Source organism: Bubalus bubalis, chromosome 4 (assembly GCF_019923935.1).
Source record: "Bubalus bubalis isolate 160015118507 breed Murrah chromosome 4, NDDB_SH_1, whole genome shotgun sequence".
Classification (NCBI taxonomy): domain Eukaryota; kingdom Metazoa; phylum Chordata; class Mammalia; order Artiodactyla; family Bovidae; genus Bubalus; species Bubalus bubalis.
The window spans coordinates 30,181,389-30,303,284 of record NC_059160.1 but is presented as its reverse complement, the minus strand read 5'-3'; the positions used below and the strand labels follow the sequence as shown (position 1 = coordinate 30,303,284).

General features: G+C 38.6%; 1 long non-coding RNA gene across 1 annotated transcript; it reads right to left on the bottom strand.

Annotated features, from left to right (window-relative positions):
- Window positions 1–255: 255 nt before the first annotated feature.
- On the bottom strand, window positions 256–115,378 carry LOC123333066. Its single transcript, XR_006550239.2, has 3 exons — window positions 114,701–115,378; window positions 2,709–2,786; window positions 256–429 (listed from the first exon to the last, which is right to left on the bottom strand). It is a non-coding gene; the product is annotated as an uncharacterized LOC123333066 (long non-coding RNA).
- Window positions 115,379–121,896: the final 6,518 nt, after the last annotated feature.

The following is a 121,896-nucleotide window of genomic DNA, read 5'->3' as shown; positions in this document are numbered from 1 at the left end:
CAGCAGTAAAGAATCCGCCTGTGATGCAGGAGATGAGGGTTTGATCCCTGGGTTGGGAAGATCTCCTGCATGAGGGAGTGGCAATCCACTCCAGTATTCTTGCCTGGAAAATTCCATGGACAGAGGAGCCTGGTAGGCTGCAGTCCATGGGGTTGTGAAGAGTCGGACATGACTTAAAGTGACTGAACACAGCACACACACACAAGCATCAATTATTTTTAACATAGTTCATCAGTTATTTTCAGTATGCAGCAAATATGTAACAATGATTGCAAAAGATTGTAAGCTGGGCTCTTTAAAACTAGGATATTTACTTGGAAAAAAAAAAATGTGCCATACACCCTATGGTCCACTTCACGTGCCTTTCAGACTTCAAAGACGTGTGTGTGTGTGTGTCTTTTTTCGTCTCCAGTTGATACGTCACTCCACCTGGTGAGAGGAGGAATATCTGGGTCAGGATCAGTTAGGATCAGTGCTTCTTACCCCATCCCTGTTGCTTTGAACATGACTCTTTCCTACATTTGTTCACGACTTCCAAAGGGACTGTATTTCTTCCCTGTGCTTCATGTGATTTGAAATATATGTCTATTCAAAAGTGTAATATTTATCTTATTAATAAATGAGATAATAGCCTTTTAAAAAAAGATCATGTTCCTGTTTGCAAATCTGACTTAAAAGGACAAAGCTATCTAAAAAATGACAAATGTCATGGGAGATGAATAAGTTTTAAAAATATGATGTACAACATTGTATCTATAGTAAATACTGTATGGTAGACTTAAAAACTGTTAAGACAGTAGTTATCATGTTGCGTTTTTTCTTCAATAAAAACATTTTAAAATGATGGCAAATGCTGATAGTTTTCATCAAGATATAGATCTTTCACCACTTAAAATAGTGAATAGGACAAATATTATGATAACTACAAAAGTCTCACCCACTATTCTTGCTTATTAACATCACATATAGCATTATTACTCTCAGTTCAGTTTCTTTTTTCTTCTTCATCAGCTGGTAACAGGGAACTCCCTGGGAACCTCAGGCACAGAATGAATGAGACCTTGGCAGTGACAAACAGGTAGGCTCACTGAGGTTCCTAAACAACTTGCTTGGAGATACCATTCCAAATGGCATGTTGCCACATTTACTGGGTCATGAAATAAATTTAGTAGGTTGAAACCAGAATTTGGAAATTAAATAGAAGAGAACTAAAAAAATAATCACAGTATACTGCAAGGGTATATACATATATCTTTAGTTTTGCAGAGCATATTTTTTTTCCAAATACAGTTGGACTTTTTATCTGCAGGTGCAAAACCCATAGATACAGAGACGGACAACTATGCTCATTGTACTATGCCACTTTATATAAGGGATTTGAGTATCTGAGAATTTTGGTATCCACAGGAGTAGCATGGCTCCTGGAACCAATACCTCAAGGATATTGAGGACTGTATGAATGTTAATGGAGGAATGCCACAGATGATAATAATATTTCTTACTGTGGATCTTTGTCAAAACAGTTTGAAATGTACTCTTCTTAATAATTAAATGGCATTGAATATGTCTGAGTGAGTGACTGAATAAATATAAGATCAGATCAGATCAGTCGCTCAGTCGTGTCTGACTCTTTGTGACCCCATGAATCACAGCACACCAGGCCTCCCTGTCCATCACCAACTCCCGGAGTTCACTGAGACTCACGTCCATCGAGTCAGCGATGCCATCCAGCCATCTCATCCTCTGTTGTCCCCTTCTCCTCTTGCCCCCAATCCCTCCCAGCATCAGAGTCTTTTCCAATGAGTCAACTCTTCGCATGACGTGGCCAAAGTACTGGAGTTTCAGCTTTAGCATCATTCCTTCCAAAGAAATCCCAGGGCTGATCTCCTTCAGAATGGACTGGTTGGATCTCCTTGCAGTCCAAGGGACTCTCAAGAGTCTTCTCCAACACCACAGTTCAAAAGCATCAATTCTTCGGCACTCAGCCTTCTTCACAGTCCAACACTCACATCCATATATGACCACAGGAAAAACCATAGCCTTGACTAGACGAACCTTTGTTGGCAAAGTAATGTCTCTGCTTTTCAATACGCTATCTAGGTTGGTCATAACTTTCCTGCTAAGGAGTAAGCGTCTTTTAATTTCATGGCTGCAGTCAACATCTGTAGTGATTTTGGAGCCCAGAAAAATAAAGTCTGACACTGTTTCCACCGTTTCCCCATCTATTTCCCATGAAGTGGTGGGACCAGATGCTGTGATCTTCATTTTCTGAATGTTGAGCTTTAAGCCAACTTTTTCACTCTCCACTTTCACTTTCATCAGCTAGTGTTTAACTCATGATGCTCAATTTGAGTCCCACATCCCTAATACACTGAGTTCAATCATTCAGTTAAGATCCAAACCCAGTAGCCAGCCAGAAATTATTTCTCAAAAGCGGCACAGCTACTTGCCATAAAGAAGCTGGCTTTGCTTGAAAACAGTAAGAGGCATTAACCTCTACTGGGGCTTGGTATGATGTACACAGCATCTTGGTCAGGGAAGGCTCTGTACCTGCTGGATCTGAGGTACCTAACTGTTGAAGAGATATTTGTATCACAGGCTGGCTAGTGGAGAGTCTTCTCTTGTTCTGAGCACCACTCAAAGCTGGCAGCTTCTCTGGCAACCTGGTAAAAGGGTCAACTCAGGACACCAAACGTGGCAGAAATTACCTCCAGATTCGAAAGGGCCTCGCTGATAAAGTTTTCATTTTCCAGTCTTCCTCTGTCCTTGTGTTTTAAGCATGTCTCCTGTAAACAATATATAGATAGAATGCTAACTACCTAGTAATTTTAAGCATTTGATAATTGCTTTCCTTTAAAAGACTAATTTATGTATTTGTATGGCACCCCACTCCAGTACTCTTGCCTGGAAAATCCCATGGACAGAGGAGCCTGGTAGGCTGCAGTCTATGATGAGTCGGACACGACTGAGCCACTTCACTTTCACTTTTCACTTTCATGCATTGGAGACGGAAATGGCAACCCACTCCAGTGTTCTTGGCTGGAGAATCCCAGGGACGGGGGAGCCTGGTGGGCTGCCGTCTATGGGGTCGCACAGAGTTGGACACGACTGAAGTGACTTAGCAGCAGCAGCATCCATTGGCCTATTTCAATTATCTTTATCATCTTATGTTTTTATTCATTTCTTGGAGCTCATTTTTATCTGTTGGTCAACACTGGATGAAGTCTGTGTTAGTTTACCCAGCAAACTGTCAGAATCTGGGTTTTCTAGTGCATATATCATTATTGGTACACTGATCTAAAGTTATGTTTTTTTTACACTTTGGACACTCTAAAATTTCATTTCATACATATTCCTGAGCTTGTTTCTAATATGTATTAGAAGTACTCTGTAATTCCTTTGTGTGGGCATTTTCCCTCCAGGTTTGGATTTGACTCCTGAGGACATGTTGAGATATAAATGTATCAGATTTTGATAAAATAAGAGGTAGAACTGGCTTCCTTTTGGAAGGTAATTATCTCAAGTAAGGAAATGATAGTGTCCTGAAACTAAAAGAGGCACTGGCTAGTGAGGCAAAGCAGGGGGAGGCGGAGAGGGGTGGGTGGGGAAGTGGGAGGGAAGGAGGAGTGGCTGCTTTCTTGGGTAGAGAAGACTCAGAAGGTGGTGAACTTAAGTTTTCTAGTCTTTTGATTTTCTTCTACATCCTTATTTTAATTCTCAAGGCCTCATTTGTTCCAGATCAATCCCCTTTTACATAAGAAATCTCTCCAGGTAATCTCTGAGCTTGGTTTTGAGCTTTTTTGTTTATTGGCCTACCCAACAGCTCTTTAGCCATAAGTCCTAAGAAATTCTTTCACTCTAATAGTAGAAATTCTCCTAGAAATCTATCTTCCATTTCTAGTGACATATGGTTTAACAGACTAAAGTAACAGTCCAAGCACAGAATAGGAAAAAAGAGTGAATCAACTAAACACACACACACACACAATCACCTTTCTACAGGCATGCATAAGCTAGTTGGAAAGTAAGGTGAATTCCTAGATGCAAATTACACAGGTGTTTGGGGTATCTGAAAATTCTTGACAGGGTAGAGTTTGAATTTTAACATCCTATGTTATAGGCAAGAGACAAAAACCAGGGCACCCCCAGTGTCTGAGGTTAAAACAGAGATGCCATTGTATTAATCAGTGCCCCCAAAGTAATCCCATCAACAGGTTAACAAAAAATCTTCTTACTGAAGAATAGTATTTTTCCTCCCTGAGCCTTCACTCTGGATGGTGGTGGTGGAGGAAGATGGGGAGGAGTGGGTGGTTCCTAACAGTAAGGGAGCCTTTACACGATTTAGAACATAATATCTGATGGATTAAAAAAGTCTTAAAGTGAATATTTAAAGCCATCCTGCTGGTACCCTCAACTGCCTAAAAATTAAAAGAAACAAGTGCATTAATTTCAACCTCAGACCTCAAAAAATTCCAATAGATAAATGTTCAAGAAACATAAACCTACAATTTAAAAAAATCACAAAATAAACCAAAAAGGAAGCTGCTGAGAAAAAAAGTCAGCGAAAGGGGAAATTTCAGAATTAAACATGTAAGAAGTTTGTAAAATTATCATATGGAAATATAGGATAACTATGTTTAGTATGTTCCAAAAACATTATCTAACTCTGACAAAAGAACAAGTGATCATAAAAAATGACAAGGTACATTTTTTAAAAACTGCATAATATTTCTAGAAACAGAAAGTATTACAACATATTAGGAATTCAAAATGTGTTAAATGAATGAAATTATACAATGAATATATTAAATGGCAGATTAGACACAAGTAAAAACAGAATTGATAATCAATGAGATAGAACCAAAGATTACACAGAATATTCTACAGAGAACCAAAGAGATAGAAAATATGGAAGTGAGGTTAATTTTGGTGGGGATATATTAAGTTAATTTGTATATATCTTATTGGAATTTCAGGATGAGAAGCTGGAGAAAATGGTTGTTATGTCACTAAGCTGTGTCCAGCTCTTTGTGTTGTAGGAAGGGGGACCCCTTCCAGGGCCTGAAACAGCTCTTGTCTAACGCTCGGAAATGAATTGTCCGAGGAGACACATGTGCTGACAAAGCAAGAGATTTTATTGGGAAAGGGCACCCAGGTGGAGAGCAGTAGGGTAAGGGAACCCAAGAGAAATGCTCTGCCGCGTGGCTCGCAGTCTCCACTTTTATGGTGATGGGATTAGTTTCCGGGTGGTCTTTGGCCAATCGTTCTAATTCAGTCTTTCCTGGTGGCGCAGGCATTGCTCAGCCAAGATGGATGCTAGTGAGAGGGATTCTGGGAAGTGGACGGACACACGGTGTCTCCTTTAGACCTTTCCCGAACTCATCTCATTGGTGGTGGCTTATTAGTTCCATATTCCTTATCAGGATCTCCTGTCATATAACAACTCATGCAAATGGTTACTATGGTGCCTGGCCAGGGTGGGCGGTTTCAATCAGTGTGCTTCCCCTAACATTTGCAGCACACCAGGCTTTCATATTCTTCACTATCTCCTGGAGTTTGCTTAAACTCATGTCCTTTGAGTCAGTGATGTCATCCAATCATCACATACTCTGTTGCCTCCTTCTCCTCCTGCCCTCAATCTTTCTCAGCATCAGGGTCTTTTCTAGTGAGTCAGCTTTTCTGATCAGGTGCCCCAAGTATTGGAGCGTCACCTTTAGCATCAGTCCTTCCAATGAATATTCAGGGTTGATTTTCTTTAGGACTGACTGGTTTGATTTCCTTGCTGTCCAAGGGACTCTGAAGAATCTTCTCCATCATCACAGTTAAAAAACATCAATTCTTTGGTACTCAGCCTTCTTTATGGTCCAACTTTCACATCCGTACATTACTACCAGAAAAACCATAGCTTTGGCTATATGGACCTTTGTCAGCAAAGCAATATCTCTGCTGCTTAATATGCTGTCTAGGTTTGTCATAGCTATTCTTCCAAGGAGAAAATGGTAGAAGTGCCATATTCAAGAACACAGAGGCTGAGAATTTCCAATATTCATGAGAGACATCAGAACTGAATCTTAGGAAACCCAGTGAAACCCAAGAAGTATAAACAAAAATTTTGTTATTGTATTGTAAAATTGCAGAATACCAAGGGGAAAAAAAAGAACTTAAAGGAATCTGGAAAGAAACTACTGATAACCTAAAAAGTAATAAGAATTAGTCAATGACTGCTGCTGCTGCTGCTAAGTCGCTTCAGTTGTGTCCAACTCTGTGCGACCCCATAGACGGCAGCCCACCAGGCTCCCCCGTCTCTGGGATTCTCTAGGCAAGAACACTGGAGTGGGTTGCCATTTCCTTCTCTAATGCATGAAAAGGAAAAGTGAAAGTGAAGTTGCTCAGTCGTGTCTGACTTCTAGCGACCCCATGAACTGCAGCCTACCAGGCTCCTCTGTCCATGGGATTTTCCAGGCAAGAGTACTGGAGTGGGGTGCCATTGCCTTCTCCAGGCTCTCCAAATAAGCCAAAAGATAGTGAGATAATGTCCGTATGTTAAGAGAAAGTGACTATCACTTAGTATTATTTTCCCACTTTTTCAAGACTGAGAGTGATATGAAGACAAATTTTATATTATACAAACAAAAGCTGAGGATTTGTATACCAACATACATTGCTAAGGGAACTTCTAAACAATGTACATTAGAGCTATGGAAAATGATTTTAAAAGGAATATATAAGATGCAAGCCTGGTGATCAAAGAAAATAGAAACATGCAGTTAAACCAAATACTGACTAGAGAGAATAATAATATCTAATTTGGGAGCTAAACAAACACAATATAACTAAAATACTGGAGGACTGAAAATATGGGATAAATGGACCAAATAACAACTATAAATCAATCTACTTTAAACAAATGAAAACAGTAAAATTTCCAGAAAAAAGGAAAAGATGGGCAGGATGAATTTAAATATCCAGATATTTTATTTCACTGAACTAATAAACTGGATTAGAGAGGCATTATTATTTCATAGCCTACTAAGAAAGAAAAGTCAAACACTACCTTTTAAACCATGACACTGTGTTTTAATGTTAATCCTCTGTGTTGAAAGTTTTCTATAACTCATGAATTAGTCACAGCAGTCTCTTTGCTTTGAAATAGTTTTAATTTATTCTGAAGGATTTTGGATGGTTTCCACCACCAGTTATATTTATTAATGTGATGTACAATCCTTTTGCGTGTATTTAAGAAACAACCATAACATCAAAGTTAATGGTGCGAAATGAAAAACTATCCCACTAAAACCAGGTACAAAGTAAGAATATCCCTTTTAAGCACTCCTTTTCAACAACTTACTGTAAATCTTTGCTAATGCAATGAGGGCAAGAAAAGGAAATAATAGGTATACAGATCAGGAAGAAAACATAAAACTATCTTTGTTCACAGACAACATGATCATCTATGGAGAAAATCTGAAAGAATTGACAAAATCCTTGAACTAATAAGCAGTTATAGCAAGATTTCAGGATACAAAGTTAATATACAGATGTTAGTTGCTTTCTTAGATATCAACAATGAACAACATGAATTTGAAAATAAAAACAATGCCATTCACATTTTCACCCCCTCAAATGAAATATTTGGGTATAAATCTAACAGAATATGTATAAGATATGTATATAGAAAACTATAAAAATCTGATAAACAAAATTAAAGAAGAACTAAATAAAAGAAAGGCACCCCTTGTTCACGGATAGACTCAATATTATGCAGGTGCCAGTTCTCCCCAACATGATCTACCTATTCAGTGTGATCCCAATCAATATCCTGGCAAGTGATATATGGGTCCAACAAACTGATTCAAAGTTTATTGTAGAGAGGCAGAAGACCCAGAATAGCTAACACAATATTAAAGAAGAACAACTAGGTTGAGAGACTGCTACTGCCTGACTTTAAGACTTACTACAAAGCAATAGTAATCAGGATAAAGTGGTACTGTCAAAAGAAGAGACAAACAAATCAATAGAACGCAATAGAAACCTGAAAAATAGACAATCATAAATATAGTCAACTTATCTTTGACAAAGAAGCAAAAGCAATACCATGCAGCAAAGATAGTCTATTCAATAAATGCTGCTGGAGAAATCAGACATTCACACACAAAAAATTGAATCTAGACATAAACCTTACTCCTTTACTTTCCTTTAAATCAAAGTGGATCATAGATATAAATAGGAAACACACAATGATAAAACTCCTAAAAGAGAAGATAATATAGAAGAGATACTAGATGACTTTGTCAATGACTTTTTAGAGATAATGCCAAAGACAAAATCAATGTAAGAAGTAACAAGTAATTATAAAGTTAAAAAGTTTGTGCTCTGTGAAAGATGCTGTGAAGAGAATGAAAAGGCAAGCCATGGACTGTGAGAAAATATTTGCAAAATATACATCCAACAAAGGACTGTTATTCAAATTATATAAGAATTATTAAAACTCAACAATAATAAAACAGCCCAATTAAAAATGGACCAAAGATCTTAATAGGCCTCAGCAAAGAAGACATGCAGATGAAAAACAAGTGTATGAAAAGATGCACCATGTCATACATTGTCTTGGAAATGCAAATTAAAACAACAATGAGGTGGGACTTCCCTGGTGGTCCAGTGGCTAAGATTTTGCACTCCCAGAACAGAAGGTCTGGATTCAATCCCTGATTGGGGAACTAGATCCCACATGCTGCAACTGAGACTTTGCATGCTACAACTAAAAATCCTGCGTGTGCAACAAAAAAATAAAGATCCCACATGCTGAAACTAAAAGATTCCACATGCCTGCAAAGAAGATCGAAGATCCCATGTGTCGCAACTAAGACCCAGTGCACCCAAATGAAAAAAAATAAAGATTAAGAAAAAACCCAACAACAATGGAATAACACTATAAACCTACTGGAATGGACAAAATCTCAAACACTGGCAAAATCATATCCTGGCAGGGATGTGGAGTAACAGAAATCTCATTCATTGCTGGTGGTAATATAAAATTGTACACTTACTTTAGAAGACAGTTTGGTGGTTTCTTACAAAACTAAACATACTCTTACCACGTGATCCAGCACTTGTGCTCCTTAGTATTTACACAAAAACCTGAACACAAATGTTTATAGCAACTTTATTCATAATTGCCCAAACTCGAAAGCTATCTACATGCCCTTCAGTAGCTGAATGAATAAATAAACTGTAGTCCATCCAGACAACAGATATCATTTACTGCTATAAAGAAGTAAGCTATCTCAAATAAAAAACCTGACCTTACACCTAAAGCAACTAGACAAAGAAGAACAAACAAAACCCAAAGCTAGTTGAAGAAAAGAAACCATAAAGATCAGAGCAGAAATAAATAGAAGAGAGATAAAGAAAACAAACAGACAAATAAATAAATGAAACTAAAAGCTGGTTCTTCAAAAAGAAATTGATAAAGCTTTAGCCAGATTCATCAAGAAAAAAGGGAGAGGACACAAATCATAAAATTAGAAATTAAAAAGGAGAAGTTACAACTGACACTAAGAAATACATAGGATCATAAGAGACTATTACAAGCAACTATATGCCAATAAAATGAACAACCCAGAAGAAATAGACAAGTTCTTAGAAAGATACAATCTTCCAAGACTGAACTAGGATTAAGTATAAAACCACAAGACCAACTACAAGCAATGAAATTTGAAACTGTGATTGAAAAAACTTTCCACAACAAAACTTCAGGCCCAGGTGACTTCATAAGGGAATTCTATCAAACATTTAGAGAAGAGTTAACAACACTCCTTCTGAAACTATTCCAAAAAGTGCAGAGGAAGGAATATTCTCAAACTCATTCTATGAGACCATCATTACCCTGATACCGAAACTAGACAAATGATATACTGTTCAATGAAATATTATGCTGCTATTAAAAACAAAGGAAATAATGCCCTTTGCAGCAACATGAATGGAGCTAGAGATTATTATACTAAATAAAGTAATTTGGGAAAAGACAAATATATAATATCACTTATATGTTGGAGAAGAAAATGGCAACCCACTCCAGTACTCTTGCCTGGGGAATCCCATGGATGGAGGAGCCTGGTAGGCTACAGTCCACGGGGTCACAAAGAGTCGGACACAACTCAGTGACCACTCACTCACATACGTGGAAACTAAAAAATGATCTAAATGAACTTATTTAGAAAACAGAGACAGACTTAACTGACTTTGGAAAAAAACTTATGGTTACCAAAGGGGAAAGGTGCTGGGAGGGACAAATTAGGAGTTTGGGGTCAACATATATACACTACTAAATATAACATAGAAATCTGTAAGAACCTATTGTATAGCATAGTGAGCTCTACTCAATATTCTCTGATGACCTGTATAAGAAAAGAACCTGAAACGGGATGGATATATCTATATGAATAACTGAATCAGTTTTCTGTACAGCAGAAACTAACACAATATTGTAAATCAACTATGCTGCTAAGTCACTTCAGTCATGTCCGACTCTGTGTGACCCCATAGAAGGCAGCCCACCAGGCTCCCCCATCCCTGGGATTCTCCAGGCAAGAACACTGGAGCAGGTTGCCATTTCCTTCTCCAATGCAGGAAAGTGAAAAGTGAAAGTGAAGTCGCTCAGTCGTGTCCGACCCTCAGGGACCCCATGGACTGCAGCCTACCAGGCTCCTCCGTCTATGGGATTTTCCAGGCAAGAGTACTGGAGTGGGGTGCCATTTCCTTCTCCAAAATCAACTATATCCCAGTATAAAATAAAAATTTAATGAAAAATGAAAAAAACAAGCTATCAAGCTATGAAAAGATATGGGTATTACCAAGTGAAAGAAGCCGATGTGAAAATGCTACATAATGTGTGGTTCCAACTGTATGTTACTTTGCAAAAGTCGAAACTACATAGAGCATAAAAATGTCAGTGGTTGCCACGGCTTTGATGAGGGAATGAGTAAGTGGAGCATAGAGGGCTTTTCGGGCAGTGAAAATACTCTGTATAATACTAGTATGATAGATTCATATCATTTTATATTTATCCAAATCCACAGAATGTACAATACCAAGAGTGAATCTTACTGTAAACTGTGGCCTTTGGGTGAATGTGATATGTCAATGTAGGTTCATCAGTTGTAACAAATGTGCCATTTTAGGTGGAAGATACAGATGATAAGGAAGTTATGTATGTGTGGGGGCAAGAGGTAATATAGGAAGTGTTTGTATCTTCCCCTCAATTTTGCTGTGAACTTTACAACACTCTATAATTTTAAAGTTTTGAATAAAAAATATTATCATAGTTTGAGGTATAGATCTAATCTTCAAGGAGATCAAACCAGTCCATCCTAAAGGAAACTAGTCCTGAATATTCATTGGAAAGACTGATGCTGAAGCTGAAGTTCCAATACGTTGGCCACCTGATGAGAAGAACTGACTCATTGGAAAAGACCCTGATGCTGGGCAAGATTGAAGGCAGGAGAAGGGGATGACAGAGGATGAGATAGTTGGATGGCATCATCAACTCAATGGACATGAGTTTGAGCAAGCTCTGGGAGTTGGTGATGGACAGGGAAGCCTGGCGTGCTGCAGTCCATGGGGTCACAAAGAGTCAGACACAACTGAGTGACTGAACTGAACTTAATATTGCAAGAAAAATGTTTATAATTAAGTATATATATTAGAATATAGGAAATCTGACCAGAAATACTTCCCTAGAAACTACAATGATAATCTTTAACATAAAAACAAAAGTCAAAGTGACAGAAAACAGAGAATCAAAAGATAGTTCTTTGAAGAGATTATTGCATATAATAAATTTAGAAAGAGGATTTAACTGTGTCGTCTGGGTAGAGAAGAACAAACCATTTTTACCAAGTGGAGGGCAGGCCCAGTCATTATGTACATGGCTATCTGATGAATGGCAGAGATAAGATACCCAGTCAGCTGGGAAAGAATAACTAGCACAAACAGTGCTAGGGCAACTTTCTATATACATAAAATAAATTTTGAATTCTGCTTTTCATGAATACAAAATAAATCATTTCTATGGAGACAAATTACTTGTTGAAGACAGAACTTTCATGAAAGCATAGGAGAGCACATCCGAGAAGGGAAGGATCTGAGTTCAAGTCTAAAAGATAGGATTAAGATATTCAAATACATTAAATTAAAGAACTTCTTATTAAAAGACATTGTGAAAAGACAAACAACTAAGTCAGGGAAAAAATATTTGTCAAAATACATGACCAAGAAAAATTTATATCCAGAATATGTAAGAATTACCGCTCAAAACATGTAAAAGCAAATAATATAAAAGTGGGGAAATATAAAGAGGCATTTGATAAAAGAAATATAGGTAGCCAACCTTATTAATGTATGTGGGGTGCTTAGTTGCTCAGTCATGTCTGACTCTTTGTGAGCCCATGGACTGTAGCCCCCCAAGGCTCCTCTTTCCATGGGGATTCTCTAGGAAAGAATATCAGACTGGGTTGCCATGTCCTCCTCCAGGGGATCTTCCCAACCCAGGGATCGAACTCAGGTCTCCTGCATTGCAGGCAGATTGTTTACCGTCTGAGCCACCAGGGAAGCCCTACCTTATTAATAGGTAAAGAATTACAAAATAAAACAAATTAAGTTAATTCATATCCATGATATAGATAAAAGTTTAAAAGACTGACAATTCCAAATACTGGAAAGCATATAGTGGAATAGGAACTTTATAAAGTACTGATGAGGGTATAAATTTGTTCAACAAGGGAAAACAGTTAGGCATTACCTAGTGAAGTTGAGGTTATGTTTATACAAAACCCAGTAATTCTATTCCAAGGAACATACATAGAGAACCATTTCTATATGCTTATCAGGTGATATATACAAAAATGTCAATAGAGGGAGAGTTTGAAACAGGTAGGAAATAATGCAAATGTACATTAATGAGAGACTAGATGATAAGTAAATCATCTTAAATTCATATACAGTTGACTCCAAACAACACTAGTTTGAGCTGCCTGGTCCACTTATACCCATATTAAATAGATGGGGAAACAATGGAAACAGAGACTTTTTTGGGGGGGCTCCAAAATCACTGCAGATGGGGGCTGCAGCCATGAAATTAAAAGATGCTTGCTCCTTGGAAAAAAAGCTATGACTACCTAGACAGCATATTTAAAAGCAGAGACATTATTTTACCAACAAAGGTCCTTTTAGTCAAGGCTATGGTTTTTCCAGTAGTCATGTATGGATGTAAGAGTTGGACTATAAAGAAAGCTGAGTGTCAAAGAATTGATGCTTTTGAACTGTGGTGTTGCAGAAGACTCTTGAGAGTCCCTTGGACTGCAAGAAGATCCAACCAGTCCATCCTAAAGGAAATCAGTCCTGAATGTTCATTGGAAGGATTGATGCTGAAGCTAAAACTCTAATCCTTTGGCCACCTGATGCGAAGAACCGGCTTATTGGAAAAGATCCTGATGTTGGGAAAGATTGAAGGTGGGAGGAGAAGGGGACGACAGAGGATGAGATGGTTGGATGGCATCACTGACTCGACAGATATGAATTTGAGCAAGCTTTGGTAGTTGGTGATGGACAGGGACGCCTGGCATGCTGCAGTCCATGAGCAAAGAGTTGGACATGACTTAGCAATTGAACTGAACTGATATTAGAATATTTTTTGACATTTGTGACAATTTAAAAGAAACTCACAGATGAGTCACATAGTCTAGAAATATCAAAAAATAAGAAAAAGTTAGGTATATAAAGAATGAATAAGATATATGTAAATACTAGTCTATTCTATTATTTACTATCATAAAATATATACAAATATATTGTAAAAGGTTAATATTTATCATAACCTATGCACTTACAGACCTTACATGGTGCAATTCCAAACAGAGAGAAACAGAAACACATATAAAGATGCAATATTAAATCATGACTGAATAAAATTGACTGTAATGAACACTAATACTATAATAATTTTGTAGTATTTCCTGTTGCTTTTGCAGTGAGCTCAAGTGTTGGGAGTATCTGCTTCAAAGGCTGTGTGAGGCTAATCACGTCCACGTGAGCAGTTTGTCTCTCCAGTAGATTGTGAATTGCAGTAGAGAAGTGATCTCTTGAGGTTTCTGAGTATTTTTCATCACACTTAGTTCAAAAGCGTAAACCCTGAATAACACCACGGGACCCATACAAAGTACCACTAGTGATGCTGGAAGCACTCCCAAAAAGCAAAGAAAAGTCATGACATTACAAGAAAAAGTTAACCTGCTTGTTGTGTACCATAGATTGAGGTCTGCAGCTGTGGTTGTCCACCATTTCAAGATAAATGAATCCAGCATAAGGACCATTGTCAATAAAAATGGAAATTCATGAAGCCATAACTGCAAATATGCCAACAGGCATGAGAACTTTGTATTTTTTGTGAAATACCTTTTAATCTTATTTTGAAAGTGAAAACCTCATATTGAAAATGAAGCATTTATGTGGGTGCATGATTGCCATACAAAAGGCATACCTCTAGACTCTATATGATTTGAGAAAAAGCAAAGTTACTTATAACAACTTAAAGCAAAAGGAAGGTGAAGGATCTAAATCTGGAGATAATTTTCCAAATTATGTCAAGATATTAAGAGAAGCAGCGTCTTCTACCAACAGGCAGCAGAAGAGTTTCTATGCTATTAAGAAACCTCATTCTCGTTAAGGAGAAATTATATCTGCCTGACTAGATTTTTCATGCAGACAAAAATGCCCTATTCTAGCGGCGGGGGGAGTGGGGGGAAGCCACAGAAGGTATTTATTAGTAAGGCAGAGAAGTCAGCACCAGTATTTAATCAGGAAGGGATAGACTAACTCTACTGTTTCTTGCAAATGCAGTTGGGTTTATGATCAGCACTGCCCGTATCTGTAAAGTTGCTAAATTCCAAGCCTTTAAGGGAGAAGATAAACACTAGCTGCAAGTTTGTTTGTGGTACAAGAAGAAGTTCTCGTCAATGAGATCCTTTCACTGGGTCCATCTATACTTTGTCCCTAAAGTCAGGAAGTACCTTGATAGCAAAGGACTGCCTTCAAAGGTTCTTTTCATACGGGACAATGCCCTAATCCACACTGAACCCTGTGAGTTCAACACTGAAGTTTTCTACTTGCCTCCCAACACAACATATCTAATTCAACTTTTAGATCAGGGAGTCATGAGGACTTTTAAGGCTCATTACACACAGTATTCTGTGGGAGGGACTGTCAATACTATGGAAGAAAACCTTGATAGAGAGAACAACATGAAAGTCTGGAAGGATTATATCATTGAAGATGCCATCGTGGCATTACAGAAAAGTCTGAGCAAATCAGCAGCCAGAGACAATAAATTCCTGCTGGAGAAAACTACGTCCAGACGTTGTGCATGACTTCACAGGATTGCTACAGAGTCGATCAAGGAAATTATGAAGAGACTGTGGATGTGGCCAAAAAAAAGGTGGGGAGGAAGTGAAGAGTTTAAAGATATGGATCTTGAAGAAATTCAAGAGCCTATAGACACCATACTAGAAGAATGAACAGAAGATGGTTTCATAGAGATAAGTTCTTCCCAACCAGTGTCAGACAATGAGGAAGAAGATGTAGAAGAATCAGTACTAGAAAACATACTGACATTATATAATTTGGCAGAAGAATTTATTGAAGACCGCTTTTGACTTCTCTTAGGAAATGGATTTTTCTACGATATAGGCACTGAAACAAAAGCAAATGGTGGATGAAGGACTGGTACCATAAAGATTTTTAGAGAAATGAAAAATTACAATATATTTCTGTAAACTTACACTGAGTGTGCCTAGCTCTCCTGCCCCCACCCCCTCCTCCACCTCTGCCAACTCTGAGTCAGCAGGACCAGCCCCTCCTCTTCCTTCTGCTCAGACTACTCAGTGTGAAGATGACGAGGATGGAGACCTTCATGATGATTCACTTCCACTTAATTAACCGAAAAGAATCACTATGCTGTACAGTTAATATGCTTGTCTGTTGTGTGTATGTGTCTTTATGTGGAAATCTAACTACTGTGCAGCAAGAACTGTAAGAGAATTTTGTGTCATTATTGCCTAAGTATTCATTGTGTGCAAGACTTGTACTGAAGATACCCTGTCCTGATATAGATATAAGGTGAGTGATATTAAATATAAAATTAATAATGCTTTAGCTTTCTTACTGTTTTGTAACTTAAAAAAAAAACTACATGACTGTACAGTTTGTCTCTCTTGTAACTGGAGAAGCTATTATTAGCCTATCAGCACAGGTAAGTGTTTTTTTAATGTAACAATATTTCCAATAGTGTATTATGAATATGACTGTAATACCATACGCCATAAAAATTTTACACTGATTCATTCATTAGTGTATAGGCTATGGTACCATGAAGCAATCATCTTGATTACTCTAGGCTACCACAAAACAATCACATTGATTCTTTGTTATCAGTGAAGGAACTGTTATACCTGTAAATAAATACAGATTTCTTTTTTACATATTTTTTTTTCATTTTTGATATCTAGTGTTGATAATACATAAAACGTCTACAGTGTACTTACTGTATAAGTCAGTATTGATGTAGCTACTGACAGATGATTCATCTTGCAAACAGATGATGTCAGTATCATTAAATATAGTAGAATACTGTATTTATTTAAATGTATTTTCTCCTTCTTATGAGTTTCTTAATAACATTTTCTCTAGCCTACTTTATTGTAAGAATGTAATATAATATATATGTATATACAAAATATGTCTTAATTGACTTTATGTTATTAGTAAGGCTTCTGATCAATAGCAGGCTATTAGTAGTTAAGTTTGCTGCTGCTGCTGCTAAGTCGCTTCAGTCGTGTCCGACTCTGTGCAATCCCATAGACGGCAGCCCACCAGGCTCCCCCATCCCTGGGATTCTCCAGGCAAGAACACCAGAGTGGGTTGCCATCTCCTTCTCCAATGCATGAACGTAAAAAGTGAAAGTGAAGTCGCTCAGTCGTGCCGGACTCTTAGCGACCCCATGAACTGCAACCCACCAGGCTCCTCCATCCATGGGATTTTCCAGGCAAGAGTACTGGATTGGGGTGCCATTAAGTTTGGGGGGAGTCAAAAATTATACATGAATTTTCAACTGCAGGGGAGAGTCAGAGCCCCTAACACCTGAGTTGTTCAAGGGTCAATTATAGTTGTAAATCATACATTATTGAAAATAAATGAAGCAGGCTATCAACATGAATGAAATTCAAAATACAACATTTAAGGGAAAGTCACTAAAGGGCCTACGAAAGAGTAAGTTATTGTCAGCATATAAAAGTAAAGAGCAGACAAAGCTAACCAGTATTTTTAGGACAAACACATGTGGTAAAACCAAAAAGAATATCAAGGGAAATGTTAATGAAAATTTTAGAATGTTGACTCCCAGAAAAGATGAGCAGGAATGGAAATGAACTTGACCTGTGTCTAATTTTCCAGTTTTTAAGGCAGGTGGCTTGTACATACTGATTTGTCTTATTGTTCTTTGTAAAATTATACATATCTGTCAAATAGTTCGTTTTAATGTATATTTCACAATAAGATAATTTAAGTACTCTAATTTTATGTCTGAGTAAAGAATAAAAGAATTTGAGCTTGATTTTATCTATATTATGTTCTCAAAAATAGTTACCCTCCTCGGCTATTCTTCACTGATCAAACAAGTTTATCCTCAAAAATTCATCACTACTTTAGGAGTAGTAGCCATTCTGCATTTCTTTGAGGTAATCACTGCAACTATTTCACCACTGCATGCTAGGGGCTGAAGTTCTAGAACATTTATGAGACTGTCCCTGGATTCCGCTGCATCTTAAACTTAACCGACCCAAATCCCTCAAATTTTCTGAAGCTTTGTTTGAAACCTATTCCTAAATATCAACTCCCATATCACTCGGGGTTCTAACTAACCTGACACAATTTTTCATACTTAAACATGCTGATGTTTGCCAAGGTTAGAAAGATACAAAAGAAAAGTAACTATTATATATTTTGAAAAGACAATACATATACTATCTTCCAAGGACTTAAAAGAAATTTAAAAAAATGGTATGAACTTCAAATAGGCCCTGGTAGAAACAGGGAAATTAAAAAATCATAAACAATTTTAGATAACCATCTGCAAAAGTGAAAGACTATTAAACACAGTTGACAATTTTAATAGCCCTTATAAATTTCTATCCTAATGGATTTGTTCTGACACCCTGAATAAATTGTAATCCACAATTACTATAGCAGCTATGTCTCCTTGACATTGCATTTTGAAAACAGGCATACCCAACTATGGCTAGAAACTGACTTATTTTAAACAGTGAAGGGAAAGTCTAGGGATAATTCATTTAGGTTAGACAAGGAAAGAGACATCTCAGTGTTACATGAAAACACATATAGGTTCAGTTAATGGAATTTTCTTTTTTTTTCTTTCTTAATGTTGATCACAGGAAAGCTGACCTGACAAGGAGACAGGATTACTGATATACTGTTGTCTCTCTCCTAGCAGTAGATAGAAATATCAGAAAGATCTTTCTAATTCTAATAGCCTATCTTCTTATAACCACTGGACATGGTCCATCTCAGATAAGTCTTGATCGCTGCCCTACAACACTGGTTCCTAAGAACTGTTCCTTCCCTCTGAACAAGAGCAGATACGATTAAACTGAATCCATTGAAGATAAAAGGAACCACTTATGGAAATGGGTCAGAAGAGAGAGAAGCATGGCAAATAAGTAAAGCCTGGTTGTCTCAGACTGAAGTTTATAAATTTTGTATTTAAAGTGAAAGGACAGGGCTACCAGGAAACTTTAATTTTTAATACTGTAGATAAACAATTTCAAAACTAAGATGTTGCAGAAGTAGCTACTATAAGATGCCAGATCAATCAATCATGTGCTGGGCAGCTTTTCCTGTGTCCTCTCAGTGCACAAACACATGTATATCTGTCTGTGGGTGGTAGTTAGTTGCCCTTTGTGCTGATGGGCTTAACTCTTCTACTTTGCATTTAAAAAGAAAATCTGAGTAAATCTTATTTAGCTATGAACATTATGCTATTAAGTCCTCATGCTGCTTCTTTATCTAATAGCAAGGGATATAGAAAACTCCTTGATACTGGCTCCTAGATAGGCTCCACTGCTTCAAGTTTCCAAGGCTTTTTTTAAACTGTCTGTCGAGACTAAACCTTCTCTTCATCCTTCACCTAACTAAGATTCAACTGACTGCATGTAAGAAGTCTGTTCGATGCTTTATATACATTACCTCAGTTGGTCTCTCATCCACACTCAGAAGTAAGTTCACTCCCTACTTAATATTTGAGAAAACTAAAACTTACTGGGGTTAACTTGTCACATGGCTCATAAATGGTGAAATCAAAACTACTTCTGATTCACCTGGACTGCAGCTGTGACCATGGAAATGAAGAGCAAGAGGCTTAAACTTCAAAGAGATTTTTCTGCAAAACTGGACAGGATTCAGTTATCATTGGCTCTGGGATTGAGAGACAGGGAGCAACCAGGGGTAAGTGGAGGCTTCTGATGTGGTGTCATCAATAACGAACAGCAAGTAAGAGCTCTCAAAGGCAACTTGATGGGAAAGGGAGTGAGTTTGGTTTGGGCGGGCTGAATCTAAGTACCTATGGGACATTCAGGTGGTGTCCATGTAGTTAAACAAGTTCATATTGTAGTCCTGAAATAAAATCTAATGAAAATACAAAGCAGGAACTTAGGAGGAAAAGTGCAAAATAAAATTAGGGTTAAAAAATCCTTTTGACTCTAAAAACAGTATACACATATATAATACACACATTTATCATATATCCATTTAATAAATAATATGAAATGAAATATAACATTGAAATATGTATTTCAATGTGATACATTGAAAAATAAATAAATGAAAAATTTAGCCACGTTAAAAAATGCCTAGTTTTCTAATCAGAATAGATGCTAACATTATAACCAATAAAAATCTTTCAATTTAGTTAGCTTATTTGAGTATTTCCACATTTTATAAGAAATCCAATAGCTCAAATACACAAAATTTAATTGGGAAAGCAAACACTATATTGATCTTAAGCTGAAATGAAATAGAACGTTTGGTTATGAGCAGTTTCTCAGAATTTGTTGTATATTGTGAAGTCATTACCAAAGTTCATTTGATTCAGAAATTTTCAGTGGATGCTACAACCACTATTTAAGATGATGTGGCTATCAATTTTTTTTTCTGTTTCTTGATCTTATGTGTCTATCATATATAATTTATTTGCTGGTATTTACCTTTTATGATGATGTGTTTTTCTAGTTTTTAATGAGAGGGATTTCCATAAAAGCTTTTATGGGGCTTTATAAAAATAAATGTTCCTTTTTTTTTTTTTTTTAATCTCACACACACTAAGAAAGAGAGGAGGAAAGCATAAAAGAAAAGAATAAAATCTGACCTAATTTAAGCTCTGGCTAAACTTTCAAAACTATAAGGCATTAAATATGCTTATTAAATTAAATAAAAATGTTAAAACTTCTTGACTTATGCCGCTATGCCATATGTGCTAATTTCGTTTAATTGTTCCCAGCTAGACATCAATTTTTTAAAAAGGAGTTAAAGAAAAAGAAGAATGAAAAATTCTTAACCTGGATAGGTAATAACCTGCTTGCAAATTGTTCATTTCTGTCACCAAAGGGAAAGGGGAGCTCACATTAATACTGCATGCTAATATGCTTCTAGCTTACCCCACATACTTTAACCCAAATTGCTATTAGTCTACAGAAATGTCACAAAATATCTGTGCAAGCTACTTTTCAGAGTTTTGCATGAAAACCTTGGGAAACATAGCCAGAAAATGGTCTCCCCATCATGGTCACTCACTAGATGACCTTCAGATCTCCTTAGCTTGGAAAAGAAACCTTATGATTGCTTTTGAACATCCAATTGCCAACTACTCGATAGCTTTTTGTTGACTGGGATAAAAGGTATCAGATGATTTTGTTCCTAAAATATGTAAGTGTTCTAAAAATGCTTAGCTGCTTTCAGTTGTATATGAAGTGACTCAAATGTAAAATAAATCTCTCCTCTCTAATGGCTATTCCATTTATACAAGACACATTCAAAATAACTACAGAAACCCATAATCTGTCCATTAAATACATGGGTCACATTCTTAGCTTTAAACAAATTCTGGTTTGTTAGCACTTAGTGAATTTGTTTCACAAAGTGTAAGTGACATAAGAATATTTAAAGATCTGAACTGTGTGCATGCTCAGTAGTGTCTGACTGACTTTGCGACCCCATGCAGCCTTCCAGGCTCCTCTGTCCATAGATTTTTCAGGCAAGAAAACTGGAGTGGGTTGCCATTTCCTTCTCCAGGGGATCTTCCCCATCCAGGGATCCAACAGGCATCTCCAGCGTCTCCTGCATTAGCAGGCGGATTCTTTACCACTGAGCCACCTAGGAAGCCCCCATTTAAAGATCTTGTCCTACCACATTTCACAGATGAGGGAAACTCAGGTCGGCGAAGAACAGTAACTTCCCCTTGGCCCTGTAGTTTATGAGGTGACAAGAACCAGAACATTCTCCCATGTTCACAGCCTCCCAGTTCAATAATGTTCCTCCTGGTCTCATTTCTTTAGTATTGCTAACATATAGGAGGATAAAACTCTCACCCTGAGCACTGGCAATAATGATCAGTTGTGTAATCTTCCAATTGCTATTTCTCTAGGGAAATGAAGTGTTTCCTCCAGAATTGAATTGAAATTATTGTCCCTTTGGTAACATAAATGAACACACACACACCTATATATACACATGCATATATTTGCACATCCATATGGAACAATCCTGGAAAGGAAAGACACACTGAGACAGGCTGAGACCTGGGATCCTTTACTACAGTTCTTGCACCTGACCAAAGGTTTCTTCAAGCAGCAAAATACAAAGAAACTATAAGGGACTAAAAATAGCTGTGCATATGCTGCACAGTTGGGGCAAATGATGGACAAGAAGATACAAAAAGATAAAAACCCAGCTGACACTTCTGAAGAGCAGGAGCACAAGCCGGGTACTGTGCATGCCCCCTGCACTCAACACTGCCAAAAGGTTGGGCGAATCACCTAAGCCACCTCTCTGATCTGGTCCTCGACACACACTCCACCCTCACCCCATATAAGGAAACCAGTTTGCTTCACCTCTAGGAGCCAGTAAGGGAACCTGTTACTTGTTTTCACTTCCCACTGCTGCTGGAGGGCCACAATAAAACTTTGCCTGGATTTCTTGTCTGAAAGTGAAGTGAAAGTGTTAGTTGCTCAGTCATGTCCACAACCCTTTGGACTGTAGCCCACCAGGTTCCTTTGTCCATGGACTTCTCCAGGCAAGAATACTGGAATGGGTGGCCATTCCCTTCTCAAAGGGAACTTCCTGACCCAGGGATCGAACCTGGGTCTCCTGCATTGCAGGTGGATTCTTTCCCTCTGAACCACATTTCTTATCTAGTTCCTTATCAATTTCTATTGGTTAAGGAAGCCCAAGAACACTGCTCGGTAACAACACTACAGTCCTGGTCTTGGAAAAGAGCATCAACAAAGGCTAGAGAGATTATAAATGAAGTACACAACTTTCAGTGACTAAATGGACACACAGAAATGAGGAAAATGAATTTTATTTTCTGCATCCACTCTTCTGTGCATTGTGACTCATGCTTGCTAACACTGAGTCACTCTGTGATGAAAATACTAGGCTTGTTCCTCTCCAGCCTTACCAACACATATAAAACAAATGTCATCAAGTGTGTGTGAAAACATTTCTTTGCTGTTTCTCTTTCCTACTAGATTGTCAGCTCCGTGAGTTTGAAGTCCATGTTTGTTTCAATATCATAACTGCAGTGCCCTATGTATGATAGGTACTCTGTATGTATTTTTTTAATGTCTTATTATTATTTTGGCAGCACTGTGAAGCATACAAGATCTTATTTCACTGACCAGGGATGGAACCCATGCCTCCAGCAGTGGAAGCATAGAGTCTTAACCGCTAGACTGCCAGGGAAGTTGGGTGGTCTTTAAAACTGTGTTAAATGCACAAACAAAGAGGGATCTGTGTTCTAAAAGGAATAGGGGCTATAGACTGTTCCCGCAAGTCTGAATTCCTGAATCCATTTTTCTCAAGCTTAATCCTGAAATGAGACACAAATCTATACCATGGGAAGTTTACTGGATTAGCAGGCAAGCCTAGACTACCTGAGTGGCGAAATTAACTTCTCCAGGCAGGCCTTAGTTTTCTTGTCTATAAAACGGGGGAAATACTTGTTGTAGTTCCCTCTCAGGGTTTTTGTGAGGACAAAACATTAATAAAAACCAAGCCATGTAGAGATTATATTCAGCTACGTAGCCAAAAGGCCTATAACTTTCATGCCACCATGGCCACCTGGGGGTCATTCTGGGAAGTTACTCTTCTCTCTTCTCTGTGTCTACATTTGTCCCATGCCCAGAAGGTTCTTCTCCAGAGTCCTTACAATGCTAATGGCAGCACAAACTTGAGTCTTCTGTGTAAATAAATTATTAAGAAGAAAAGTAAATATATTCCTTTAAAATGACATTTTCTGAAGAAAAACATCATTTACCTTTATGAGTTTACAAATGGAAATTTTTGATAGTGTACTATCAATTCATTGCCTTTTAGTGAATTTTATTTCAAAAGATAGTAAACTTGTGGATAACAATGGAGTCTGTATCTTTGAGCCTCATGTTGTGGTAATTCTTTGAACATAAATGAACATTCCCAGAGAAAACACATTTTGTCTTATTTCTACAGAGGCTGTGGAGTTTTTTCAGGAGCTGAGTAGTTCTGAGGCCTTCTGAATGCAGAAATTGCTTTTTAAATTATGCTAAAAGATTTCAAACTATATTCCCTTTGTTATAAAGATGTATCCCCTTCAATTGTAAATCAATTACCTCCAATAAAAGCATATTGTCAACAGTGTTAATTACTGAGTTCCTCATAATTCTTTGTTACATGGAAACAAAAAAGCACTTTTTATATTAAATTGTCCAAGGGAGTATTTAAATTTGGTTTTGAAAGCTTCTCTTTGTTTCCATGCAGTAAATAGTTACTTTTCTCAGTGAGATTTTAAAAAAGGAGTATATTTTTTAAATAGTTTTTTTTTTTTTTTGCTTGAGAGTTATTGAGGTGAGTGGGTGTTTTTTGTTGCTGTTGTTTATCTTTTGTCTTATGAAGTTTGAAGATTGATTAAGCAAGCAAACAATTTGGGCTCTTAATATCAAGAAATTATGCAGGAGAATAAGCTCACCATATTTTAAAACACAACTGAAATGCATCTCAAAGCTAGCTAAGATTTTCTAAGCCTACTTTGGAAGAAGACTCTTGGAATTGGTCATCATCATTTACCAAAGACTTTTTTGAGTGACCAATTTGCATAGAAAATCCTTAAAAGGGTTGCTTACAAAAAATTATACCAAACATAATTTGCCCAAGAAGCTACTAACCCTGTTGATATTCAGTTAACCATCAATACCAGTAAGACAGTCATTTCAATAAAAGACCAAATTTTGCTTCAAAAGGGTCCCACCTCTTCTGATTTTAAGAACTTGGATAGCTTACTCAATGTCATAGTATCTACTTTCTCAACTGTAAAATGAGGTTATGGACTAAAAAAAAGTGTTTTGGGACTTGACAGCATTTTATAAATTGTGTAATTCACAGATGTGTGCAAACAGCAAGTTTTATTTAAAGACAGTATATGCTAGAACCACAAACACAGTTTACACAGTAAATAATACAGAAGTTCAGAGAGGAAGCAAACAGCTGGTAGTGGCAGGATATGTTTTCAATAAAGTATATTGAAAGGTTCGTTTAAACTTAAAATTAAGTTAGGCATATTATGGAAAAGCACTGCTTGATTATACTTTTAAATAAAGAGAGTCTCTTTCTGACCAAGTTAACAATGCAGCATTTTTTTCCCTCTTCTTTACATTTGTGCTAACTGAAACCATTTCTAGATTGGAAAACTTGGTATGAAATTCAGCCTCACCTAAAATATATTTTCTTCCACAGACATATCTTTGCTAATTTCAGCAGGAAGTGTGGTGCTGACACGTGATCAGCAGACAGAGAATGTGACCAGCCGCTGATTGGATCTGAGCCCAAGAACAGCCATCAGATATTAACCACTTTGAGTCACAATCTTGAGTGCATGGAATACATCTGATTGGTCATTTAGTTTCCTTTCATCCAATCAGCTCATTTCCCTTACACAGAAAGTTCTATTTAAGTTTTCTGTTTTGTAAAGTTCTTGATTGAAATATCTAAATTAGAACTGCTATGGTTATTTCATTTTCATTTTTTTCCTGCAATTCAGTTGCCAATCTCATTTAGACTTTTATATATCATTTTTATATTTTAATTTTTAAATCAATTTTTTCTGTGCAACTACCATACCTTCCCAAACAGCAGTGTTATTTTATTATTTCACTACCACTTTTCAGATTCTTTTCATGTTATGAAAATCCAGACTACACTTTTCCTTCCATTTTGTAGGCATACACTTAGATGGGGAAAAAAAAAAAAAAGATACAAAGTAGCTTTCATGAGTCCCTTAATTTTTTAAAAGAGGACTTTAAAGAGTATTTTAATATGATATTCAAAAGTAGATGTTGAGTCATGCCTTTGGTTACCACAAGATTCGGATTCATTTTGATATTTGGCAAAACTAATACAGTTATGTAAAGTTTAAAAATAAAATAAAATTAAAAAAAAATAAAATAAAATAAACATGATTTTGCCCCTCTTAAAAAAAAATAAATAAATAAAAGGTAACAATTAAAATGCAAAAAAAAAAAAGAACAAAGAAAGCAGAAATTTAATCAGCATTTATCAGATTTTTAGAATATCTTACATGCAGTAGCTGTGGCCAATACAAATGAAACCAGCCTAATTTTATTCTGTGGCTGAAGACACTTTTAACTTCCCTCAGGTTGTCAAAGAAAAGAGCAAAAGTTTTGGAGTCTGATATACCCGGATTTGAATCCAAGTACTACTGTATACTGTGCATTCTTGAATAATGATGAGTCTCTCTATACTTCATTTTTCTTGTATAGAAAATGGATGCAATGCTGAACATGTTGTGAAGATTAAAATGAGATAGTACATGTAAAGTTCATGACAGCGTACCTCGGACATATTATGTACTCAATAGTGATGAGTTTTCTAACTCATTTTTCAAAATAAGCCTTTGTTATCATATGTCACTACAATTGCAACATTAGTTACTAAAGCGTATCCCCTAACTTATCCCCAGTGCTACTGTACTTAGTACCTAGAAATGGGATGATAAATACCAAATAAGCTGTAATGTGTGGCACTGACTAGGAGGCTGATAGTGAAGAAAGTAACATTTCAGGGTGGAAGGACAATAGTCCATGATACACTCAACTGAAATAGCTTAGAAGGTTGACAAGGTATAGGATGAGCTTGGAAAGGGGAAGTTAGAGAACAGAATGTCAGTGCTATTCTTAATTGTCATTGTCTATCTATGGCAAACGGAGAAGGCAATGGCAACCCACTCCAGTGTTCTTGCCCCAACAATCCCAGGGACGGGGGAGCCTGGTGGGCTGCCGTCTGGTGTCACACAGAGTCGGACACGACTGAAGCGACTTAACAGCAGCAGCATCTATGGCAACATATAAGGAAGATGAAAAAACTCCGATGCTGCGAAAGATCAAAGGCTGTAGGAGAAGGGGACGGCAGAGAATGAGATGGTTGGATGGCATCACCAACTCAATGGATATGAGTTTGGGTAAACTCTGGGAGTTGGTGATGGACAGGGAGGCCTGGTATGCTGCCGTCCATGGGGTCACAAAGAATTGGACACAACTGAGCGACTGAACTGAACTGATCCAGGTTTGAAAAATATCCAATGGGTTTATAACTGATTCTAAACCATTATAACAAGTATAAGCAACATACATGTCCACATTTTGTCTACAAACCTCCCTCCACCACATTCAGAGTGCACTTGTAGAAACTTACAGATGCTAACTCTGATTCCTCTTTTTATCAATGGTACCACCACCTGCCATACACACAGAACAATAAAATGGTGTGTATGATGATTATAAAAGGTGGTCCATGTATGATGCTTGTTTTCCTCTTTCTGACTTACTTTACTCTGTATAAGAGACTCTAGGTTCATCCACCTCACTACAACTGACTCAGGTTTGTTCCTTTTTACAGCTGAGTAATATGCCATTATATAAATGAACCACAACTTCTTTATACATTCATCTGTCAATGGACAGGAATCTAGAAAAATGGTACTGATGAACCTAACAGAGAATGGACTTGTGGACACAGCAGGGGAAGGTGAGGTTGGGACAAGTTGAGAAAGTGGCATTGACATATATACACTATCGTGTGTAAAATAGTTAGTGGGAAGCTGATAAATAACACATACCAGCCTGGTGCTCTGTGATGACCTATAGAGGATGGGGGAGGCTCAGGTGGAAAGGGAAATTATGACCGATTTGTGTTGTTATATGCCAGAAATCAACACAAATTTGTAAGGCAATTTTCCACTAATTAAAAAAAAAAAAACTGGTCTAAAAAATGGTACTATCAAGCCTTATTTCAAGTCAGATAATACAGATTTAATAAATGAATGCTTGCCACTGATTACCTATTCTTCATTAATGAATAATGAAACTGCATCCAATTTAGACTTTCTATAACTTAAAATCCTCGTGTTGAAAATATCAATAACCGTGCCTCTTACCTTTTCTGCTGATTTTCTTAATATTGAACTTCAATCATGCGCCCTCCCTACTCATAATCTTTCCATGACTCCCCATTACCCTCCAAACCATGGACAAACTCCTTACTCTGGAATTCTAGGCTCTTCTCCATGGTACCTTCTTCTAATTTTTTCAACTTTATTTTTTGCTTCTAGCATAATTTCACAGAACTGTCACCAAAATGGGTGGTGCCTTCTGTCACAAAGTAGAGAGCAATTTCAACTACCAGGAAAATAAAAAGGAAGATTTTTAGGCTACAGATCCATTTTGGACCCTTAGAAATAACAGTACTCCCTGTCTTACACTGTCAAAGCAATTTGACCCTCATTAGGCCCCTTTTCTGATCAATAAAGTCTTTGTTTTAAATCTTGTTCCTGATGGTGCTCACCCTGCACTGTTCAACTGAGCTGAGCTACTGGACTCTTGCCTTTGGAAACTTGCCCTGCCCCTGTGTTGACATCATGGCATCTATCCATTTCTGACTCCTGGTCTTTGCTCTCAGATTTCTTTCAGCAATTGTGTAGTTCCTCAAGCTTCAGCCCATCCTGGCAATTCTTCATGCAACTTGGCCCTGTCGGTCATTCAGTCATCCTTCCCGTCTTTCTTGGCTTCAGGAGCTAGTAACCCAGGTTCCTCAGGTGGGGCTCAGTGGTAGAATCCACCTGCAATGTAGGAGATGCAGGAGACCGGGTTTGATCCCTGGGTGGGGAACATGCCCTGGAGAAGGGCATGGCAATCCACTCCAGTATTCTTGACTGGAGAACCCCATGGACAGAGGAGCTTGGCAGGCTACAGTTCACAGGGTTACAAAGAGTTGGACGTGATTGAAGCAACCTAGCATGAGCACTGCCCTTAAATAGGGCTTGGAAAGACCCTCCTCTGGGAGTTTGTAGCCAGTCCTTACCCTATGCTATATGCTATACCAAACTAGCCTAGCCATGTAGTCTGGTGTCTGCCTGTATTTCCATCCACCTATTAGGGTTTTGTAGGGTGGGAAGATACTGTCTATTCTTCTAGAGATATCCTAAATGTCATCTCTTCTGCGAAGCTTTCTTTTTCTCACTCCCCTGGATGAAATCAAGCAGTTATCTCTCTGTACTCTCATAGAACTTTTTGCTTCTTCTAATTGATATTAATTCCATCATTTCAAAATTCCAAACCAAGCAAATGCTTAATCTGTCCTTATGGCCCAGCTCAAATGCTACTCTTGTATCTCTCTGGCTTTCTCCCTATTCACACAAGAAGGAAACAATTCCTTCTCCTGTTTCCTTGACATTCATGACAGATCTAAGTTTCTTAATGGCAAGAATATACTATGTTATTCTTTGTATTCTTTATACCCAGCTCAGTAAATTATCAGTAAGTTTCTGTAAGACCTTACTGATGACATGGAGTTTTAACTATGGTATTTCATTTGATGCTTACAATGACAAATAAGGAAAGAAGAACAGCTATTATCTTCATGTGAGAAGGAAACTGAGGCTCAGAGCAGTTAATCAGTTTAGTCTAATCTTGCACAGGTGCAACTAGAACCAGGTCTTAAACAGACCTTACGTCTAATTAACTTACCCCTATTCATATTCATTTATTTGTTCATTATCTGGATATCAGAGTTTCAAAGACAAATGAAACATGGTGTTCCCCTAAAAGACTCACCTATTGAAGAAGATGAAAAATTTGATTCATGCACTGGTAGGAAAAAAGTTTAGAATTGTATCATACCACATATATGACTGTGTACCCAGCTTAGATAGGGGCAGAGAAGGGCCTGGAAACATTTTTAGGTGGGATAAATCCTCAACTAGGTCGTAGAGGATAAGTAGCTATTATTCAAATGAGTAAGTAGGGATAAGAAATTTCTAGACATGAAGAAAGTATGTGTAAAGCCATGGCGATGGCCTTCCCAGGAGTTGTAAGCATTGGAACAGCAGCTGTGAAGAATATGAAGAATGGGCAGACAGAGAGTTGCAACACTTCTTGGAAGAGATGGCATCTAAATAACAGAGTACCAGAGCGGGATAACTCAGCTTGTATTCCCTGCCCATGAAGGATAACAATATTATTTAAAAAAGCAAATCCATCTTGGTTGTCATCAAGATTTAAAACTGAATGTAAATAAGGAAATAGTGGTTTCCTCTCTCTGTTGTTTTTATTGTTTAGTTGTTAAGTTGTGTCTGACTCTTGCAACCCCATGGACTGTAGCCCGCCAGGCTCCTCTGTTCATGGGATTTCTCAGACAAGAATGCTGGAGTGGGTTGCCATTTCCTTCTCCAGGAGATCTTCCCCACCCAGAGACTGAACCCACATCTCCTGCATTAGTGGGCAGATTCTTTACCGCAGAGCCACCAGGGAAGTGCTCCCCTCTCTGGAAATATATGTGTTCACAGACACATACATATGCGTGCACGCACGCGCGCGCGCGCACACACACACACACACACACACACATATATATATATGCATGGGCTTCCCTGATGGCTCAGATGGTAAAGAATCTGCCTGCAATGCAAGAGACCTGGGTTCGATTCCTGGATTGGAAAGATCCCCTGGAGAAGAGAATGGTCACTCACTCCGGTATTATTGTTTGGAGAGTTTCATGGACAAAGGAGCCTCACAGGCTACAGTCCATGGGGTTGCAAAGAGTTGGACATGACTGAGCAACTAACACATACACTATATATGCACATAATCATATATGTCATATTGTATATGTATCATTCTATTTATTTAGATATATATCTGTGTCTTGAGTTATTCTTGGCCTTGCCAAAGCATGGTTCTATCACAAAATAACTCCACCATAGCTAAAAGTCATTATTAGAATGATATTTGATGTCAATATATTAAGTGAGGAAACAAAAATAATTTGGCCCAAGTGACATTCTTACATGAAATTACTGGAAAGAATTTACTCATGTTACTTTCTTATACTGTCAGATCTCTGCAGAATTATAGATAAGAAGTAGCAATTATTAGAGTACAGAAAAGAAAGTATTCTCCCAGTGTTCAAAAAGAACATAAAAATAATTTCCCTGAATACATGCCATTAAGCTTTAATTTTGATCCTCTTTAAAATATTAATATGGATTATAAATTGTTTTCTAGCTCTCATAAAGGTAATGCCTCGAATCCAGCATGGATTCACTTAGAGTAGGCCATGCCACAGAGAATTCATTTGCTTTTTAACAGCCTGATCACACAGGTAGAAAATAGAAGCTCTCTGCTAATACTATAGTGTCGAATATCTATATTCAATCAAAATAATTTGGGTAGACTCTTATAATGACTTTTTGGACATGAGTGATATAATTAAGTATAAAATAATTTGTCCTGATTGAATTCTAGCCAGAGTATTGATTAATAGAGCTGAATATTCACTTACATTGGGCTTCCCTCGTGGCTCAGACAGTAAAGCATCTGCCTGCAGTGCAGATCGAACCAGGGAGACCCAGGTTCAATTCCTGGTTGGGGAAGATCCCCTGGAGAAGAAAATGGCAACCTACTCCAGTACTCTTGCCTGGAAAATTCCATGGAGAGAGAAGCCTTGTAGGCCACAGTCCATGGGGTCGCAAAGAGTCGGACATGACTGAGTAACTTCACTTCATTCACTTACAATGTAGTATTTAGAGACATTACTCTGATCTATCCTGTTCAACAAGTTTGTTGGTTATTTTAACAGCTTAGAAGTTATGCTTATTACATTTTTTAGTCATATAAAGCTGAGAAATCTTAATTTGGCTTAAGAAAACCAGGATTCTAAAAGTCTTCTAAGTAATATAGACTGTAGGGCTTCCCTGATGGCTCATTGGTAAAGAATTTCCCTGCCAGTGCAGGAGACACAGGTTCGACCCCTGATCCAGGAAGATCCCACATGCCATGGAGCAAACTACGCCCACGTGTCACAACTATGGAGCCTGTCCTCTAGAGACCAGGAGTCACAACTACTGAAGCCTGCGTGCCCTAGAGCCTGTGCTCCACAACAAGAGAAGCCACCACAACGAGAAGCCTGCGCACCAGGACAAAGAGTAGCCCCCGCTTGCCACAGCCAGAGAAAAGCCTGCATAGCAATGAAGATCCAGTGCAGCTAAATAAATAGTATACAAAAACAAAACAAAAAAATAATATAGACTGTATTTTGGACTGTAATTTGGACTGTAAGGACCAAATAATTAATAAGAATCAGTTCAGTCTCTGTCTTGTCCGACTCTGCGACCCCATGGAGTGTAGTGTACCAGGCTTCCCTGTCCATCACCAACTCCCAGAGCTTGCTCAACCTTATGTCCATTGAGTCAGTAATGCCATCCAGTCATCTCATCCCCTGTCATTCCCTTCTCCTCCTGTCTTCAATATTTCCCAGCATCAGGGTCTTTTCATAGCTCTATACTTTGTAATGTAACAACTATCATATATTATAAGAATTTTCATATCTATAAATTAGTAAGAATAAATATAAGTAAAAATGTGAACCTGTATTTTAAAAAAGTAATTGAGTATGTATAAAATGGACATTTCATTTTTATTACAAAAGTCTCAAATACTTTGAAAACCCTTGGCAGAATTGTAATATAAGAAGGACAATGAGAGATATGTCATATTTGCTTATCTTCACCTGTTTTAATGTGGATATCAGATTTTAATTGAAATACTAGCAAAGTGTGATACATCTAGAGAAAGATGACTTACAGGGTGGTCAGGAATTGTTGAATATTTGGACTCAACTTACTTGGAATTATAAATCCTATTTTTCCATCTGGCAGTTCTTCTCCATGAAAATTGAGGAGAGAATATAGAAGAACTGTTATGAGGGAGGAAATAGACTTATTTGGATAGGAAAATGAGTGTATATAAAGCATAGTCTTAACTTGCTGGAAGGTGCCACTTTTCCCTAAGTATAGATGTTGAAAGCTAAATGGGCTATCTTGTTATGGAGAGCATGAATTTATCCATTTTTAATTCATTTATTCATTTGATAGCTACTGAATGCCTAGCCTGTGTCAAGCATTATGCTATGTATTGAGGAGACAAAGTATAATTAGAAACAGGACCTGCTCACGAGATCATAACTTAGAAGGAATGGAGTGGGAGAAATGTGATAAATAGAAAAATAAGTAATCAGAATATGAAAGGTGTTATAGTAATATGCAAGCTCTAGTACTCATCAGGAGAAGGAAATGGCAACCCACTCCAGTGTACTTGCCTGGAGAATCCCATGGACAGAGGGGCCTGGTGGGCTACAGTCTATGGGGTTGCAAAGGGTCGGACACGACTAAGCAACTAACACACACACAGAGTACTCATCAAGCCATAGGAATGGCTGGAATTACCAATTCTGTCCCAGGAATAAGGGAACATCTAGGAAAGCTTCATTATAATTAAAAATATATATATTAGCTAAGAATAGATTTTTCTACATGGTACAATCTATACTCAATGCTTTGTACCCATCATCTAATCTAATCCTCAAGACCTCCCTATAGTCCATTGTTTTTTTCGTTTTACAAAATAGGAAAGCAACACACAGTAAGTATTGTTTTTCCCATTTTACAGAAAAGGAAACCAACTTTTCCAGGATTACCTAACAACTAAATGGCAGAGCTAAATTATAAACCCAGGAAATTTCACTATAGGGACTGTATTCTTTACCAGTGTTTTCCAAAATCTTTGTTACAACCAATTGGTGAATCATGAAATCAATTAATGTCTCTAATATCATTTTTGCAAATTACTAGAATAGAAAATATCTGGGTAAGGATGAATATTGTTTTAATAAACTCTAGCTATAGAAGTTTATATACAGATGTCTGTATTAAGCCACAATATAAATGTATTTCTTATATGTGTATTAGTTATCAACTGCTGAATAACAAATAACCCTAAACCTTAGTAGGTTAAAAGAGCAACATATTATCCCCTAGTTTTTGTGACTCAGGAATCTGGGCATGACTTGGCTGGGTTTCCTGATTCAGGGTCTCTCATAGAGCTATGGTTTTCTCAACATTTGACTATGGGTATTCACTTCCCAGTTCAGTTGCTTGGTGGATGGCAGGATTCTATTTCCTCTAGGATGTTGGACCAAGACTCAATTCCTCAGATGCTATGGACTGGCAGCTTCCTTCAGGTTTTCCCCATATGACCTTTCTGTAATCATGTGATGACATGGCATCTGGTTTCACAGAGCAAGTGAGAGAGCAGGAGGCCCAAGGGGTGTCTGCACCAAAAGAAGGTTAACAAGATGGAAGGAATAGTCTTCTGCCACTTAATCACAGAAGTGACCTCCTCCTACTTCTACCATAGTACATGTGCTAAAACCCAGTTACTAGGTTCAGCCCACACTCTGAGGAGAGATTCCTCATAGGCATGAATTCCAGGGAGTGGGTATCAATGGAAGTCATGCCAAAAGCTGCCCAACATGAGCAAACTGTAGGTATTAAGAATTATTGTTCAGTAGCTTCAGTCATGTCTGACTCTTTGCTATCCCATGGACCATAGCCCACCAGGCTCCACCATCCATGAGATTTTCCTGGCAAGAATATTTGAGTGGGTTGCCATGCCCTCATCTAGTAAGAATTATTAGGTTGGTACAGAAGTAATGGCAGTTTTGGACCATGAATTTTAAATCATTATAAGTAGGCTCAAACACACCTTTATTAATCAAAATAGGAACCATTACAATCAATATATTTTTTGCCAATGAGAAACAAGTTTGTTTATTCCTATAGTGTAAAAATCTGTGCTTCAGTATTCAGTGAATTCTTGGAAACCATTTTTTTCCTCCTCCTGGTTTTGGAAACGTTTTCCCTGCAAAAGTGGTTGAGATGCTTGAAGAAGTTGGCGAGAGGTCAGATGAATGTGGTCGATGAGGCAGAACTTTGTAGCCCAATTTGTTCAACTTTTGAAGTGTTGGTTGTGTGATATGTGATCGAGAATTGTCTGGAGAAAAATTTGCCCCATTGTGTTGACTAATAGGGGCCGTAGGCATTGCAGATTTTGGTGCATCTCATTGACTTGCTGAGCACACTTCTCAGATATAATAGTTTTGCTGGGTTCATAAAGCTGTAGTGGATTAGATGGGCAATAGACCACCAGTGATTATGACCTTTTTTGGTGCAAGTTTGGCTTTGGGAAGTGCTTTGGAACATCTTCTCAGTCCAACCACTGAGCTAGTCATCACTGGTTGTCTTATGAAATCCACTTTTCACTGCAAGTCAAATCCGATTGAGAAATGGTTGATTGTTGTTGCATAGAATAAGAGGAGAACACTTCAAAATGACAATTTTTTTCTTTGCAGTCAGCTCATGAGACACCCATTTATCAAGCTTTTTCACCTTTCCAATTTGCTTCAAATACTGAAAAACTGTAGAATGTTTGACATTGAGCTCTTCAGCAAGTCTCTTGTAGTTGTAAGAGGATCAACTTTGATAATGCTCTCAATTGGTTGTTGTCACCTTGCAACGGCTGGCACCTGTACTCCTTATGTTCAAGGCTCTCATCTCCTTTGGAAAAGTTCTTGAAGGACCATTGCACTGTATGTTCATTAGCAGTTCCTGGGCCAAATGCATTGTTGATGTTGCAAGTTGTCTCTGCTGATTTACAACCCATTTTGAACTCAAATAAAAAAATCACTCTAATTTGCTTTTTGTCTAACATCATTTCTATAGTCTAAAATAAATATAAAATACACAGCAAGTAATGTAATTGCAAAAAAAAAGTGAGAAAATGTGCATTAAAATTATGTATAATATAGCCACAATTATTCAAGAATGTATTCCAATTGTTCATCAGTCACGCCATTGTGTCCCACTCTGCAACCCCATGGACTGCAGCATGCTAGGCATTCCTGTCATTCAATATCTCCTGGAGTTTTCTCAAACTCATGTCCATTGAGTCCATGATGCCGTCCAACCCTCTCATCCTCTGTCATCTCCTCCTCCTGCCCTCAATCTTTCCCAGCACCAGGGTCTTTTCCAATGACTCAGCTGTTCTTTGCATCTGGTGGCCAAAGTATTGGAGCTTCAGTTTCAGCATCAATCCTTCCAATTTCAGGGTTGATTTCCTTTAGGATTGACTTGTTTGATCTCCTTGCAGTCCAAGGGCCTCTCAAGAGTCTTCTCCAACACCACAGTTTGAAAGCATCAATTATTCTGTGTGCAATCTTCTTTATGGCCCAACTCTCACATCTGTACATGACTACTGGAAAAACCATAGCTTTGACTAGACAGAACTTTGTTGGCAAAGTGACATCTTTGCATTTTAATATGCTGTCTAGGTTTGTCATAGCTTTCCTTCCAAGGAGTAAGCATCTTAATCTCATGGCTGTAGTCACTAGTGATTGTGGAGCCCAAGAAAATAAAATCTGTCCTTGTTTCCTTTCTTTCCTATCTATTTGCCCTGAAGTGATGGGACTGGATGCCATGATCTTAGTTTTTTGAATGATGAGTTTTAAGCCAGCTCTTTCACTCTTCTCTTTCACCTTCATCAAGAGGCCTTTTAGTTCCTCTTCACCTGCTACATGAGGGTAGTGTCAATTGCATATTGGGGTTATTGATATTTCTCCCAGCAATCTTGATTCAGGCTTGATTCATCCAGCTCAGCATTTCACACAATGTACTCTGCATATAAGTTAAATAAGCAAGGTGACAACTTATAGCCTTGATGTATTTCTTTCCCAATTTTGAACTAGTCCATTGTTCCCTGTTTGGTTCTAACTGTTGCTTCTTGACCAGCATAAAGACTTCTCAAGAGGCAGGAATGGTGATTTGATATTCTCATCTCCTCAAGAATTTTCCACAGTTTGTTGTGATCCACACATTCAGTGAAACAGAAGTAGAGGTTTTTCTGGATTCTTGCTTTTTTGATGAACCAACAGATGTTGCCAATTTGATCTAAATCCAGCTTGTACACCTGGAAATTCTCAGTTCACATACTCTTGAAGCTTAGATTGAAGGATTTTGAGCATTAGCATGCTAGCTAATTCACTGGCTAGCATGTGAAGAGTGTAATTGTGTGGTAGTCTGAACACTCTTTGCCATTGCCTTTCTTTGGGGTTGGAATAAAAATGGACTAAGATTGGTTTTCCAATACCAAACAGCAAAATTCAACAACACAAAACCTCAACTACTTTTGCACGAAGCTAATACATGCCTTATTTCTTTTATTTATTCATTCATTCTAATATTCGTAACATCTCCACTCACAAAAGACAAATTGATGAACCTAAATGTTCATCAGCTGATGTATATTGCCTTACTTCTTTTAAACTTGCATAACTAAACTTAAGGAGTGGTATGGAAGTGTTTCTTTCTCTTGCAGAAGGTTGACATAGAGAAGCTTCACTAGTCTCTCCTTTTAAAACTCTTGAAAAATGAGTCCTTTCCTCAAAGCTTGGACAGCGATCATTTCTAACAAGTACTAGTATCTACAACATGGCAGGCAGTGTTAAAAAATTCTCAGGAGTATTTTAGCTTATTTAATCTTGTGTAGTATTATTATCAGAAAAGGAAATGGCAACACACTCCAGTCTTCTTGCCTGGGAAATCCCATGGACAGAGGATCCTGAAAGGTTACAGTCCACATCTTTCAGGTAAAGAAATTAATGGTGAGAGAGGGCACAGAGTTACTGAGTGGCAGAGCTGGGACTTGATTTCGGAGAAAATGGTCTTAGTCATTATATATAATAGACAGCCTCCCATTAGATGTCCTAAAGGCTAGACCCAATGCCTCTTCTTCACCTTATTTTCTTCGATCTTTCTGCAGTATTTGTTCTGTTGACAGCCCAAAATTTCTTGACATTTTCATTTCCCTTGTCTTTTAGAACACTATGATATCAAAACTATAGATGGATGATTTCTTCAACTGATATCAGATCATATCAGTGGTACTGATGTATTTTGTACATATGTACTTTGTCTCTTCTAGTATACTGTAACCCATTTATAGGTACAGATCAATCAAAATGATCTGACATCCTTTATATGCAATATCTAAAAAGAAATGATACAAATAAACTTATTTATAAAACAGAAACAGACTCACAGACTTAGAGAATGAATTTAAGGTTGCCAGGGAGGAAGGAATAGTTAGGGAGTTTGGGATCAACAAGTCAGTTCAGTTCAGTTCAGTTCAGTCACTCAGTGGTGTCCATCTCTTTGCGACCCCATTAATCGCAGCACAGCAGGCCTCCCTGTCCATCACCATCTCCTGGAGTTCACCCAGACTCATGTCCATCGAGTCAGTGATGCCATCCAGCCATCTCATCCTCTGTTGTCCCCTTCTCCTCCTACCTCCAATCCCTCCGAGCATTAGTCTTTTCCAATGAGTCAACTCTTCGCACGAGGTGGCCAAAGTTCTGGAGTTTCAGCTTTAGCATCATTCCTTCCAAGAATTCCCAGGGCTGATCTCCTTCAGAATGGACTGGTTGGATCTCCTTGCAGTCCAAGGGACTCTCAAGAGTCTTCTCCAACACCACAGTTCGAAAGCATCAATTCTTCGGTGCTCACCCTTCTTCACAGTCCAACTCTCACATCCATACATGACCACTGGTAAAACCATAGCCTTGACTAGATGGACCTTAGATGGCAAAGTAATGCCTGCTTTTGAATAAGCTATCTAGGTTGGTCATAACTTTTCTTCCAAGGAGTAAGCGTCTTTTCATTTCATGGCTGCAATCATCATCTGCAGTGATTTTGGAACCCAGAAAAATAAAGTCTGACACTGTTTCCACTGTTTCCCCATCTATTTCCCATCAAGTGATGGGACCAGATGTCATGATCTTCATTTTCTGAATGTTGAGCTTTAAGCCAACTTTTTCACTCTCTACTTTCATCTTCATCAAGAGGCTTTTTAGTTCCTCTTCACTTTCTGCCATAAGGGTGGTATCATCTGCATATCTGAGGTGATTTCTCAGATTTCGCCTGGCAATCTTGATTCCAGCTTGTGCTTCTTCCAGCCCAGTGTTTCTCATGATGTACTCTGCATATAAGTTAAATAAGCAGGATGACAGTATACAGCCTTGACATACTCCTTTTGCTATTTGGAACCAGTCCGTTGTTCCATGTCCAGTTCCAACTGTTGCTTCCTGACCTGCATACAAATTTCTCAAGAGGCAGGTCAGGTGGTCTGGTATTCCCATCTCTTTCAGAATTTTCCACAGTTTCTTGTGACCCACACAGTTAAAGGCTTTGGCATAGTCAATAAAGCAGAAATAGATGTTTTTCTGGAACTCTCTTGCTTTTTCGATGATCCAGTGGATGTTGGCAATTTGGTCTCTGGTTCCTCTGCCTTTTTTAAAACCAGCTTGAACATCTGGAAGTTCACGGTTCATGTATTGCTGAAGCCTGGCTTGGAGAATTTTGAGCATTACTTTATTAGCATGTGAGATGAGTGCAATTGTGCAGTAGTTTGAGCATTTTTTGGCATTGTCTTTCTTTGGGATTGGAATGAAAACTGACCTTTCCCAGTCCTGTGGCCACTGATGAGGTTTCCAAATGTGCTGGCATATTGAGTGCAGCACTTCCACAGCATCATCTTTCAGGATTTGAAACAGCTCAACTGGAATTCCATCACCTCCACTAGCTTTGTTCATAGTGATGCTTCCTAAGGCCCACTTGACTTCACATTCCAGGATGTCTGGCTCTAGGTGAGTGATCACACCATCATGATTATCTGGGTCGTGAAGATCTTTTTTGTACAGTTCTTCTGTGTATTCTTGCCACCTCTTCTTAATATCTTCTGCTTCTGTTAGGTCCATACCATTTCTGTCCTTTATCGAGCCCATCTTTGTATGAAATGTTCCCTTGGTATCTCTAATTTTCTTGAAGAGATCTCTAGTCTTTCCCATTTTATTGTTCGCACTGCTAAATTTACAGTGGATAAGCAACAAGGTCATACTGGAGAGCCCATGGAACTCTGTTCAATGTTATGTGGCAGCCTGGATGGGAGGGTAGTGTGGGGGAGAATGGATACATGTAGATGTATGACTGAATCCCTCTCCTGTCCACCTAAAATTGTCACAACATTGTTAATTGGTTATACTACAGTTAAAAAAATAAAAAATTATCTGCAGAATTGGGAAAGTGAGGGCATAATAATAAAGATATGTTGGCTAACTTTAGAAACTTTCCATTTATACTGAACATAAGTATTTTGCTCCTACTGTGTATTATCATTTTATTGTCATTTTATAAATGGGTATGTGGCAGTTACTCCACGTCAGGCACTGTTCTAAGTGCCAGGTAAACAGCAGAGAATAATCTAGACAAAACTTAACTTTCATAGAATTTGTACACTACTCATATACAAAAGGAATGAATACAAGAATCGGGTTCTGATTAGCCAATGTACAGCCAAACACTGGGAAGCCATAAATGCACAAATCACCAGAGATATGCTTGCCAGAATAAATGGAACAGGTTTAGTTGTCTTTCTTTACATTTAAAACCATGATATTCTTACTCAGTAAAGTTCTGTTCTTCTACTAAATGCTCAAAAATGTTCTAGGCCTTGCTATAACAGACACTTCATGGCGAACAGATGGGGAAACAGTGGAAACAGAGGCTGACTTTATTTTTTTGGGCTCCAAAATCACTGCAGATGGTTACTGCAGCCATGAAATTAAAATAAACTTACTCCTTGGAAGGAAAGTTATGACCAACCTAGACAGCATATTAAAAAGCAGAGACATTACTTTGCCAACAAAGGTCTGCCTAGTCAAGGATATGGTTTTTCCATTGGTCACATGTGGATGTGAGAGTTGGACTATAAAGAAAGCTGAGTGCCGAAGAATTGATGCTTTTGAACTGTGGTGTTGGAGAAGACTCTTGAGAGTCCCTTGGACTGCAAGGAGATACTAGTCCATCCTAAAGGAGATCGGTCCTGGTGTTCATTGGAAGGAGTGATGTTGAAGCTGAAACTCCAATACTTGGGCCACCTGATGCGAAGAGATGACTTATTTGAAAAGCCCCTAATGCTGGGAAAGATTGAGGGCAGGAGGAGAAGGGGATGGCAGAGGATGAGATGTTCGGATGGCATCACCAACTCAATGGAGATGGGTTTGGGTAAACTCCGGGAGTTGGTGATGGACAGGGAGGCCTGCTGTAGTCCATGAGGTCCCAGAGTCAGACACGACTGCATGACTGAACTAAACTGAACTGAATAACACACACCAAAAGGAAATGAAGAAGGTTCTCATTTTTATCCTTGGCTAAAAGTGCGTCTATTGCCTACCTTTTCAAGAAATAAAACATAGAGCTTAATGTAATAATTTTCTTTCCAGAAGAATTCAGAGCCTGTTTTCTTATGCAGCCTCTCACTTTCTCAGGTTTCCTAACTTCCCCCAGCACTATTTTCATATGCAATAACTTAGCTTCTGGGCAATCCATGTTTTCCCCAGCCAGTGACCCCCTGCCATTTTTTAGTTCACTAATTCTAATGGCCACCCTGTTGCCTCACTAAGCCGTTCTCAGTTTCAACCACCTCAGCACATTCTGAAATTATCTCATTATAATAGCCCAGAAATATGTCATAAATTAGGATTCTATTGTGGTTTAATAATTAACTGCAACCATAGAAAGAATTTCACACCAGTTGAGGAAAAGCATTTTGATCCTGCCAGGGGGCCTATTTTCTTATTCATTTGCAAATTTCCCAGGTCTTTTCTGGAAGGTGGTTTCTAAATCCTACAAGGTCCAGCCTATGCAGCTAACTGGGACCCTCATGAGGCTGTAATTACCCTTAAGTGATTTGCTTCTTTATTAATAATCCTTGCCAAGTAATATTTTTGGGACATCAGAAGTACCAAAGCTATCCAGTTCCTTTTTTATTAGAAAAGAATTTGCGCTGCCACCCACCCACTGGTTTGTTAATAAGGCTTTGATGAAGCTTACAAGTTTTTCAAAGATAGTGTCCTATTTTGGATGACAAATGCTGCCTTAGGCACTGGGGAGGTCAGTGTGGAGACAGCCATTGGTGTTTGTTTGTTTGTTTCCAACCATTCAAAGAATTGAATGCAATAATATGGAGAAGAGAACATTTAAAAAAAAAATTATATTGGACTATACAGAAGGCAAAAGGAGAAGAGGGCAACAGAGGATGAGATGGTCATATAGCATCACCAACTCAATGGACATAAACTTGAGCAAAGTCCGGGAGATAGTGGAGGACAGGGAAGCCTGGTGTGCTGCAGTCCATGGGGTCGCAAAGAGTCAGACATGACTTATAGACAGAATAGCAATAGAGTGGCCCAGTGGTAAAGAATCCATCTGCCATTACAGGAAATGCAGGCTCAATCCCTGGGTCAAGAAAATCCCCTGGAGAAGGAAATGGCAACCCACTCCAGTATTCTTGCCTGGGAAATCCCATGGACAGAGAAGCTGGTGGTCTACAGTCCATGGAATTGCAGAGTCAGACAGGACTGAATGACTAAACAATAGCAACAACAAATAGTTGATTTAGAATGTTGTGTTAGTTCCAGGTGTACAGCAAAGTGATTCAGTTATACATATACATGTATCTGTTTTTTTTTTTCAAATTCTTTTCCCACATAGGTTATTACAGAATATTGAGCAGAGTTCCCTGTGCTATACAATAGATCCCTGTTGGTTATCTCTTTTATGTGTAGCAGTGTGTATCAGATCAGATCAGTCGCTCAGTCGTGTCTGACTCTTTGCGACCCCATGAATCACAGCACACCAGGCCTCCCTGTCCATCACCAACTCCTGGAATTCACTCAGACACACGTCCATCGAGTCAGTGATGCCATCCAGCCATCTCATCCTCTGTCGTCCCCTTCTCCTCTTGCCCCCAATCCCTCCCAGCATCAGAGTCTTTTCCAATGAGTCAACTCTTCGCATGAGGTGGCCAAAGTACTGGAGTTTCAAATTTAACATCATTCCTTCCAAAGAAATCCCAGAGCTGATCTCCTTCAAAATGGACTGGTTAGAGCTCCTTGCAATCCAAAGGACTCTCAAGAGTCTTCTCCAACACCACAGTTCAAAAGCATCAATTCTTTGGTGCTCAGCCTTCTTCACAGTCCAACTCTCACATCCACACATGACCACAGGAAAAACCATAGCCTTGACTAGATGAACCTTTGTTGGCAGTAATGTCTCTGCTTTTGAATATGCTATCTAGGTTGGTCATAACTTTCCTTCCAAGGAGTACGCGTCTTTTAATTTCATGGCTGCAGTCACCATCTGCAGTGACTTTGGAGCCAAAAAAACATAAAGTCTGACACTGTTTCCACTGTTTCCCCATCTATTTCCCATGAAGTGATGGGACCGGATGCCATGATCTTAGTTTTCTGAATGTTGAGCTTTAAGCCAACTTTTTCACTCTCCTCTTTCACTTTCATCAAGAGGCTTTTGAGTTCCTCTTCACTTTCTTCCATAAGGGTGGTGTCATCTGCATATCTGAGGTTATTGATATTTCTCCTGGCAATCTTGATTTCAGCTTGTGTTTCTTCCAGTGTGTATATGTCAATCCAAACACTTTAAGGAGTACTCACTATAGAGCAATGATCAAAATGCTTGCAGTGAATACATGAGGAATAAAAACGGAGGATGAGATTAAGCTTTTAAAAGTCTATTTACAAAGGAAAGATCTGCAGCACTGGAAATATCAAAAGAGAAGTTGGCATTGGAATTATTTTTTTGAGACATAACTGTTCTCTCTTCATGCTTACATCCCGTGATTTTGCTGTATGTGGCTATTTTCCTATTAATGTGGATCTATATTCAAGATAATCACTTTCTAGATTGAGGACTTGTTTGAAATCATACTTCAATATTTTTTTGTCAAATGCATTTTAGGTATCGCAAGTCCATTTAAATTCAGTTTATATTATACATTATAAACATGCATCTGTCTGGATGGATATAAAACCAGTTGGTAATGTGTATATATTTTTATAAACTATTTTTTTCATGAGAATAAGAAAACTTGATATTTTATAAGCACAGATGAAGTTAATGAAAAATTATGGTCAACTTTGATATATTTACTTTTCCCAACCCCCATAACCTCTTCCTTTAGAATTTAGACAAGTTAACTGCACTGAAGAAAAAAATGGCCTTGGGAATTCTATACAGTTCAGTATGTGCATCAAACGAAGAGACAATAGGTTTCAATGGAGTGTTATAAAAATATTTTTTTCATTTATTTTGCTATAACTACTGTATTCTTTTGAAAGATGTATAATAAAATGAATTTATATAAACATGTATGGTTTGGCAATCTTTATCAGACCTTCAATATTTTAGAGAATATCCAAATAAATCTTTGATTATAGAAAGTACATCTGAACTCTCCTCTTTGGGGTTGCCTTGTTGTTTGTTTTTTCTGTATTCATTGCTATTCTTTCAAAAATTCTGTGAAAATCCCTCCCTCTCTCCCGCTTTTTTTTTTTTTTAACTAAACAAATAGTAGCAACATCTTCCAGGAGAGATTTATGATCAGGAAGTTTCCAGATTTCTCTAATTATGGGAATCTTCCCATCTTTCTCTCAGGGTTCCATGGTTGGTTGTGTCCACATAGCACAGTGTTAAGAGAAACCAGGAAAAAGAAAGAATATTTCTTGACTAGCTTCAGAAAATATTTCATTAAATTTATTTTTCCTTTAACTGACTGGGATCTGGAAAACAGGACTCTTGTTTCTCTGTAAGTTTCAGATTTCAACTGTTGCTCTCCCTGACATTAAAAATCTTTCTACATGTCAGGCTAAGGAAACAAGAAGCTGAAAACTGAAAAGAGAAAGGTGGGAAAACAAGAGGCTGAAAAGGGGCCCAGGAAGCTATCACAACTCAGAAACAAACCCAAAATGGACTAGCTCAGGAGATGCCTCAAAATTGTACAGTTCTCAATGACTATTACTACACAAGATCTGGGCCGAAGCTTTAATAGTTAGAGTTGATGAATATTTGGATGGATGGACTCATAATAACCAAACCCCAAAGAGGCTAATTAGAAACAAAAAGACCAATTAATTAACCAGTTAATTAAGAGTAGATCTATCAAGAAAAAGTGGTATCTCCCCACCCCACTTATCTTGTCAAAATGAAGTTCCTGTATCTCTCTTTATAAAAGTAATATATGAACATTGTTTTAGTGGGCTGAATTGTATCCCTTCCCCAAATTCATACGTTCAAGTCTCAACCCCACTACCTCAGGATGTGACTGTATTTAGAGATAGAGTCTGTAAGAGGTAATTAAGTTAAAATGAGGTCATTCCAGTGAACCCTAATCCAACATGACTGATGTCCTTATAAGAAGGGAAAATTTGGACACAGGCCCACACATGGGAAGACCATATGAAGACATAGGGAAAAAACACCCATCTATGAGTCAAGGTCCATATAGTCAAAGCTACAGTTTTCCCAGTAATCATGTACAGATGTAATAGTTGGACCATAAAGAAAGCTGAGCACTGAAAAATTGATACTTGAAAATTGTGGTGCTGGAAAAAACTATTGAGAGTCCCTTGGACAGCAAAGAAACCCACTAGCCAATCCTAAAGGAAATCAACCCTGAGTATTCATTGGAAGGACTGATGCTGAAGCTGAAGCTCCAATACTTTGGCCACCTGATGCGAAGAGTTGAGTCATTGGAAAAGACTCTGATGCTGGGCAAGATTGAAAGCAGGAAGAGAAGGGGATAACAGAAGATGAGATGGTTGGATGCCATCATGGATTCAATGGACATGAGTTTGAGCAAACTGTGGGAGATAGTGAAGGACAGGGAAGCCTGGCATGCTGCAGTTCATGGAGTTTTAAAGAGTCAGAGACAACTGAGCGACTAAACAATGGATAACAATGAGCCAAGGAGTGAGACCTCAGAAAAACCAGTCCTTCTGAGAACTTGATCAAGCAGCTGGCTTCCAGAACTGAGAGCAAATAAATTTCTGTTGTTTAAGCCACCCTATTCATGATATTTTGTTATAGCAGCACTAGCAAACAAATTCAATTGTAAGGAAAAAAATCAGAAACTTAAAAAAAGAAATTGATGAAGTTAATAAAGAATACATAATAATTCCCCAAAAGCTGTGGTAACAGTATTGAACATATCCTTTTATATACTCTCTGGTATATTTATGACTGTTTTTTTAAATATGTAATTTTACTCAATATAATTTATAACATGTATTCCCACTATTTCTATCTGTACAATACCTTCAATAGCTGGATAATATTTCATTGCATGCTTTTATTTTTTTATTATCTAGTCAAGCCTTTGGTATCAGACATTTAGGTTGTTTTTAATACATTTACTCTTATATAAACAGTTCTTGGTTGAAAACCCAGTGCTACAACTTTATGTCTATGTGCATTTAAATAATTTAATTAGCAATAAATTGGGGGGGGAAACTTCATTAAAAAGTGGAACCATCAGTTCTGAAATATATGAACCAAATTACATAACTGAGTTTAGCATTTTCTTCTTCAAAATATTTCCTTTTTGGCTGATTCAAATCTTTAGCACCATATCATGCATCTGGGTCATATAGATGATATTCTTTGCCAAAGCCTGATTGCTTGCACATTATTTCAGGATTAATATCCTACTTTGTATCTCAGAGTATTCATCACACAAAAATTTAAAACACACAATGGATAAATTATTAATTCCATTTTTCAGTGGAGGCTTAATTTAAATGTTTTCCTCAGATCTAGTGTTCTAATAATAAATGAATGGTCATACAACTTAACCTTGAAATTTAGACTTGGATGATAGGCATCTATAATACTCTAACATAAATTAAATATGATCAATTCATTTTCATATTAGTAAAAAGGAAACTGGTTAATAAAGGATGGAATGAGAAATGAAGAATAATTACAAATATTTGAATACTCAGTGATGTGCTTATATCAAACTTGTCTTCATTTTCTTAAGTAGCTTTAGCTACTATTATAAAATTGAATTTTTTTTTCCATTTTATCTTATTTCAGATTTGAAGATTACTTGAAATCAGTGACTCAGTGGTAAAGAATTTGCCTGCCAAAGCAGGAGATGTGGGTTCCATTTCTGGGTTGGGAAGTTCCCCTGGAGAAGAAAATGGCAACCTATTCCAGTATTCTTGCCTCCTGGGAAATCCCATGGACAGAGGAGTCTGGTGGGCTATAATCAATGGGATTGCCAAAGAATCAGACACAACTTAGCAACTAAACAACAACAAAACTCATTCTCTTAGAGCAAAATTATGCCTTTAGCTATGCTTGTAGTAATTAGGAAAAGGAAAAAAAATCAGTATTATATTTGGTTATGTATATAAAAGATATGAATTTTTTCTATTATTTTCTTTTTAGATGATAAAATAAGGGCTTTTAATTAAAATTAGCAATATAAAATTTAACCTATACTACTGTAAAATGGGGCAACTTGAATGTACAAAAGCTATTCACTCAGTACAAATAAAATTAATGCAAATACTACGATCCTACTACCAGCACACTACTTAGAAGAGTTGGTGTCTCTACAACAAGGAATTAAACTGGAATTTGCATATATAAATGCATTATATATATATATATTTTCATTAGTAGAACTCACCTTTACAGTCTTATTTGAACTCTTGCCAGGAAAATCCCACGGATGGAGGAGCCTGGTAGGCTGCAGTCCATGGGGTCACTAAGAGTCGGGCATGACTGAGTGACTTCACTTTCCCTTTTCACTTTCATGCAATGGAGAAGGAAACGGCAATCCACTCCAGTTTTCTTGCCTGGAGAATCCCAGGGACGAAGGAGCCTGGTGGGCTGCTGTCTATGGGGTCGCACAGAGTCGGACACGACTGAAGTGACTTAGCAGTAGCAGTTGAAAGAAATAAAAGCAACAATAAAAGGCTCATCTTTTCCACCTGTTTAGGAAGAGAGTGGTGTTTGAGTCACATTGAGAACAAGGAAATTCCTATGGAGGCTGAATGCTTCCTTTCAGAAATTGTTTGAATATTAGATATTGCAAGGTAAATGTGGTAGGTGCTCATGAAAAGTGAAAGTGTTAGTCTCTCATTCATGTCTAACTCTTGCAACCCATGGATTGCAGTCCTATCAGGCTCCTCTGTACATGGAATTCTCCAGGCCAGAATATTGGCGTGGGTAGCCATTACCTTCTCCAGGGAATCTTCCCAACACAGGGATCTAACCCATGTCTCCTGCAGCACAGGGAGATTCTTTACCATCTAGACACAAAGGAAGGTGCTCATGAATTTGCAACTAAAGTTTTGATCAGGTTTGAAAAAAATGAATGAAACAAGTGCACAGCACAGAATTGTCCCCAGTACATTTTGCCTAAAATATAACTATTACTTTAATAGAATCTATTTTGATTGATTTCTAATTTCTACAGAACTAAACATGCTATGTGAGAGTTGGACTGTGAAAAAAGCTGAGTGCTGAAGAATTGATGCCTTTGAACCGTGGTGTTGGAGAAGACTCTTGAGAGTCCCTTGGACTGCAAGGAGATTCAGTCAGTCCATTCTGAAAGAGATCAGGCCTGGGTGTTCATTGGAAGGACTGATGCTGAAGCGTAAACTCCAAGAGTTTGGCCACCTCATGCGAAGAGTTGACTCATTGGAAAAAACCCTGATGCTGGGAGGGATTAGAGGCAGGAGGAGAAGGGGACAACAGAGGATGAGATGGCTGGATGGCATCACTGACTCGATGGACATGAGTCTGAGTGAACTCCAGGAGTTGGTGATGGACAGGGAGGCCTGGCGTGCTGCGATTCATGGGGTCGCAAAGAGTTGGACACGACTGAGCAACTGAACTCAACTGAACTGAAACATGCTATGGAAGTCAGGGAAAGGTTCAAAGAGTGTAACACAAAGGTTCGAATTAATTAAGTTTGCTACTAGTTTATCCCCAGAAACGGTTCTATGAAGACCTACAAGACCTTTTAGAACTAACACCCCAAAAAATGTCCTTTTCATTATAGGGGACTGGAATGCAAAAGTAGGAGGTCAAGAAACACTTGGAGTAACAGACAAATTTGGCCTTGGAATACGGAATGAAGCAGGGCAAAGACTAATACAGTTTTGCCAAGAAAATGCACTGGTCATAACAAACACCCTCTTCCAACAACACAAGAGAAGACTCTATCACATGGACATCACCAGATGGTCAACACCAAAATCAGATTGATTATATTCTTTGCAGCCAAAGATGGAGAAGCTCTATACAGTCAACAAAAACAAGACCAGGAGCTGACTGTGGCTCAGACCATGAACTCTTTATTACCAAATTCAGACTTCAATTGAAGAAAGTAGGGAAAACCACTAGACCATTCAGGTATGACCTAAATCAAATCCCTTATGATTATACAGTGGAAATGAGAAATAGATTTAAGGGCCTAGATCTGATAGATAGAGTGCCTGATGAGCTATGTAATGAGGTTCCTGACATTGTACAGGAGACAGAGATAAAGACCATTCCCATGGAAAAGAAATGCAAAAAAGCAAAATGGCTGTCTGGGGAGGCCTTACAAATAGCTGTGAAAAGAAGTGAAGCGAAAACCAAAGGAGAAAAGGAAAGATATAAACATCTGAATGCAGAGTTCCAAAGAATAGCAAGAAGAGATAAGAAAGCCTTCTTCAGTGATCAATGCAAAGAAATAGAGGAAAACAACAGAATGGGAAAGACTAGGGATCTCTTCAAGAAAATCAGAGATACCAAAGGAACATTTCATGCAAAGATGGGTGCGATAAAGGACAGAAATGGTATGGACCTAAAAGAAGCAGAAGATATTAAGAAGAGATGGCAAGAATACACAGAAGAACTGTACAAAAAAGATCTTCACGACCCAGATAATTACGATGGTGTGATCACTGACCTAGAGCCAGACATCCTGGAATGTGAAGTCAAGTGGGCCTTAGAAAGCATCACTACCAACAAAGCTAGTGGAGGTGATAGAATTCCAGTTGAGCCATTCCAAATCCTGAAAGATGATGCTGTGAAAGTGCTGCACTCAATATGCCAGCACATTTGGAAAACTCAGCAGTGGCCACAGGACTGGAAAAGGTCAATATTCATTCCAATACCAAAGAAAGGCAATGCCAAAGAATGCTCGAACTACCGCACAATTGCACTCATCTCACAGGCTAGTAAAGTAATGCTCAAAATTCTCCAAGCCAGGCTTCAGCAATATGTGAACCGTGAACTTCCTGATGTTCAAGCTGGTTTTAGAAAAGGCAGAGGAACCAGAGATCAAATTGCCAACATCTGCTGGATCATGGAAAAAGCGAGAGAGCTCCAGAAAAACATCTATTTCTGCTTTATTGACTATACCAAAGCCTTTGACTGTGTGGATCACAATAAATTGTGGAAAATTCTTCAAGAGATGGGAATACCAGACCACCTGATCTGCCTCTTGAGAAATTTGTATGCAGGTCAGGAAGCAACAGTTAGAACTGGACATGGAACAACAGACTGGTTTCAAATAGGAAAAGGAGTTTGTCAAGGCTGTATATTGTCACCCTGTTTATTTAACATATATGCAGAGTACATCATGGGAAACGCTGGACTGGAAGAAACACAAACTGGAATCAAGATTGCTGGGAGAAATATCAATAACCTCAGATATGCAGATGACACCACCCTTATGGCAGAAAGTGAAGAGGAACTCAAAAGCCTCTTGATGAAAGTGAAAGTGGAGAGTGAAAAAGTTGGCTTAAAGCTCAACATTCAGAAAACGAAGATCACGGCATCCGGTCCCACCACTTCATGGGAAATAGATGGGGAAACAGTGGAAACAGTGTCAGACTTTATTTTTCTGGGCTCCAAAATCACTGCAGATGGTGACTGCAGCCATGAAACTAAAAGACGCTTATTCCTTGGAAGGAAAGTTATGACCAACCTAGATAGCATATTCAAAAGCAGAGACATTCCTTTGCCAACAAAGGTTCGTCTAGTCAAGGCTATGGTTTTTCCTGTGGTTATGTATGGATGTGAGAGTTGGACTGTGAAGAAGGATGAGCGCCGAAGAATTGATGCTTTTGAACTGTGGTGTTGGAGAAGACTCTTGAGAGTCCCTTGGACTGCAAGGAGATCCAACCAGTTCATTCTGAAGGAGATCAGCCCTGGGATTTCTTTGGAAGGAATGATGCTAAAGCTGAAACTCCAGTACTTTGGCCACCTCATGCGAAGAGTTGACTCATTGGAAAAGACTCTGATGCTGGGACGGAGGGATTGGAGGTAGGAGGAGAAGGTGACAACAGAGGATGAGATGGCTGGATGGCATCACTGACTCGATGGACATGAGTCTGGGTGAACTCCAGGAGATGGTGATGGACAGCGAGGCCTGGCGTGCTGTGGTTCATGGGGTCGCAAAGAGTTGGACACGACTGAGTGACTGATCTGGTCTGATCCCCAGAAAGAGCTTAACTGTTGTTGCCTGTAGATATACACTGGGAAATTTATTTTGCTATGTTTAGTTATCATAGATTTTCATTATTTTTTTTTAAAAAGCCAACAGTTCAAAAGTGGGAATAAATACTATTCTATGCATCAGTGTCTCTTTTGTTGTCTAAGTAAAGTTAAAAAATAAAATAAATTTTAAAAAAAAGTGGGAAGAAAAAAGTAAAAAAAAAGAAAATCCCACTATGTAGAGGTAACCTGTATTCAGATACTAGAAAAAGTCTCTCCATGCATATATGTGGTTAGCAGATATTTTGTTCTATTCAGAAGATCCATAAGCAAATTTGGTCCACCACAGATGGTTGTGGACTAGACCAATTATCAAAAACCTTTTGACATATGGACTAGATGTTTAAAAGTCATTTTGATATTTGGCAAAACTAATACAGTTATGTAAAGTCTAAAAATTAAAAAAAAAAAAAAAAGACACTTTGGATTGGACCAAATGTCCAGTAAGGATATAAGTAAACACTGAAATACACATGTAATTTTACATAAATGGGATTTAGCCTAGGGGTTAAAAATATGGGCTTTGCAGAATTCCCACTTCACAGGGTATTATAAGAAATAAATGAATTAAAAAGCAATGAATTGTATCTGGGACATAATAAATGCTCCAAAATATTTGCTATTACCATGTGCAGACATATATAATGGTCATAAGCTTGCAACCCCTGAACCAAATCTTCAAAATAAACATTAAAACATGTATAAGTGCAATTAAAAATGGTTTATTAACAAATATGGGTAGGATTCAATATTTACCTGAGTCAAAGGATTGATAGGAAGAATCATCTAGATATGTAACAGTCAAGGTGCTAGCTGTTTTTCAGGGGGAGATAGGCAAGGTATATTCTTGGATGCTCATTCCATTAAAAACTATACACATTAACTTAGAAAGAACATTAGGAGCATCCTGACCTCAGGGCCTGCATTTTTAACCTACCACTAACCTATTGATGGTAATCATAATGATAATAAAATAATTACTAGTAACAATCATTAATAGGTAATACTACTTGAGACCTTACTCTGCAATAGGCACTGTTCCAAGCACATTACATATATTAGCTAATTTAATTCTCACAATAATCCCATGAAATAGGAACCATTATCCCCATTTCAGAAATGAGGAAACTGACATGACGGAGTGAAGAGTTTCACAGAACCACTCCCCAGTGAAAATGATATAAAAATGTAGCCATTTGCAAAGCAGAAATAGAGATACAGATGTAGAGAACAAACTTATAATACCAAGGGGGTTAGGAAGAGTGGGATGAAATGGGAGACTGAGATTAACATATATAGCCTACTATGTATAAAATAGATAACTAATGAGAACCCACTGTATAGCACAGGAAACTCTACTCAGTTCTCTGTGGTGACCTAAATAGGAAGGACATTTAAAAGATAGAGGCTATATTTATTCATATGGCTGATTCATTTTGCTGTACAGCAGAAACTAACACAACATTGTAAAGCAACTATCCTCTAATGTGGAGAAGGAAATGGAAACCCACTCCAGTGTTCTTGCCTAGAAAATCCCATGGATAGAGAAGCTTGGTGAGTTACAGTCCATGGAACTGCAGAGTCAGACACGACTGAGCAACTACACCACCACCACCACCATACTCCAATACTAATCAAAATTTTAAAAAAAGAACAACTGTTTTCATGTGAGCTTTGGTATAATAATTAGGCATAGTGAATAGAGAATATAAAACTGGATTAGAAAGGAAGACATCAAAGGAAGTTTGTTCTATTCTATTCAACAGGAACATTTACCTGTCTGGAGTGAATACTGTACTAAATGCATGTATCTAAAATGTTAGAAACACTGAAATAGTCTAAGACAATTTTCCTAGACTAATATATTATTAAATCTCTAAAATATTTTTGTCATCCTTTGAAGATAAGTAAACTATGGGAAATGTGCATAAATTAAGAGATTTGCAAGTAATTAACCAGTGTCACAAATAAGATGACCATTGATTAAAGAATGGAAGTATTGAAGTATTAGTCCCTCAGTCATGTCTGACTCTTTGTGACCCCATGGACTGTAGCCCACCAGGCTCCTCTGTCCATGGGATTTCCCAGGCAAGGATACTGGAGCAGGTTGCCATTTCCTTCTCCAAGGGATTTTCCCAACCCAGGGATCGAACTCTGGTCTCCTGCACTGCAGGCAGATTGTTTACCTTCTGAGCCACCAGGCAAGCCCAATTATTGATAGCAACTGCTTTCAATCACTTCCTTTTTTCCTCACACATTTTTTGAAACAGATAAATACTTCAAACTAAACACAATCAGTTAAAACTTCTGGAGATGACTATGAAAATACAGCAAATGAATAAACATTTACATCTATAAAATTATGTAAGAAAAGTTAGAGTCTGTAGTGTTTGAACCAAGATCACTCCCCAACACCTCCCTCCCATCTCAGCAAGGCAAAGACACCACTTCAGACTGGGGCAGCCAGCAGCACAGGGCTCCAGCTCAGTACTGTTTCTGGCTGGAGGGCTTTCTTTCAGGAAGGAGCAGGATGTCAGCATTTCTCATCCTGCCTCCAGCTACCTGTCCCTGAGGCTAAGTTCCAGGTGAGTGTTGTCCTGAGGTGGCTTTTGCCCAGCCCCCACTACTGGAATGCAGAGTCTGCTACTGAGAATGTTGAGGCCTGATCACCTTACATGGCTTCATGAAGTGGTGGTTCCATGTCAGAAGAGACAAGCTAAGAACACCCAGGGCACTGCTTCCTCTCCACTTAGCACTAAGAAACCAGAATGTCAGTCAAAGAGAACTGTGCCACTGGCCCCACCCCCAGAGCCCCAGCTCAAGTACTTTGTCTGGGAGCGAACTGGGGCATAAAACAGATAGCTTAATTTCTTCCCAAAGGAACTGACTTCATTTGCAACAATCTGAAAATAAAATTTAAAAGCAAAAGTCCTTTATATTTTATGTTTCCATCATAAGGAATACAATACTTAACAAGAGAAATGCAAATTTTATACTCTGAAAATGAAAAACCAAAATTGTTGGAAAATTAATACCTAAATAAATGGTAAATACATTTCATGTTCATCAATTGGAAGGTTCAATATCTCTAAGATGAAAATATTTCCCAAATTAATCGACAGATTCAATGCATTTTTGGCACAAACCTACATGACTTTTTTTTTTTGAGAAACTGACAAGCTGACTGTAAAATTTATCTGAAATTGTACGGGCTGCAGAATAACAAAACGATTCTGAAAAAGAAGAAGAAAGTAGGAGGACTTACTCGTCCCTATGGTAAAACTTGCTAAAAAGCAACAGTAATCTAGACAGTATGACACTGACATAGGACAGACATACAGATCAATGAAACAGGATATTCCAGAAAAAAACAAAAAACAAAAAACATGTATTGATGGTCAATTGCCTTTTGACAAGAGTGCTGAGACCATTCAAAACAAAAAGAATAGTTTTTCCAACAAACTGTGCTGGGAACAACTGGATAGCTGTATGCAAAAAAATGAAGTTGGATCCTTATCTTATACCATCTGCAAGAAATAACTCAAAATGTATCACAATAGTAGATCTAAGATCTAAAGCTATTAAACTCAGAAGAAAGATCAGATCAGATCAGATCAGTCACTAAGTTGTGTCCGATTCTTTGTGACCCCATGAATCGCAGCACGCCAGGCCTCCCTGTCCATCACCAACTCCTGGAGTTCACCCAGACTCACGTCCATTGAGTCATTGATGCCATCCAGCCATCTCATCCTCTGTTGTCCCCTTTTCCTCCTGCCCCCAATCCCTCCCAGCATCACAGTCTTTTCCAATGAGTCAACTCTTCGCATGAGGTGGCCAAAGTATTGGAGTTTCAGCTTTAGCATCATTCCTTCCAAAGAAATCCCAGGGCTGATCTCCTTCAGAATGAACTAGTTGGATCTCCTTGCAGTCCAAGGGACTCTCAACAGTCTTCTCCAACACCACAGTTCAAAAGCATAAATTCCCTGGTGCTCAGCCTTCTTCACAGTCCAACACTCACATCCATACATGACCACAGGAAAAACCATAGCCTTGACTAGATGGACCTTTGTTGGCAAAGTAATGTCTCTGCTTTTGAATATGCTATCTAGGTTGGTCATAACTTTCCTTCCAAGGAGTAAGCGTCTTTTAATTTCATGGCTGCAGTCACCATCTGCAGTGATTTTGGAGCCCCCCAAAATGAAGTCTGACACTGTTTCCACTGTTTCCCCATCTATTTCCCATCAAGTGATGGGACCGGATGCCATGATCTTCATTTTCTGAATGTTGAGCTTTAAGCCAACTTTTTCACTCTCCACTTTCACTTTCATCAAGAGGCTTATGAGTTCCTCTTCACTTTCTGCCATAAGGGTAGTGTCATCTGCATATCTGAGGTGATTGATATTTCTCCCAGCAATCTTGATTCCAGCTTGTGTTTCTTCTAGTTCAGCGTTTCTCATGATGTACTCTGCATATAAGTTAAATAAACAGGGTGACAATATACAGCCTTGACAAACTCCTTTTCCTATTTGAAACCAGTCTGTTGTTCCATGTCCAGTTCTAACTGTTGCTTCCTGACCTGCATACAAATTTCTCAAGAGGCAGATCAGGTGGTCTGGTATTCCCATCTCTTGAAGAATTTTCCACAATTTATTGTGATCCACACAGTCAAAGGCTTTGGTATAGTCAATAAAGCAGAAATAGATGTTTTTCTGGAACTCTCTCGCTTTTTCCATGATCCAGCGGATGTTGGCAATTTGATCTCTGGTTCCTCTGCCTTTTCTAAAACCAGCTTGAAAATCAGGAAGCTCACAGTTCACATATTGCTGAAGCCTGGCTTGGAGAATTTTGAGCATTACTTTACTAGCCTGTGAGATGAGTGCAATTGTGCGGTAGTTCGAGCATTCTTTGGCATTGCCTTTCTTTGGGATTGGAATGAATATTGACCTTTTCCAGTCCTGTGGCCATTGCTGAGTTTTCCAAATGTGCTGGCATATTGAGTGCAGCACTTTCACAGCATCATCTTTCAGGATTTGGAATAGCTCAACTGGAATGCCATCACCTCCACTAGCTTTGTTCATAGTGATGCTTTCTAAGGCCCACTTGACTTCACATTCCAGGATGTCTGGCTCTAGGTCAGTGATCACACCATCGTGATTATCTGGGTCGTGAAGATCTTTTTTGTACAGTTCTTCTGTGTATTCTTGCCATCTCTTCTTAATATCTTCTGCTTCTGTTAGGTCCATACCATTTCTGTCCTTTATCAAGCGCATCTTTACATGAAATGTTCCTTTGGTATCTCTGATTTTCTTGAAGAGATCTCTAGTCTTTCCCATTCTGCTGTTTTCCTCTATTTCTTTGCATTGATCACTGAAGAAGGCTTTCTTATCTCTTCTTGCTATTCTTTGGAACTCTGCATTCAGATGTTTATATCTTTCCTTTTCTCCTTTGCTTTTCACTTCACTTCTTTTCACAGCTATTTGTAAGGCCTCCCCAGACAGCCATTTTGCTTTTTTGCATTTCTTTTCCATGGGAATGGTCTTGATCCCTGTCTCCTGTACAATGTCATGAACCTCATTCCATAGTTCATCAGGCACTCTATCTATCAGATTTAGGCCCTTAAATCTATTTCTCACTTCCACTGTATAATCATAAGGGATTTTATTTAGGTCATACCTGAGTGGTCTACTGGTTTTCCCTACTTTCTTCAATTGAAGTCTGAATTTGGTAATAAGGAGTTATGGTCTGAGCCACAGTCAGCTCCTGGTCTTGTTTTTGCTGACTGTATAGAGCTTCTCCATCTTTGGCTGCAAAGAATATAATCAATCTGATTTTGGTGTTGACCATCTGGTGATGTCCATGTATAGAGTCTTCTCTTGTGTTGTTGGAAGAGGGTGTTTGTTATGACCAGTGCATTTTCTTGGCAAAACTGTATTAGTCTTTGCCCTGCTTCATTCCATATTCCAAGGCCAAATTTGCCTGTTACTCCAGGTGTTTCTTGACTTCCTACTTTTGCATTCCAGTCCCCTATAATGAAAAGGACATCTTTTTGGGGTGTTAGTTCTAAAAGGTCTTGGAAGTCTTCATAGAACCGTTCAACTTCAGCTTCTTCAGCGTTACTGGTTGGGGCGTAGACTTGGATTACTGTGATATTGAATGGGTTGCCTTGGAAACGGACAGAGATCATTCTGTCGTTTTTGAGTTTGCATCCAAGTACTGCATTTCGGACTCTTTTGTTGACCATGATGGCTACTCCATTTCTTCTGAGGGATTCCTGCCCGCAGTAGTAGATATAATGGTCATCTGAGTTAAATTCATCCATTTGAGTTCGCTGATTCCTAGAATGTCGACATTCACTCTTGTCATCAACATAGGGGTAAATCTTCATGATCTCAAACTTGGCAAAGAATTCATAGCTTTAATACCAAAAGTCTGATTGGCCAAGGGAAAAAATAGATAATTTAGACTTCATCAAAATTTTAAACTTTTGTGCTTCAGAGGATATCATCAAGAAAGTGGAAAGACAACCACAACATGGCAGATTGAAAAATGTTTGCAAGTCATATATTTAATATGAGACCTGTATCCAGAACATATAGAGAACTCTTGTAACTCAATAAGAAAAGGACAAATACTCAACTGAAAACTGGGCAAAGGATCTAAATAGACACATCTCCAAGGCAAATATACAAATGGCCAATAAGCACATGAAAATATGCTCAACCTCATTATTCATTAGGGAAATGCAAGTCAAAACCGTGATGAAAGATACAACTTAACACCACTAGAATGTGCAGAATAAAAAAAAATCCCATAATAACAAGAGTTACTAAGGACATAGAGGAATCAGAACCTTTATACAGTTCTCATAGGAATATACAATGGTAGAGCCACTTTGGGAAATAGTCTGGCAGACCCTTGAATGAGTAAACATAGAGTTATTATATGATCCAGCCATTCCACTCCTACTATACATGCAAGAGAAATAAAACATATGCCTCAAAAAACTTTTTATAGCAGCATTACTGATAATAATGTTTATAGCAGCAGTATTCATGATAGCTATAAAACAGAAATAACCCAAACATTCATCAACAGTTCAGCTCAGTTGCTCAGTCATGTCCAACTCTTTGTGACCACATGAACCGCAGCACACCAGGCCTCCCTGTCCATCACCATCTCCTGGAGTTTACCCAAACTCATGTCCATTGAGTTGGTGATGCCATCTAACCATCTTATCCTCTGTTGTCCCCTTCTCCTCCTGCCTTCAATCTTTCCCAGCATCAGGGTCTTTTCAAATGAGTCAGCTTTTCCCATCAGGTGGCCAAAATACTGGAGTTTCAGCTTTAACATCAGCCCTTCCAATGAACACCCAGGACCGATTTCCCTTAGGATGGACTGGTTGGCTCTCCTTGCAGTCCAAGGGACTCACAAGAGTCTTCTCCAACACCACAGTTAAAAAGCATCAATTCTTTGGTTCTAAGCTTGGCATCACTGACTTGATGACATGAGTTTGAGTGAACTCCGGGAGTTGGTGATGGACAGGGGATCCTGGCGTGTTGCGATTCATGGGGTTGCAAAGAGTCGGACATGACTGAGCGACTGAACTGAACTGAACTGAAGCTTTCTTTATAGTCCAACTGTCACATCCATACGTGACCACTGGAAAAACCATAGCCTTGACTAGACGGACCTTTGTTGGCAAAGTAATGTCTCTGCTTTTGAATATGCTGTCTAGGTTGGTCATAACTTTCCTTCCAAGGAGTAAGCGTCTTTTAATTTCATGGCTGCAGTCACCATCTGCAGTGATTTTGGAGCCCAGAAAAATAAAGTCAGCCACTCTTTCCACTGTTTCCCCATCTATTTGCCATGAAGTGATGGGACCGGATACCATGATCTTAGTTTTCTGAATGTTGAGCTTTAAGCCAACTTTTTCAATCTCCTCTTTCACTTTCATCAAGATGCTCTTTAGTTCTTCTTCACTTTCTGCCATAAGGGTGGTGTCATCTGCATATCTGAGGTTATTGATATTTCTCCCGGTGATGGATAAATGAAAAGTGCTATGTCCATGTGGGAGAATATTACTCAGTCATAAAGAGGAATGGGATAATGAGACATATTACAGCACAGATGAATCTTAAAAATATTATGCTAAGTGAAAGCAGTCACAAAAAGCCACATATTGTATGATTCCATTCATATGACATACTCAGAATGGGCAAATCTATGGAGACACAATGTAGATCAGAGGTTGCTTGGAACTGAGTAAATGGGGAAATAGGTGGATAATATCTAAAAGGTACAAGGTTTCTTTTTTGAGACTGAGGAAATGTTCTGGAATTGTATATGATGATAGTTGTGATCTGTGAATATACTAAAACCCACTGGATTATGTACTTTTAATGGATGAATTGCATTGTGTGATGGTTCATTTTACAGGTCAACTTTGCTAGGCCATGGTACCCAGACATCCTAGATATTTCTGTAATAAAGGCATTTTATAAAAGAAATTAACATCAAAATCAGTAGATCTTAAGTAAAGCAGTCTACTCCCCATAATATGAGTGGGCCTCATCCAATCAGTTGAAGGTCTTCATAGAAAAAGAGTGATCTTGGAAAGCAAGAAGGAGGTCTGGCACCTTTGGACTGGCACTGCAGCTCTTTCCTGGATCTTGGGCCCTGCATATTTTGGACTTGCCAAGCCTCCGCATGACTCCACATGAGCCAATTCCTTAAAAACCAGTCTCTATTTCTCTCTTTCTCCCTCCCTCTCCCTTTCCCCTTCTCTCTCCCCAACCTCCTCACCATCCTGTTGTTTCTTTTCTCTGGAGAAACCTAATGCTTATGGTATGTGACTCTATCTCAATAAAACTGGTTTAAAAATAAGGAAATTCAGGAAGAGTGAGGCTAATTAGCTGCCCAAGTTTCCACAGCTGGAAAGTAGCAGAATGGAAAGCCTCTCTTTAGTACAACCTGCCATACAAGGTGTTATTTGTGCTCTTGTTAACTTTGGGCCAGGTGTGGAATGTTGTTGCGAAGTTTGTGCAAAGTCTAGGATGGAAGCATTCTTGGTACAGACATGGGGGCTGCTGCATCAGGACAACTGAACAGGAGGAATTGGGGTCTGTGGAAGGGATGAAGATTCAACATGTTAGCAACTGGCAGGAAATAGACTTTAGTATAATAGAATGGACCGTCAAGTTCAATTGGAACTGCAAAGAAGTCCACATCAGCATCATATTAACCCTGATCCCTGAAAGGCTTGTTATGAGTTACATTCTCCTTGGAGCAAGTACTTATCACATGGCAGCTTTATTATTCAAAACTTACTACTTCCCTCAATGAAGCAAGACAAAGATGCCAAGGCATAGTGAGATGATTTCTGCAATTGACTGCAGAAATACATACATATTCTTCTTATGGTAAGAAAACACTATTCTAGCAATGAGAAACAGTAAATTACTTCATTTTTTAACCACTTTGTAAAAATTATACATTTTTTATGGGCTTCTCTGGTGATTGCTTTTGTGAACAAAGTAAACAGAACATCATATTTTCATCCATCATCATTATGATCAGAATGTGGTAGAATTCTCCAATAAAGCAGGGATACCCTCAGAGGCCATTGAGAGATTCTAGGCTTGTTGCTTATGTATTAAACAGTCCTGATGACTTCTGAGTTATTATGCCTGGTTTCAAAAAAATAATTTTTCAATATCTCACACATTTGCAGACTGTTGCCTTCTCAGGCATGATACTTTTTGTTTTTTTTTGTTAAGTCCTTCCTCAACTGGGGACTGAGAGAGCAAACCTAACCTGTTATGATTTTTGAGTCATGGGCCTAAATTTTTTTTTTTTTCATTTTCAAAAAAAAAAAAGAAAATTATTTGGCTGCACCAGGTCTTAATTGCAGCACATGGGATCTTTAGCTGCAGAATGTGAATTCTTAGTTGTAGCATGTGGGCTCTAGTTCCCTGACCAGGAATTGAACTTGGGGCCCCTGCCTTAGAAGTGTGGTGTCTTAGCCACTGGACCACCAGGGAAGTCCCCATGAGCCTTAATTTTAATACAGTTTTTTTGGTATCATTTATGTTGTCTGCTCAGGGGCTTTTGCCATGTTTTCCAGAATTCTCTATGCAGTTTTTGATAGGCAAGACTTCAGATAAAATGAGCTTTGCTCATAGTTATATAGCATTGTTTGGTTGATGTTTTCAGTTAAAGCCTCACAAGGTAGCAAAGCAAATATTTAGTCTATGGGGGATTGACCGGCATTAACCGAATTCTCCAACAAATTTCATTACTTCTTATATTTATTTAAGACTCTTTACAGAATACTGCAACACAGAAGATGATATGATAGGTATAGGGGATGCAATGGCCTCTTGAAATCCACAGTAAAGAAAAGGATAAAGACATTCATTTATATATTTATGGAATACAACTCTTATAGCAATCAGTATGTTCATGTTTCCCTGATAGCTCAGTTGGTAAAGAATTCATCTGCAATGCAGGAGATCCTGGTTTGATTCCTGGGTTGGGAAGATCCCTTGGAGAAGGGAACGGCTATCCACTCCAGTAGTACTGGCCTGGAGAATTCCATGGACTGTATAGTCCATGGGGTCGCAAAGAGTTGGACAGGACTGAATGATTTTCACTTACAAGATTTCCATGATCAAGGCAGCTGAAAACCAAACAATTGATGAGACAGTTTTCTGATGTTTCTTGAATCTCTAGAGTCTTCTGAGGCCATTTATCATGATTAAAACTTATCAGAACATTGCTTTTTTCTAGAAATTACAAAATAATTGGATGTTCTATTTTTTCCTTCTATTCATTCATTTATTCCATACAAGCCCCAAATATTGATATGTCGTTTTTATAATTCCCAAAGATACTGGGACAGGGACAATGAGGGCATGAAATCTGGCCTGTGCTTTGACCCCCGATGGGGACAAATTTGTCCAATTCATCTGCCCTGAGGGGAGGCGCTTTTAAATTCTTCCTGCTCAGAGGTCTGTGTCCTGAAGTCCTGTGCTTGGGCTTAGATATAAATCAGTTATGTGGTCTAACCCTTAAATGAGCATGAAATGTAGAAATGCTTGATATACTCTTTTTCTTATTTATATAGTGTTGAATAAACCCTGATAGATCTGTTCTAATTCAGCTCCTTTTTATTCAGTACTCCTTATCAATTATAAAACATTTCAGTCATCCCAGAAGCTCATTAATTTTAATAGGTTGCAGATAGATGACAACTTGTTTTAGCTGAGTCCCATTCTACACTGATGCTTTAAAGAGATTTATACCCTTCACTGAGCCCTTTAGGAGAGGCCAGAATCAATAAGACATTTCTAACATAATTTAATACTGTGGATCACTTCTCAGACAGCCTAAGCATGATACTGACTCCAGCTTCAGAAGGATATCGTGTCCCTAAATTTTGGATTCTGCTTGAGGTTGCTAGCTTCCCATGCCTTGACAAATCTTCCTCCCTCTCCACGTCAACAGCCCCACAAGGGGGAAATATTAGAACTTCCTGCGTCATCTCTGCTGACTGGTTGCCGAGCTGCTGTAACCGTTCCATTCATGGAAAATATTGCATTTAGAAGCAGACAGTTCCATCTTCTAAGTGTTCCCTTAGGGTCTTCTTTCCCTCAAACTATGCTATTATCTGTCCACTAATAGTGTCTACCTATACAAGACTTAGCGACTAAACAACAATACTGATTCTGGACCTATTCCATGGGGTACATGCATGACAAGTCTAATTGTAAATCAACTTGAAATGCCTTCTGGTATTGAAAAACTTGAATATACCCATCCACCTACTCTTTCCTCCAAACCTCTCTTCTTTCAATAGATATTAAAATAATAGGTAATCTAAAAAATACTGGCTTGGGAGACTATTCCATTCAATCTTATGAATTAAATAAATACATAAGCCCTTAAGATGAGGCATTTCAATTATTTAAATGGTTAGGCAAAAAAAAAAAAAAAAATCAACAAGTTCTTATCTAAGGCCCTGAAGTTATGACAATTTAAACTACAAATCAGTTCTGTACATCAACTCCATGTACAGGCATGAATATTTTGGTGTAATTTATTGGGCCACTATAATCAAAGGACTAAAATGATAACAGATTCTTATATTACTTGCCTATAAAATGCATGGCTTAGATAGACTGTCAATGGTAAAAGCATGTATTGGAAACTTTACTTCTCTGTGAATTAGTGGTTAACATACACCCCTAGTAGAGAGATCAGAGTCTTTTCCAAAGAGTCAAGTCTTCTCATGAGGTGGCCAAAGTACTGAGACAGGGAGGCCTGGAGTGCTGCAATTCATGGGGTCACAAAGAGTTGGACACAACTGAGCAACTGAACTGAACTGAACTGAATAGAGAGATAGAAGTTCGTTTTTCTTAGCTATTTTAAGAAACTTTCTCAAATTCCATCACTGGAAATTTTTGTCCCTTTTATCTTTAAAACTCTTTACATCTGTGCTTTTTATGATATTTCTGAGAGAAATATCACATATTATACTTCTAAATAATTATACCAAAACAATGTTTATGATTGTTATATACTTTTATTTTTGTTAGCCTAATGCATTTAACATTTTGCGAGTGTAAGAGGGGTCTCACTGAACAAGATGCTGCCATAGGAGGGAAGTATGCCTTGTCATTGGATTTTATTATCAACAGGCACAATCAGTTGTTAACACAAGTCACACTAAGTGGGTTTATGCCAATTCTTTTTCAGTTTCATTCCTTTTGCAGCTTAGTAGAACTTAGCAACACATTAGAACTACTTAGGGAGAAAAACCCTCCATACATGGATCTATTAGAAAATGAGGACTGTGTTATAAAAGAAGCTGCAATTGTACTATTTTACTTCTTAAAATATTTTTTCATTAAAAGACAGATTATATATTATAAAAGCGAGGAGGCAAAATATTCTGGACTCAGTTTCCAAAATATGAATTCTATTCTGTAGTTATTTGGTATTATTTGTTAAGATTGTTGTTGAATGAGTATATGCACAAAAAGATGCTGCAAATAAATTTGACTATGTGATCATACGCCCCAGGGGAAAGTCACACATTTTTCTAAATTAAAACTTGGCTCAATGTGTATACATATTTGGATATGGTTTCCTATTGTACCTTTTAAGCTAATATTGCAATCACCACCATATTAAAATAATTAATCACCAAAGCCTGTAAGGCTGTTAAAAGCCTTATAGACAGCTTAAAGTCTTTCTCTGAGATACACTTATTATTTAAATTGCAAAAGTCCTAGTTCCTACTTATACCATTTGGAGTATCACAGACTTCAGTAAGTTTGTTTTCATGCCTTCTGTGGTATAGCAAGAGCAGATATTTTGTGCCTGAATGTCCCTCTACCTTTGGTCACTTAAAGCCAATGGGAGATTGTTACCAGATGTGTGACATTTTAGGGTCTAGTTCTTTTTCACTGGAAGGAGGAGTCAAATATCTCATATTAGACCGTGGGACATATTCTAACAGATGCTTTTCCCTTTTACAGATGCTTCTGATTTAATTCATGTATTAGATGAAGCCTATGTTTGCTGTTCTAATGGCAAGGATGTCAGAAATTCTTTCTGAAGTTAGGAGATGAAAGCCTGCAAGAATGGTTTTAATCTTTAGGTTTGTTTACCAGAGGAGAATATTATGGGAAAAAACATTCTGCTCACCATCTTCACACCCTATATATTCCTGGGAAATGGAATGAGAAAACACTCTCAGTTTGCTAATACTCTGATTCTATTCTTAGCTGTTAACAAGCAAGATGTGGAACATAAATGCCATGGCAGAACTGCTAACAAAAACAGGGTCAAGGGCTTTAATAGCAAGAGAATAGCTGGAACAAAGCTCCCTAAGCCGTGTTTATTCAACTTTGGAGTCTTCCAGTACAGACAGCACCTTCTCGCATGGTCATCTGCACCCCAGATGCTGGAGCACTTACCGTCTCAGAGAACAACTATTCCTGGGATTCTAACAAACTCTCTCATACATGTAAAGCACGAGTACTATTCTCCACCTTCACAAGCTGGAGAAGATGGACTACACCTTTGATTGCAAAATAAGAATTTCTATGAGAGGAAGAGGAGGTGGAGACAAGACATATGTGGAAAGAGGTCAGCCAATGTCAGGGACAGGAAAGTGATCAACAGTTGCTTCCCCATCACACTGTCCAGTCAATAGATGTGACTTAAAGGAGGAATGGAACTTCATATGCACAAATAAATGAGATTGACTTTGTGGGATTAGGTCCCAGTTCTGCAATATACTGTCTGTGTAACCTTAGGAAGGGTTTCCCTGGTGGCTCAGATGGTAAAAAAATCTGCCCGCAATGTGGGAGACTGGGCTTCGATCCCTGGGTTGGGAAGACCCCCTGGATAAGGGAACAGCAACCCATGCCAATATTCTTGTCTGGAGAATTCCATGGACAGAGAAGCCTGGCAGACTACAGTCCATGGAGTCACAGAGTTGGACATGACTGTGTGACTGACACACACAACAAAACCTTAGGAAAGTCACCCAACACCACACAGCCTGAGGCTCCCCATCTTCATTTTTTTACATTTGGAAATAAAGATTTTAAAATAAATACATTCTAATATTTTTTAAAGCACATAAATGACTCCAATTTAAATTAATAAATTTAAAAAGTACATAAATGAATCAAATAAGAAATAAAGTCCAGCAGCATACACAAATACACATACCTGACATATTTCCAGGAGATGCCTATTGCTTAGCTGGGCATATCCTTTCATTTCTTCATCAATAAACTGAAGATGAAAATAATATATCATAGTGCTTGAGAATAAAAGGAGACAGCTATGTAAAATGCCTAGACAGCTGGGAAGTTTTGTATTTCCTTTCCCTTTCTTTCTAATTTTACTTGTTTTGCTTAATCTGATGCTTGTTTATAACCAGACCAGTTTTTAAGTCCACAGGGTGTTGTCTTAGCCAGATGTTGCCAAAAACAACACAGTATTTCAGTGTCCTGTTACCTGCAACATTTACTTCAGGGTCAAGGGTCTGCAGATTGGCTGATCTTGACTATCTCAGGCTACCACTGGGTCAAGCACTCTTGGCATTTCACTTAGTGCTGGACCAGCTAGCACAGAGATAAAGAATGTGCCTGCCAATGCAGGAAACTTGGGTTCGATCCCTGGGTCAGGAAGATCCACTGGAGAAGAGAATGGCAACCCACTCCAATATTCTTTCCTGGAGAATCCCACGGAGAGAGGAGCCTGGCAGGCTACAGTCCATGGGGTTGCAAAGAGTCAGACACGATTGAGCACACACACGCAAGCTAAGTAGCAACAGCTGCAGAGCATTTTTTCCCAACGGGGATGGCAGAGGCTCAAGGGGGACAAGTGAAAGCATGTGATGCCTAATTTTGAGAAAGAGAAAGACATATAACAAAAGTTTTAAATTAGTTTTGTTTTCCAGAGAAAGGTATGACTTTGCCCTCTCGTTTCCCTCACCCACTAAGAAGGCTTTATGGATTACATCTTACTTCTCTGTGATGTTCTGATGCTTTGTTCCCAAATTTTGAAGAGAGCAGATAGAAGTGCTAATATCTATTCCAAGCCTGATGTTAGTAGACAACAGAGGCTGCTTGGGAGGACAAGTTAATATGTTAAGTTAAACACAAAAGATGAGTAAGTGCAAGAGACGAGGGTTGGATTCCTGGGTCGGGAAGATCCCCTGGGGTAGAAAATAGCAACCCACTCCAGTATTCTTGCTGGGAAAATCCCATGGGCAGAGGAGCTTGGTAGGCTATGGTCCATGGGGTGGCAAAGAGTCAGACAAAATTGAGCACATGAGCACACACAAGGATGACAAGGAGTTTTCTAATATGGGAGAGTTGCCATTAAGCAAAATAAAAGATAGTGGGGCGGGGAATGGGTGTTTGGAAGGAAAAGAGTGAATTAAGGCCAGTGGTTGGAAGCAGGAGTCCCAAACAATGCTAGAAATGAAGAGAGCAGAGTGATAAGAAACATATGTTAATCAAGGGATGAGGAGGTAGCTTGGATTGTTCAAAGTAATCTTGTTTTTTTAACCTTCCAACTTCAAAAAGAAAAAATAGAAAGAATAGGAAGATAAATGATATTATGTGCAGATTATCAAAAGAAGAGAATTAGATTTTTAAAAATAATTTTACTGGAGTATGGTTGCTTCACAAATTTGTGTTACTTTCTGCTATATGGCAAAGTGATTCATCCACACATAGACATAAATTCTCTCATTTGGGGATGCCTTTCCCATTTAGGTCACCTGAGAGCACTGAGTAGAGATTCCCTGCACTATACAGTAGTTTCTCATTAGTTACATGTTTTAGACATATTACTATATACATGTCAATTCCAATCTCCCAGTTCATCCCACTCCCCTTTTCCCCCTTGGTGCCCAGATGTTCGTTCTTTACAGCTGTGTCTATTTCTGGTTTGCAAATAGGTTCATCTGTACCATTTTTCTATATTCCACATATATGTGTTAATATACGATATTTTTCTCTTTCTGAGCTATATCACTCTGTATAACCTAAATGTCCATTGACAGAGGGATGGATAAAGATGATGTGGCACATGTGTACAATGGAATATTACTCAGCCAGAAAAAGGAATGAAATTGTGCCACTTGCAGAGATGTGGATGGACCTAGATGATTAGACATTTCAAAAAACTTGTCTTGAACTCCCATTTCCAAATTTTATGAACAGTTTAATCTGTTTAATTTTCATCCACACTTATAGAGAAGTGAGCCAGGGAAATAACACATTCTCTTCTATTAACTTCTGGCTGCCTTGTAACTACATGGCCACCATGACTATAAAAACAGGTTTCTCACTTTTGTGACCAAGACAGTAACCATGAAAATCTTTTTTTTTTTTTTTTCAAAATTGTCAATGATAAAGGTAAAAACATCTAAGTATTCACTTAAAAGCATCAATTCTTCAGTGCTCAGCTTTCTTTATAGTACAACACTCATATCCATACATGACTCCTGGAAAAACCACAGCCTTGACTAGACAGACCTTTGTTGGCAAAGTAATGTCTCTGCTTTTGAATATGCTGCCTAGGTTGGTCATAGCTTTTCTTCCAAGGTATAAGTGTCTTTTAATTTCATGGCTGCAGTCACCATCTGCAGTGATTTTGGAGCCCAAGAAAATAAAGTCTGTCACTGTTTCCATTGTTTCCCCATCTATTTGCCATGAAGTGATGAGACTGGATGCCATGATCTTAGAATTTTGAATGCTGAGTTTTAAGCCAGCTTTTTCCCATTCCTCTTTCATTTTCATCAAGAGGCTCTTTAGTTCCTCTTCACTTTCTGCCATAAGGGTGGTGTCATCTGTATATCTGAAGTTATGGATATTTCTCTCAGAAATCTTGATTCCAGCTTGTGCTTCATTCAGCCCAACATTTCACATTATGTACTCTACATACTGACAAAGATCTGTCTAGTCAAAGCTATGGTTTTTCCAGTAGTCATGTATGGATGTGAGAGTTGGACTATAAAGAAAGCTGAGCACCGAAGAATTGATGCTTTTGAACTGTGGGTGTTGGAGAAGACTCTTGAGAGTCCCTTGGACGGCAAGGAGATCCAACCAGTCCATCCTAAAGGAAATCAGTCCTGAATATTCATTGGAAGGACTGACGCTGAAGCTGAAACTCCAATACTTTGGCCACCTGATGCGAAGAACTGACACATTGGAAAAGTCCCTGATGCTGGGCAAGATTGAACGCAGGAGAATGGGATGACAGAGGATGAGACAGTTGAATGGCATTGCCGAATCAATGGACCTAAGTTTGAGGAAGCTCCAGGAGTTGGAGATAGACAGGGAAGCTTGGTGTGCTGCTATGCATGGGGTTGCAAAGAGTTGGACACGACTGAGCAACTGAACTGAACTGATCACACTTAAAATATCCCTTTCCTCTTAATGACCAGTTTGTAGTAGTTTGGAAAAGTCAGTTTCATCCTGGATTATTTTATATAATCAAAGTGATGGCTTAGTCACTAAGTGGGTCTGACTCTATGTGGCTTCATGGATTGTCGCCCACCAGGCTTCTCTGTCCATGGGATTTCCCTGGCAAGAATGCTGGATTGGGTTGCCATTTCCTTCTCCAGGGGATCTTCTTGACCCAGGGAAAGAACCCACATCTCCTGGATTGCAGGCTGTCTCCTGCATTGCAGGTGGATTCTTACTGCTGAGCCACCAAGAAAGCCCTATATAATCAGTACTCTACAAATAATATTTCAAAAAATGTTTACTTTGAATTACCTTGTTTTAGTAAATTCCAGGTACATACATATAGACACACAGATACACACACACATATCCTGCCCTTAGTTTTCAATTTCAATTTTTGTAAAGGTAAATAAATAGATTGGATATTAGATAGCTGTTCTCTCCCAGGAAAACATTCAGTTCAGTTCAATTCAGTCACTCAGTCGTGTCCGACTCTTTGCAACCCCATGAATTGCAGCACACCAGGCCTCCCTGTCCATCACCAACTCCCGGAGTTCACTCAAACTGATGTCCATCAAGTCGGTGATGCTATCCAGTTATCTCATCCTCTGTCGTCCCCTTTTCCTCCTGCCCTCAATCCCTCCCAGCATCAGAGTCTTTTCCAATGAGTCAACTCTTCGCATCAGGTGGTCAAAGTACTGGAGTTTCAGCTTTAGCATCATTCCTTCCAAAGAACACCCAGGGCTGATCTCCTTTAGAATGGAGTGATTGGATCTCCTTGCAGTCCAAGGGACTCTCAAGAGTCTTCTCCAACACCACAGTTCAAAAGCATCAATTCTTCAGCACTCAGCTTTCTTCACACTCCAACTTTCGCATCCATACGTGACCACTGGAAAAACCGTAGCCTTGACTAGACGGACCTTTGTTGGCAAAGTAGTCTCTGCTAATGTTTTGAATCACTCTTGGCATTACAACTGGGTTTATTTTATCTCAGTTGTCAATCTTCTACTGCACTGTGAAGGCCTGCCTTAAGATATTTCTTTTAGCTTTAAAAATTCACTACAGGTTTCTCTAATTCTCTTCTTTGTATTCTTTAGTCTCAGTTTCACACTTAGTCAAGAAAACTTACAATAGTCTGCATACTGCATACTAAATCACTTTAGTTGTGTCCAACTCTGTGTGACTCTATGGGCTGTAGCCTGCCAGGCTCCTCTATCCATGGAATTCTCAAAGCAAGAATACTGGAGTGGGTTGCCATTCTCTTCTGCAGAGGACCTTCCCCAGCCAGGGATCAAACCCAGGTCTCCTGCATTGCAGGCAGATTCTTTACTGACTGAGCTACCCGGGAAGCCCAAAAGCTTAATAGTATAGGTTATCTTTAAAAAAGACTATCCACTTAAAATGGAAAATAATCTTTTGCTTTTATTTCTTATATACATGAAGAGATATGACTATCTTGTTCATATTACTTCCTTTCTGGTTTAGAAATCACTGTAGGAACATTTTTTTTTTTTCCCCGAACATTTTTAAGTGCACAGAATATAGTGTGGAGAAAACCAAATGGCTCTCTCCAGGGCAGTAACACATGTAAATCTTAATAATTCTACTCATCTTATTTCCACTTAAAACAGTTTTGATTGAAAGACAAATTTAAGATTCATCATTATAAAAGAAAAAAAAACTTTCAAAGGACTTATATCCCATTCCACTTCTTTAGATGAAAGGAATATCAGAGAAGGCTATATGAAGGGAAGGAAAGTCATAAATATTTCTCAGATTTAATTATTTCCAACACAATTTTGCATTTTTCCTTATAGAGAATACCTATAAAGAGACCTTTTCTGAATTTTCATCTAGAATGCTTGCAGTTGCAGTTTCTTACTGAATTAGAAGTTACCTTTACAATTAATTTAGTATATTTTATAGCAAATAAAGCACCTTTAAGGGTTACCTAAAGTTATCAGTAGCAAAGATTTAGCAGTAGTGAGTATTCAAAAATTATTCAGAGAGATAGTGTCTGTTACTCCCGATGTGAGGAGAAAATGTAATCCATTAATTCATCTTCAAATTAGGTAAACTATAAAGGGCAGAACTCCAACTATAATAAACCTTGTGAATATGACTGATGGAAATAAGAAAGACCATTAATTATTTTGACAAGAGAAAGAAGAGGATAATTTCAGGAATAAGTTTTAGATATTTCTTCCCACTGACATTAATCAAGAACATTAAGTAATTTTTCTCCAGGTTATTTCCTATTATATACATTCAGAATTATGCTAAATAAAAATCCAATATAAGAAAATAAAGATAAAATACTCCCAAGTTTTGAGATGGTGAAATATCAGAAATGGGAAAATATCAGAAATGCTGAAAATAGTACATAATGTCTTATTTCTATAGTCTATTAGAGCTTTTAAAAGACTTCATATACATCATCTCACTTTACTCTTGAAATGATCTCATTCAGGTAAAACTCTTATTAATCTCTGCTCAGAGAGGCACTGGGACTGTTTATACAGATAACAACAACAAAACTTATTTTGATTCTAGGGCTTTGGATTTCAAAACCATGCTAGTTCTGATTTATCACTTTGCACTCCTAATTTTATGGACACACTTTCTCATTATCCATTAATAGTAGTTTTAAAAAAGATAGCCACAAAATGTGATAATTTATACTTGGTAGTTTTCTGTATTCTTATTGCTCAGCAGTATATAATCAACACATTATTAATTCATTTTTCTGTGATGTTTTTAAAAATCATGAAAGTTATTTTATTTGTATCTCATTATCTAATTGCAGTCCAGGTTATTGAGTATGTAGCAAAACAATACACTTAAATGTAATATTACAATTTCACCCATTTATTCATGCTTCTCACAATATGTGCAATTATTTCTGTATTAAATGCTGGGGATATAAAGTCCATTAAGAAATAAACCCTTCTCCCTATATGTGAAAAGAATCTAAAAGAGGGTGTATATATGTATAACTGATTCACTTTGCTGTACACCTGAAACTAATACAACATTGTAAATGAACTATACATCAACATAAATTTTAAAAAATTAAATTCCATAATATATTGGGGGGAAAATAAATAAGCCCTTTTCTCAAGGAGCTTATAGTTGTCTGGGAGAAAGCCAAGTAAATCAAAGATTGCCATACTTAGATGAGTGCTCATAGAAATGTTCACTGTGTCATTGGTCCATAGAAAAGATGCCATATATTGTACCAGAATCAAGAGATATTCATTGAGAAGGTGATACATAGGGTAAATTTTTTAAGACTTAACTGTAAAAGGAAAGATGGAGGCAGAGTGATTAGAAAGTGAAAGTGAAGTTGCTCAGTCATGTCCAACTCTTTGCAGCCCCATGGACTGTAGCCTACCAGGCTTCTCAGTCCATAGGATTTTCCAGGCAAGAGTACTGGAGTGGGTTGCCATTGCCTTCTCCAAGGGATCTTCCCGACCCAGGGATCAAACCCAGGTCTACCGCATTGTAGGCAGACGCTTAACCCTCTGAGCCACCAGGGAAGCCCAGAGTGATTAGACGTGAAATCTAAATCAGGATAACCCTTTCCAGGACATGCAGACTCACTTAACCATGTGATCTGATGTTGGGTGGGGATTTTCCCAGACTCTGGAATCAGCCAGTAAGACCCATGAGGACAATGAGGCATTGCATTAGAAAGAAGAAGGAAAACAGAAGGTGAGACAGAGGTTGGGAAGGTGGTGTTCCTAGATACAGATTTTCCTTTCCTTCCCTTTTGAAAAAGGAAAGGATGCTAGCTCTCATCCTCCAACAGAAGAAAATTTCATTGAAAAGAGCCTCCCAGGAGTCTGGAAAAAAAGAGTCCAGTGTCTCACTGCCTGCTTGGACCTGAGTGTCAGCCATGGACTTGTTGATGTTCCCACTTGTGCCTCATTGAACACGAGAATGAGAGATTTGGGGGGAAGATGCCAGGGCGTGGGGGAGAGGAGGTGGACAGCCTGGAGCAGCTTCTGAGCCAATCTCTGGGCCTCATAACTATGTGTGAAATGCTTTTAGACAAATGAAACATGGAAAGACAGTTTGGGCCATCTGTCCAGTGCCAGACCAACAGAGTAAAATGATTGGGAGGGGTGGGGTGGAGCAGTAAGGGGCTAGTGGCGTCCTGAAAGACAAGGGTAGAAGAGGCCCAGGTGGGGCTAGCTAGCTCACAGCTGGGAATTGTCAAGTTAGAAGAGTCCCAGGAGAACTGCTGAAGGGCTCAAGCATTTGAATTTCAACAACAGAGGGGCCCTGATGGCCTGTCACTGATAATCAGGGAAGCAGCCACCACCAGCAGCAAGCTACCAAAGTGTCTGATAAGGAAGAGACACTACTTTATTCCCCTCCTCCCTCCCCAGCAGACGGGGGGAAGAGCTGGAGCCAGGGACCAGGGCACAAAAGAAGTGTCCCAGAGCCACACGTGCTGCTTCCACTTTCTGCTCTAAGATGAGGAAGATCCCTGAACCATAAAAGTTATGGGCCCTGGAAGAGGGAAGTAAGAGAGATATAAAATATATGAGCTCTGATTTCTAAGATGAAGAGATTTCACAGAATTAACAGCCTTAAAGAAATCAGTGAATCTGTATTTTGAAATGTACTGTCCAGTGGGTGGGGACGTTTTGAAACAGGAGGGAAGAGGGCAGAGTACAACCTTTAAAAGAACAGCAGGACTACGACAAAACCTGTTTAGAACCAAGATGGCAGAAGAGTCAACTTCCAGTAGACCTTGACCCTCACTGCAATACAGTCGCTTCTAAATGACACACCTACCGGTGCCGTGACAGCTCCGGCCGCCTGCTGCTAGGTTTCTTCAGTCCTGTCCAACTCTTTGCGACCCTATGGGCTGTAGCCCACCCGGCTCCTCTGTCCATGGGATTTCCCAGTCGAGAATACTGGAGTGGGCTGCCATTTTCTCTTCCAGGGGATGTTGACCCAGGGATCAAACCTGTTTCTCCTCCATCTCCTCTATTGGCAGGCAGATTCTTTACCACTGAACCACCTGGGAAGCCCCTGATATATGTCACATATATCACTAAAAACGCTGTAAGTTAGGAGTCAGGCAAGGAAAAATCTATGACATTTTCACTTCAATTTCCTGCCTTTACCTAGGGTGCCTATAATACAAGGTGTTAAGCTTTTCTTTCTTTTCATCTAACTCTAGAATATTATACCCTTTATTGTTTCATTTCAGTTTAGCAGGCAAAAAAAAAAAAAAAAAATCCAAAAGAATAAACATCTAACATTTAATTAGATGAAACATATTTGATATAAGGAGCATAATAAATAAATGAAGGTATTTCTTTTTAAAAAGTCAAAAAATAGTAGAAAAAACAAAAATTAAAGCAATTAGGGGATTCAGATTAAATCACTTAAAAAAAAGAAATGTCTACAACCTTGTAAACTCAAAGTATAGTCTTTGAACAGTGTCATTGGAATCACTTGGAATCTTATTAGAAATGAGGGATCTCAGGCCTCAATTGAGATGATGCATTCAAATTTACATTTTAACAAGATTGCTAAAGAATTCTCTTTTTAAAAAATTTTATTGAAGTATAGATGATTTACGATGTGCTAATTTCTTCTGTGGAGGAAAGTGATTCAGTTTTATATATATATACACATACATACACATATATACACTCATATATTTATATCCTTTTTCACATTGTCTTCCTTATGCTCTACAACAGACCCTTGTTAACAATTTCTATGCCTGTTGAAGTTTGGGAAGTTATAGAAAGCTCTGTTGAATGCCTAGAATGCCAATGAACTGCTTCTACCCCATAGGAAATTAATTTAACCCAAGACCATTATCAAAGTAAGAATACTTCCCCCATTCAATAGTTAAAGCAAATGTAAGCTCATTTGAATGTATATAATTTTTTTTCAAATTTCCAACATATTAATATCTTTATATATGGAAACTGAACATACATGAACAGTATGGAAAGGCAAAATGATAGGACACTGAAAGATGAACTTCCCAGGTAAGTAGATGCCCAATAAGCTACTGCAGAAGAGTGGAGAAATAACCCCAGAAAGAATGAAGAGACGGAGCCAAGTGAAAACAACATCCAGTTATGGATGTGACTGGTGGTGGAAATAAAGTCTGATGCTGTAAAGAACAATATTGCATAGGAACCTGGAATGTTAGGTCCATGAATCAAGGTAAATTAGAAGTGGTCAAACAGGAGATGGCAAGAGTGAATATTGACATTTTAGAAATCAGTGAACTAAAGTGGACTGGAATGGGCAAATTTAACTCAAGATAGCCATTATATCTACAAAAGTGGGTCTTAGGAAGCATCACTATGAACAAAGCTAGTGGAGGTGATGGAATTCCAGTTGAGCTATTTCAAATCCTAAAGGATGATGCTGTGAAAGTGTTGCACTCCATAGGTCAGCAAATTTTGAAAACCCAGTAGTGGCCACAGGGCTGGAAATGGTCAGGTTTCATTCCAATCCCAAAGAACGGCAATGCCAAACAATGTTCAAACTACCACACAAGTGTACTCATCTCACACGGTAGCAAAGTAATGCTCAAAATTCTCTAACCCAGGCTTCAACAGTACATGAACTGTGAACTTCCAGAGGTTCAAGCTGGATTTAGAAAAGGCAGAGGAACCAGAGATCAAATTGCCAACATCTGCTGAATCATAGCGGAGAAGGCAATGGCACCCCACTCCAGTACTCCTGCCTGGAAAATCCCATGGACGGAGGAGCCTGGTAGGCTACAGTCCATGGGGTCGCTGAGGGTCAGACACGACTGAGTGACTTCACTTTCACTTTTCACTTTCATGCATTGGAGAAGGAAATGGCAACCCACTCCAGTGTTCTTGCCTGGAGAATCCCAGGGACGGGGGAGCCTGGTGGGTTGCTGTCTATGGGGTCGCACAGAGTCGGACACAACTGAAGTGACTTAGCAGCAGGAGCAGCAGCTGAATCATAGAAAAAGCAAGAGAGTTTCAGAAAAATATGTACTTATGCTTTATTGACTCCAAAACCTTTGATTGTGTGGATCACAACATACTGTGGAAAATTCTTAAAGAGATGGGAATATCAGGACACCAAACGTGTCTCCTAAGAAATCTGTATGCAGCTCAAGATGCAACATGAGAACTGGACATGGAACAACAGACTGCTTCCAAATTGGGAAAGGAGTACAGCAAGGTTGTATATTGTTACCCTGCTTATTTAATTTCTATGCAGAGTACATCATGTAAAATGCTGGGCTGGATGAACCTGGAATCAAGGTTGCTGAAAGAAATATCAATAATCTCAGATACACAGATAACACCACCCTTATGGCAGAAAGTGAAGAGGAACTAAACAGGCTCTTGATTAAAGTGAAAGAGGAGACTGAAAAAGTTGGCTTAAAACAACATTAAAAAAATTAAAATCATAGCATCCAGTCCCATCACTTCATGACAAATAGATGGGGAAACAAGGCAAACAGTGACAGACTTTATTTCCTTTGGGGCTCCAAAATCACTGCAGATGCTGACTGCACCCATGAAATTAAAAGATGCTTTCTCCTTGGAAGAAAAGCTATAACCAACCTAGATAGCATATTAAAAAGCAGAGACTACTTTGCTGACAAAGGTCTGTCTAATCAAAGCTATAGTTTTTCCAGTAGTCATAGGTGGATGTGAGAGTTGGACTATAATGAAAGCTGAGCACAGAAGAATCGATGCTTTTGAACTGTGGTGTTGGAGAAGACTCTTGAGAGTCCCTCGGACTGCAAGGAGATCCAACCAGTCCATTCTGATCTTCTTCAGAATTTTTTGGATTTCTTTGGAAGGAATGATGCTAAAGATGAAACTCCAGTACTTTGGCCACCTAATGTGAAGAGTTGACTCTTTGGAAAAGATTCTGATGCTAGGAGGGATTGGGGCAAGAGGAGAAGGGGATGACAGAGGATGAGATGGCTGGATGGCATCACTGACTCGATGGACATGAGTCTGAGTTAACTCCGGGAATTGGTGATGGGCAGGGAGGACTGGCATGCTGTAATTCATGGGGTCGCAAAGAGTCAGACACAACTGAGTGACTGATCTGATCTGATACCACCTCATAAGTTTTATGAAAGAATTTTTATTCTGGATGGTAGCTTTGTGGTTACAAATCTAAGAAATAGAGATTGCATTATTCCTTTTGTTTATTAAAAGAATATAGTGACTCTTCACTTTTTTTAAAATGACAAATGTTATTATTCACTGCTTATTCATTTGGTCATACAGTCATTTATTCAGTAAATCTCTGTTGAGTAAACTATGCTCCAGGGACTATTCCAGGTGCTCAGAAGACATCAGTGATTCAAGCAAAGATGATTCCCTGCCCCCCACTCCCAACTCCACCCTTGAGCTTGGGTTCTAATGGGAGGGGAGAGGGAGACAAAAATAACCTATAAACAAAATAAATAAACAATTGTAGAGATTGCTAGACTATCAGACTAAGTCAAGTCAGTTGGACAAAGAAAGACAAACATCACATGATACAACTTATATGTGAAATCTAAAAATATTATACAAATGAGCTTATTTATAAAACAGAAACAGACTCACAGACAAAGAAAACGAACTATGGTTACCAAAGGGGAAAGTACAAGGGGAGGGATATATTAGGGGCTTGGGACTAACAGATACAAATTTATACATAAGGCAGATAAACAACAAAGACCTACTGTATAGCACAGGGAACTATTTTCAATATCTTGTAATAGTCTATAATGGATTAGAATCTATAAAACAACATATATATATACACACACACACGTATTTAAATATGTATGTATATTTGAATCACTTTGTTGTACATCTGAAACTGACCAGCACTGTAAATCAGTGCTATACTTCAAATAAAAAAATAAAAATAAAATGAAAAGCAAATCATATTTAAATAAAAAAGCTGTAGACTATTTTGTTAGAGGATTCCATTAAACTAAATTGGCAATTCACTCCCTTTCTATTCCACATGACTAGAATAGGTATGTCCAAGCAGTGAAGGAAATAAAGTACACAGGACTGTGAAGAATATAAGAGTTACTCTCAAATACCTTAGAAACTGAAATAATGAGATACAACAGGAACATACATAAACATTACAAAAGTCAGATTATTTCAAGTGGTTTTAAAAAAATAATATTATAAAGAGTTTCAGGGGACTCAAGGGAAGGAATTTTTTATTTAAATAAATGAGATGACAAGAAATGAGGAAATGGAATATTCCATTAGAGAAAGGAAGTGCTAATTTTAAAGAGCTTAAATAATAGATGTGACAAGTTGTGCTTAAATAAAATATTTCAAATGTGTAATAAAAATACTTTTCCCAAGTTGAAAAATATATTTTAAAATCTGTCTGATTTCAAACTTCAAAGAATGAACACTCTGAACTTTGACTAATCCAAAAGGAATATTTATATAAGGCTTTATAAATGGCCAGTATTCTTGTTTTGAGACTATTTCCTTTCTGTTATGTACCTTCTACTTTCACTGTTGGTACCATGCAGCAACCGTGTTTTTGTGAGGTACAAATTCAAATTTCATTTTTTTGATTTTCTTCATTTCGGCATAGAAGTTGTTTCACTTGTTAGTGAAATGACTTCTAAAATACAGGGCACTACTAAGTAAAGGTGGAGATTGTGTTAAAAGTGCCAATCAAGTAGAAAACCAAAGTCTAGAGAGGATAAATCATCAGTCAAACACCCCAATCATAAAGGACTCCATTGTTAGGTTGATGTTTTCTTAAGGTCTCTAAGACAAGATGAATTCACCCTGATTCTTTCAAGAAATGAGTCTTACCTGATCCTTTTCATTTTTTCTAAGCAACAGATAGACAAACAAGGAAAGTGTAGTGACCCTGGAGAATGGCAAACGTGCTCAGGGAGAGTACAGAAAAACTTTTTGAAATCCAGGAGGCAATGAATGAGGCAGTAAATATTCAGTTCAGTTCAGTTCAGTCGCTCAGTCGTGTCCAACTCTTCACGATCTCATGAATCGCAGCACACCAGGCCTCCCTGTCCATCACCAGCTCCCAGAGTTCACCCAAACTCATGTCCATTGAATCGGTGATGCCATCCAGCCATCTCATCCTCTGTCATGCCCTTCTCCTCCTGCCCCCAATCCCTCCCAGCATCAGGGTCTTTTCCAATGAGTAACATTAGGCCAATATAAAAATGGTACAGAATATTAACAGTTAACTTTTGTAGTATGCGTCATAATTTATAAATGAACTCTTTGCTTTCATTGATAATTAATTATCTACTAGTCATTATTTCTCATGAAATAGACTCAACTTAATCTCTGTCGCCTGTGGCTGAACCTTGAACTGTGGTTATTTTGAGTTCTTTCTTGGAATGGAAGAATGGAAAGAAACCTCTGAAAATGCTTTGTCGATAAAAATCTGATACCATCCAATAATCTTGAGGGGTAGTAAAACAAATGTCCATGCAAAACTTCTTCCACTTGCAGAATAATCAGCCCAAAGTGACTTCAACCAACACGCATCCAAGGTAGGAGAGGCAAAGCTCGATTCAGAACATACAAGGTATCACTGAGATCCATCACTTTGTTTTATGTGCTTGGATAGCCTCTACTTCAGGCTGCAGAGAGAAGGTGAGCTTTTTCAGGCTCCCATCATTGCAATACCCAGTACATCAGAAGATAATCTGCTTTCTGGCTGATTTAAAACTAAGTCCAGAATTGAGTTTAATTGGCTATTTCCCTTGCCTTGGGTCACTGTGCCTCCCAAAACCAATAACTACAGCCAGGGGAAGGGACAGAATGTCCTAATTATCAGCTAAACCTAGGTCAATGCACCATCCCCGGAGCTAAAAGGGAAGAGGTAACATTAGCCTCCATTTTTAGAGCAACAGAAACCTAACTGGCAAAAGCAACATATATCTATTACTTCAAGGTAGCAAACTGTTGCAAAAAAAATGTTTCATACCTTGCTATTACTGTATTCCCGCCACAGCTAGTCTTTTTCTTTTCCCATCCATTCTACCCAGTACTCCCAGACTAATTGTTCTACAGGACAGTCTTGTTCATGTCACACTTCTATTCAGAAACCTCCAAAGCTCCCTGTGATTTATGAAACAAATTTCATACCCCTTATCTTGCCATTTGAAGTCATTCACAATCTGATCATGTCCAAATATACCTTACCATTTCTATCTCCAGCCAATCAGAACTTCCATAGGCCTTTATTTCTGCTGCTTTCTTTTTCTCTTTTTTAAAAATGTCTTTTCTTTGCATCTCTACTTGTCTAAACTGCATTGACAGTTTAATAATTAAAGCAAATGTAATGTGTTTTTATGAAGCAGAAAGTAATTTAGCCCTCCTTTCAACTTCCAGAACTGTAAACTTCTCCCACAGTCCCTACTACTTCCTGCCTGAGTCATTATTTCCAGATCTGCCTACCAGACTCCCTATACGCCCACTGAGGGTGGTTTATCTCTCAAACATCTTTAATAATTTTGAAACAATAAAGTAACTTATATTCAATTACATGAGTGTTTTTTAAATAAAAAAATAAATATGGAGTATGCAGGGAAAATGTAACTCATCCTATGTCTTCTCTATTTAGGCAGAAAATTTTTTTGACATTGGTTGTGTCCAATTCTTTGTGACCCCATGGACTATAGCCTGCCAGGCTCCTCTGTCCATGAAATTCTGCAGGCAAGAATAGTGGAGTGGGTAGCCATTCCCCTCTCTAGGGATTAGAAACAAAGTTTTAGCAAATCAATCCTTCACTTGTTCAACCTTTGTCAACTGCAAACTGTGTGCCAGGTATTCTGTAAGGTGATGGAACACACAAAATTAGAAGGGCTGGTTCTCATTCTCAAGGAACTCATAGTTTAGGGGAAAGACATACAGGTAATTCTAGAACGATGGGATAAGATGATGTGGGGCTACAGAGGAGGAAAAGCTGAATTCTGTCACAAAGATTCTTAAAACTCTTCATAGGAAAAGAAATATTTTAGTTGGAAAGAAAGGACCAGGAGAACAGCAAGCATAAAAGCAAAAAGGTAGTGTTAGGGAATTATTAGAGTTCAGTGTCATCAGTGTTGAGTGTAGTTTGGGGTATAGATGAAAATGAAGTTGGAAAAATGTATCAAAGTCAACTAATAAAAGGCTTCATTTTGTATTAAAAGAATTGTAGGGCTTCCTTGGTGACTCAGTGGTAAAAAATCCACCTGCCAATGCAGGAGACACGGGTTTGATACCTGATCCAGGAAGATCCCACATACCATGGAGTAACTAAGCCCATACAACACAACCACTGAGCCTGTGCTCTACAGTCTGGAACTGCAACTGCTGAGCCCACGTTCTGCAACTACTGCAGTCCGTTTGCCTGAAAGCTTGTGCTCTACAGCAAGAGAAGCTCGCACACCACAACTAGAGAGCAGCCCCCACTTGCTGAAACTAGAGAAAAGCCTGAGCAGCAGTGAAGACCCACCACAGACAAAAATAAAAATATAAATAAATAAAATTATTTTAAAAGCTTACATTTCATCATAGGTAGGTCACTGTACATTAGCCAAAATTTGTGGGTTGGGGGTTGGGATCAGATTTACAGTCTAGAAGGTAACGTAGAGGATAAAGGGGGAGTTGGCAGGAGGAAGGGAGTAGGAAAGAGAGACCAGAAGATGGTTACATTCTACTCTGGGAAACAGGATACATTTTAAAGTCACTAATCATGTCAAGAGTTATGATGGATTTGGGGGACAGGAAAAAATGATCATGTTGAATTGGATATTCACAGAATCTTCAGGTGAAGGTATTACCAGGCGAAATAAATCATTAGAAGTCATTATGACCGTATCTACTCCACAACTCTATATCTACCTGTCTACACTATGGAATATTACTCAGTCATAGAAAAGAATGAAATAATGTCATTTGCAGAAAGATGAATGAACCTAGAGATTATCATACTAAGCAACAAAAACCAGAAAAGGCAAATATCATATGATATCACTTATATGTAGAATCTAAAAAGATAGACAGAAATGAACTTATTTACAGAACAGAAATAGACTCAGAGTCTATTTAGAAAACAAGCGTATCAAAAGGGAAGAGGGGGGAAGGATAATTTAGGAGTTTGGGATTAAACTATACACACTGTGAATTACTAAATACAGTGAATTACTAAAATCACTGCAGATGATGACTACATCCATGAAATTAAAAGATGCTTGCTCCTTGCTATGACCAACCTAGACAGCATATTAAAAAGCAGAGATTACTTTGCCCACAAAGGTCTGTCTAGTCAAAGCTATGGTTTTTCCAGTAGTCATGGATGGATGTGAGAATTGGACTATAAAGAAAGCTGAGTGCTGAAGAATTGATGCTTTTGAACTGTGATGTTGGAGAAGACTCTTGAGAGTCCCTTGGACTGCAAGGAGATCCAACCAGTCAATCCTAAAGAAAATCAGTCCTGAATATTTATTGGAAGGACTGATGCTGAAAGCTGAAACTCCAATTCTTTGGCCACCTGATGCAAACAACTGACTCATTGGAAAAGACCCTGATGCTGGGAAAGATTGAAGGCAGGAGGAGAAGGCTTGATGAATAAGAGTTTGAGCAAGCTCCAGGAGTTGGTGGTAGACAAGGAAGCCTGGCATGCTGCTGTCCATGGGGTTGCAAAGAGTTGGACATGACTGAGCAACTGAACTGAAAAAGACAAAAAATAAAACAGAAATAAAAATGGCACAGGTACATTGGAAAAGAGGTAAAACATTCTCTATTTGCAGATACCAAGGCTGTTTATGTAGAAACTCCTAAGGATTCAAAATTTAAAAACTGCTAGACCTAAAACAGTTGAGCAAGTTCTGAAGATAACAAAGTCACTACATAAAATCAATTGCATTTCTATTTACTAGCAGCAAATTATTGACAAAAATTTTAATGCATTTATAATAGTGTCAAAAATAAATAAAATACCCAGAGATAAATGTAATAAAAAGGCATATAAAATACCTATTCATAAAATACCTAGTCATAAAACTGACTGAAAAAGAAGACCTAAACAAACAAAACAATAATACAGGTAAATATATTATTTGTGCTCTAAGAAATATGAATAAATGGTATGAGAGTCTTGGTGAATTCCAGAAGGCTTCAAACCAGAGGTGCTTATTAAGACTTTTTAGTGAGATTTAAGTATTGAACAATGAGCTAAATTCAATAACATCTAAAGCAAACAAGATATATTTTATCAGGTAACAATTTGTAAGCAGAACCCTGTGTTCAATGACAGTCATTCAGATTGTATTGTGTTGTGCTCTATTGAGAGAAAAGGAGGTCAGAGCAGGGAATGTCTGTTCTAAGAATTCTCTTTCTTATATAATGTATTCCAATGTAATCAAATTTTTCCTTACTTCTTTAAGAAATATGGAAAAATAATCATGCTAGGAATATTCATGAAAGTTGGTGGAGGTGCTAAAATCAACAAATTGATCTCCATCTTGGAAATATTTCTCCCTTTGCCAAGGCTATCCTTACTTTCCATTATATTTTTCTCTTTCTTCTGTCACATTTTTCTAATAATTGAACTATATTCTTCAGCATCAATACTTTATTATTTCCCATGTACCTGTTTCTATTTCTTTAAGAACCAATCTCAAGAAAGATTTCAGTGGTCTCTTTCATGTCAAACTCAAAGGTCTTTTCTCTCTTCTCATTTTTTGACAGGTGTTGAGCTCTTACCTCTATTGACCACTCCATTTTTCCTGAAAGCTTTTCTATCTCCAGATTTCAAATATATGAGATATCACCAGTTGCTCATTCTACTGCTCTTAACTATTCTGGTGATAATTTCTAAACAGATACATCTTCCTCTCATTCCCAGACTGCTGCTCTGTGAGTATACAAATATGAATAAGATTCCTGGGAATCTCACCATCTAGAGGAAGCTAGCTGGTCTATTTGTTGTAGAAAGAAGGGGTAGATAGAGTGGGATCAGGTACACAGCAAATGCACAGGCATGGCAGTAATAACCCATGGTATATTAGATACGGGCTGAGAAGTTCAACAAGGCTAGAGTTTAAAGGTAGATGCTAAGTTGAAGATTAGGAGAGCTAAAAGGTAGACAGGACTGGGTTGTATTGTATCAACACAGATGGACTTAGAAATTATACTAAGTAAAGTAAGCCAGACAGAGAAAGACAAATATCATATGATATTGATTATATGTGGCATCTTTATATATATATATATATATATATATATATATATATATATATATAAACACATGCACATAAAAACTTACATACAAAATAGAAATAGACCCACAGACATAGATAACAAACCTATGGTTACCAAAGGAGAAAGAAGGCAAACAACTTACAGTATAAGAGAGCACAGGTTACTTACTTCCAAATTTACAGGGCATTTAAATAACTATGGGAGAAATGAGTAGTAATTAATGTGTTTATAGTCAATGCATATGCACTATTACAAGTGAATTCAGAGTTGAATTAGGCCTTGAAAGTTGAGTAGAATTTGGATTGTGTTAGAAGGCAATGGCAACCCACTCTAGTACTCTCTCCTAGAAAATCCCATGGACAGAGAAGGCTGGTAGGCTGCAGTCCATGGGGTCACGAAGGGTCGGACACAACTGAGCGACTTCCCTTTCACTTTTTACTTTTATACATTGGAGAAGGAAATGGCAACCCACTCCAGTCTTCTTGCCTGGACAATCCCAGGGACGGGGGAGCCTGGTGGGCTGTTGTCTATGGGGTTGCACAGAGTCAGACATGGCTGAAGTGACTTAGTAGCAGCAGCAGCAGCAGCAGAAGAGAAAGGACATTTTACATAGGTGGCAAATGTCTAGCAAAGACATGAAGCTCAAAACTGGCCAAAGCTAACAATACTGTCATTGGCCTGTATGATGCTACAGTGTGCTGGAAAGTGTGCTTGTCATTGATGGCAGTCGTGGCCAGCCACCAAACTGGTCCCACATGACCCTCTTCCTCCTGATATTTATCAGAAGGTTGCAAAAAGAGAGAGAGAGAGAGAGAACCAAGCTGCAAAACTTTTTTTTTTTTTCTGCTGTGAGATTTTTTTTTTAATTGAAGTATAGTTTTTTTTTTTCATTTTTTTAAAATTTTATTTTATTTTTAAACTTTACAAATTGTATTAGTTTTGCCAAATATCAAAATGAATCTGCCACAGGTATACATGTGTTCCCCATCCTGAACCCTCCTCCCTCCTCCCTCCCCATACCATCCCTCTGGGTCGTCCCAGTGCACTAGCCCCAAGCATCCAGTATCATGCATCGAACCTGGACTGGCAACTCGTTTCATACATGATATTATACATGTTTCAATGCCATTCTCCCAAATCTTCCCACCCTCTCCCTGTTGTATTAGTTTCAAATGTATAGCACAATGATTCAGTTATACATACACATGAATATATATATATATATAATTGTTGTTCAGATTCTTTTTCCATTTAGATCATTATAAAATATTTAGTATAGTTCCCTGTGCTATATATACAGTAGGTCCTTGTTGTTTATCTATTTTATATATAAAGTGAAGTGAAGTCGCTCAGTTGTGTCCAACTCTGCGACCCCATGGACTGTAGACTACCATGCCCCTCCATCAATGGGATTTTCCAGGCAAGAGTACTGGAGTGCATTGTCATTTCCTTCTCCAGAGGATCTTCCCAACCCAGGAATCGAACCAGGGTCTCCCATATTGTAGGCAGATGCTTTACCATCTGAGCCACCAGAGAAGTCGTATTTTCATATAGTAGTATGTATACGACTTCCCTGGTGGTCTAGTGGTTAAGAATCTGCCTTCCAAGGCAGGGGACGTGGGGTTGGTCCCGGGTCTGGGAACTAAGGTCCCACATGCCAGGGTGCAACTAAGCCCACATACACCACAACTACTGAGTGTGTTCACTACAACAAATGGCATATGACACAGTGAATGTCAACAATTCCCGTATGACACAACGAAGAACCTGAGTGCGGGTATGTTTCTATATACAGAAAACAAACTTATGGTTACCAAAGGGGAAGAGGGAGAGGGATAAATTAGGAGCTTGGGCTTAACATATGCAACACTTTTGAGAAGAATCAAAATCAAAGGTGGCAAAGAAACAGGCAGAATGAACACAGTAAGAAGTGTAGGACGCTGTCAACAGAACAAACAGAAGTGAGGCAAAATTTAGAATTGTTCCAAATAAAACTCAAGTTACTTTGGTAGAGGACTCCCTACCCCCTCAGTTAGATGTTTTGCAAAATCCTAAGGGCCAGACTACTGGCAGACAAAGGCCTTCCCGTGTGTCTTATTGACCTTCCTGAGTAAGTCTTTTACTGTATTGCCTTCTTTATCACTGTGGTATGCTCTAGCTGAGTGAGTGAAGTCACTTAGTCGAGTCCGACTCTTTTACCGCCCTTGGACTGTAGCCTGCCAGGCTTCTCTGTCCATGGGATTTTCCAAGCAAGAATACTGGAGTGGGATGCCATTTCCTCCTCCAGGGGATCTTGCTGACCTAGGGGTTGAACTCGGGTCTCCCCCATTGCAGGCAGATTCTTTACTGTTTGAACTACCAGGGAATCCCAGGTATGCTCTAGTGTGGATGGTTTTCTTCCTTCCACCTTATCATTTTGCCCTGCATGCCTTTCTGCTTCAGGAATGTCCTGAGCCTTTGTGTCTATTCAAGTACTGAGAAATTTTATATGTATATATATACACACTTGCCTTGAGAACCCCATGAACAGAATGAAAAGGCAAAAACATAGGACACTGAAAGATGAACTCCTCAGGTCGGTAGGTGCTCAATATGCTACTGGAGATCGGTGGAGAAATAACTCCAGAAAGAATGAAGGGATGGAGCCAAAACAAAAACAACACCCAGTTGTGGATGGGACTGGTGACAGAAGCAAGGTTAGATGTTGTAAAGAGCATTATTGCATAGGAACCTGGAATATTAGGTCCATGAATCAAAGTAAATTGGAAGTGGTCAAACAGGAGATGACAAGAGTGAACATCAACATTCTAGGAATCAGTGAACTAAGATGGACTGGAATGGGTGAATTTAACTCAGAAGACCATTATCTCTACTACTGTTGGCAGGAATCCCTTAGAAGAAATGGAGTAGCCATCATAGTCAACAAAAGAGTCCAAAACGCAGTACTTGGATGCAATCTCAAAAATTACAGAATGATCTCTGTTCGTTTCCAAGGCAAACCATTCAATATCATGGTAATCTAAGTCTATGCCCGGACCAGCAAAGCTGAAGAAGCTGAAGTTGAACAGCTCTACGAAGACCTACAAGGTCTTTTAGAACTAACACCCAAAAAAGATGTCCGTTTCATTATAGGGGACTGGAATGCAAAAGTAGGAAGTCAAGAAACACCTGGGGTAACAGGCTAATTTGGCCTTGGAGTACAGAATGAAGTAAGGCAAAGGCTAATAGAGTTTTCCCAAGAGAACGCACTGGTCATAGCAAATACCTTCTTCCAACAACACAAGAGAAGACTCTACATATGGACATCACCAGAAGGATGACATTGAAATCAGGTTGATTATATTCTTCACAGCCAAAGATGGAGAAGCTCTATACCGTCAGCAAAAATAAGACTGGGAGCTGACTGTGGCTCAGATCATGAACTCCTTATTGCCAAATTCAGATTTAAATGGAAGAAACTGGAGAAAACCACTAGACCATTCAGGTATGACCTAAATCAAATTCCTTATGACTATACAGTGGAAGTGAGAAATAGATTTAAGAGACTAGATCTGATAAAGTGCCTGATGAACTATGGACGGAGGTTCATGACATTGTACAGAAGACAGGGATCAACACCATTCCCCAAGAAAAAGAAATGCAAAAAAGCAAAATGGCTGTCTGAGAAGGCCTTACAAATAGCTGTAAAAGGAAGGGAAGTGAAAAGCAAAGGAGAAAACGAAAGATATACCCATTTGAATGCAGAGTTCCAAAGAATAGTAAGGAGAGATAAGAAAGCCTTCCTCAGTGATCAATGCAAAGAAATAGAGGAAAACAATAGAATGGGAAAGACTAGAAATCTTTTCAAGAAAATTAGAGATACAAAGGGAACATTTCACACAAAGATGGGCTCTATAAAGGACAGAAATGGTAGGGACCTAACAGAAACAGAAGATATTAAGAAGAGGTGGCAAGAATACACAGAACTATACAAAAAAGATCTTTATGACCCAGCTAATCATGGCAGTGTGATCATTCACCTAGAGCCAGACATCCTGGAATGTGAAGTCAAGTGGGCCTTAGGAAGCATCACTATGAACAAAGCTAGTGGAGGTGATGGAATTCCAGTTGAGCTATTTCAAATCCTAAAAGATGATGCTGTGAAAGTGCTGCACTCAATATGCCAGTAAATTTGGAAAACTCAGCAGTGGCCACAGGACTGGAAAAGGTCAGTTTTCATTCCAATCCCAAAGAAAGGCAATGCCAAAGAATGCTCAAACTACCTCACCATTGCACTCATCTCACATGCTAGAAAAGAAATGCTCAAAATTCTCCAAGCCAGGCTTCAGCAATATGTGAACCGTGAACTTCCTGATGTTCAAGCTGGTTTTAGAAAAGGCAGAGGAACCAGAGATCAAATTGCCAATATCCACTGGATCATGGAAAAAGCAAGAGAGTTCCAGAAAAACATCTATTTCTGCTTTATTGACTATGCCAAAGACTTTGACTGTGTGGATCACAATAAACTGTGGAAAATTCTGAAAGAGATGGGAATACTGGACCACCTGACCTGCCTCTTGAGAAACCTGGATGCAGGTCAGGAAGCAACAGTTAGAACTAGACATGGAACAACAGAGTGGTTCCAAACAGGAAAAGCAGTACATCAAGAATGTATATTGTCACTCTGCTTATTTAACTTATATGCAGAGTACATCATGAAAAACACTGGGCTGGAAGAAGCACAAGCTGGAATGAAGACTGCAGGGAGAAATATCAATAACCTCAGAAATGCAGATGACACCACCCTTATGGCAGAAAGTGAAGAAGAACTAAAGAGCATCTTGATGAAGGTGAAAGAGAAGAGAAAAAAGTTGGCTTAAAGCTCAACGTTCAGAAAACGAAGATCATGGCATCTGGTCCCATCATTTCATGGGAAATAGATGGGGAAACATTGGAAACAGTGGCTGACCTTATTTTTCTGGGCTCCAAAATCACTGCAGATGGTGATTGCAACCATGAAATTAAGAGACACTTACTCCTTGGAAGGAAAGTTATACCAACCTAGGCTGCATATTGAAAAGCAGAGACATTACTTTGCCAACAAAGGTCCGTCTAGTCAAGGCTATGGTTTTTCCAGTGGTCATGTATTGATGTGAGAGTTGGACTATAAAGAAAGCTGAGTGCCGAAGAATTGATGCTTTTGAACTGTGGTGCTGGAGAAGACTCTTGAGAGTCCCTTGGACTGCAAGGAGGTCCAACCAGTCCATCCTAAAGCAGAAAAGTCCTGAGTGTTCATTGGAAGGACTGATGTTGAAGCTGAACCTCTAATACTTTGCCCACCTGATGAAAAGAGCTGATGCATTGGAAAAGACCCTGATGCTGGGAAAGATTTAGGGCAGGAGGAAAAGGGGATGACAGAGGATGAGATGGTTGGATGGCATCACCAACTCAATGGACATGGGTTTGGGTGGACTCCGGGAGTTGGTGATGGACAGAGAGGCCTGGCGTGTTGCAGTTCATAGGGTCACAAAGAGTCGGACATGACTGAGTGCCTGAACTGAATTGGGGAAGCCCAACCGCACACATAGATAAATTCTTAACACAGCTGCAGAAAGTGAATTTTACTTTCTACAGACTATGTTGTAATCATAGACTTCACATTCCAATGCTAACAGGAGCTAGATGGGTCAGTTAAATAGTCATGGGTCAGTGAATCAGGTGAGATCTGTGGAAACCCGGAGAACACATTTTATATTGAAAAGGGGTAGCTGGTGCTGGGCTCCAGACAATTGTTACTATGAGGGAATGCTAGCCCTATGATGCCAGACCTTCTGGTATTTTCAGAGGAACTGGGAATCCTGATTTTCGTGTGACCTTTCCTTACTTAATGTTTATAATAATACTGGGTGTAGTATTCATAAATAAATAACATGGGCTTCCCCTGTGGCTCAGTGGTAAAGGATCTACCTGCAGTGCAGGAGACACAGTAGACTCAGGTTTGACCCCTGCATTGGGAAGATCCCCTGGACAAGGGAATAGCAACTCACTCCAGTACTCTTGCCTGGAGAATCCCCATGGACAGAGGAGCCTGGTAGGCTACAGCCCATAGGGTCGTGAAGACTCAGACATGCCTGAAGACTTTGCAGGCACACACAGAGTATACAACCCATATTGGGGTCATGTATACTTTAGGTTATAAACCTATTATATGCATCTAGATTTAGGTAGAAAGAACAAATTTCTAAAGAGCTTCATAATTTCTCAGGCTGCAGCTAAGTTTCACCACCAAGGAATCAACTGTCAACATACGGGTTCAGATCATATGATCTTCCTTCATCTTTTTTATCTGCTTTCAAAGTTGGACATTTTAAGGACAGTTATACCTCAAAAGAGGCAGTTTGTTACAGTCATGTATTTTTTAATTTATTAATTTATATTTATGAAATAGTTCAGACATTCAACTAAATCAGAGAAAACAATGTAATGAGTGCTCATACCCATTACCCCGTCTAATACATTAAACTTGACCAGTGAATTGGTATAATCCCTATTCTGAAAGTTAACATTTCTATGCTTTGTTACAATTTCTCTGTGCTCCTCTTCTCAGTAACATTTAGTTTCCCAAAGCACTACCTCTGCCTTCAGTAATTACCATCCTGAATTTAGTGCTTATGATTCTCAGATGATGCTTTTATACTTTTGATATGTATTCATGAATAAATAACATCGGCTTCCCTGGTGGCTCAGTGGTAAAGAATTTGCCTGCCAATGCAGGAGACGTGGGTCTGATCACCGGGTCACGAAGATCCCCTGGAGAAGGAAATGGCAATCAACTTCAGGATTCCTGCCTGGGAAATTCCATGGACAGAGGAACCTGGTGGGCTACAGCCTATGGGGCCACAAGGAGTCAGACATGACTTAGAGACTGAGTATGCACACATGCATAAATAATACAGTATTATTTATCCATATTTTAACATTTAATGTCATATAGTAAAATTCCTTTTGAGACATACTGTTTTTCCTGAGGACCCTATGTCTTTTCTCATCTGTCTGTGCCATTTTAACAGCTATAGAGAATCCCATTGTAGGAAGAAAACAGTGTATTTAATCATTCTTCTGTGAAGTACCTTTAAGGTCTTACCAATTCTTAACTACAAACAGTGCTGAAAAATTCTTTTACAAGCTTTTTTCTGCACATTGGCAGGGCTTTTAGAGTAGTGATATTCAAAGTATGCTCCTAGACCAGCAGACTGGCATTACATACGAACTTGTCAGGAATGCAAATTCCCAGGTCCTACCTTAAGGGAATCAGATGTTCTAGTGGATGGAGTGTAGCCATCTATTTTAAGAAGCTCTGCAGGTGATTCTGTTGTATCAGTTCAGTTCAATGGCTCAGTCATGTCCGACTCTTTGTGACCCCATGGACTGCAACATGCCAGGCTTCCCTATCTATCACCAACTCAGAGCTTGCTCAAACCCATGTCCATTGAGTCGGTGATACCATCCAACCTCTCATTCTCTCTCATCCTCTACTGCTCCTGCTTTCAATCTTTTTCCAGCATCAAGGTCTTTTCTAATGAAGTAAAATTCTAATGAGTCAGATCTTCATATTAGGTGGCCAAAGTAGTGGAGCTTTAGCTTCAGAATCCATCCTTCCAATGAATATTCAGGATTGATTTCCTTTAGAATTAACTGGTTTGATCTCCTTGCAGTCCAAGGGACTCTCAAGAGTCTTCTCCAAAACCACAGTTCAAAAGCATTCATTCTTCACTGCTTAGCTTTCTTTATGGTCCAACTCTCACATCCATACATGACTACTGGAAAAACCATAGCTTTGGCTACATTGGACCTTTGTTGGTAAAGTAATGTCTTTGATTTTTAATACGCTGCCTAGTTTTGTCACAGTTTTTCTTCCAAGGAGAAAGTGTCTTTTAATTTCATGGCTGTAGTTACCATCTGCAGTGATTATGAAATCCAAGAAAATAAAGTCTGTCACTGTTTTCATTGTTTCCCCATCTATTTGTCCTCAACTTTATTGACTACACCAAAGCTTTTGACTGTGTGGATCACAACAAACTACTGAAAATTCTTAAAGAGATGGGAGTACCAGACCACCTGATCTGCCTCCTGAGATATCTGTAAGCAAGTAAAGAAGCAACAGTTACAATTGGACATGGAACTACAGAATGGTTCCAAATCGGGAAAGGAGTACTGTATATTGTATGGAAAAGGAGAAAGGCTGTATATTGTCACCCTCCTTATTTACCTTCTATGCAGAATACATCATACGAGATGCTGGGCTGGATGAAGCACAAGCTGGAATCAAGATTGCATGTATACCTGTGGCGGATTCATTTTGATATTTGGCAAAACTAATACAATTATGTAAAGTTTAAAAAATAAAATTAAAAAAAAAAGATTGCTGGGAGAAATACCAATAACCTCAGATATGCAGATGATACCACCCTTATGGTAGAACGTGAAGAAAAACTAAAAAGCCTCTTGATGAAAGTGAAAGAGGAGAGTGATAAAGTTGGCTTAAAACTCCACATTCAGAAAACTAAGATCATAGCATCCAGTCCCATCACTTCATGGCAAATAGATGGGGAAATAATGGAAACAGTGAGAGATTTTATTTTCTTGGGCTCCAAAATCACTGTAGATGGTGACTGCAGCCATGAAATTAAAAGATGCTTGCTCCTAGGAAGAAAAGCTATGACCAACCTAAACAGCATATTAAAAAGCAGAGACATTACTTTGTGCCAACAAAAGTCCATCTAGTCAAAGCTATGGTTTTTCCAGTAGTCATGGATGGATGTGAGAGTTGGACTATAAAGAAAGCTGAGCACCGAAGAATTGATGCTTTTGAACTGTGGTGTTGGAGAAGACTCTTGAGAGTCCCTTGGACGGCAAGGAGATCCAACCAGTCCATCCTAAAGGAAATCAGTCCTGAATATTCATTGGAAGGACTAATGCTGAAGCGGAAACTCCCATACTTTGGCCACCTGATGTGAAGAGCTGACTCATTTGAAAAGACCCTGGTGCCGGGAAAGATCGAAGGGAATGCAGGAGGGGACAACACAGGATGAGATGATTGGATGGCATCACTGACTCGATGGACATGAGTTTGAGTAAGCTCTGGGAGTCGGTGAAGGGCAGGGAAGCATGGCGTGCTGCAGTCCATGGTGTTGCAAAGAGTCAGACTGAGTGACTGAACTGAACTGATGAGACGGGATGTCATGATCTTTATTTTTTGAATGTTGAGTTTTAAGCCAGCTTTTTTACTCTCCTCTTTCACTTTCATCAAGAGGTTCTTTAGTTCCTCTTTGCTTTTTGCCATAAGGGTGGTGTCATCTGCATAAATGAGTTTATTGATATTTCTCCTGGCAATCTTGATTTCAGCTTATGCTTCATCCAGCCCAGCATTACTCATGATGTACTCTGCATATAAGTTAAATAAACAGGGTGACAATATACAGCCTTGATGTACTTGTTTCCCTATTTGGAATTAGTCCATTGTTCCATGTCCGGTTCTAACTATTGCTTCTTGACCTGCATACAGATTTCTCTGGAGGCACATCAGGTGGCCTGATATTCCCATCTCTTAAAGAATTTCCCACAGTTTGTTGTGACCCACACAGTCAATGGATTTGGGGTAATCAATAAATCAAAAGTAGATGTTTTTCTGTAACTCTCTTGCTTTTTTGACTATCCAACACATATTTCCAATTTGATCTCTAGTTCCCCTGCCTTTTCTAAATCCAGCTTGAACATCTGGAAGTTCTCAGTTCATATACTGTTGAAGCCTAGCTTGGAGAATTTTGAGCATTACTTTGCTACCACGTGAGATGAGTGCAACTGTGCCATAGTTTGAACATTCTTTGGCATTGCCTTTCTTTGGGATTGAAATGAAAACTGACCTTTTCTAGTCCTGTGGCCACTGCTGCATTTTCCAAATTTACTGGCATATTGAGTACAGCACTTTCACAGCATCATCTTTTAGGATTTGAAATACCTCAGCTGGAATTCCATCACCTCCACTAGCTTTGCTAGTAGATATGCTTCCCAAGGCCCACTTGACTTCACATTCCAGGATGTCTGGCTCTAGGTGAGAGATCACACCTACATGGTTACTTGGATCATTAAATAAATAGTTCTTCTGTGTATTCTTGCCACCTCTTCTTAATATCTTCTGCTTCTGTTAGGTTCTTACCATTTCTGTCCTTTATTGTGCCCGTCTTCAAATGCAATGTCCCTTTGGTATCTCTAATTTTCTTTGAAGAGATCTCTGGTCTTTCTCTTTCTATTGTTTTCCTCTGTTTCTTTGCATTGCTCACTGAGGAAGGCTTTCCTATCTCTCCTTGGTATTCTTTGAAACTCTGCATTCAGATGGGTATATCTTTTCTTTTCTCCTTTGCCTTTTGCACGTCTTATTTTCTCAGCTATTTGTAAGGCCTCCTTAGACAACCATTTTGCCTTTTTTGCATTTCTTTTTCTTGGGGATGGTTTTAATCACCACCTCCTGTACAATGTTACAAACCTCTGTCTATAGGTTCAGGCACTCTATCAGATTCTGTTGTATAACAGTTTACAAACCACGGCTCTAAGATATAAACCTAGGAAATGTATTACTTTCTCATGGAATAGGCACATCATTAATTTTGTGTTTTAAAAGTTGTTTTCAAAGTGGCTGAAGCAATTTATAGACAGCAGACTTTATAACATCTGAGAGGGCAATTAGGTGGTAAAATATGCTCCAGTGTCTCAGTAGTTAAAAGAAAGCAGTATTAACCTATGAGTAACATAAGAAACAAAAGTTCAGAATCAAAAGGGCACAAATAGACCCCTAAATGTCCAGAAGCTTAACCTAAGAATATGGGGGCATCTTTCCTCAGAAAAGATTAACTTTTCTCTGAATTCTGTTTTAACAGCTGGGAAACACATGGAATAAGAAAAAATAAGGTTCATTCCTAGGTAGATTGCAAATCAATAAATACAGGATATAAAGAGACAGACATTCTGTGTATGTGTGTGTAATTTTTAAAAAGGCTAGTAGAAAAGAAAACATGGAGAACTGACTTGCCTCAGAGTGGGAACACCTTTCTCTCTATGACATAAAGTTCAGAAGCCATAAAATAAAATTGAATTAGAAAGCTTTCACAAGTGGCAAAAGCAAAGCAAAAATAGTCAAATTACACACATGGGAAAAATGTATTAATAACATATCACAGATCATAGGCAATTCTCCCTATGGCAAAATGGCAAATGACATGAAAACAGGGCTCTCCCAAAATGAAATACAAATATCTCTCAATAATATGAAAAGGTACCCAAATAGGGTTGCATTAAGAGAAACTCATTCAAATAACAGTGAAACAAAATTTGCATCTACATGATAGGCTAAAACAGAGTACATTGTGCTGGCAGGGCTTTAGGGAAATAGAAATTCTCATAAATATTGAAAACTTTTAACCTCTAGAGATGCTATTTGGCAGCATTTATCATAATTAAAATGTATATAGCAAGCTCCAGGAGTTGGTGATAGACAGGAAGCCTGGCATGCTACAGTCCACAGTGTCTCAAAGAGTCGGACATGACTGAGCAACTGAACTGAACTGATATACTCTGGCAAGATAATTCTATTCCTAGGACTTTATTCTAAACAAAGGATATCATGTGTTTAGCTTCACACATGTGAAAGTGCATATGTACATGATTACTCATTATGGCATTATTTATAATAGTAAAAATATAGAAAAAACCATAAATTTCCATTAGTAGAGGGATGTTTACAAAAATCATGGTATATCCACACATGGCATACTTTTCAATTGCTAAAAAGTGAAAAAGAATTGATGAAGTACTTTATAAATGGGTTAATATGACAAGAGCTATAAGGTGCAAAAGAGCATATAATATATGCTACAAGAGTGGGATAGAAACTTCATTCCAGGTACATTTTTATATTTTTATGATGTTCTAACTATGTGAATATGTTGCCAACTCACAATTGTATGTGTCTGAGTATGTTGGAATAGATTTGCTCAGATTCTGTATTAGAGAAGTCAACTATATTACACTCGTTCCATTAACAGAGTACATTTAATTGGTGATGTCTAATGAAGGTGTGGATTATGTTGAAAGAATACTACTATTTTCCACTCCCTAAACTTCATTTAAGAATTTATTTCCTTTTCTACATGACATTCTTGGTGATTTTTCTGCTGTGGTGTTATGTGAAGCATATTCTAAACTACTCTTTGTCTACCAGGAATTTTTTTTTTAAATAAAACTCTTCTGTCATCAGTGAAATAACCTACCTCATAAAATATTTTCATATGTTGATTTAATTTATTATTAAATATTATATGTAGTTAAACTAGGGCTTTGACTTGGATCCACCATTTTCCTCTTCCATGTTCAATTTGTTGTTGCCGTTGATTAGTCACTAAGTTGTGTCTGACTCTTGGTGACCGCATGGACTGTACCCTACCAGTCACCTCTGTCCATGGAATCTTCCAGGCAAGAATATTGGAATGGAGTGTCATTTGCTACTCCAGGGGTATTCCCCACCCAGGAATCAAATCCAAGTCTCCTGCATTGCCGGCAGATTCTTTACCGCTGAGCCACCATAGAAGACTTCCACGTTAGATAAATTCCCTTTCCTTGTTTCCAAATCATCTCTTTCCTGTACCTCCCCTCTCATGCTTGGTCCATCTCCTTTCCATCGTTTCTTTCTTTTTTTTTTTTCCCTGATGTGGACCATTTTTAAAGCCTTTCACTGAATTTGTTCCAGTATTGCTTCTGTTTTATGTTTCAGATTTTATTTTTTTTTTTTTCCTTTAATTTTATTTTATTTTTAAACTTTACATAACTGTATTAGATTTGCCAAATATCAAAATGAATCCGCCACAGGTTTACATGTGTTCCCCATCCTGAACCCTCCTCCCTCCTCCCTCCCCATCCCATCCATATGTTTCAGATTTTAGCCGCAAGGTATGTGGGATCTCAGCTCCCTGACCAGGGATCCGACCCACAGCCCCTGTACTGGAAGGCATAGTCTTAACCACTGGACCACCAGGGAAGTCTCTCCATTGTTTCTTACTACATCTTCACTTAATATTCACTGAGAGATTTAGCCTAACTTCTTTTCTAAAATTTCTAACATTGATTTCTGATTATATTGTGATCCAAAGTAAAATGGTTAAACATCTACTTTTAAAACTTGCCATTTTCCCCAGGATTCTCAATGACTAACTACAATTGTGTCTATATACTTCCACCTGCAATGCAGGAGACCCAGGTTCGAATCCTGGGTGGGGAAGATCCTCCGGAGAAGGGATAGGCTACCCACTCCAGTATTCTTGGGCTTCCCTGGTAGCTCAGCAGGTAAAGAATCTGCCTGCAATGCAGGAGACCTAGATTTGATCCCTGGGTTGGGAAGATCCCCTGGAGAAGGGAATGGCTACTCACTCCAGTATTCTGACCTGGAGAATTCCATGGACCATATAGTCCATGGAGTTGCAAAGAGTTGGACACGACTGAGCGACTTGCAGTTTAAAGTGAGATTTTGACCCTCTCACTCCTGGTAAGGCTTCCACTTCTCCAAGGACCATATGCAAGTACATCAAAAAGCTGTGTGCTGCTGGCAAGATTCTATCTATACATCTGTTAAAATGAGCTATTGGTCCAATCTGGTCCTGTCACATGATAGCATTCTGTGACATGGGGCATCTCCTTCAGGTTTTTGTTCAAATATCAATTTCCCAGGGATGCATACCCTGGTCATCCTTTTTTAAAAACTGGTACCTGGGGCTGGTGCACTGGGACGACCCAGAGGGATGGAATGGGGAGGGAGGAGAGAGGAGGGTTCAGGATGGGGAACACATGTATACCTGTGGCGGATTCATTTTGATATTTGGCAAAACTAATACAATTATGTAAAGTTTAAAAATAAAATAAAATTTAAAAAAAAAATAAAACATTCTGAAAGAAAAAAAAAAAACAAACTCCCAATTAAGGGACCACTGGTTTCCCCTTAACATATAAGGTGTGTTTGTGTGTTTTCTTTCTGGTGTGTTCCATTGAAAAACAGATTTTTATTAAAAATATTTTCACGTAAAGGTACAGATATACATATTTACTGGGGAAGATCCATGGCAGCAGTGTTTTTTATTCTTTTTTTTTTTTTTTTTTTTTTTTGTCCACCGCTATATCTCCCAGTATCTAGAAAAAAGTCTCGTTCATGGAGGCACTCAGTGAATTATCTGTTGAATGAAAAAAGTATAGTATTCTTGGAATCAAGAAGCCTTAAGACTTCAAATTAGAAACCAAATCAGATTACATTTTTAGCTGTAATTAAAAGATTGAGCTAAAATCTATACAATGGAAAGTATGAATTTTATCATTTTTCTGATAGCCATCTATTTTTTACAGCAAGTATTTATGAGAAAGTCAGTTCCAAACTTGGACCAGCCTGGGGAAAGTACAAGCAAAGAGGGACCTCGGATGAAAAGTCAGAGTGAAGAGCAAAAGAAATATAAATGAATGTCTAAGCAGTCACTAAAGCCTTGTAAGTTTACGATGAACAACAAAAAAGCCAACTGTGCTGTAAATGCTTGGGTTATAATTTCCTTTTTCGAAATGTCTTCATCTAGATAAAAATGTGCTCATCATCTGCATGATGATGAAATGTGTCAGAGCAGTGAGCTATGTAACTAGAGCTCCTTTTTATTTTAGCTCGAGATATCTGGGAAGAGGGCCATGCCCATTACATCTGAACACATCACTGCAGGATATTCTTCTCTGGAATCTTGAATCACTCATTTTATTAAGAGAGTTTCAAACATTTCTGTTCTGAGTTGTAACTAAAGTTAACAAAAGCTCTATTTCCTAAGGAGGATTTGCTCAATTCCCTCTGGCCAGATGGCTTCTATATCCTGGGTTTCCTTCCTGTGCTAATCTTTGGTGATCCACAGCTGCACACTGCCTTGAGTACTTAACCTTCTCTCATTATGCTGTCATCTTGCTAAAAGGGATTCGCCACAGATCAAATCCTAAACAAATCTCTTTTACATAATTGCATCCAGAAATAAAATTGAAATAATATATACAAAAGCAGTAATTAAGCACAAATTTTAGCAAATACAAACATAGAAATGGATATGGCAAAGTATTTTTTAAAGATTTATCCCATTCAAGAATTATCATTGCAGATAACGATTACTACAGCTTTGCATGCATAGTGCCTGGCAAAGAATCTGCTATGTAATTTTTAATACCATGCTTCTTGAAAGAAAATAATTTTGATAGCTGACCCAGTTTATATTATATAATTAATGATTATATAATATAAACATATGGTATTGATATAATTAATGAATGCTTGTTGACCACTAGAATGAATAGTTATTTTATAAAGTTGGGGATTTCAGGAAATGCAGGAGACATGGGTTCCATTCCTAGGTTGGAAAGATCCCCTAGAGGTGGGCATGGCAAACCACTCCAGTATTCTTGCCTGAAGAATCCCAAGGACAGAGGAGCCTGGCCGTCTACAGTCTATGTGGTCACAAAGAGTCAGACACAACTGAGCGACTAGCTGTACATTTCAATCATGTGGAGTAAAGTTTTGAAAAATACTGATTCTTGGCTTTATCGCCCCCCACCGCACCCGCCCCCCCACCCCCCGCCAGCAACTTTTATTTGTGTGGGATGTTTTCCAAGCATCAATATTAATGTAAAAAAACAACAAAAAAAACCCCTCTCTAGGTGGTTCTATGTGTAGCCAAGATTGATAATTTCTGCCCTACATGAATCCAATGAAAGAGAGGAAGGGATTATAGACTGTTAGCCGAAAGGACCACAGAATGATGTCAAAAACTAAAAGCAAAAAAAGTATTATCTGTATTAATCAGGAATACATACTTTTTAGCGCCGAGCATTTGAGCATTTACTTGTGTTGCTTTTCCTAGAAACTGCAAAGAGTTGATTCATTGGAAGAGACTTTGATGCTGGGAGGGATTGGGGGCAGGAGCAGAAGGGGACGACAGAGGATGAGATAGCTGGATGACATCACCAACTCAATGGACATGAGTTTGGATGAACTCCGGGAGTTTGGTGATGGACAGGGAGGCCTGGTGTGCTGCAATTCATGGGGTCGCAAAGAGTCGGACACGACTGAGTGACTGAACTGAACTGAAGATCTTTTCCTATGATTTTTAGAAATCTATATCTAAAATTGTTCTCCTTTATTTTCAGAAAAAGAAAACTAAAACTTTGCATTGTAAAAGACTGATTTAAAAGTAAAACCAAATTATGTTCCACTCCTGATCTGAACATCCTGACCAAAAGAATTGAATGACAAAAATTTTGTTTGAATTTTTATGAACAAAATCAGTGGGTATTTGTTAAACTGGAGATTATTCAATGTAGATTGAAATGCTGTATTTTTCAATTATAAATAAGGAACACCCAACATTTCCACAAATTAATTTTATTAGTAAAATTTGGTGTTACCCAGCCTTTGGTAAAGGAGGGTGTTGGAGATAGATGACAGAGGAAAATGGTAAGTAGATAGATGACAGAGGAAAATGGTAATTTATTGTATACTTTTGAGATACTCAAGATCATTTTTCAGAGTCTAAGCTATCACATACAGAGCTTGTATTCTTTTGAGAGGCATAGTAACATAGCTCATGAAACTTCCAGAAATACCCATCTTAGATAAAGTGTACATTTGTAATATAATTGAATTTTAAGGAAGGAATTAATTTAGGCAGATTTTTCCCTTCATGTACAGCTTGGACTGAACCATGTATGAAATTCATTTTTATATTAAAGGTTTATCTGATTATCTAGGAGTATCTAACCTATTTTATTTTTCTATTTACTGTTGATTGAGCTATTTTACAGCTCTATAAAGGCTGTTAACTAACTTGTAAAAATCAAATAGCAAGACAAATTACTCCTGGTTAATAACAATGGAAACGCTCTTCTCCTACCAAGAAGCATTATTTCTGTTCATAGACAAAATTACAACCCCAAAGTTTTAGCTTTTCATTTATTTTAACTTGTATGCCATTATCTGTTGAATTTGTCTGTGTTCTTTATGGAAGGAGAACCACTGGATGGAGTAATATGGACACACATAACCTGTGAGGGCTCCCCAGGGGGCACTCGTGGTAAAGAACCCATCTCCCAAGGCAGGTAGACATAACGGATGGGGGGTTCGTTTCCTGGGTTGGGAAGATCCCCTGGAGGAGGGCATGGCAACCCACTCCAGAATTCTTGCCTGGAGAATCCCATGGACAGAGGAACCTAGCGGGCTACAGTCATAGTGTTGCAAAGTGACTTAGCATGCACACACACACCAGTGATGCATTAACCCTTTCTCCAGAAGAGGAGGTACAGTATTCTTGAGCCCACTGTGGATGACAGGATAACTAAGAAAAGATGACTTGATACCCACAGAATGAATCATCCCATCTATTTTATTACCAAAATCTTTCTCTGCAGAAGTGACAGCAAACAGGCACAAATACCTCCTTACAGATGAATGCAGAAATAATGTTTGACCAAATGCCTGGGTGAGCTTTAGCCTAATCAGGGTAACAAATAAAATTAACCATCACACCAGTCTTGCATGTAATTTCACAATCTTATCCCATCATTCTTCCATTGGGTCACCAAAATACTTTTGTCTTTTATGCATATTTCTGAACCCACGTTCAAGTTTTATCACTATTTCATTAACAAACCTTTGATGTGCTCACTCTGTGTAAGTCATATTTTGAACTTCAAAAAATTACACCGTGCGAGTTTGGGGAAGTTTCCCTGAGATGTTCATGTGGAAACCATCTTGCTAAACCAATTAGACTAAGTGGCCCAAGAAAATGCACCTTATATTTCAAGCACAGCACACTCTTCTTGCCTCTTTGAGAGAATGCCAAGTGGCAATAGAAATTACTCTTCTTTCTGTTTTAATTTCTCATTCTATGGTTTTATTTTCTATTTCTGGATTAAGTTTGATTCTGTTTCTGGTTTGCACAACACAGCAAAGAATGCATATATGTGTGTATGGTCTGAACATTTAATGATCTCTAGTGGGCACACACAGATTTGTTCTCTAATACATTGCCTGAGTTATTGGTCTTTTTGTGAGTCTATTTATGAATTCAAACCAATTAAGAAGACATGTTATGCTCACTGGAAAGGAGAACAGCGGTCTGGAACTCGGACTAGTGATTTGTGTGTTTTCACATTGAATTTGACCTGTAGCCAAAGTCATTGAATTGAAGTTGCAGTCTGTACATGTGTCTGTGTCTTTAATTGAAAAAAGCCTTTATTCTCATTGTGTGTATGAAATGTTTTCCTACCCCAGAGGGTACTGCATGAATACATTAGATACAAGTCTCTAGAAATAAGTGGGGTATGTTCTGATATAGAAACTAAAAGTCACAGACATAATTTGAGTATTCCTAGAAAATAAAGACATAAAATTTCTAATATTTTAATGGGCTATCTCTTTAAGAGGAAAATGAAAAATCTTTCTCACCAAAACTGCTATCTCAGAGGCATTTTTTATTAGAAATTAAGTTGGTGTGAACAAGTAATTCTTGAACAAATCAGACCAGCTTGATAATTTTGGATTAAGAAATCCCCAGCAATACATAACTTCCCTGAATATCAGCATACAGTAAAACTTTTAAAAGTAAAAATGTACCTTCATAATATTTGGATTTGTTTTCTCAGAGACTAGTTAATCTGAGCTTCTTAATTATCTTATAGTGGTTAATTAATAAGAAAAACTAATAGTATTCCCACAAAATCTTTTTAAAGCAGCAGTCCCCAACCTCTTTGACACCAGGGACCGGTTTCCTGAGACATTTTAGACAGAACGGGGAGGGAATGGGGGATGGTTTCAAGATGATTCAAGTGCATTACATTTATTGTACAGCTTATTTCTATTATTGTTACATCAGCTCCATCTCAGATCATCAGGCATGAGATTATGGAAGTTCGGGACCACTACATTAACATTTATCTACTCAGAGGTCTATTTGAATAATCTACAGCCTTGGGTCATTTCTGAGTTAGAACACTGAAACACTGGTGACCATACAGTTAATTTTGTGTGGATAAATTGTTATTAATATAAACTTATTTTAGAAAGTGTATACTCTGGAGGTAGGGCCTGGAAATGTACAAGGCCTCCACTGAAGAATATTTTCTCACCTTCATTGAAAGACAATGCTCCATGGATCTCTTGCATGTCTGCATGAAATGCAAAGGACAAGCTTTGGCTGCCTTGTTCTGGGTTATGTGTCCAAGGATATCTGTATAGCAAGCAGGATTGGAAGATAAGAGTTCCTATCCAGAGCAGGGGGCAGGTTTGTTTACCAGTTTTAGTAAATTTCTTTTTTATTTCCTTGTAGCCTATTAGAAAATTTGTGTTCCCTAAACTCCATGCTTCTCAACTATGATGCAAACCCACTGCAAGCCCAGCATCCATCTGGGCTCCTTTATCTCAGTCCTTTTACAAAGCAGTTGGTAAAGACAACTGAAGGGAACATGACGATCATGCTTGCTTTGTTATAATTCAAGTAATGAACAGTCCCTGCTCTTTGACTCAGGAGTGTTGTCTGTTCTGCCTGAGCTCTTGAAACTGTGGCAGGCTATCTTATTTAGCCAGCAAGTAGATTAATATCTCATATCTCATAGGGTAACATCACAAATACTGAAAACTATCAGGGAAATAACAAAAACATTCTCCATACTGATATTGTAGACAGTAAGAAAGCAAACTGTGTTAGCAAATGAGCTTTTCAGATTTGTACACACGTAAATGTAGCCTGAAAGTGTATGCAAAGTCTGGACAGAACTGGATACGTTTTCATATGTTATAGTTAGGTAAGGAGAGAACAATGAAAACTTCTCATATATTCTTAGGAGAGGAAACAATGCACATATGATTACCACCTATATATGCTGAGAGAGATCCCCTCCTAATTCTGGGAAAAGTGTTCTCAGTTCCAAAGGTCAGAAGCCCTAAGACTTGCATGGTCAAATCAAAAGGTTGGGCCTTTTATCAAGCCAGTAATGTTTTGAGGAGACATCTTCAGGACGTGAGGTGGGGAGGCAGGTACCTCTCTCATCTTTATTAAAAAAAATAGAAACCTTGGAATATTATTCAGCCATAAAAAGAAATAATGCCATTTGCAGCAACATGGGTGGACCTAAAGATTATCACACTAAGTGAAATAAGTCAGAGAGAGACAAATATATTCTATTGCTTATTTGTGGAATCTAGAAAAAAAAAAAAAAGGAAACAAATGAACTTATTTTCCAAACAGAAGGGGAGACTCAGACACAGAAAACAAACCTATGATTACCAAAGGGAGGTGGAAGGAGGGATAAAGCAGGAGGCTGGGATTAAACATACACACACTATATAGAGAATAGATAACAAAAAGGACATACTATATAGCACAGGGAACTATACTCAATATTATGTAATAATCAATAAGGGAAAAGAATATGAAAAAGAATATATATGTGCATTCTCCATACATATATAAACTGAACTGATGTGCTGTACACACACATATTGTAACTAACATGATATTGTAAGTTTATATACTTCAATAAAAAATTTAAAAAAAGGAAAGCTGGATCATCTCACCCTTACTCACCCCTCAGAAGAACCACTGGTCAAATCCTCATGCCAAGGTAATGCATTTATCTCAATAGAGAATATCACCCTGCTCCACTCTGCTACTGCTGGTTACAGTAGTAAACTAACCACAGCCTTTCACACCACATCAATAGGCATTTCTGCCTCCTTTCCTGCTTATCTGAAGGCTCTGCTACAGGTCAGAAATTTGGTTTTCAAATAAAAAACTGTCCATACATCCTGGAAAGAAGCTTCGAAGGTGTTTTAACTACTTATACTTGAAGAAATAGATTCATTAGTAGCAGCTTTGGAGTTTAAGGGGATATCTCTTGGATGACTATAAAGATTGCATCAGAGGACTGACTCAAGAGTTTTTATTCCAGAAGCAGACAACCTCTTGAAAGCAAATGGGTGTTAGACCAAGAGGAACAATAATTACATAGTACTGATTTAACTAATGAGGGAATCTGAGTGGTTATGTGCATTTCACTTAGAATATTGTTGATATTTTTGATGGACATATGAAACATTGTTCTTTCTCTAACCCTCAATAACTTAAGACTGGTTTTGCAGAATTAAAAAAAAAAAACATTCTTTAAATGCTATCTTTTTTCTGTAAGAAATCTTTAAAGCTGACTCCACACTTCTTTTTTTATACTAAACCTTTCATTTCAATGGTAACAAAGTTATCTTCACAGGTTAATAGGAATTCATCTCTTTTAAAAATTGAGATATCAATACACAAATAAATTGTGAACCCAAAATAATATTTAGGGGGATGAGGGTTCCTATTTGAGCATTCAATTTAGTCAGAGCAATAAGTTCACCACCTTCATGGCAATTAGATGGGGAAACAATGGAAACAGTGCCAGACTTTATTTTCTTGGGCTCCAAAATCATTGTGGACAGTGACTTCAGCCATGAAATTAAAATACACCTGCTCCTTGGAAGAAAAGCCATGACCAACCTAGATAGCATATTAAAAAGCAGAGACATCACTTTGCCAACACAGGTCTGTCTAGCCAAAGCTATGGTTTTTCCAGTAGTCATGGATGGATGTGAGAGTTGGACCATAAAGAAGGCTGAGGACCGAAGAATTGGTGCTTTTGTTTTTTGTGTGTGTTTTTTTTTTTAATTTTATTTTTAAACTTTACATAATTGTATTAGTTTTGCCAAATATCAAAATGAATCCGCCACAATTCCAGACTTGAATTACACCCTTGTTCTTTGGTGAGCTTATTGTTGTTGCTCAGTGATGTCCGCCTCTTTGCAACCCCATGGACTGCAGTGTGCCAGGCTTCCCTGTCCTTCAACATCTCTTGGAGTTTGCTCAAACTCACGTCCATTGAGTAGGTGATGTCATCCAATCATCTCATCCTCTGTTGTTCCCTTTTCCTCCTGCCTTGAATCTTTCCCAGCATCAGGATCTTTTCCAATGAGTTGGCTCTTCACTTCAGGTGGCCAAGATATTGGAACTTCACCTTCAGGATCTCTTCTTCCAATGAATATTCAGGGTTGATTTCCTTTAAGATTGACTGGTTTGATCTCCTTGCAGTCCAAGGGACTCTCAAGAGTCTTCTCCAACACCACATTTCAAAAGCAAGGTGCTTTTGAGCAAACTCCAAGAGATGTTGAAGGACAGGGAAGCCTGGCACACTGCAGTCCATGGGGTTGCAAAGAGGCGGACATCACTGAGCAACAACAATAAGCTCACCAAAGAACAAGGGTGTAATTCAAGTCTGGAATCTATGTCCACAGAGTGCTCCAGGAAACTGGTCTTACACCTTCTGTGGTACCAAGGACACAGCCTCATGGACAATATAATAGATCAATTAATTCTTTGCTGGTCAGATCCCTTTAACAGATTTCCTGAACCTTGAAAAAGTAGAATCCACACACATAGATAAATACTACAAGTGTATCTCTAAGGAGATAAAATTCTCCTTTTTCTTTTCCCACCCTCAGAATGGAAGAGTAAATAAGAGTTATTAAAATTCAACCCAACCCAAAGTTGAGTGTGTAATCAAGAATCATCTCCAGAGCTTATTTTAGGATAACAGGTAGCGACTGTCATAATGAAGCATTGTCTAATAGGCTCTCCCAAGGGTTATCTTATTTTGGACCTTTGTTTGGATTTTTTTCCTTAACTACTGGTTAGAGTATTTTACTACTTTCTAAGGCCACATAAGACATTCTTTGGTTTTGTATATGATTTCATGGTATTCTCTTACCATTCTTTTGTTTGGTTACTATAAATACTAGACAGCTGTAGACAAAATAGACCATTTTCTCAAACCACAAACAAAAATAAACTCAACATGGATTAAAGACCTAAATGCAAGACCAGAATTCCTAGTAGAAAACATAGGCAGAACACTCTGATATAATCACAGCATTATTTCATTCATCTATCCCCAAAGTCAAAGGAAACAAGCAAATATAAACAAATGGTACTTAATTAAACTTAAAAGATTTTTCACAGTAAAGGAAACCATCCACAAATGAAGACAGCCAAATGAATGGGGGAAATATTTGCAAATGATATAACCAATGAAGGTTTAGTATTCAAAATATATCAACAGCTCCTACAACTCAATATAAAAAGGCAAAAATAGGCAGAAAATCTGAACATTTTTTCAAGGAAGACATATAGATGGCCAACAGGCACATGAAAAGCGCAACAACAGTAATCAGAGAAATGTTGATCAAAACCACAATGAGCTATCACCTCACACCTGTTAGAATATCTATCATCTAAAAGACAACAAATAACAAAGGTTAGGGTATGGAGAAAAGGAAACACTTTTTCCCTGTTGGTGGGAATATAAACTGGTGCAATCATAAAGGAAAAGAGTATGAAGGTTCCTCAAAAAGCTAAAAATAGAACTATCTATGCTCTTGCAATTCTACTGCTGGATGTATAGCCTAAGAAAACAAAAACCACTAATTTGAAAAGATGCAGGCACCCCAATGTTCATAACAACATTAATTACAACAGCCAAGATATGGAAGCAACCTAGGGTCTATCAACAAATGAACAGATAAAGAAGATGTGGTATACATTATATATGCACAGAATTGAGTAATACTCAGCCATAAAACGGAGAAGGCAATGGCACCCCACTCCAGTACTCTTGCCTGGAAAATCCCATGGACGGAGGAGCCTGGTGGGCTGCAGTCCATGGGGTCGCGAAGAGTCGGACACAACTGAGCGACTTCACTTTTACTTCTCACTTTCATGCATTGGAGAAGGAAATGGCAACCCACTCCAGTGTTCTTGCCTGGAGAATCCCAAGGACGGGGGAGCCTTGGTGGGCTGCCATCTATGGGGTCGCACAGAGTCGGACACGACTGAAGCGACTTAGCAGCAGCAGCAGCAGCCATAAAAAAGAATGAAATTTTGCCATTTGTAACAACATGGATGGATCTAGATTCACTAATCCATTCACAACATGGATTCACTAAGCCTTTCATTATGCTTAGTGAAATAAGTCAAACAGAGAAAGACAAATACTACATGTAATTGCTTATACATGAAATCTAAAAAATAAAACAAATGAACATAACAAAACAGACTCACAGACACAGAGAACAAACTAGTTTCTAACCAGTGGGGAGAGGGAAGTGAGGAGGAGTAAGAAGAGATAGGGGATTATGGGGTACAAACTACAATGTATAAAATAAATAAACTACAAGGATATATTATACGGCACAGGGAATATAACCAACATTTACTAATAACTTTAAATTGAATATAATCTATAAAAAAAATTTGAGTCACTGTATTGTACACCTGAAACTAAGATAGTATATCAACTATATATCAATTAAAAAAAACAAGCAGGTGCTTTGAAAAGTTTTAAATCATTCTCACAGGTTTATTCTGTTTAATCAATTACAATTTTCCATTCATACTCTAATATACATGTTCATGCATTAAACCTTAAAAATTTTCTAAATAATTGTGTGACATGAAACCTATCGTAACCACTTTGGGATGTTGGAGACATTTTTTAAATAAAAAAAGGATAAAAGTTGGAGTAGGAAGGCTATTTTGCAAAGTTATTATTAGCCTGGATTTGGGTTTTGATATGCAGCCCTATAAGTCACCTCTTTTTTCTTTCCTCTTTAAATATAAAAAAAGTGAGTTAAAATTTTGAGATTCTCCATCCTACAGGAATTTGATTAGACTTTCTAAGATCCTTACAAAAAAGGGATGGTTTGGGCTGTTTTTCTTCAATTTTTACATTCTGTTGGTGAGATCATATCATGTATGCTGCTGCTGCTGCTGCTAAGTCACTTCAGTCGTGTCTGACTCTGTGCGACCCCATAGACGGCAGCCCACCAAGGCTCCCCCGTCCTTGGGATTCTCCAGGCAAGAACACTGGAGTGGGTTGCCATTTCCTTCTCCAATGCATGAAAGTGAAAAGAGAAAGTGAAATCGTTCAGTCGTGTCCGATTCTTTGCTGACCCCATGGACTGCAGCTCACCAGGCTCCTCTGTCCATGGGATTCTTCAGGCAAGAGTACTGGAGTGGGGTGCCATTGCCTTCTCTCATATCATGTATACCTGCTGTTAAGAGACACACAGCAAAAATACAGCTAACAAACTCAGAAATGCAAAAAAAAAAAAACAAAAAAAAAAACTTGCCCCAGTTACCAGGGGCTAATGAAGCCTTACAATTAAGAGGATTGGATAGTCATGGGTGCAGAGCAGGGCCTGGTTAAGTAGGGGAGGCATGGAGAGCAAGAGAAAAGCCTAACCATACAAATACTGATATAGTCCTAGTTATATTTCTCTAATATCATATAATTTTAGAAAAGACATCAAAAGTCATTGAACATGAGAAATTCAAATGACAGGAAGATTATGCCTAAAAAAAAAAAAAAAAATGTGTTCCTTAGCTAGGCATAAAGATGCAATAAAAAAAGACTCTCCCCTGGGTTCATCTCTCCCTCCATCCTAGGTTTTTTTTTTTTTTTTTTTTTTTTTTAAAAAAAAAATTTTTTTTTAAACTTTACATAATTGTATTAGTTTTGCCAAATATCCAAATGAATCCGCCACAGGTATACATGTGTTCCCCATCCTGAACCCTCCTCCCTCCTCCCTCCCCATTCCATCCATCCTAGTTTTAAACTCACTGTTCCCTCCCTATATTTTCAGTCTGAATTTGACCAATGTTGAGACTCAAGTATTAGATCTGTAGTGAAGAAAGAAGTATTAGTCAAAGTTCAACCAGAGAAGCAGAAGATTTTATCTACAAGCCAATCTAAGTCTATTGGCTTGTATAACTGTGGAAGCCTGTTGAGCACACAGAAAGGGTCAGCAGCCAGTCGGAACCCAGAGGAAGGAGCCAAAGCTGGTCCATAGGAGGAAAGCCTCCACTCAGAGAAAAGAAAGTGAAAGTGAAGTTGCTCAGTTGTGTCTGACTCTTTGCGATCCCATGAAGCCTACCAGGCTTCTCCGTCCATGGGATTTTCCAGGCAAGAGTACCAGAGTGGGTTGACCATTTCCTTCTCCAGGGGCTCTTCCTGACCCAGGGATCGAACCCTGGTTTCCCACATTGCAGGCAGACGCTTTACCCTCTGAGCCACCAGGGAAGCCCACTCAGAGAGGGCCTGAACAAATCTGCAAGAACTTCCAATTGATTAATTCAAGCCTGCACAGAATAATCTCTTGTTCAGTTAATTTAACTGTCAGGCAGACGCTTTACCCTCTGAGCCACCAGGGAAGCCCACTCAGAGAGGGCCTGAACAAATCTGCAAGAACTTCCAATTGATTAATTCAAGCCTGTACAGAATAATCTCTTGTTCAGTTAATTTAACTGATTAGTGTTTTAAACGTATCTGCAAAATCCCTTCACAGAAGAATCTAGATTTAGTGTTTGACTGAATTAACTGGGAAGAGCTCTGTGTATGCTATAATATGGCTTTAACTCCTGACTCTTCCATCTATATACATGTAAACTTAAGCTGGTTATAAAACCTCTTTCAATTTCCCCATCTGTGAAATGGGAACAAGATGTGTGTTAGAGAATTGTTGTGAGGATTAAAAACCTCTTAAAAATGAGATCACTGTTATCCAAAGTTTTAAGAAATTTTGACATATGTTAACTAATTTAATTCTCATTGTCATCCTGTAAAATGTTTAGATACTTTTTCCTATTGAAGACAGGAGAAAATAGAAATTATACAGCAATAAAGCATTAGTCAATGAATACATATAAATAAAAACCAAAAAACTGCCATAAAGGAAAAGCTTTAAAAAAGCGGGGAGGGAGGAGGGTTCAGGATGGGGAACATGTGTATACCTGTGGCGGATTCATGTTGATATATGGCAAAACCAATACAGTATTGTAAAGTTAAAAAATAAAATAAAATAGAAAAAGCATACTTATAGAACTTGAGCAACTATTTATTAAGTACATAAAACACAGATTCACAGCAAATAATTGTTAACTCTGAAAACTGTTATAGAGCTCAGATTTTCAGAAGTGTATTGTTAACCTGTATACTTGTAATATTTTCCTTTATAAATCACACATTCAGAAAGATTTCAAGTATGTCCTATCTCTGACACTTTTTTCTAATACATTCACAACTAATATAAATTGTCATTTTTTGATTTAAAGAAGAAATCAGAGAAAGAGTAGATTTGATGTAATGAAAATTACAGTTTCAATGAAAATGTTAGTTTATGACCAGGTTTTCCCAGGAAGACAGTAGCTAAGGAACAAGTCACCCTACAAAAGTACCCCTCAGTTGCCCTCCAGCACACAACATACAGTTTTAATATGATTTAAAATATCATACTTAATGCCTTGCCTTCTACGTAAAAGTTTTAACAACGATATTTTAAAACTGCCTAAGTCTATCTTGAGATAAAAGAAGCATAGTATAACAGGGACATGATGAGAAAAATATAGAGAATATATTTTCTCTTGAGGAAGAAAATGTTCATTGTTTTTGTCTGGGTGGATTTGAATGTTAAGAACTAAGGGGGAAGTGGGTCTCCAAGGGTAATAATGCAGATTTTTTAAACTAAATATTGTATGACTCATCTATGACTGAATGATATCAGATTCAATTTTCCATCTAAAATAACTCAAGAAGCTTAATAAAATACAAACAAAAAAGCTTGATAGAATTCAAAATAAATGGTGGCATTGGAGAACAACCAATGCAGCCAAAATTTAAAGGGCCAGGCTCCTAAGTATTAAGGGAAGGTATTAAGATGAGCCTGCCTTTACTACCACCTTCTACCATCAGGGTACTATGTTAAGTTGTGTCCAACTGTTTGCGACCCCATGGACTGTAGTCTGCCAGGCTCCTCTGTCCAGGGGATTCTCCAGGCAAGAATACTGGAGTGGGTTGGCATGCCCTCCTCCAGGGGATCTTCTCCACCCAGGGATCAAAGCCAGGTCTCCTACATTGAAGGCAGATTCTTTACCATCCAAGCTACCAGGGAAGCCTATCAGGGTGTCTGCTGGTAAACTAACATTGGAAGAGAGGTCAAACAGAAAATGTGTTGTGGAGCAGTAGTGGCACTGACCTGAGAAGATAAAAGTTGGTAGTCAGGGACACCAAGGCAGCAAGGGCCAGAGAGACCAAAATCTTGAAGGAAGTGAATTACAGAGAAATGAACCCAATATTCTGAGTGCAATTTCCCCTCAAGTGTATTCATTGACTTTTAAGTTCCCCATGCTTTAGTCAAAGGGCCAACACACCAAGTAAAAAGCAGCTGGTAAGAGGCTAAAATGTTAAGCAGAAATCGGAAGTCTCAAAGTCCTGGAGAGATGAACCTTAGAATTTGGAGACTATCAAAGAGAAAGGGAATAGTTAAACACACAAACCCTAAAGCTAAGGTTTCTTTTAAAGAATCCTGGAAAGTTTTGCCTTGTGAGTTTAGAGTATTTAAGAAATAAATCAACAGTTAAAACTGCTGAAACCAAGATGTCGTGCTCATGCACATCATAGACCTCCATCTAAAGGGAGTTTCGTTGACCAAGGGACCAGATGCTACAGAACAGCATGGCCATACTTTCTACTCTTACGTGTGTGTGGACTGTGGCCCACAAGGCTCCTCTGTGCATGGGATTTCCCAGGTGAGAATACTGGAGTGTGTAGCCTTCCCTTCTCCAGGGGATCTTCGTGGCCCCAGGACTGAACCCAGATCTCCTGCATTGTAGGCAGATTCTTCACTATCTGAGCCAGCAGGGCAAGCCCTACTAGCCTCATCCCAGCTGGTAACTGAGCACTGTGAGGATTCTGAGGAGGGCTCATGCCTGGCAGATATGGAACTCCTCTAACAGCTGACCTTGGCTCAAATACAGTCGTCCCCCATCATCTGCAGTTCCACTTTTCACCGATTCAGTACCTGTGGTCAACTTCAGTCCTAAAATATTGCATGAAAATTTCCAGAAATAAATAATTCATAAGTTTAAAATTGCATGTCTTTTTGAGTTAGCAGGATGAAATCTCGCACAGTCTTACTCTGACCCACCCGGGATGTGAATCATCACTTTGTTCAGCTTGTCCTGCCTGTTAATCACTTACGAGCCATCTTGGTTATTGGGTTACTGTCCCAGTGTCACAGTGCCTGTGCTCTAAGTAACCCTAATTTTACTTAGTAATAGCCCCCAAACACAAGAGCAGGGATGCTGGCAATTTGGAGGGGCCAAAGAGAAGCTCTAATGGTGCTTCCTTTAAGTGAAAAGGTGAAAGTTCCCAAATTAAGGAAAGGAAAAAAAAATGTAAGCGGAGATTGCTAAGTCTCTGGTAAGACAGAGTTGATGCACTGGGATGACCCTGAGGGATGGGATGGGGAGGGAGGTGGGAGGGGGTTTCAGGATGGGGAACACATGTACACCCATGGCTGATTCATGTCAATGTATGGCAAAAACCGCTGCAATCTTGTAAAGTAATTAGCCTCCAATTAAAATAATTTTTTTTTAAAGAAAATATATCCCTAAAACTATAAAGAAGGGGAAAAAAATTCCTTTTTGGCTGTTGCACCTGAAACTGGGAAAGTCATGGCCACAATGTGTGGTTCAAATTTAGTTAAGGTGGAAAAGTCATTAAATTTGTATAATTTGAGAGAGAGAGACCACATTCACATAACTTTTATTATAGTATATTGTTATGTGTGCATGGTTTCTCAGTCGTATATGACTGTTTATGTGACCCCATGGACTATAGCCTGCATGGCTCCTCTGTTCATGGTTTTTCAGGCAAGAATACTGGAATGGGTTGCCATTTCCTCCTCCAGGGGATCTTCCCAACCCAGGGATCGAACCTGCATCTCCTGCATTGGCAGATGGATTCTTTACTACTAAGCCAACTGGGAAACCCAATATTGTTATGATCATTCTGTTTGATTATTAGTTTTGTTGTTAACCTCTTACTGTGCCTAATTTATGGATTAAACTTTACCATAGATATGTATGTATGGGAAAAAACAGTATGTGTAGGGCTCAATAATGTCCATGGTTTTAGGCATCCACTGGGGGTCTTGGAACATATCCCTCATGGATAAGGGGGGCCAGTGTACTCACCAACAGCTTTGCTGAACCTTCTTTAGACTGTAGGATGGTCTAGGATCTTCTACCTCACCTTTCTTCCTTCTATCCTTTCCTTGGGTTCAACTTGCATTGTAGTCTGCCAGCTCTCTTAGTGTCCCCAGACCCTTTGTCTCACAGGCATTCTCCTGATGAAATTCTTGCGTATTTATTCCTGCTTTGCTGTCTGCTACTTGGAGTATCTTCACTTTCACAAATGGTACCAGGATTAGCCTGAGAAAAAGGGCACCAAGATGGTGACGTGGAGAACGGTTCACCAGCTACACACCCAGAAGTAGAGAGAACACTTTCCTAGCTGATGGTAAGCCTAGATAATTCCTGGCAACACACTGCAGCTCAGTTGCCTGGTTTCACTGGTAGTGACCTGGGAAAATGTTCTGTTGAAAAAGAAAGTTGTAGCAGGTGCAACGAGGCAGGGTATTTGAAAAACAATGAGGGGGCAGGGAGGAAAATGCCTAAAACCACAGCAGAGTCAGCTGGTTTTCCTGAGTTGTATTGACACCCGGTGGAAAGACTGAAGACTCTTAACAAGGAGTTGTTGCTGTTGTTTAGTTGCTAAGTTGTGTCTGACCTTTTGCGACCTCATGGACTTTAGCCCACTAAGCTCCTCTGTCCATGGGATTTCTCAGGCAAGAATAGTGGAGTGGGTTACCATTTCCTCCTCCAAGGCATCTTCCCAACCCACGAATTGAACCTGCATCTCCTGCAATGGCAAGTGGGTTCTTTGGACTATACTACCAGGGAAACCCCCAACGAGTCATTAGTAGTTATTTATGAGTCAGAGAAGCCCTCTTCAGTCAGGCTGGGTAGCTTGCACTGAGCCCCCATCACCTGTGTTGGGAGAGCCACACCAGTTGACTGACAGGTTGAGACTTATCTGTTGGAGTCGCAGCATTTCAAAGAAGTAGGAAGACTCAGGCAAAGCAGTCCTGTTATGTGAAGTCCATGGCCTGGTGGGTAAAATGTGAGATCATGAACCGTGAGATGGAGATATCTGCATGGCTTCCTGCCCACCCCCTCCCCCCAGAGGGTGGACTCTGCACTCCCCTTGAACACTTTGGGCTTGCAGAAGTAGCCCGTTCTTTCCTTACAAGGGGTAGAACTTCTGCTATGTGAGAAGATGCTAACGAAGCCTCTCTCCTGTGAGATAAGGTGTGTCCCTCAGGACTGGTCCTCACTTCTTACGGCTGTTAAGCTGATCACTAGGGTTAAATCCCAGTGTCACCTGGCAGGGGATGTGCTAAGCCTCAGAAGGGAGGAAAATCTCATAAATGTAAAAAAAAAAAAAATAGCAAGAATTAGCCAGAATGAAACAGTGAGTAATGTGGGTACTACTAGGATTGGATTCTTTTTTTTTTAAGGTTATGTTTCTTTCTTTTTAAAATTTAATTTTTATTTTTAATTGGAGGATAAGCAATTATCCTGGGATTGGATTCTGATGTTGCTTGATCAAGGGAGGTAGAATGTAGGGCTAGATGAGAAAGGATTGATTTACTCAGCTATACTTTCTTGAGACACAAGACTTAATGCCTAAAGCTAGGATCCCCAAGGATGGGGCCACCTCATTGTTGGGCTCTTTAGAGTTAGAAAAACAAAATGGCATACTCTAAGCAAAGTAGAAATGCCTGAATTGCCCTGACATTTGACTTCCCTGGTGATTGAGATGATAAAGAATCTACCTGTAATGCAGGAGACCTAGGTTCAATCCCTAGGTTGGTAAGATCCCCTGGAGAAGGGAATAGCTACGCACTCCCCAGTATTCTTGCCTGGAGCATTCCATGGACAGAGAAGCTGGGTAGGCTACAGTTCATGCGGTCACAAAAGAATCAGACATGACTGAACAACTAACACTTTTTTTTTACTTGGTATAGGAAGGAAAAAAGAAGCTGACAGAAATAAATGAGCTGGAATGGATATATTAATAGTAGGTAAGACCAGAGAAGATCAGGTTCCATGAGAAGACCAGGAGAATCACACATTAGCCAAGGTCATCAGCCATGCACTGGTATGAGGGCCCAAGCAGTCCTGTGAAGTTCAGGGGTGGGTCTCTTCTGCAAGTTAGGAATGACAGGAGGAGAGGCAGTCACAGAGAAGGGTGCATGAGCAGCCATAGGGATAACGTTTGGGCCCACATCTTGATAGTAAAGACCAGGTGGCAAGGGTTATCTACGATCAGCTGTAAGGCTGTCATCACCATAAAGACCAGAAAGGTCAGAGCACGAGCTGAGGAGGAGCCAGGGAGACTTGACCCACAGGGAAAGGCATAGATGATGAACAGAGTGTTGTTGTCCTTGTGAGCAAGAGACATAGGCAGTCCACAGAAGTTTTGCTCAAAATCAATGACAACAGCAACAACAAAAGGGCAAGAATGGAAGGGTAGGGACATGAGGGAAGCTGCCCCAATAAAATACCACCATCCCTTGCTTGGTTATCAGATCTGAGACAATATTCAGATTTGGAACCCACTGACTGAGTCCCAGGGACCCTGTGATCCCTGGGGCCATGAAGCTATACACTGTGGCAGTTCCCTTAGACTTTTCCTAAAGGGACTTGCTCAGTTGTGTCTCAAAAAGTCAGACACGACTGAGCGACTGAACAACAACAAGGGGACTTATGGTTATTCACCTTGGTGACTCTACATCCTGCCGAAAAAGGAGAATCACCGGACATTTCAAGAACTACAGGACTCTGAACACCAGTCAGTTTACTCTCTCAGCCCTACACATCCCCAAAATCCAGCTGTTGTCCTAAGGAGACATATCCATTACATGATGAGTACACTTTATATCTAAGTGCCCTACCTTGTTCTCTTCAGTGTTCTTTCTTTAGTATCCTCTGGCATATTTGAACTGGTCATCATTTTATTTAGCTTTTCTAGTTTCTCTTAATAGGAGTCCTGGTCTCTCCAAGTTATACCATCTCTCTTAGGATGAAGTCTCATTTAGCATTTTAGCATCTTCTCGATTAATGTAATTTTTCTATTATTTTTACTGACAACTAGTTATTTAATAGTAATTATAGAACAGTATAAGAACAGAGTCAGGAAAAAGCCTAAAATCTACCACCTAGAAAAAAAAAGAAATCTTTAGCATTTACAAATATCATGTAACACCCCCGCCTCCATGCTCTTCACACTCCAAACAATACTGCCATCTCCTCCTTCCTCATCTCCAGAACTCACAAACTTGTCTCTATAATTTGCTTTAAGATCATCAGGTTTAATCCTCTTGCTTCTATTATTGTTATTCATCTCAGTCACAACAAGTCCTAGGTCACTATCCATCTCCAGGACCCCAAACCAACATCGCTCTGTAGATCTCCTACCCCATCCTTAGCTCTTGTCATTCATTCTCCAATTCCTGGAACCATTCCACTAGACCCTCTGGGCTAAAGTATGTCTTTAACCTATGTTTTCAAATAAGGCAGTGAGGAATCTAAAAATTATATACAGGAAGGATAAACAGCAAGATCCTACTGCATTGCACAGGGAACTATATTCAATATCCTGTGATAAACCATAATGGAAGAGAATAACAGCAGAAATCAACACAATATTGTAAATCAACTACACTTCAATTTAAAATAAAGTCCATTCTTTAAAAAATGGTACAAATGTACTTATTTCAGAACAGAAATAGAGTCACAGATATAGAAAACAAACATGGCCACCAAGGGGGAAAAGGCAACGGAGGATAAATTGGGAGATTGGGATTGACATATACACACTGCTGCTGCTGCTGCTAAGTCACTTCAGTCGTGTCCGACTCTGTGCGACCCCATAGATGGCAGCCCACCAGGCTCCCCCGTCCCTGGGATTCTCCAGGCAAGAACACTGGAGTGGGTTGCCATTTCCTTCTCCAATGCATGAAAGTGAAAAGTGAAAGTGAAGTCATTCAGTTGTGTCTGACTCTTAGCGACCCCATGGACTGCAGCCTACCAGGCTCCTCCACCCATGGGATTTTCCAGGCAAGAGTACTGGAGTGGGGTGCCATTGCCTTCTCCCATATACACTACTATATATAAAATAGATAACAAATAAGAACCTACTCTATAGCACAGGGAACTCTACTCAGTTCTCTGTAATGGCCTATATGATAAAAGAATCTAAAAATGTATATCTGGTTAGATGTAAATCTACAACATGTACTACTGATTCACTATTTTTTTCCTGCTGTACAGCAGAAACTGACACAGTGTCCTAAAATAACTATTACTCTAAAAAAATTTTTAAAAATATGGCAGTGAGAGTTCCCTTCACTTTTTTTTTTACTCCAACAGAGAAGGTCCATTTCCACTCAGATCCATGACATGCTGGCTGGTTTCTCTCTCCTCGTCCTACCATCCCTAGGTTGAATGCTACTGGATGTTCCTCATATTAGCACTTCCTGTCTCTTCTCCCTCTGTCTTCCCTAAATCCACCCAGATTAGAATGTCACGCCATCAGTGTATTCAACACAACCCCCTCCTTATTCCAAGCCACCTCAGTCCTCTCCAGTTACTGACCCATTGCTCTGCTTTTCTGAAATATAACATCGTACATTTATTTTTGCCTTTATTTCTTCTCTTCTTTTTAGCCTCATCTCTCCACGGAATCAGCTTTTATCAAAGCAGGAATAATCTCCCATTGTTAAAACTTTTAATCAGTTCTCTTGCCATGATTGTTAAGCAACATTTGGTATCAGTTGTTTCATGGTTGAAAAGAAACACTTGGCGCCCTTGCTCAATCTTCTTTAAACATGGTTATCACTTGGCTTTCAAAGAGAAAATTCTCCTGTTTCTCCTCCTACTTAACTGAGTGCTCTTTCACAGTCTTTGGTTTTGCTTTTCCTTTCCTTTTTTTTTTTTTTTTTTTTGCCTGTCCCCATTTTCCTCAGCCCTTGGCAGTGCTTTTTCTACTTTCTATGAGTCTGACTTTAAAAAAAAATAATGTCACATGCAAGTGATACTATGCAGTGTTTGTGTTTCTCTGGCTTATTTTACTCAGCACACTGCTCTGCAGATTCATTCATGTTGTTGCAAGTGGCAAGATTTCTTCCTTTCTCATTGCTGAATAATAGTCTATTCTCTCAAGTGGGAGGGGAAATATGCATACTTATAGCTGATTCACAACATCGTCGTACAGTAGAAACTAACACAATATTGTATAGCAATTATATGCCTATTAAAAATAAAAAAAATAATATTCCATTCAAAAATGCTTTTCCCACCCCACTAAGGATCTACATCTGTCTCACCTCCTCACATCTTTGGTCAGACACCATCTTACATGAGACTTCCCATAGCACTGTACTTGAAACCGAAGACGTGCACACACGCATGCACACAAACACACACACGCATGAACTCCATAAGCTGCCTTTATCTTTTTCCATTGTTGTCACCCCCCTTTGATACAACATGTATTTAACTTTTTGATAATTCTTTCTTTCTACACTAGACTGTACAGTATACAAGGGAAGAATTTTCTCTTATTTTCTTTATTGCCATACCTCCAGTAGTCAGATCCATGATTAACACCTTGTAGGCACTCAAGAAAAATTGCTCAATTATGGATCAAAAGAATGAACAAATTCTTAGGGATATAAGGCCATTTTGAGGATAGCCAAAGAGAGACACACCACTGATAAGTCTGGTGGAATTTTCAGTGTATAGATGAATTTCGTATCATGTATATAGTCAAATTAAAAAATATTTCTCAGATGATATATTCCCAGGGAAGACTTTGAAGAAGGGATATATAGGCTTCCCTGGTGGCTCAGACAGTAAAGGTCTACCTGCAATGTAGGACACCCAGGTTTGATCCCTGGGTTGGGAAGATTCCCCAGAGAAGGAAATGACAGCCCACTCCAGTATTCTTGCTGAGAAATCCCATGGACAGAGGAACCTGATGGGCTACAGTCCATAGGGTCACAGAGTTGGACACAATGAGTGACTGACACTTTCACTTTCATATAGTTTTCACTTTTATTATCAGTGAGCCTCACAGACAAGCTTAAAAGTTGTTTTTAACTATAAACCAATGTTGCCTACTCAGTTTTTATGCATTTTCTCACATTAGCAAGCTCTCTCAATCTGTGAATGTAATTAAGTTATTCCTTACCCATTCAGCATTATGTATTGAGTACCTACTATTTGCCATGACATGTGCTAGTTGTTGGGGATATAGGGTTTCTGCTCTTAGAAAACTCACAAGTGCATTTTTCTCCATGATGTCCAATAGCCCCCTTTACCTATAGCTTCAGTAACATTATGTAAGTTTAGGTGGTTATTTGTGGAAATCTTCATTGACCTTAACTGCTTTGAGTCTACCCAAAATAAACACTCAAAAATAGATGGTGTGATCTAACATAAATGACACAGCCTTTCAATACAGAGATCTGAATTCTAATCCCTTATTATTGTTGTTCAGTCGCTAAGTTGTGTCTGACTCTTTGTGACACCAGGCTCTGCAGCATGCCAGGCTCCCTTGTCCTTCACTACCTCCCAGAGTTTGCTCAAATTCATTTCCACTGAATCAGTGATGCTATCAAATCATCTCATCCTCTGTCACGCCCTTCTCCTAACTTCAGTCTTTCCCAACATCAGGGTCTTTTCCAATGAGGTGGCTCTTCACATCAGGTGGCCAAGGTGTTGGAGCTTCAGCGTCAGTCTAATTCCTATAATGTGATTAATCTCTGTAGCAGGTCAGAGGGTCTCTACTTTCTTTAGTTTCTTCATCTTTGAGGAAGTTAGTAATCTCTACTAAATGAAAGGGATTCTTGTGAGGATAAAGTAGCAGTCAATAAAATGCTTTTGAAAACTTAATGTTCCACTTAAATATGTAATAAAATTTTTAACTCCGTTGGGAGTCAAAGCATGTGTGATGAAGACCAAAGTTTTGAAATCAAATCTTAGCTCTGGGACTAGGCAGGAAGTGGAAACAATGCCATTTAATTTGCAAAGTCATTGTGGAAATTAGAAGTGACATATTTAAGAAGTCTAGCACCTAACACAGGATCAGGCACAGAGTAGATCCCATTGTCAGCTCTTTTTCTTTACTGTAATATTTTGGCACATGACCATTAGAATTGCCAATTTTCTTCCATTTTTTAATATACCTCAGTTTTCAAATCTATAGAATGGGGAAATATATTGTAATGGACTTTTCCCAAAAGCCTATTGAGAAGTCCTAA